Source organism: Platalea leucorodia, assembly GCF_965183815.1.
Source record: "Platalea leucorodia genome assembly, chromosome: Z".
Lineage (NCBI taxonomy): Eukaryota > Metazoa > Chordata > Aves > Pelecaniformes > Threskiornithidae > Platalea > Platalea leucorodia.
In genome coordinates, this window is record NC_138858.1 from 43,062,352 (window position 1) to 43,206,530 (window position 144,179).

Here is a 144,179-nt window from a genome sequence, read left to right on the forward strand (position 1 = left end):
CTGGAACACCGATTATGAACTTGGTAAATACAAAAATTCCAGCGGAAACAAAATATGCAAGTAGGCTGAAGGCTGAATACTGCAATACCTAACCTGTAGACATTTTCGGTGATATAAAAACAGAAGGTGAGAAGGACATGCTTCCGTCCATTTCCCAGTGGACCACTTACCATTTTAGGCAAAAAACTGCTTCAAAAGGATTCAGAATCAGTTACCACAAACTGCTCCAGATTCTAGCAGTTATAGCACTCACGGTGGAGGAAGCAGATTTTGGTTACAAACTCTACTTCAGAAAGAGGAGAAATTTCTATCCCGTGCCTCCTGCAGCTCTGAGACCTAGGCAGTGGCAGAAGATGGATGCCATTACCACCTTCATGAGCATCAGTGCTACTCTGCTTCATAGTCCTGAGCCCTTGACTACTGGACCAGTCCTTGGAAGTCACGTAAGGAAGGCAAAACCTCGGTGGCAAAACCTGGGTGGCATGTCCCATCAAGGCCTCAAGGTGCTTGGCAGCTGCAGGCCTTAGCCAGAGATCTGTGGGCAGTAAAGAGAATTTACAACCAAAAGTCTAAGTATATATATATAATTTAGCTACCATCGTTGGGGCACTAATTGCTGACTGCAAGTTTGGTGACTACAGATTTGGGATACAGGCATCAAAAATGACGTGACTAAACCGCATCTATTTTGCATACAGGTTTAAACTGCAGCTCATCAGCAATACAAACTGCTTGAAGGCAAATCTAAGCATGACAGGAACGGGGCGGGGGGGAAGCCTGAGCCTATCCCTCATGTGTGCACCGCTGCACGGCATTGTCTGCGGCAGGGCTCGGCAGAAAAATTGCTCTGGGGCCTTTTTAGGACACAGCACCACTAGATGCAGAATTGGGTTTATTTTGAGGGGGGAAATCAGGCGTTCACGTTACCGCTTGCCAGCGGCAGCAGCGCAGCGGGCGTCCGGCCTGGGCGGGCATTTCCCGGGGCCCGCTCCGGGGCTGCCGAGCGGGGAAGCCGCGGCAGCCGCAGCCCAGCTGCGTGCAGAGCAGGCGGCTGTAGCCGCCTCCCCCTTCCCTTCCCTTCCCTTCCCTTCCCTTCCCTTCCCTTCCCTTCCCTTCCCCGGGCCGCTGCCAGGTGCGCTTACAGCACCTTCAGCAACCGGGCCCTCGGCTCCCGGCCGCCCTCCTCCCGTCTGACGCCGCCAGAAAATGCCCCGTCCGGCGTTAAGGCGCCTTGACAATGCATCACCCAAAGGTCAAGTCTTTAAGCCTCACGCTTGCGAGCAGCGGAGAATAACACCCTCCCGCTGCCGCCGCTTCCCAGAGCGAAGACTGAGCCCCGCAGGTGAAGCCAGCGGGGAAAAAACTCCTTAAACCACGTCGCGTTGAGCCACCGTAACGCGGCACCGCTCCGCCCGCCCACCCAGGCCACGCCGCGGGGCCCGGCGGCACCGGGCACGGGGGGAGACGGCGGCGCCGGAGGCGTCAAGCGGACGGGGGCCTCACCGCCTCGGCGGCTGCCGGCGGTCAATGGTTCGAAACGGGCCGCTGCGAAGGGAGGCCTGCCCCGGCCCCGCGCAGCCCGGGGAGCCGAGGCGAGGGCAGGAGGGCGCCCGCCCGCCCCGCCAGCCGTTCTCGGGGATCGCCCGTCCCTCGCGGCAGGCACCGCGGCGCGGCTCCCCCGCCCGCCCCCGGCGACAGCGCCGCTCCTTGCGACGAGCCCGCGGAAGGGCCGGGGAACGGCGGCGCGCCCACCGCGGCCCGCGGGGGGTAGCGGCACGCCGCGCCTGTCTCTTTAAGGCGCCGTTGCCCCCTAATTAGCGCGCGTCCCCGGCGGCGCGGGCGGCCGGCGGTGTCCGCGGGCGGGGCGGGAGGCGGGGGCGGGCGCCCCCCGCCGCCCCCCGCTCCCGCCGCGCCACCGCCCCGCGCGCAGGAGGCGGCGGGAGCGGCAGCAGCGGCGGCGGCGGCAGCGACAGCCGACACCGGCCCACGTTACTTTGATTGACGGCTGAACAAATGTTTCCCCTGTTCGAACGCCGGCGCCGCGGAACGGCAGCGATCTCCAGGCTCCACCTCGGGCGGCGGGCAAACAGCGGCGGAGAGGCCGGGGGAAGCCCTCTGATTGGCTGCGGGCCCGCGCGGCGTCAGGCCCCCACGTGGGGTCTGAGCCCGGGGCCGCCCGCCCTCCGCCGGGCCCGTGTGCCCATTTGTCAGCGGCGAAATGATGGGCATTAATACAGAACGGCGATTAATGTGCGGCCGCCGCCGATTGGTCGCCGGCGACGCCCTTCATGGGCGGAGCGGCGGGGAGGGGGTGCCGGGGGGGCGGGCGGCGCCGCGCTGCCCGACGGGAGGAGAAGTCCCGGGCGCGGCGGCGTGCGGGCAGGGCGGGGAGCGGGGCCGCCGGGAGGACTGCGGCTCCCAGGCTGCCCCGCGGGCGGCGGCCTTCCGGCTGCGGTGAATATGTATCAGAATGTTAATGACCAGCCCCTGCTAAATTTGGTCAAAGGAGTCACCTCGCCAGAGCGTGCGGTGGGAGCGGCGCGGAGCGGCGGCGGAGCGGGCCGGGCCGGGCCGGGCAGGGCCGGGCCGGGCCGAGCCACGCCGCTGGGCTGGGCACGGGGCTCGGTCAGCTCCGCGCGGCGCCGTCGCTGCCGCCGCCACTTCCCGGAGTTTCGAAAGGCGAGGAGGGAAAAAAGAGGAAAAAAAAAAAAAAAAAGACATAAATAAAGCAGCCCGGACCGTACCTTCTTCTTCATCTTTCTCGCTCTCTTTTTAATTTTTTTTAATTGCAAAAAAAAAAAAAAATACCAAAAACAACGAGAAAAGAGCGGCCAGCGGCACTAGCGGGGGAGATGCGGTCGGGCCGGTAGGAGCGAGGACCTGCCCGCCACACAAAAGGGCACCGCACCGCACCTCCGCGGCGGCCGCGGGGCAGCCGCCCGCCCGCCCCCGCCGCCCTCCCCGCCGGGGCGCCCCGCTCCGCTCGGCGCCGGGGGCGGGAGAGCCGCCGGCAGCAGTAAAAGTTTGCAGAAGGGGAGAAAACTGCCGGCGGGGATCTCTGGCGGAGCGCGCACCGGCGCCGGCGGAGGGGCTTTCCCCGCCCTCCTCCACCTTCTCCTCCTCCTCCTCCTCCTCCTCCTCCTCGCCCGCCGCCGCACGGGGCTCGCAGCCCGCCGGAGCCCGCGGAGCGGCGGCGCTCGGGAGAGCCGGTCGGCGCCGCCCGCTGACCGCCCCCGGGGGATGTGGCAGCGGCCCCTGCGCGCCGCGGACGCCGCCGTCGCCGCCGCGCCTCGCTGCTGCCGGCGGTGCCCCGCCAGCCCCGGGGCGGCGGGGCCGGGGCGTCCCTGCCCGCCGCGTCCCTGCCCGCCGCCGCCGCCGCCGCGCCTGCAGCCCTGATCCCCGCCGCTCCGGCCGCCGGCGCCCCCCGAAGCGGCGTGGATGATCCGCGACCTGAGCAAGATGTACCCGCAGACCCGGCACCCGGTGAGTGGCGGCGGCGGCCCCGCGGGCAGCGCTCCGGCGCGGGCACCGCGGAGTTGTAGCCATTTTCTTATTGTTGTCCGCCGCGCCGCCGCCGCCGCCCCGGGCCGGGGTTGGCTCCTCCGAGTTGCCCCCGCCCGGTGCGCGGCGGCCCCGGCGCCCGCCCCGCGTCCCGCGGCCGCGGCCGGTGCGGGGGGTCCGAGCGGGGGACGACTCCCCCCGCGGCGGCCCCGCGCCGCCGGCGGCCCCGTCGGGGCAGCAGCCCGGGGCGGGCGGGGGTGCGGGGGGCTGCGCCTCCGCGGAGCCCGGGAGTGAGGGCCGCGGCGGCGGGCGGGGGGCGGCGGCCGGGCGGGGGGAGCCGCGGGCGGGCGAGAGGGGGCGATTAAAAGACCCGCTGTTGCTTGCTTGCAGGCTCCTCACCAGCCAGCGCAGCCCTTTAAATTCACCATTTCCGAGTCCTGCGATCGGATTAAGGAGGAGTTTCAGTTTTTGCAGGCTCAGTACCACAGGTAACGCTGCCTACTTTCCCCGAGCCCCGCGCGGGCTCGCCTCTCGCCGCTTTCCGGGGGCGCCGGGACCCCGCGGCGGAGCCCGGGCGCCGGGCGGACCCAGCCCGGCCGGGCGCTCCTCCGCCGGCCCCTCCGCATCCCGCCGCCGCTCCCGGCCCCTGGGGCGGGGTGCTGGGGGGGGCCCGAGCCGAACGGGCCGAGCGGATTTTCTTGTTTTCCCTGCGCTCCGGGTTGTGGTTGTTGGGGGTTTTTTTGTTTCTTTCTTTCTTTTTTTATTTTTTTTTTTTTTTTTTGGCGGGGGGGGCGGGTGGGGGCTGATGGAAAAATATGCGGCTGGCTGGGCTCGTCCTCTGCTTTTCTTCAAAATGCCGCTCAGGACACGCATCTTGTCTTGGCTCGGCCCCCTCGCGCCTTTCATTGACATGTCAAGTGCTGATAACCTGGAAGTGAGGCATTATCCTTAGGTGGAAGAGCGCCCTGTCCTCAAAGTAACAAGTGACTTCTGGCAGAATTGCTTAGCGGGCTTCTGAAAACAAACAAAAAAACCAGCGGGGGTGTTCGTGTTTACCACGGTATTCCTTAAATTACCTGCAGTATTTTCCTTGCAGTTCTGTCATCACTAACGGCAAAAAAAAAAAAAAAAAAAAAAAAAAAAAAAAGAAAACCTAGCAACTTTTTGCTCCTTGAAGTGGTGATATGTGTTTGATTGCTCTGTGGGTTGAGTGAAAGCAAGAGGTGTTTTTAAAACTCGTTTAAATAAAAACTCCAAAACCCAAATTACGGATTTGTAAGTGGCTTCTCAAGCTTAAGTGTTATAGGTATGAACCCTTCCGTGCTTCTTCTGTGAACCAGTGTTGGGTTATTTTTGTCAGAGAAAAATGCTCTCCTGTGTACTGTATGCAGTTCGCTTAGGACGTGAGGATGTTGCACAGTATCTCTTGAAAGAGGAAAACTACAAACCCCACCCTGAACTCCCAAGCAAGAGCTGGAATGCATCTTTCTATTTGTGTGTTGGAGAAATGCTTGAAAAGGGGAGTAAACTGTGCTCAGAAGAATGTCAGTTTTGTGTTATGAAGTACCCATGCTTTTTCCTTTTTATATCTTGAACAGTTTAAAGCTAGAATGTGAAAAACTGGCCAGTGAGAAGACAGAGATGCAGCGACATTATGTCATGGTAAGCAAGCTGCATAACAAATTCAAAATGTCTATTAGCTTGGTATACTGAGACCGAAATACATTCGGATTGCTGGAGGCGAACAGAAAGATTATAGTAGCGCTGCTGTTGTTGAGGTTGCATCAGTGCTTCCATTGTAAATCCTTAGTTTCAGGGGTTTATAACTTGTTTGCAGCGGTTAGTTTCTGCACGAAACCTGCTTTTTAACCTTTTAAGCGATTGGGGATATTTCTTCCAAATGCTAGCAGATTACTTGTCAGCCCTTTAAAGCCATGTACAACTTTCATAGTGTACCTGGGGATGATGTTTTCACTTTTGCTGACTTCTCCCACCGATCATATCCCTGTAAAACAGTTCGGGATAATTTTTTTTTTTTTTTTTTCCTGTGATGGGAGTAAGCCAAAATTGTACATGTACGCATACAAACCCGAAGCCTGCTTCCTAGAAGAACTGTTGCACATGGGCAGCTGGTTCATTGTTTCACTAAATTCAGAATGGCAGGGATCTCAGCTGTGAAAGGGGTTTCCTCAGTGGTCGTGGTCTGCCTGGTTAAATAACGTGCATAGGAAGACATCTCTAAATACATAGTTGTGTGATGGATCGTGATAACTCCAGAGGAGCTCTTGCTATCTGCTGTCTTGTACATCTATGAAGGATTAGTCGTTTTCCATATGTATGTGACAAATAACGCTCTTGTATTTACAAAAAGAGTAAATAACCTTGAAGAATTCTTAACCAAGAGCACAAGCAAATGTTGAGGCTTGCAGCTGTCTTTTTCATGCCTGATATACCTGTGTCTTGGAGCTTGTTTGGTACTAACATTACACACTGAACTGAGTTCCCCGTGATACTCGGGCACAACAGGACATACTTACGTTGGCGTATCTGCTCTGGCTCTGAATTTCCAAGCTCTTTCATTTTTTGCATCCCTGCAATTTAATTGCGGCTTTTTTGTGTTTTTAATTTAAAATATTGAATAACCGGTCTGTTAGACATTGCTGATTTATATGTGTGTCTGGCTTCAAGCACTTCGGGTGGTTTTTTTTTGACATCTTTTATGTGTGCTAGGGAATAAAATCTTGAGCATTTTCTGTGTGGCTTTTTTTCTGCTTCTAATCTTCAACTCTGGTTGTGATTAGTTTTCGTAATTTTTTTTTGTTGTCTGTTTTTTTCCTTGTTTTATGGCTGTTCTTTGTAAATTTGACACGAAGCAATGTAGGTAAAGCAAAAAAAGCAAAAAAAAAAATGTTGCTGTGAAATACTCTTTCGAATTCCAAGAGCTCTTCAAGGCCAATAAATGTTTCTAGGTCTGTATGTCTTTGTATAGATGATGTTTGAGTCAAAGTGAATTTTGGAATGGCTTTCACAATTGCAAGGTTTAATACAGTCATCTTCTTCTTTCTTAGTATTACGAGATGTCCTATGGGCTGAATATAGAGATGCATAAACAGGTAGGTAGATAATTTGTTTTGTGCAAGAATGCTCTGTGTAATTTCTCCCACCAGTCTTAAACCAGATGTGTATTCTGTGTGACTTGCTTTAATTGCATGCTTGAGTGCATTGGAAATTTTTTTGTACTTAACCTGGCCCTGAAACTTCCATCTTGTATATGGTATATGGGCTCTGCGTAGGTTATGGTCTTGGCTACCAGTTGTGCATTATTCGATTGACTTTCCATGTGCAATCTCTGTACACGCAAGCTGTCCTACGCTGCATGGGGAGAGTGTATGTGAATAGCGATATGGCTATGTGGGTTGTACCTTCAGATCTGTCTGACCTCGAACCTTTGGGGTTTGCTTTTTGGGATGATTACTACATCACGAATGCATATTAGGTGTCAAGGGATTTGTATTTGCGTGTGGAAAAGAGTGTTCTCTTCGGTTAACCTGGACTGCTTTAAGCTGGAGCTACAAAAGCAATTGATGCACAGCCATGTTCCCGTTTCCCTCAGGCTGCTTACTTGGACCTTTGTCCAAAACCAGTGTCTTAGCATCTCAAACACGAGAGAGTAAATGAGCTTTCTGCGAGGATGTTAGCGTGCTCGGTTTTGTGCCTTGAAGTCTAGCACTTAGGCCAAGATTAGCAGATTAGTCAGATGGAGCATGGTAGTGTAAATCAGAGTTTCTTATTCGGTAATGTGTGTTTTTAACCTTCTCTAGAGGAGAATGAATTAAACATCTGACCTCTTTTCCAGTGAGGGAACTTTTTATATGGTGGAGTTCAATACTGACAACTCATTTTAGCAAATGGTTGAGCAATTTGCCAGCGTTGCTGGGGAGTGTAAACTGCAGAAATAAATAAATGGTTGGATGGGAGAAGAAAGACCATCTGAAAATTGGTTTGTACGCATTTCTGTTCAAAGTTAGGGATTTGGAACTTCTCTAGGTTGTGCAAATAGGATTTCTTTATCTTGTTGAAAGCAGGCATGCAAGTCAAATGTTTTTTCATGTTATTTATTATTTATTATATTTTGCATTCCATTAGCATCCCAATGCCACAGTACTGATTAGGGCCATTTGCACTAGATGGCATACAAATACGAAGAGGGTGGGATTTCCTGCCTCAAAGCGTTTTGCATCTGCAGCTCCAAACTTACTGGACCTGGTACATACACGTTGTTTTGCAGACCTATATGTAGACCTGTTGAATTCAGATCTCCTCCTCACAGGTACGGTGAAGACTCAACAAGTGCATTTAACAAATGGTTGAGAGGAAAAGGCTGTGATTGCAGCTGATCAGATTGTACGTACACTGTGAATCTCTGGACCTGATTCAGGTCATGGGTGCTGGTGGGAAGACTGGTCACTGACTCTCAGAGGTGTTGGGTGTGTTCTCAAGTGAATAGCCAGATTGTTTCAGGTCCCATTAAAAAACAAACAAACAAACAAACAATCCCCAACAAAACAAAAAACCCCCCAATCAGTAAAATAGTAGATATGGAAACAATTCACAAAGCCCGGAGTCTTTACAGGCCACCGGCATAGCAAATTCTTAGAGGCCTTTGAAAGTAAGCATTGCAGTCACACTTGTTTATATTTCTAGGTACCCTGTTTTTACAGCAATTAGTGGTATGTAGACTTACACTGACTGCACAAAATTCTGTGGGACAAAATCAGCTTGCAAGTGCAACGTGGAATTAAGTTTTTTTAAGCAGGGGAAAAAAACCCACAGTGAAAGCCCTTTTAATTTCTAAATGCTTTACTTCAGAAATTGTATACAGTTATGGTGATGGAGTTGTCAGTGATATTCTGGAGAAATTAAATACTTAGTTACAACTAAGTGTGGGGATTACAAAGTGCTGGGTTTTAATTAAACACCTTTTTCCGTTACTGTTCAGTCTGTTCAAATTAGTAGTTTAAGTATCGTACTCTCATGCAAAACACTTAAATATTTTGTCAGATGTTGATTCAAATTAGCTGCGGCTAAGAAACTTGTTTGCTGTCATTCTTAAATCTGATATCAATTACATATCTCTCATGTCTCCTATTGCCACAGCTTTTTTTTTTTTTTTTTTTTTTTCCCCCTCTTGCTGCAGCAACTGCAAAATATTTCCCATCTTGCTTTATGATCACAGCGTTAGGGTCCAGTTTCTTATATTATATAGAAAGTGTTGATTGCTTCATTTGATGTGCGCGAAGCTTTTTCAGTCTTCCACCTTAAATTCCCTTCTCTTCCTCTCCCATCTTTGAATTTTACTTGGCTGAAATTGAGCGATTCAACTTTTTTTTTCCTCTCCCCTTTCCCCCCCGCTTCCCCCCCCCACTTTCTAAATTCAATCATATCCAAAATCCTGAGGGCAGTTTATCACATTATGAAATACAGACAGCCCTGCAAACCACCTACTTATTATATTTTCTTTCTTTTTTTCACTTTAGCACAGAGGCATATCTGTCTTTATTTGTTTTTCTGGGCAGACAGCCTTGGTTCCTCTCAGGTTCTTTTCCAGATGTACTCGCTGGATGCCCTTGTAATGGAAAGCAGGCAATAATGCAGTGAAGTTGCCCTTCGGCGTAATTGGGCCTAGTTCTCAAGATCAGGTTAGGCTTATTCACTTATTAGATTTGCGTCTCAAAGGGTTCAAGAGCAGGGCTCCCTGGAGTCCTTGGAAGTACCCTAGTAATTGGTGGCCCTGATATTTGAAACCTTTGTGTATTTTTCTGTTAAAGCTTCTGTTCTTCTTGGCTGCTCCCAGCCACAGAGTATTTATTTTTAGAGAAATTTTTCACTGGAACAGAAAATGATGGCTGTGATGGAGTCATGACTCTGTGACTTAGCAAATTGATAAAAGGATAAATGCGCAGAGAGCAGCGGTAGTGAGTGTGCCTGTGTGTCTGGGGGGGGGAAGAGGGGGGAAGAGCATCTCTTTTCCCACCCCTCGTGTGATGCTCATCATCAGTCATCCTGTGTTGATTTTGATAGAAGACTATTAAAGTGAAACCTATGGGGAATTTGTCATTCTGAAAGGAAAGCTAATGTAATTAGTACCAATTAAAGTACATTTAGTAAATTGGATTTAATCTTAATTAAGCCTGCATAATGTTGCCAATTTTTAACAATTATGTTTGAGAACATAATTAATTTAAATTTTGGTAACTGAGTAAATAGCATTAGACTGGTAGAATTAGTCATTTGTATTTTTTTTTTGTAAAGACAAGTGTGGGGTATGTTGTGACATGTGGTGTTATAGCCTAAAATAGTAAGCTAATTTTTGATATTCTGTTCTAGGATCAATAGAGCTTCAAAATAGACACATTCCAAAAAAAAAAAAAATGCATTGAGTTGTGGGATTTTGGGTCGCAGTATGAACAGATACTTCCCTACAGTTTTAAATTTCAATATTAGCATAAATACGGATGTTTGAGTGTGGTCTGAAGATGCCCATTTCTTTAACATTTGTTTTTAAGAGGCTCAGCGGATAGTTTATGAATGAATAGTTGATGTGCTGCTCTGTGTTTCTAATACGCTGTTGCTACTTGGTGGTGGTGGTCATTTGGTTTAATTTCTGAAATCAGGCTGTTTTAATGTTACCGTAAGCAGTTTATTTAAATTGCTGTAATCAAACATGCTTGCTGAAGATTTTAATTCAGAATTGTAATTATCGCTTAAAATAAGTGTCTGTATTTGGCTACAGACAACAGATATTTGTGAATGGGGCTGATGGAAAGCGTAAATAGGATACAGCATTCACTTTTTACTTCGATTGTGTTTTTTGGAGGTGGCAATATGTAAATTCTGAGTTGCCTGCTTTGGTTAGACCTTCGTCTTTGAACTAATTCACATGCTAGAATGTTGGGTTTCAGCATTTTTGAAAGAAAATTCAGATCTTTTAAGAAGCTGAGTATTAAAAAATAAATGAAATGACTTTTTAAGATCACAGTAAAAAAAAAAAAAATTCAGTCCAATCCATGTAAATTTTATTACAAGACTTGGGCAACAACCATTTGAGTGCTGCTAAAATATTAATTGGATAGAAATGAAAGGGCTCTGCTAGCTGATAGGATATCATAATCATAGCTGCAGTAGTCGATGGTAAATGATGATAAATGGCATTAGGAACCTTTTAGCAAACTGTAATAACTACGAGGAGGGAAGCAGTATGGATTTGCATTATATCTGATACCCTCTAGTACCAAGTGGATTGCCAATACTGCTTGTTTAGCATTTTCTAAGGGCAATAGGATATTGATTTCTGACTTACAAGGAACGGCTCTATTTTCACCATTGAAAAGTATTGCAGGTTGTTAAGAAGAAATTGACTTGAAGAGGCCTGACTGCTGCCCATCATGGAGCAAATAAAGCAAAACTGCCGAAGCATGGTGGAGCAGCGAGATGGGGCCCTCAGCAATTTGTTGCTATTAATTTACCATGCTCGACAGCAAATCAATTGGCATCTACTTCATCTGCTGGAGAAAATGCTGTCCAGGGCAGATAAAAGGCCCTGCGTGGTACAGGGAATAGACTGGATTGGCCAAACGGAGGCTGCAGTTAATGTGTAAATAAGTGAAATCAAGGACACTGTTGCCGAGAAAGCTGTTTTTAATTAGGTTGGGGCTTTATAGTGAGCTATTTAAGAAAGTAGTATGGAGAGTAAGGGGAGATTTATTGCTGACTGAGTTAATATATGGGCTGTACGACATCCCAGCCCTGAGTCTGCTTCCTTCTTAAGCCTTAGTAAATTATTTTGGTAAAGGGGCAAAGATGGGAATCAATTTGTTTAATTTAGGGCAGAGTTTTGACCGTTTTTCATCTTCATGGCCATAAAACGCATATATCACAGAGAACTGGTTTGTATATGCGTTACCTGTGTAATGGAAAATTTTTTTTCTTTTTTTTGGCAATGGTCTGGGCTTGGCATGAATGTATGTGCATGCAAGTGTGCACATTTTTTTTTTAACACAGTCAGTAGTTGAGTGTATATTGTCTTCCGTTTGAAGAATAGCTGGAGAGCCAGCTAAAATTATACCGGCTGAATTTGTTCTCCATTATAAACAGTAGGAAAGATTTAATACAGGCAGTGGGTAGTCAGAACTGAACTGGAAAACTTCAAAATGAGGGAGATTAGAAGTGAAATTTTGAAGACTGCAGCTCACACAGGACTATTAAGGAGGAAGAGAAAAACAAGTGGCTTTTCCATCAAAGTCGCAAAATGTAAAAAATAGGTTGTCAAATCAGTTTGATGAGTGAGGGTTGTTTGTCCCAGTTTTAGGTTATTTAGCCTCTGAAGCCAGCTGAAAAGCTTAAAAGCTTATGGAAAGTTAGAAAATATATTATTCTGCAGGTAAACCAGAAACCTTTTACTTGGTAATAACTGCTAAGTTCTGAAACGGGGTTCTGTGGTTTTTTTTCCTCATGATACGGACATTATACAGCCTTTCTGAGGAGAGGTCCTGTTAGTTACTGGGAAGTTTGCTGTTGCCTCTTGTGTGCGAGTTACTGTTGAAATAACTTTTCCCCCCTGCAACTGCAGAATAGCATGCATGAGGACAAGAACTTCCATTTCACCCTGTTTTTGCCGTTCATAAGCAAAGTAAAGTGGTGTTTTCCCCCACTTGTTTTGGCAATTCAGACAGATGCTTAAGACACAGGAAGTAGCACAAAACATGCTGAGCAAACTTTTAAATTAAGACATACGCTCTGTTTTTACTGGCAAAAGGCTGTGCTCTACAGTGCTTAAACATAAAAGCATTTTTCTGTCTTTGAAAGATGCTAATTGCTGTGACGCTGCCTTACTGACTGTGTTAGTTTATGGGCCCACTTGTAGTTACAGAGGGGGCTGGTGGTGACCCTGTGGTTAGGGTTGCCTAACACCTTCCCCTATAAAAAAATTCTTGCAAGAAAATTTTTTTTTTTCTTTTTTTAATACAAGAAACTCCATCACCTGTGGTGTTTGCAGTAAGGGACACCATTCTAGCAAGAACCCCCAGCCCCTTTTGGGCAGCGGTGGGGGAGAAGGAAGGCAGAGGGAGAGGTGATGCGGCCCTCCGTCTGCGACGGGAGACCCCCTCCTGCCTGGCACCACCGCAGGCTCTTTGGGTCAGCCAGCGAGGCTGGAAACACGACTCTGGCATCAGGTTCCTGCTGAACAGTCAGAACTTGCTACCCGCCAGGAGAGGGAAGCTTTGTCACCATTGTGTATACAATAACTTTTGCACCGTTTTGTGTGGTGAGATTTGCCTTCCTTTTGGGAGCAAAAAAAGAGCCGAGGTCGTTCAGCACAGGAAAAAACATTAATTAGCAGATAGGTTTCAAAGTGAGGTATCGGGATGCTGGGATGCCCAAGCTTTACAGCATTTGTGTAAGCTTGATCCTGCCCCATTGTGTATGTGCATCGTGGTGCAGTTTTTAGTTATACACTCGCTGATCTCATTACCAGTTTTCCTAAAGGACCTCTTTCAGTGCACAAAATAGACATTAGGAAAGTAGAATTAAGGCTGCAGAGGCGATTGTAAATCTGGCTTGAAAATGTTTGGCTGCTTGGCTCGGCAACGGAAATAACTTTAAACATAACGATTCAGGCATGTGAAATAACTGCAATTGTAAGCTCCTCAAGGCAGGGATTCTGATTTTGGTTTATGTTACAAAAAGTGAAGGGGGTGCTCACACAGGTCAATCACAGTGTATAGCATGGGCTTGGTGCATTAAAGCCAGGAGACAGATTTTATGACTCAACACCAAGGCTGTCAAACGTTGAGAAATCAGAGTTATCAATCTGGTCTCACTTTTTTTTTTTTTTTTTTTTTTTTTTTTTAATGAGAAGATATGATGTACTATTTGTGGACGTAGTAGAGAACCGGGTTTATCACGGACGTGAGCCAGTTTGTGAACAGTGCAGTTATGATTGTTGCAGAAGTCACTTCTTTTGCTGTCTGCAGATTGAGCACATACGTTGCCAGTGACTTTCAGAAAACCTATTTAGCCACAAGGAACAGTGGGAGCAGAACAAAGATGATAATGTGAAACACAGGGTGTATAAACCAGTACTTGCATTAACTAACAGATGACAATATACTTGAAGCCAAACCTATCTATACTCAAGAAATGCTATTCTATGAAAAAAAATTGAATGTTTGAGTTAAAAATCAGTCTTTATTATAAAATATAAAAATCAAAGTGGTTTTAAGAATACCTCTTCATGTCTCTGTTTATCTGTATGTTTTTGCGGGTTTTGTCTTGGTTCAAGATGATGTTTTTACAGTTGCACTAGTACCTTGAAGTATTTCTTCTGCAAATTTTTTTCCTTGATATTGTTTATCTTAGTGGTGGCACAAACCCTGTAGTTCAGTGTAGCAGGAAGCGTTTTGGCACAATGTCAAAAGCAGGTGTCCGTAACCATTTTTTTTAAAATAATGTTTTTTAAATATAACTGAAATATGTCACAAATAGTAAACAGAACCCTAAATAGGGATTTCTTGCCTGCGTGGATAGGATTTAGGCATAAGGAACCATCTTTCATAGGCCAGGACAGGTACGTAATACTCTGGTATTGAACACTGTGGTGTTATGGCTAAGACGTTTAAATGTGCAGATGTCAGGCAAGTCGAAGTTATAGTCCCCACAGTAAACTTGAACTGGTCTCTTTATGGTTATGTATTTGTAAGGTATGCTGTATTGCCAACTCCAAATGTTAAATCATGCCAGCCCCCAGAAAATCATGAGATTGGCTTAAAATTAATCATGAGATAAAAATAATAAATTTGGGGTTCTTTTTATTTTCTTTCTAATTTTAAGCTGTCAAACTGCACTTGGCTCATGCATCCTAGTTTTTCCTCCAGCATTCTTCCATAATTGTTTTTTGCAAGTAAGGAGTGAAACGTCCCAAGGTTCACAATAAAGTCAAGGGAGCTGGGTATGAGATACAGCTGGCAACTTCTGTCATAATTTCCTATTCTCAGAAAATGTGTGAGGTGTACTCTCCTAACAAAAAATAATACCAAATTAAAAATATATACATATTCTTTCTGGAATTGCTTGTTAAGTTTTTGTGGATTATATATCATAAGATGGCACAGATATGCTGGTGGCAATTCCTCTTTCTGTGTTAGAAGGTGAGGTAACACAGGACATAGTTTTGAGTCGAGGTCTTCTAACTTGGCCTCTCTCTTTTGGTCTGCTTAAATGGCTTCTCTGCAGGATCTTACACTGCGAGAGGTTTCTGATATTTGCTGGATGAGTTTCAGCTTCTTCAAAGGAGAAAAACCTTTCACTGTGTTACGTTTGGGAAGTGGAACACTGGCAATGAGAATATGTGCTTTTCTTCTTTCTTGTGTTTGCTTAAAAATCTCAGCAGAGCATCTCACAGTTGAGCAGAAGTCAAAATCTGTCCCCTTCATGCTGTAAAGAATCTGCATAACAATAGGTCCTGCCACTAGATTTTGTTTGGCATGTGTCGTGTACTGTGCACATGTTGTGTATGATCACCGAGAGCATTTAATTTTTAAAAAAGCTGCTCTTTCCTCCATCTTAAATATAATGTCTGCTTACGTGCCCGGCTTCTCTTAGTGTCTCGGTGATTTGGAAAATCTGCAAATGTAAAAAACTCCCTCTGACCCCGTCCTGGGTAGCCGGTGATGGAGTGGCATTGTATAGCGGGCATGGTGAGGCTGCTGCTAAGATATCACCTGGGTTTCAATTACAGGCATAGCCAGTGATGCAGGTTTACTATGGCAGAGGTGTACTTCGGAAAGCAAAGGGGCCCCTTTCCCCTTGTCTTTTCTGACTTTGATTCCAAAATCAACAAATCAAAACACAGCAGGGCCAGAACATGCTCGCTGGAAATACTTAATAAAACATTGTGATACTTGTAGGGAGTGACAGCAAATGCCATTGAAATTTAACTCTGACAATTTTGAACCCAAGAACGACAGCAAGTAGGTCTAGCCTGGGTCCATTGTGTCCTCAAGGCAGAGAGCTTCCTCAAAACTCATTACAGGGTGTCCGTGAAGTTACAGCGACAGACGCAGCAGGGGATGAGGGAGGAGGAGGTGACCTGAAGCCCACTGCCCACTGAGCTGGCACAGCAAGGTGATCCTCGGGTCCCCCCTTGCAGGGGATGGGAGGAGGCTTGCCTGATGGTGCATGGACTGTCACTGTTTGGAAAGTCTGGGTCGCAGGATGTTCTTCTTGACAGTTGCTCAATGGCTGAAGCTGTCATTTACCACGTTAACGTGACAGCATTATTTAAAATTAATAATAAGGCAAATTGGAGTGAATTTTTAGCTGGGGGTCGAAGGAGAAGGTGGCATTGTGATCACTTATGTTCTCTTGTGTCTCTTTGCTTCTCAGCAGGAGAGGTGGAACTTCGTTTTTGCTCATTCTTTATAACACAGATAGCTAACTGAGGGCTTCTAGGTTAACATATTTGGATATCCAGTTAACCTACCTATCTTAGTAACTCCTGTTTGGTGGTCCAGCAATTACTCCTATTTAGCATTTGATTCAGATTTTACGTTTTAAAACCATGGGGAGAGTTGAGCAATCATTGAGGGAACTTTTTATTCTGGACAACCGCTTTCCCCATTTCTAACCTTTCACAGGTATAAGGAATTTTCAGCCATGCCTCATAGTTGAAACACTTCTGGACTTTGTTTTGAAAACACAGTGGTGTTTTCCTGTTAAGCTTTCCTAGTAATAAATGTGAGGGAGACAAAATAATGGAGTGCTGCCCAACTAATGGTTGGGGAAGGGGACATATTTGGACCTGGCAATGCTTGTCCACGTGTTTTCATGAAAGCCGGTTCACTGACGGCTGTGCAGGGCTGGGTTTCTGTCAGCAGCTCTGGCGGTGTCTCTGACCCTGTTCCTGCCTGCCTTAGGAGATCCCGCCTTGGGTCTGAGGTGGACGAACCACCGTCTGGCTGCTGGACAGCCGAGTAGCCAGTGGCAGTGTGGACTCCGTGTGGTCAATTGAATCCAGCAGCTGAGCCAAGCTATGTTGTGGTTTTGGGTTTGAGAGGGATGCGGGGCTCCGCTGTACTTTTATGGCGGCTGCAGGATGAAGGTGTGTGAGTTCAGTACTCATCCTTTCTGAGGCACCGTGGGTCTGCAGAGAAAAGTCAGCGTTGATATCTGTTCTGTTTCCTGCTCTGGGTACCTGCAGATGCCTACCCAGGGGCTTGACTGCCTCGGATCTGGGAAAGAGGCCTTTTTTAATTTAAAGCATGTGACAAATTAGCAGTTGTGGTTTCTCTGACTGTGAGCTCGCGCTCTGCAGCACTTGGAAAGTCTCTTAACATTTCTGTGCCTCTGTCTTCCTTTCTGACATGGCGATGATATTTACATGACGGGGAGTGATGTAAGATTTAATTTGTTAACGTCCATTATTAGATGAGAGGCTCTAGAGAATCATAGAATATTGAATGAATACGCATTTGCTGTGGAGGGAAGAGGACTCCTTCCAAACCCCTGTCCACTATGTAACGAAGTCCAGCAAGTGCCTTAACTGCTGTGGGATTTCCTTTGTCCTTATGCCACAGAGGTTACCAGGAGGTAATGCTAAAGATACTTGAGCTGTCCTCCTGCCTGCTACTCTGTTAATTGTATTTGGAGATAAACGTTGGAAATAAGGGGGGCTGATCTTGTGATAACATTTGGAGAAGGAAAGCAAAGAGAATAAGGCCAAAGCTGGCCAAAATGGTTATGCTGGATTTTTGGTTTGAGGCAGAAAACAAGGAACAATTGGAGGAGGCTCGTTAATTGGTTTTCTTCTCACGTCTCCTATTTCCCTGCAGTACCATTCACTCTGTATGACAACCATCCACTTTCACAGTGCCCCGTTTGAAAGATGGCACTGTGCTGATGTGTAAAAGAGAGTCAGCTACAACACCACTACTGTCTGCTTTCTGTAATTTTATAAAGCATGTGACTAGATACAAAGTAGGTGCCTCTTCTTAAAATATCAGTCCATAGTGTTTGAATAACACAAGAAGATTGGAAAGACTTGGTGAATAAAATACACCCCGTATGCTTGTGTCAGCGTGTTAACAAAGGATAGATTGTTTATTCTTATACTCAATTTAACCAGTAGGCTTTCTGTCCTAATTGCAAAAAGCTGTTGCAGTCTGAGCACATTGCTTATTTACGATTTTTATCAGTACTTCATAATTTCTGGGGATGAACTGTATGTTTTCTCTCTCAGTCTCTTGTCCTAAACAGCAACAACTACAACAACAACAAAATCCAGGCATTGCTGAGAGTCTCTTGCTTATTTGTTGCTCTAAAACATTATTGGTGGAAGAGACACCGACTTCCCCAAACATTAAAGGACTTACGTCTGAGTCGCTTGTTACGTATTTGTCCATAAGTAAGTATGGAGGTGTTAATCTTGAAAAGTAAATTGCATGTGAACTCTTGGTTTAATTCATTCAAGAGTGACGTCCTGCTTCCTTTGTATGTCTCTGCTTCCATGAGCTTCTAGAGATGGCTGTTAAGGAAACTAAAGCTAATAATGTGTCTTATATGTGGACAACATGAGGAGAAAGACATTTTCCATGCACCTCTACGAGACACTTAGTTCTTTTCCCCCTCACAACTTTCTGTGGTTTGTCTCTACAGACTGCTGACACCAAAACATGCATCCTGTTTCACTTGTTGGCAGCTTAAGAAAAAGTCTTACAATTCTGTGCCTGTGGCATGCTGGAAATTTCTGGGGAATGGTTTGTTTCTGGCATTTTTTCTAAAACCACATTTGACTGAGGATAACAATTGTTCCTGTTCTTAGGTTTGATCATGTAGATAGAAATGTAAAGACCAAGAGCACCACAAGGTTGTACAAGAAGAGAGCCCCGACAAGCATACATGTGGGGTGTTGTTTTTTTTTTTTCTCAGGTTGTAGGTTTCTGCTTGAAGATGAGTTTTCCAACATGTATACAAGATGCTTTTCAAACTAACATTAGCACCCTTGTTATTACACACTTTCAAAACCTACCTTTGTAGAAAGACATAAGACTACCCTTTGCAGATACAAACATCCAGCTTCTTTGCATATGCAAGATTTTTTCTCAAATATGTCTTCAGCCAAATGGACATACAGGCCTTGTGAATGTATGAAATGATGGTATTTTGTCCTTTGTTTAGTTGCTATTTAGTTAGCTCTGTTTTCTGCCTGGAACTCAGGTGTGTATTTCTTCTAAAGCGTTGATTTTTAACAAGTCTTTTTGTGTGCGTGAGGAGAATCTTGGGATAATCTTAGTTTACACATTTTCAAAGAAAAACGCCGCTGTAAGTATGCACTGTATTAAGGGTCATGAGGTTTGTTTAAGCCTGCAACAGAACCTGGAGAGCCTGAAAATCTGTAGACACAGGAAATACCTCTCCATATTAATGTGAAGCAAAGCAGGAAGCTCCCAGGTGGATAAGATGCAGCCGCCAGCCAGGGTCTGGGGCTTAGGGGGATCCAGGTGAAAGTTTCTGGACTGTGCTGCCAAGGGCTTCCTGTGATATCTTGGACAAGCGACTTTGACTGCTGTCTGCAGGGAGACGGGAGCGATGCTGCGGGCGCTTCTGCACCACTGGGCTGCAGGGCCAGCTGAATGAGGGCAAAGCAATGCTTGTGGTGCGTGGGGCGAGTTAAGCAATTCAGCATGGAGCCAAAGAAATCCAGCACGTAGAGAGGGTAACTCATAGGGAAATGTTGAGGTCAGGGGTGTGTCTTCAATCTCTCGCTGCTTGAAGACTGAGACACCAAAGTTGGTGCTGCCAGGACATGCTGCCTTGGCTTGGTAGTCTTAAAATCACTTTCTGAAGAGTGGCGCCTAAACTTCATTTTAAAGTGTAAGCGTAGTGTGGATTTTTCTTAAACAAAACAAACAAACAAAAAAGCTGGAGGAGGCAACACTTGGTTCCTCTTAGTTCAGCTACTTTTCTGTCTGCTAGCGAGACCCATGTTTCTCCTCTCCCAGGAGAATGACTGGGATATCCAGCAGAAAGCTGTCTGGTTTGCATGGGATCCTTAATGGTTCAGTAGAGCTGAAAGAGGAGAGATACATGCTGTGCTGTTGCCCTGGAAGGACTCTGGCCAGCTGGAAGGAGTTGTGCTGCGTTCCAGTTCCTGCCCCAAACCTGTTTACATGTTTTAGCCCATGGTGGTTTTTCATGTACGATGATTCTGAGCAGGAACTGGAAACAGGACTTTCCTTCTCCGATGGAAGAATTGGCAGTGTTTCCTTCCCAGAGTTCACAGAAACCTATTAGACAGGGTGTTCTCCTAGGAGGTGGGAAGGAGAAGTAAAGAAAGAAGTAAAGTCATTTATATAATGCTCTGATTAAACTCTTTAACCACTAAGCTCTTCCATAGAAGTCTATCTGTTCTCCACCCTCTTTTTTTTTTTTTTTTTTTTTTTTTTTTAATGTGCTGCTGCTGTATTTTATGTGGGAATAATTCTGGCAGTGGTTCTCAGCTCCCTGGGGGACATGGGTGGAGAAGCATTGAATTGGGGGAGTTGCAGGGGGAGGGTGTTTGCAGGCCTTAGCTGTGAGCTGGATGACAAAGAGCTTGGTCTTGTTGAGCCAAAGACTCTTCTGAACATGTCTGAAAGGGGACTCAGCAGGGTTAATGGGGAGGTTCAGTGCTGGAGATGGAGACTTCTGTGCACTTCTGGTGATGTCAGCATTGCATCACTCCTGTGTGGGCAGGCAAGGGGTGAAGATTGTAGTATGGGATTTTAATGCCTAAGTTCTTGTGGTGCTCCAGCCTTTATATTTGATGTACCTTTGTTTTAAGATGCAGGACTCAGGAAGCGATCGTCCCCCTGTACTCGGCACTGGGGAGGCCACACCTCGAGTGCTGTGTTCAGTTTTGGGCCCCTCACTACAAGAAGGACATCGAGGTGCTGGAGCGTGTCCAGAGAAGGGCAACAAAGCTGGTGAAGGGTCTCGAGAACAAGTCCTGTAAGGATCAGCTGAGGGAACTGGGGTTGTTTAGTTTGGAGGAAAGGAGGCTGAGGGGAGACCTCATTGCTCTCTACAACTACCTGAAAGGAGGTTGTAGCGAGGTGAGGGTCAGTCTCTTCTCCCAAGTAACAAGCCATAGGACGAGAGGGAACGGCCTCAAGCTGCGCCAGGGCAGGTTTAGATTTGGTATTAGGAAAAATTTCTTCACCGAAGGGGTTGTCAGTCACTGGAACAGGCTGCCCAGGGAAGTGATTGGGTCCCCATCCCTGGAGGTATTTAAAAGACGGGTAGATGCAGTGCTTGGGGACATGGTTTAGTGGTGGACTTGGCAGTGCTAGGTTAACGGTTGGACTTGATGATCTTAAAGGTCTTTTCTGACCTAAACGGAGATTCTATGATTTATGTATCTATAGGTATGGGTAGGTGCCCCCGTGCTGAACAATTTTTGAAAATCTGTTTGAGCATCTGTCTGTTGCTGACTTTCTGCCTGAATTACATGTCTAGTCTGCTTAGGTATTTTTGAAAACCCCATTACATACCTTCTGGAGTCTTCACCTCTGGCTTTCGCTGCTTCAGTTCTCTGGGAAGTGGAAGTAATACTGTTTCCTGAAGCATAATCCTTACCACAGAGGAGTTTTTGGAGAGCAGTATGTTAAGAAATGGGAAGTGAGATATTTTTACGTGGGAGTCACTTAGAAGTGGCTGTGTTTATCGCTCTAGACTGTAAGATGCTTGGGGCAGGGTACTCTTTCCCAAGACAGTTTTGTCCTCATTTTGCCTCCCATGTGAATTCTGCTGTCTTTTCCATCCCAGCTGCAATTAGCATGCTCCAGTGATGTACCTTTCAGCAGTAATGCACTTAACACTTTGATTTGTATTAAGGAAGTTTGCCCTTGGTAATTATCTTCTCAGCCTCTGTTCTCCATCTGGAAAATGGGATAATACTACTTTTTTACCTGTGTGGGATTTTTTTGGGAAAACGAAACCAAAATTTCTTACATTGAGGTAGTGTGTCCCTACCTTCTGCCTGCATGCCCAGACCTTGGGAAATGCCAGAGACGGGGCTTGTGGCTGTACATCCAGTGGCTGCAGCACAGTGGGATCTTGATTCTCTGGTGCGAGCAATAATATTGTAAAGTTAGGGAAAATGCAGGGTTTGTTAAACCTTCCCAGGCCCCCTGTTTCTATGCAGAATTAGTTTGAGGTAGGATTTTGGTGTAGATCTCAAGCAGCTTGTTTCCCAGTCTCTTTTTAACCTCATTTGAATTTCTACCTGCCCGTTAGACAGTGAATCTGTACAAGGCTCTTTCTTGATTTATTTCTTGCAGAGGTTGAAGGAAGATAATGACAACGTGAGTTGTCAAAAGATTAGGCAAACCAGCTTAGTATTCAACAGTGAGGATCACAGCTTTGGTTGAGTCTTCACTCCTCAGCATGTGAGTACGCCACACATGTGAGAAGCTGTAAATGTAGTTTTGAGCATAAATGCAAGTTGGACTTTGGAAAAGAAATACTAGTCTGAGGGCTGTCTTCAGCATAATATAGAAGGAAGATTTGATACCTGGTGCTCTCCACTGAAACGCTGCTGTGCTTTTCCACTTTGGTGAAGCAGTGGGATTTAGATGGTAAAGTAGGTCACTTTCTCTATCCGAACATCACTTTGCTGCCACCTTTCTTGGTTACCCTTCCTCAGAAGGGTGCTAATTTTGGAGGCAGAACAACTGTGAATTTAGCAAGACTGTAATCTCTCTCAGTGTACGGTCTAGCTTAGTCAGTAGAGCTGGAGAAAGCCTAATTTACAACCATATCAAAATGAGCTCTACGCAGGTTCTGTGGTGGATATTGAGAGTGATTTTATATTGCTTTGGGCTGCATTGGCAGAAAATGGTGTCTGCTTTTAAAACTTTGTTTACAGGTACAAAGTTAAGACAAAGTGCTTTTTGGTGCATGTGGATGGTGTTCAAGAGTATGACTGAAGTACTCACAGGTGTGCTTTAACCACTGTTGAACAGACTTGCTCAGGTCCTGCTAACTGAGGAGTATTTCTGCAGCTTCTGGGGCCGTTCTGCAGCTCATTGAAGGCAACTTCAGTTTTGTGTTCATGAGCTGAAGTTATATTTGTGATGGTAAAGTCACTGTATCCCTTGTTGGTGACTGTTAAAAAATGAACTTTTTCTCACTTCTCTTTCCTTTGCTTTAACCTACACAACATGGTATGTTACAGTACTGAAAACTGACTTATTTCAATAAAGAAATCGGTCATTTTGAACTGTCTTCCCTTTATATTAAAGGTTAACATTTTCCAACGTATTCTTTTATCTTTGCTGAAGCTCACACAAAGGAAACACAGTCTGAGCTACCCACTAGTCCTCAAACCTACTTCCCTTCCTCCTCCCCCTGGCCTTTTCTGTTGTCTTTGTGAAAAACAGATAGTGATTATACACAAACAGGTTTGCAAACAGTCAGTAGGTAGTTCAATGAATTTAGGGTTTCCTTTCTTGTATTCCGGCAAATTTCTAATGCAAACAGAAAAGCACAACTAAGTCTCTTAATTGTCATGGGAAACTGCTGTTACAAAAAGGAATAATTATAATAGTTTGTGCAAAACAGATTCTCATAAACCAAAATAGCTACAACCTCTGTGTATTTTTGTGGGTAAAAATGTTAGGATTTGAATGAGTATTTTTCATATAAATGCTTGCCTGAAACCTTTTTGATTAAAAGGGTGGCAAGATTACAGGCCTAGCAAACTAAATATGAAATTAACAAGCCCAGAGACTGCATTTTGGTAAACCATAGAATTACTCAATGGCAGAAAGCCAGAGATCCATTTAAAAAACAACAACAACAACAACAAAAAAAAACCAATAAAAAAAAACAGGCACGGAAATGTGGTTTTGCTGTCTGTCATGCTGTCTGCTATAACCAAAAAAAACATAAATTGTTTTATGAGTGTGGTTTTTTTCACAGTTTTGACCACAGCATTTAATTTTTTCATCTGACCGCTACCAAGCTAGTATGTCCACCACTAATGTACACTAGTTTTTATTTATTTATTGTTTTGAATTAATTGTGCAATTTGGGTATTGGTGATTTGGTTTACCAGATGAGCTAACAGGTGGCTGTAAAGACTAGTCGAAACTTGCAGCTAAACCAGATCGTGATGCTAACCCGAGAGGTGAAAAGTTGAGGATGTGGTTGATAGCAATGCGTCTTGGTTGCAGGGTAGTGGAGGAAGTGAAACGGAGTGCCTTCCCATGCCCAGAGAAGTATCGGTATCTGTAACAAGATGAGCAGCTTGCCAGGAGTGCTGCTGTGTGGTTTGCTCTCTTAACCGTGCTCTTGTTTTCTGACTGAAAGGAATGTTCACAAAAAGTCTTAGCTTAAGAGGTTTTGTGTGCTTGAGACTGAAGTTTTCTGTGCACTTCAAGTGGGCAGAAGGTGGCATTGATAATGAAGGGGGTGATCCTGCATTTGGGTTAACCCCATTGTAAACTGGGTCTGGGATGGGGTTTGTATTTAAAAAAAAAAAAAAAATGGGGGGGACTGGGTTTTAACTTGGATAAGTGTCTTGCTTGGTTCACCACATACCCACAAAAATGCTAGCAGCGCAAGGGTGGGGTGAGCAGGAATAGCTGGATTAGCGGAGAACCTCCTCAGTGCCTGTTTTTATGCTAATTTAAGGTGCGTGTGAAGGTACAGCGAACGCCTTCTCTCTATAGCATAGTTGGTGGGTGCGTAATCTGTATTTCAGGCCCAGACATCTTTATAGGAGGGTCATGGGTGTGAAATTAGACCAACTTTATGAAGGAATCCTGTTTGACTGATGCCTTTTCTGATAATAACACGTTTAAGGAGAAATGCGGTGATATTATTATCACATGATTAATCTGTTTATAGAGTTCATTATTTACCCCTTTCATTTGCTTACGTTTGACCTACTTTCCACATTCTAGATGTTTTTATTAAAGTCTGTAGGTGCAGTATGATGAAGAGCACACTTAACATATGGTGCATCTTGAGCATTTGTCTGAAATTAATGCAGTTCATAGGAGCTCTCCACACAAAGTGTGATCTCACAGGGAGTTACAGCACTGGAAAAGGTTTCACGAAATCTACATTTCCCAACTAGAGAGTTTTACTTTGCTCCGTGCCTCCCGTTCTGTTTTTTATGGCATTTTCTTAAACTTTGTGTTTCTTTAAAAAGTTATTTTAAGTTGAAATCCCTCTTGGATGAAGAGTATTTGAAAACTTCAATAATGCTAATGTAATTTAAAGAAAAATGCTATTTAGTGTTGCTTGACTCAAGAGTCTGTCCTGGCAGGAGTTTTACTGGGGGAATGCCATTCAGATGAATTGAACGTCAAGATGTACTTGGTGTATCCAGCTGTCTTGGACAAGTGAATTTCCTGAACATATTAAGCATGCATGTCTTACAAATGCCTTAGCATTGGCTTTGCAAATGTGTCTTCTTAGGAAGGTTAAAAAGAGAATCGTAAACTGCCTGATTAGTTTAGAGGTACTTCACTAGTGAAACTGCCACTTGCTAGATATTCACACATTGAAGGATAAAATTACCTGTTCTTTCCTTATCCTCCTTCACTTAGGGGAAAAAATAGCAAGAAACCCCAGTTGCAGAAATGCTGAAATCCGAATGGAGTTATTTTCAGCAGTGGTAGTTATGATCCACTATGATTGAAATTACGAGCCATGACAATTCATATCAATATTTTCTCCTCAATAGGAGTCGGAGTTACAGACTGTTGCTTTCTTGTTGCTCTCAGGAAGGCAGCATTCTGCTGCATCAAGAATCTCTTCCCGTTGAGCTAGTCGTTGTGGCAAGTATTTTACTTTAAAAATATGAACATGAATCAGTATCATCTGAGTGGCAGCAGAGAAGTGTGAAATGCTGGAACTTCCAGTATTTCCTTGTTGGATGAATGCACTCAGTTTGCCAGCTCTTCGGTACTGTCCCTCTTACTTTCAGGGCAACCTGCTCCAGAGAAAAGGAACTGGGATACTGACTGGCTGTGTCATTGTATGCAGTACGGTGTAAGCCCCAAGTGACAAGGCTGGTGATGGTTCATACTAGCTTGCCCATCCATAGGGTGCTGCGGTATGGAAGTTCACAGCTGGTGCTTCAGTAGAAATGTGGCATTGCCATCTCAAAGCATGAGGACATCATGAGTCAGCACCTAAAGTTGAAACTTGCTTTTAAATTCAGAGCAAAATAAAATGTGCCCTACTTATACACTCTTAGTATTTTACGTAACTTTCACTTGTTGAGTGTCAATTTAAAAAACAAAACAAAACAAAAACCAAAAAAAAACCACCAAGAAGAAAAAAGAGCTCCCTAGGTTGGAAAGGGAGAAATGTAATCTGATTCTCAGATGGTCACTTTATTCCAGAAACTGGGACTAGATAAAATACCACCAACGAGTATGAAACATTTATTTATCTTCAGAAAGAATTAACAATTATCGTACTTCCACTTGGTGTAAAAATTGAGATAGTAACATGCCTTATTTGAATTTGTGTCATTGCAAGGATCCCAAATTGAAGCTTGATTATAACATTGCTCTAAAATCCACTGCACTATTCTTTCATCTCTTTCGGGGTATTGTTAAAATCACGCTTTTGTGTGCTGGCTTAAATGGGGCAGGATTTTTATCTATTATGTCAAATACAAAAATCTGTTACCTTAATCTATGGAAATTGCATCTGAGTATTGCTCATTTTCATAGTACAACAGGAAGTCGCAATGGAAAACGAGTTAAAATGTTATGTCCTTTGTGTAGGCTACTTTTCCTTGAAATAAATACCTTTTTTGTTTTTTGCTGGATTTCTTAAGCTAATTGATAGCTGTTCACCACGTGGTGTGAAATTGCTGGGTAGAAGAAGAGATGAGGGATTGCAGGCGAAACATGACAAAGTTTTCAAACACTGTAAGAATTCTTGTAACTGGATCTAACAAATCCACTGAATCAGTGTGCTGATTCCTAGTACATATCTTTTCTGGAAGCAAACATAATCAAGTGTGATTATCAATGAATCAGACAGGCTATGGGCTCCACTTTTTATGACCTGCAGGGCTGAGGCGAGTAAGCAAAGGAAACCAGAGGTGGAAGAGAAGCAGTAACCTTGTTCCTGATGCAGAAGGGCTGATTCCTGGACTCCAGATGAATCTGGAAGAAAATAAATTGAGTTCAGCAGTCACATTGCCTTTCCTGTTTTTATGGGGGACTTCTGATTGCTGGTTTTATATGTTTATTGATCAGCTTTAATCAATGATCAGGTTCATTAAAACCTGGAACAACACAACACTTGCTGGAGAAACTAAATTTTCTTCCTTCTTTTTTGTCAGACTATTACATGTTCTCATAGGTTGCAGTGTTTTCTGCAAGCTTCAAGACTGAACAGTACAACCTTGTAGATGTAACTGGAAGTCTGGCACAAGCCTCACAGTTCTCAACTGTGATAGCGTATCAGCTTCTCGGTGATTAACATTTGGAGCGTACTGCTCCAGAGTAAGCACTGTAGCCATAACACAGGGAGTGGATGTAGGATAATGGGTGCCTATAGCTGCTTCTGAGTCTTCCTTTGTGTGTATGTGCAAATGAAAGGTGAGTGCTGGTGGGGATCAGAAGTGGGCACTGACAGCTCTATTTTGTAGAGCAAAAACGATTTTAGTGTTTATTTTGTGGTAACATTTAAAAAGAGCACCCCTTTCCTAAGCACTATATATGTAAATTTTAAAAGCATGGTTTCTTTTAGATTCACCTGCTAGAGGTTTTCAGCTGTTTCCTGAAATGCTGCCTCCTTAATATTTTTCCAGGGCAGTTAAAGACATCTCAAGTTAAACATAAGCCTACCAAGAACAGGTTTTGACTATCTCACCTTTTATTTTACTTTTTCACAATGTACTCATTGAAACTACTAATCTGCAGTATTTCTTTCTGACTGCTTTTTCTGCTACCCCAGAGAAGCAGAGTATGAACTTGTGAAGTAAATAAACAGGCGACTTTCTGCATCCAATTAAATTAGAACTGTGCACTGAAACCACTGTATGCATATAGTTGCAAGGACAGGCTCAGACCAGCTTGTGCCATTTCCAGCAGGCATGGAAGAACTGTGGTCAGCCTCTTTGGTGGGATGTGTGAGGGGAGGAATAGAGTAATAAGGGAGTGGTGATTCTGCATGTGCTGCTGTGTTTCAGCTGTTATGGGAAAGATTAAAATGGGAAATTCTGACCTAATTGCAGCTAGGAGACAAAGCAAAAGACCGAACTCGGAGCTGAAGCTGCCTTAGTGTGATGCCACACGTTTATAGGCTTAAAAAAAAGTTTTGTTGTTTTTTTTAAACTATAAAGTCAGATTCCTTCGGTTGGTGGACAGTGGTAGAAGCTTCTCATCCCAATGTTATGAGACCATACTTCACAAAACAAGTATTGCTGTGAAATGCTGAGGATTGCTGGTAGGTGAAGGGTTAGTACCTTGCAGAAGACTTCAAAGCTCTACTGATGGAAGCAGCACCTCCCGTGGCAGTGTTCCCTTCTTACTTGTTTCTGCCTGCTTTTTCGGCAAATGTTTCCTGCCACCTTCAAGGAAGGGAAATTTAAGCCAGTCTCTGCCATTTCAAGTTCCACTTGCAGCCTTTTTTCTGGATGGTCTGTAGGTGCATGTGGCAGGGCAGGGTAGGATGCAGCTTGCTACCTGGTGGCAGCCTCAACAACTGAAGGGCTGTGCGGATCTCTAGCCTGTGCATTTCTATTCCTCTACTTGCTGGTAGAAGTCAATATTAACAAAACCCATCAACTTCCTTGACGTGGCAGGCTTGAAGCATGTTTATATGTCACCTTACTTGACTTGCTTTTTATTGTCTTAATCATGAATGATTCAATATGTATCTTTTCTTGCTCAGCTGAGCTCCACGTGGTTCTTGAGACATTAAATAAAAGCCATGTCTTATCAGTTCACTTCAGCAGCCCACAGATCAGGATGTACATTAGAAAATCGATTTTGAAAATTCTGCCACTCCAATTTATTGCTTATGTTGCTGTCTGCAGTATTTTGTGCAAAATAAGCACCTAAATTAACTTACAAAGGCCAAGTATCAAGTTTACAGTACTTCATGAGCTTAGCTGGAATGTTTGTAAAGAAGGTTAATAGGAAAGTGAGGTGGAGAATGTATCTGTGATTATTTGGCAGAGTCTGGTGGTCCTGCTTGCGTTCAACTCATACATGCATTGCCCAAATTAAATCTTCTAAACCTGACAAATTGGCTTAGTAAAGAAGTTGTTTTCTGTTTAGTATCCTTCTCACAAGAGGACTTTTCCCTTCACTCTCTTTGGCTGGAAGACTAGACTCTTTGTGGCTCAGTTTCCAACAACATTCCTTTAGGGCTGAAGAGAAATTTTATATTCAGGGCTTGCAGTATTTCTTCCAGTTCTGTAGAACTGGAGTAAGCACTTCCAGACAACAGTCTGTGATTAAAACAAAACACATTCTTCTTTATGAAAGAAGAGTTAATTTTCTGTGAAATACTAAGATTGGCTTTTTTGCTTGCTTTATTCAGAATCGTGATATGTCTCATACAGTGTAATAATGTTTTTTGTTCTCGCTAATTTGTGAAATGCTTGTTTAGATATTATGGGTGTGTGCATGTGTTCTTGGTAAGCACTTAATAAACTAGATTGATCTTTTTGGCAAAGGCTGCATTGTGTAGAACAAATTAAACCTGAAATAACAGTTGTTTCAGATTATTTTTCTGAAAGTGTAATTGCATATATTCTTTTTCCTACTGGCTGCTGAAATGGGTTTCCCAATAGTGTTTTATTATTCTGTTTTATTTCAACAATACATATATAGTAGTTTTGTTTCCATTCCACTGACAAACCTACAGCCTCCAGTGGTAATTCTTTACCAGCAATTTTTTATAATTGTAATAACTATGGAACTTTGTGAAATATAGTGGAAATATTTTCCTGAAGTTTATACACTATAAATAAAATCCCAATTCTCTTTTTTCCCCCTCTGCCAAAAAAGAATGCAAATGGAGATGTTTAAGCAACAAATTGATTCTGAACTCCCTGTGTATTAGAACATTTCTGAGTATTTTAATATCTGGAGTTTATATGATTCTTGCTTCTCTTTTAGTCCCCATCTGTGCTAAGAATTCGGACATATGCTAAAATCAAGGCACTTAAACACATACTCATATTTTACCATGCGCTTATGTCCTATTTTAGCTGTGTGTGGCAAGGGTAAATTGAATTAAACCCCTATGTTGCCATCCTCAAAGGGATTTAGGAGTCTAATGGTCCGTCACATGCTCCCCTCTGCGTACAGCTGGTAGCTGCAGGGCCGTGGTTGTACCCCAAGGACCAGCTTTGCTGAGCCCCCTTCAGGGGCTGGGTTACCTCACGGGACCCAAGGTGTAGCCTTGCCCACAGGTGTATCTTCTGAACATTTTTCAGAATGCTTTGTAGGTACTTAGGAACTTAAAGGTCAGGTTTTTAAGCAACTTCAGGCAATTAAGTACCATTTAACCATTGGCTTTGGTCAAAAACATTTCATTGGCTGAATTGGGGACCTAAGTTGTTGCTGTTATGTTGTATCCCTGCAGTAATGCTGAGGGACTGTTAACTGTTATGGGTCTTCATTCCTTTACTTGGATCACATTCTGGCACAGTGCTTTTATTATCGTCTCTGTATACACATAACAAAATGAGAAAGTTGTTAACATTAAATATTTATTAACTACAATCTTTCTCTCTCTTTTTAAAAAAGATGCCATGTAAATGGCTATGAAAAGAGCTCAAAACTGTTAAAATACTGTCTTTTGTAGGTGTCTCCCAAAGGATGCAAACAGCACAAGCTTGCATTAGATAAGTAAAAGGACAATTCCAGCCTTAGCCTTCCCTGCCTGCCTCTCCCTCATCTTTTCTGGTTCCATGCTGGTGTGTGTTCATACAAAACCAAACGTCTTTTGTGTTTAGGGAAAGGAGTAATAGAAGTGTCGGTGTTTGTTAACATATTTGACAAACTATGGCAGCAAAAGCTATCCTTTTTATATTTTGGCATGAACAATTGCCCTTTTATTGGGCCATTAATGCTATTTCAGAGCATCATGCTGTATCCATAGGCAATAATTTAGCAGCTGTTTATCAGGACCTTTCATAAAGCTTTGAATAGTATTATAACATTCAGTAGCCCTAACAACAGCATTTCAGAATCTGTGCTGGTTTAAATGGGATATCCGTGAATGTAGTTGTTCAGGGATGCGTGACCCACATAACCTATAAATTTGATTGGAAGTTACAGTGCTGGCATAGGCTGATGGATAGCAGATTAGAGCCCTGATTAACCATGTGATTCACAGGCTGGGAATATATTGTCCTAAGAAAGATTCATCAGATGCAATCAGAATTTCAAGTGGTCAGATGAAATTCAAATGCGCTGTGTGCTTCCCCCTGACCCCCCCCCCCCCCCCCCCCCCCCCCCCCCAGCCCCTTCCTTGTGCTTTTCTTCTTAGGTTGCCCTCTGTTATTTATTTATTTATTTTATTTCCACAGCTGAAAAATACTTCTTTGATGAATCTGCTCCTCACCCTAAAGCTGTCTGTCTGTTATTCATCAGAAAGCAGGTCGCAGTTCAGTGAGCAGAAGAAAAGATTTTAATAGAAGCTGTGCCAAGGGCTGTAATGCATCATTTTAGGGCCCTAATTACATTACAATGACAAATATCAATGGTGACAACAGCAATAACCTACATCCTTTAATGGCTATGCTGGAAAAGGAGTTTGGGCACTGCGCCATCAGATTAAACTTGGTTTCAAAACATAGGCCATTAGAAGTGTGTCCGTCCACAGTATTATTGGCTGATAACTGAAGCCCAGTGGAAAGGCTTGTAAATAAATGATGCCTCTCTAAAGCCTGGTCCCATGGGACAAAAGAGGCAAAATTAGATGACCGCGGAAGCAGACATGTTTCCGAGGCAACTTAGGCTTTCCATGTGAGGAGTTGGCTGCCTGATTTTATGAAATCATACTTTTTCCTTCTCCTGCCAAATAGGTTGATCAGAAAACGCATTGGCCTGAGGTCTAAGAGAAAAGAGAAGATCCTACACTGTTTTTTAAATGTAGGTTTTTAAAAATCTGTATGAGCATAGAAACGTGAAGTTGACTCGTGTTTTATTTTGTATCTGACTTTGTATCTTACGCAAAGAAGAATGAGTTTCCAGGCCCCCTCCAATGGCAGTAGGAATAGGTCTACTGAGATGTTAACCTACGTCGTCAGTACCTACACCTTGAAGTTGTAGGGTGGCATTGCAAGAAACCCACTCTAGCTGGCTTCAGGCGGTTAACTCCTTCTCTGGTGTATTTTGTAGTAAACAATCAAGCTTGTGTCTGTGGTATTATCCCCTACAGTTAATTGCAGAAACAGTTGCAGGTTCAAGGCAGAGGGTACTTTGTATTCACTACGTGAAAATGTCTGGTTTAAGATCTTTTTGTACAGAATATGTAATGTCCTTCCTATCATTTGTGCATGGTACACAGTGTTTTCCTTCATGCCTTCCTGCTGCCTGTGGTCCCCAAAGGTAGGCAGTCTGTGCCTTGGTCATGCCGTGCCTCTGCGGTCCGCTGCTGCTTGGTTGGGCTGTTTCCTTGCTGCCCAAGTGTTGAGGGCAATAAAACAACTGTACGCCCAACCACGCAACTGGGGATACTAATTGTTAGGGGAGATGAAGACCGTTTTAATAGGGAAAGAGTGTAAACACCTGCTTCAACGTAGCAAGAGCTTCTCAGCTTTGTTGTGATTTTCCTAGCGGGCCCCTTGGCTAGCTGAGAAATCCTACTGGGGAATGTCTCAGCATCTCTTGAAGCTGTTAGCGAGCTCTTTCTCTTCTCTGTAGGTTGAGCTGGGTGCTGTCTCCATCAGCTCACTTTCCTGCATACAGCATGAAAAGACTCGCTGTTCTGCTCTCCAGTGGGACTGATATCAAGAGCTTTACTGTGGTTGTGTAACAGTTCATATTCAGTCACCTGTTTTCAGTTACAGCTTTTTGGAAGACACTTTTTAGCTTAACGTTTCCCAGGCTCAGAATGTGCCAGAGGTGAATTTTTGTATAAATACTGAGCAAATAATGTTTCAACCGCTTTTTGGCAAGAAGAGCAGTAGAAGAGAGACATACTACTTCTGTTGGGGGGCAGGGAGGGAAGTGATCAAAAGAAAAACATCATAGCTGAAATAGCTTGAAGTAGCTGGGGTTGAGTACCTTAATTGAGAAGAAATGCCTCAAAGTGAGTTGAATAAAATAATTTTTGTTGACTAAGCTATATTCTAGCTGAACTAGAATTTAGAGGTTTGATGGAGAAGTCGGTGAAGTTTTACAGCCTGTGTTACTCAGGAGGTCAGATAAGACAATTGTAACAGTCCCTTCTGGCCTTAAAATCTATGAATCTACAAGCCTTTTAAAATTACGTGCTGAGCTCTCGCATGGCACTTCGAGCCAGTTTTATTCTCTGTTCCTAAGCAGTGCAGTAGAGGCATCCAGCTAACACAGCTACGGTGGAAGAATAGTCTTCTGGTGAGCTCAGCCAAGGCAAAGGCTGCCTGCAGAAGCTGCGCAGGAGGTGGGTAAGGTTGCGACAGGCATTTTGAAAATGGGTAGGAGGAGTTGTTCTGCAGCAGAGGAAAGCATCACGTGCCTTTTTTTTGCTAAGTGGCAGGCCAGAGGGGCTTCAGCTCAAGTTAGGACGGTGGCACTTTTGAATTTTCACTTCATATGGAGAAGCCTTAAAGAGCAGGACATGTAGTTTTCTTTTCAGTTTTAAAGCACTCAGGAAATTCCTTTAAAAAAAGAAATAACGTGGCTGGGACCCAAAATTTGGAAATGACTAAATTAATGGTGCTTAAACCACTACAGCACAGGTACTTTGGAGCTGTGCATTATAGTACGGTCTACAATTCCTTAATCAAATATTGTGTCTCAAGAAATGCGGTATTGGGTTGTGCAGCCTCTCTGGCTGAAGCTTAGATGCACACATCTTGTCGCTCCCTGTACTGCTCTGTGTAACAAGCAGTTCGTAAATCTCTGTGTCAACTAGTATAGTGAACACTGTCTATTTAAAAGGGTATTTAAGTTTAACATTGTGGGATATCTGATGTTTTAGGCACGTATAGACCTTTGAAATTAGCAGGTAATTTAGCTTTGTGGTGAACAGAACATGTTCTCAATTGTCCTTTAAGGTACCTATGCTTGCTGAATAAACAGAAAAGGTGTAGTAAATGAATGTAAAAAATGTATTCATATGCATAACTTTAACAAGATGAGGATTGCATAAACAGTGAAGACCAGTGAGAAGATACTGGGACAGTGTAATATAGAAATTGCTGTATAAATAACCTACAGATGTTTAGAGGGATTTCAGAGAAATGAAGAAATTGTATTGCAAAGTAGTGTGTGTTAACTCGAGTTGTATCACAGTATGCACAAGGGGGCAGAGTTTGTTTCACATGTACCCTTACCTCTAGCATACCGTGTCTTCTGGTTATGCAGCTGTGTAATTGTAATATTCCTTGAACCCAGATTTATTTTATATGTGGTTCTGACTCTTTTACTGCTAGTTCTGAGCCTTTCTGTTTTATAGGTTCTTTTCTAAGAATTTGCAATTTAAGAGACAGCATGGCAAAAAGGCTGGAAGGGTTTCAGTTAAAAGAAGGAAGCCTAAATTGCACAAGTTTGTATGTTTTCGTCATACGGTTAGTGACTTTGCAAGAGGAAGAGCATTGTGTCTTACCGTATAATGAGGAACTGACCCTGGTTACAATTTATTATAAGAAAGTTATGATTTATTGTAAGAAAGTCTATGTGTCTTTAAATATTCTGTTTCTGGAGCTGTAATTCTTGGGTTATCTCCCCAAATCTCCTCCGTCTCTGTTGAGATTTGCAGATTAAATACACAGAATAAGAATTGATCTCCAGTGTGGAAATAAAACATCGTATATTATTCATTTCTGATCACAATTGCAACATGAAAGTAACTATTATTAACCTCTGGTTTGATAACAGCATAAATATGCTCCAAGACTGCAGGTCCCTTTCTAAAACGTGTGGTAGAAGGATTACCAGTGAAGTTGTATATTGTGTTGCTAATGTCCTCATGATATGCAGTGTTAGTATAGATGTAATTGGTTTATTTGTTTCCTTTGCTGACAGTGGCATTGTTGTAATTTGAAATCATCCTTCTTTTTGCCTCGTAGGAAAGAGCTCAGTTTGATACACAGTATTTTGTTTATCTTTTTTCTTACGTCTCCTGAAGATTTTTTTCTTTAAATGCCTTTGCATAATCAGAATTAACTTTTCTTTCTTTCAGTTCTAAACTGTATTTTTTAAGGAAAACTTTTTAGCCAGAAATTATTAGCTTCCTAGGTATTGTTGAATTGGTGTCCAAATACTTTTGTTATTTTGATAATCTGTCCTGGCCAGAGGATGACTAGAGATGAAAAAAACCTAACAAATGTATCTTCTGTGTTCATGGGTGACCATTGCATCAGAGAATTTATATAACTGAACTTCTTTCTTCTTGTCACTTGCAGGCAGAAATTGTCAAGAGGCTGAACGCTATATGTGCACAAGTCATTCCCTTCCTATCCCAAGAGGTAGGTAGTCGTTTGTACTGGTGCTGATCTAAACGATTGCCTCATCGTATCTATTACAGAAGTGGGACTTTGTGTTGAGACTGTTTCTTTATGAATCTCTTGGTGCTTGTAGATGACTTTCCACTGCGCTGTTATCACTGTAATTTCATTATCTTTTCCAAGTCCATTGTAATATCATTTAAATATATTTATGAAATGGAACGTGTTGTAATGTGCTAAGCAAAATTGTAGTTGTTTAAATATTTTGCTGTCATGTACAACGCAGTTTTTCTCACAATTACAACTTCGTTGGTCTGAAATCAGAGGATAGCTTGCAAAAATGCTAGAAAGGCATGATTTGTGCTACATTCTTTGCAGCAGGCATTAAAGTTCGGGAGAAACTTCTATTTTGGTATACTGACTAGTGATGTTCAACACAGTAGGCATACAAATGCAGCTTTTTTGTCTTTTTTCTCTCTGCATCCCAGATTACTTATTACCTTAAATCCTTTTATGTTTTCTGTGTATTTGGGGAATACAGGCAGAAGATTGAAACTCACTGTGAGCTAATTTCTCTAAGCACTAATTTTCTCCAAATTATGATTTGCTGGTATTATCTTTAGTGCATTGTAGATACTTTGAGGGGCACTGGGATTTGGGGGAGTTGGTGGGAGCTAGCGAGGGATTCTTGGAGCCAGAGGCATGTGTGAAATAAAACAAAAGTGTGGTTCATGAAAGGAGACCTCGGATGCATAACGGCTTCCCCTGCCCACCCCACTGGAGCAAAGGGGCTGGAGACTGGGGTCTGCTGGCACAGGCTGGCATGCATCTATTCAATGCATGGTTTCATTTCAGTAGAGTCGGTAGCTGAGAAGTCAAAGCTGGAAGGAGTACTTCTGTGCATTGCATCCGTAAAACATCATGCCTGAGAACACGCTGCAACTCTTTCTCCCACCTTTTCAGTTGTTCCATAAAGTACCATTGCTTTTCAAGAGAGCTGCTCATCCTGCTGCAAACGAGAGGCTGTGTGCTTGATATTAGTATGCAGCTAATGCGCTGCGTGTGTGCATGCGTGTGTGCATCTGTGTGTGTTTGAAATGAGAATAATGCTATCAAAACTAGAACCTGACAATGTTCATGAGCGCCGCTGTACTCTCTGCTTATAAAGATGGATTTGTGGAAACTAAATGATGTGTAATGATCTAGTTACATCGCTGGGGGACCAGAATTCAAGTCCTGCATGGATTTAAAACAAGTAGCTGTTGATTTTGTACTTTGACTGCTACAGAATCTCTATACATCTAGTTACGGGGTTTTATTTGCTGTGCAGGAATAGCATAGCATATAAAAACAAGGTGTAAAGCTGATTCATACTCATGCTAAAGTGAGCACTAAAATGACAGAATTTTGAAACAAAGGCAGGGGTGAGTACTTGGCAGGCAAAGCTGTGATCTTGGCAAAGACATGGGATCAGCATTTCCACGACAGAGAGATCTTTTTCTAGAGTATGTGATACCATGTTTAGAAACTTTGTACTAGTATACTACTGCTAGTACTGGTACTGCTATTTTCAGCTGAAATGCTAAACAAAACTTTATTACCATAAACAAGTAAGTCACACTGCTCTGCTTGCTCTGCTTCCACAAACCCAGCCCACGTGTTTTCTAGGAGTAGGTGTTTCTTGCCAATTAGACAAGCAAAGGGATTGCATGGGCTTAGAACACATTTGAAGAAAGATGTGTTTGATTCATAGTGACTGATAGATTTTGGCCTTTGATTTTGGAAATTCTAGTTTCTACCCCCTCCATATGCTTGTGTGGAATTGAGGGGAAAAAAAAAAAAGGAAAATAAAAAGGCTGTAGGTTTTTGAGCTTTGATGTTAGTGGTGTCCCACTCAGGTGAGCACAGGCTGTCTGCTTTCTCTGTGTTCCATATGCATGGTGCTTTCCTGTCCCTGGAGCTAAACTGCCCTGGAGTCATTCTCCTGAAAGTTGGTATTGGTACATTTTAAGTCTCTACCTTAGAGGGAGGAGGCACTGTGAAGGCTGCACATTGTAATTCCTTCTTTTCTTCCATCGAGGAGAATCCCCCATGTGGTGCCCACAGGCAGCAGCTTGGGAACGACGAGCCAAGGGCCCTGATTGCTGTTTAACAACCTCCTGGCCATCAAGCTAGGCATGGAGAGCAATTTTAAAGTAGTTCTGGACTTAGCCATTGCAGTAGCTTTTCATTAATACGCTAGTTCTCAGAACTTTGTAGGTAGACAACTGAGATGATCCAGATTGTAAATTTAGAAATTGATGTTGTCCCACTTCTGTCATGGGTACAGTACCACTCAGTGAGGGCTTAAGTGCACCAGCATCAGTGTGCTTAATGACTGCTGTTTACTTTGTTAGGCTTTAGATCAGAGCTTGGACTTAAGCAGTTTTAGATCGGAAAACAGGCTCTTATATGGCTTCTGTGCTAGTGAGCCTCTGCTTTTCAAATCCATGGCCCATAAAGTGTGTTGCATGTTTACCAAGTCTCACAGTTCCTCCTCTGTGCATGTTGCACGGTGTGAAAGCTCTTTGGGTTACACAGGAGATGGAGAGGTCAAAAAAAGTTCACAACTTCAGCATTTTTACGCTTGACAAAGACAAAAGGGAGCATTTCCAAAAAGCCAGTGTACGCATTTGTCTTGTGTGGAGGCAAGTGTGCTTTTTAGTTCACCTAGCAAGAGGGGAGGGGGACTAGACAGCAGAGAGGGATTGAAATGGGAAGCATAAAAAAATTTTTAATGTGTCTTGACAGTGCCACTGGTCCTGGTAGTTTTCTTACTCGGGTTAGGAAAAGCTTGGTAATTGTTTGACCTCCGTTAGTAGAAACACTTATTTAAATGATTTTATATTGGCATATTCTGATGAGGCAAAAGAGAACTGATCTCCAGATTTGAGTATTCTGGTAGTCTTGGTTTCTATCTAATTTGTGTCTTTAAAAAGTGAGTGTCTTAATAGAAGCCTCTTTATTTCATGATCTAGATTAATAGAGAATTGAATTGCAGCGTGCTTTTGCTGTTTATGCATTTTGCATACAGTCTAATTGTGGAATAGTGGCTGAAAAATGTTATCAGCCTCCTTTGTATTGTGCCTGAGGGAAAAATGAACAAAATACAGTGGTTACATGCACTGATGGCAACATTATTGCCTCATAATAGCACCAGGTTAACTTGTCTTATTGCTTGTTAACTTTGTAAGGAATCAATGGCTTGCGATAACTCACTTAGAAGTAAGAAATTGTGGCCAAAATCACTAGAGATCTCGTGAAAAGGATACAATTATAATACATCACCCTGCTGTGTACTAGTGCGTGCTTTGTTTCAAGGGGCAATCCAGTCAAGTGTTCAGGAAGTTCTCCAGGCTTCAGTCAGTTTTACTGTGCTGTACGTCATTTAAGCATATATTGAAAATAAAGTTCCTAACTTGCCTAAATACGCAGTCCGGTGGTACCTTGTTTTTACATTGACTCTCACTTAGGCAGACTAAAAAACAACACCAAGAAATACAAGCTTCCCATTTTGATAGGAAAGAGTGGCTTTGTGGTTGAGGCATGAGATGGACCTCAGGGGTGATGTGTGTTAAATTTCTGCTGCGGTTGCAGGCTTCCTGTGTTGCAACAGTCATTTTCCACCTCCCTGTGACGTTGTGAGATACCAGTGTGCTCAAAGTAGTTCCTATTGCATAAGGTGAAGGGGCTGCCTGCAAGGTTGTAGGTAAATACTTGGAGGTTGTTAGCCCTTGGTTAACTTAGTTTTCATCTGCTGCAGCTGATATAGATAGTTCAATGTTCACATCATCAAATGGTCTAGCCACTAAGATACAATTCATTTTGAGTCTAAAGCCATAGATCATGCCTCTGCTAATTTATGCTTCTTCTCAACTGAATTTACTAGCTGCAGCACAGCGTGACACTTGCAGAACCCTGTGGCTTTCAAGTTCGGGCTGGTTCCTGTCTGGTCAAGGTGGTGTGTGTGGCTGGCTGCAACCTGTGGGTAACGTTGTGGGACCCTGTGGGCTATTGAGTGCTGAATGACCTCATGCGCTGGGTAGTGGTATTTGTTCAGTGTGGCTGGAGATACTCATATATCACGGTTACCTTCTTTTGAGTAAATATTGACTGCATTTATATTCATGAGACACATACAAGCTGGCTGATTTACAGCTAACAATGTAGTTGTGGCAACCTGGAGCTCAGCACAACCTGCAGAAACTGCTTGAGAAGCCAGACAAATGTTCATGGTATTGTCCCCTATCAACTTCCATGGAAGCATTATGTAGGCTAGAGGAGTCTGTAATAAACTTCTTCGGAAGGTACGCTTTGTGTTCCAGCTGCCAGTGAACTAGCTAGTAACAAGCTAGAAGGATTGCTCTTTAGTAAGGATCTTCAGTTCCCCGTGCACCATACGATGGTCAAATATACTTAGAAGTACAGTAAAATGCCAAGCGCCGGCATGCATACATGCAAACAAACGTACAAAAAGGAAATGCTGCATGCAGTCTTTTCCTTTCAAATACTTGAATATTAGTTGATGGTTTTCCTTTTACAAGATAAATATGGGCCATAATGTTCATGCTCTTCTCTGTACATACATTCCCTAGAGGTGCTTCTAAAGTTCAGTAAATTTGGATGAAGAGTGTGAAATCCATTATATAGAAGCAGAGCAGGAGTCCTTACATGCTGTCCAAAAGGAAATAGTTGTTGGTCTGAGATGTGAGAGGCTGAGAAGACAAAATTATTTTCCTCCATCTTAGATTTGCCCCAGACTAGAGCTGAAGCAGTAAGTACAAGGAATACCTGTCAGATACCTGTAATCCTTCTACCAAGGAAGGCATCTTATTAGCAATTTATGCATATATTGCTAATAATGTTCTTACATTTTTATGAAGTAGTTGTTATATCTTGTCTGAATTACGGTGCCTGGATGCAGTTGACCCTGCTGGTCCCGTTAGTTTTCTAATTGTGTGCTGTACTCCACGGTAAATGTGTGTTTGCTCTCTGGTTCTCGCTGGTGTTTTTGGTGCAGCCGGGTCTCATTGTGCCATCTCTAGATCGGGCTTTTCAGAATGGTGCTGCTGCAGTTCTTAAGCAAGACCTGGTCTGTACTCCCTCTAAATAGATAATACCACAACAAAATAATACGAATAAAACGGAGCAGAGTTCACTTGCTTCTGCAAAGTGAATCATTCAGTGAGTTTTGCTTTGGATGTTATTGGCAGTGCTGGAGACAGACTGGAATTAGGCGTTTCTAACACCAGTATCTGTGTGTGCACACCAGGGGGAATTTCGGCTGCTTGGTTACTGTCAGCATGGCTCCCCTGTTACTGGGAGCTGCGGGGAGCTCTGACATGGTATAAAAAGCCCAGGTATTTTCCACCATGCTGCAATGCCTGTGCAGGAGCCAGGGCTAGGTGACAAGACAGTGTGGTGAGACAGAGTAATGGTGCAAAAGCCTACATCCTTCTTGTGGTCTCTGTTTTTGCTACCCACCGTGAGACTGAAAGGAGGTGATTTTCCAACACCAGGCAACTGCAGACACACCGCTCATTACAGAACGCAAAAAGGGGTGAAGAGAGGAGACAGGGAAGAAGTTAAAAAGGAGAAACGATACTAGTCTGCGTGACAGGCGGGGCAGGGTATTAAGTTCATTGCTCTGGCCTGCTACATGCAAAGCAAAATACTGTTTTCCCATAACTGAAGAAAATGGGTCTGTCATTCGCTTGTGTGCACAGAGGAAGGCTAGCATTAAATGTGTGTGAAAGCTGCAACCTTGTGTCTGTATTTGGTTGGGAAAAAAGTAACCCTTTTTTTGTTGTTGCTGTTTTTACTTCACTCTAAATCGCTATGTGATCACTTGATGGGCAGGCTAATGTGTACTGCTTGGTTTTAACATAATGCTGCTTGCTAGCGGCGCGCTGGCTGGAAAAGGCGGTCAAGCATGTGGTAAGCACTGGAGCCATCCATCCTTGGGTAGCTGCGCGGGCTGGGTGAGCCTGCTGCCATCCCGCTCGGCGGGCCTCTGGGCTCCCTGCCCCTCACCGTGGTTTTGGGTTGCAGTGGGTCCCCGGAGCCCAGTCGGGCTCCTTCTCTGCGTGTAGAGATCTCCACCCATTACTGGAGCTGGGGTTGGTAACGTGGAGCCCCCCACCTGCCCCGGGTTCAGAATTGCTGGGGGCCGCCAGTGGGCTCTTCAAACCCTGCACATTGCTCTGCTGTGCCACGGAGTGACTCTGCTTTCCTGTGTCTTTATCCACTGGAGTGTGTGGTTTGCGCCTGTGACTCGAAGTAGCCCCTAGGGTTACGCAGGGCAGGGCCCCGCGGGGTTTTGGGGAGCTGAGCAGGAGTCTGCTCCGTCGCTGCGACGAGGTGGAAGTGATGGAGAGGCTAATTACAGACCATCTATTTTGGGTCTTTTGCATACTATGCCACTGAAGATTAAATCAATGTTAAGCAGCTACCAATAGGAGAGTTTTAATTGTCTCTACCGTACCCAATTTAGGTTCAGCGTTACAAGGCCCATGGGTTTTCTCCTCTCTATGAAGGCTTGATCGCAAACCTATTAGAATCAATGAAAGATGCCTTGTGTGGCTGCTTAGGGAGTTTCTGTCTTATCGTGCTTTCCAGCAGAAATCTTAAAGTGAGATTTTGGTACTCTCCCCCCTCCACCTTCTCTTCCCCTCACCTGGGGATGAAGTAATGTTTTTCCCAAATACTCCTCAGAGCCATTCTTCGTACGTTTTCTGTAAAGGAAAGGAAACCATTCAAACTCTTGTGGAGTTGACTTATTTTTCCAAAACCTGGAGGAAAATTGGAGTAATTTCTGCAATAACTTTGATGTTTGCAGGCCGGCTTTCTGTAGGTCCCTCAGAAGTTTTTTGTTCTCCTGCCTGGGGCCCTTGGAACAGGATTTAAGTAAATGAGTGTTGGAATTGAGTGGTCATATATACAAATCAAGAGCTGGGTCCCTTTCTTTACCTCAGTGCAGAAACCATTGCCTAGGAAATGGTAGTAAAGCAAAGGTGAATGTAAACCTCTCAGTAAATGATTTTTTTTTTTTTAATAGTTTTAAAGATTTTTAAAACCCGTTTTGCGTTTAGTTTTTTTTTTTTTTTCCTTTGGATGACTTGATCAAAAATGCTATGACCCATTTTTGGTGTGGCTGACCTCCACCAGAAAATGGTGGTGTAATTTTTATGATCACCCCGTTGTCGTATAGAGCCATGTGTCACCAGGCTTTCAGCTACATAATCGATGAAAGCTGTACCTGTCTTTAGCATGTGATGACATGGAGATGGTGACTCATTGTCAGGAACTTGAGGCTTGAGTACTGTAATTTACTTTTTAATGGTTATCTGTGATGGTGATACACCATTGCATTTTTCATTTTTTTTTTCTGAATGCCAAGAACACATTTTCTCATGTTAGGCCTGCTTTTTGTTCTTTACATTGAGTACTTATAAATGGACAGGTTTGGTCTATGTTTGCACTGTAGCTTTACAAAACTCTAAATGGGACTGCTGTGATTCTCTTTTCAGCAGTATGCTATTTGCTCTCCTGGCATCTCCTTCATATAGTTCTTCTTGCTTAAAAACAAACAAACCTTAAAACCATTTTCTTCCTTCCAGGAGTGTTTCTAAATTACCTCCTTCATTATTTGCATTTATCCATTTTTTCTAGTTGAGGTCAGTATTTCTTACAGTTAGAGGTGGATTTTTAGGCTGGCTTTTCCTTACCTTGAGGGCTTTTATAGGAGAGAGTTTATAAGTGAAAATGCCATTTTTGTTTGCGCGTTGCATCAGGAACCAGCAAATCTGAGACTGCCAAGCCCTGGAGGTAGCAGAGCCCTTCCTTACAGCCCTCTCTCCCAGTGGGGCTCAGGGTGCTGCCTGGGGAGTCTTTCTGATGCTCTTCACCTTGTCTTGTGTTGGAGGATGTTCTTGATGATTTGTGTCCCCACCTTATTTTATGCAGCTTTCTGCCCCTGGGAAGGACTCACTGGAGGTGTTGCTGCATGGGCTCCACTTGGCTCCACTCTGCCAGTATACGTAGCCATGGGGGGCAAACTGGAGGCTTTAAAGAGGCCCTCTCAGCCCTTTCCTTAAACTTTGCACCAAAGAACGTCTAGACATTGGTTTCAGTACAGAGCTGTTGTTTCATCATTACAGTTTCAGCACCTCTTGAGATAGGCAAGAGCTCACTCCTTTTCATCTTCAACCTGTGGCTGTAATCAAAGATGAGTCACTCCCAGTGCAGATCACACAACCTCTCTGACCCTCTCTTGCACGAATTTGTTGCGTGTAATCCTGATCCTGCAAGGCTGCCTGTGCAGGTGAATTTGCCAGCGGTGGAGCTTCGAACAGGCACGGATCTGGTTGCAAGATGAGGACCTTATTTTATTTGTAGCTGATGTTTTCAAATAAATATCAGTCAGTTTCCAGCATACAGCAATTTTGAATTTACTGCAGGAATACAGTATCACTCAAACTGAGATAATATAACCACTGAAGCTTGTAAACTGTGTTGTTAATTAGACCATGTGTTTTTGATGGACTTCTTAAAGCTATTAAAATTTACATGTTGGGGATTGAAATAATTAGTTCTCTTTCACGTGTTTGACAGAATTGTGAATGGCATTTTAAATTTCTTTCTTACGGTTGAGCTGCTTTGAAATGTACGAAGAAGGAGAATCTGTATATCCTCCAGTGATGTGGGTGCCATGTGCTTGTTGAGAATACTTATCTTTCTTTTTCGGTACGCTTTTTTTTTTTTAAAATCAAAAAGTTTCTGTGGCTGTAAGGAAAACGGCTTGCATTTTTAAGTTGGCATGTAAATTCAAGAGCACACAGTGCTGATGAGCAAAAGGAAGACAGTTCCACATTTAGCCAGGTTGTAAAATAGCTCTTTTGGGGAGCAAGGGTGTAAATCCTGGCAAGTAATGGCATAAATAAAATCCTCCCCTTAGCTGATACTCCTGCAGATCAATGCAGAATGTGACTGTTAGAGAACAGTTATTTCAAGCCCTGCATGTGTTTGAAAAGCAAAGAAAAAAGCTAAAAGGAAGAATCTGTGCTTAACAATTTAGAAAACAAATAATTTTATTCTGTTTCTGATCTTCGTTTATAGCACCAGCAACAAGTGGTGCAGGCTGTGGAGCGTGCCAAGCAAGTGACCATGGCAGAACTGAACGCAATCATTGGGGTATGTGGTCTTTCTGTTTTAGCTCTAATAGTGTTTGTAAATAGCTTTTCTTTTTCTTTCTCTCTTGTATGAACTCATTTCCATCAGGTGGGCAAAAGTTGTGGGCAGTGGTGAAGTTCAGTAGCTTGATCTTCATAAAAGTTGGTTACTACCTGAAAACTTTTGCTTGCGCTGTGCTGAGAAGACAAATGGCATAATTAATGTCTGTGTTGTATCCATTCCCGAAAGCTGGGTCGGTGTCTGCTTTTTTTTGTTGTCCTTTTTGAGTAACATTGCTTCCTTTGCATACCACGTACCAGTCTGCTTCTGCCGCCACAGTAACAGGTAGCCTTTGTATGACACACTGTGCTTCAGGAGGGTTTTTCCCATTCCTGCTGCTGACATCTTCTAGGTGGTGGCCCAAGACTGTGAATATTCACCATACTTTTTATTTTTACATTAAAAAATAGCTGTTACTTTTCTTTAAAAAAAAAAAAACAAAAACAAAACACACAACAAAATGTCACCAGTACGCTCATACGTGCCCTGCTCCCAGTCATCTAAAAATATGGGTGTGTGGAGCCCCACTTGTAAAAGCTTTACTGCCAGCGGTATTAGCCCGGTATAGCAGTCCTAGGAGGTTTTATGGGTGTGGGCAGCCACAGTGTTTACATTTTACAACTGAAGAGGAAAGGCATAACAACGAAAGCTGTGGCTGTTCACACTACATAAAATAAAGGTGAGAAGTCACAGCTTAATAGCACATTATTCACATGTATAATTATGCAGTTGGTGCAAGCAGTTGTTTAAGTTATTCTAATGAAGACACTACAACTGTACTTCCCATCTTCTGCGCCCTCCCAAATGCTTTTTCTTTTGTGTATAGATTATACATAAAAGTCTTTTCCTTTTTTTTATTCAGTGTATCAAACACACTTTGAAATGCTAATTATCCCATTTACTTTCATTAAAATTCAAATTGCTGAGTGAAGATGTGGATAAGGGTCGCCGAATAATCAATCTGAAGTGAAGATATTGCTTCAATTATGCGTCTGTCTTTTAACAAGGAAATCAGGACTCTCTGATCATTGCTGACGGTAGTGTAGAGCAGTGGTCTGATTGTAGCTTGTTTTTAATAAGCTGTTTCTAACTCTATTTTGTATCCCTCTGACCACAAGAAAACACTGGTAGTCAATTAGAAGATATAAATGGAAAAGAGTAACCTTTATTTCCTTTGAAGTGCCCGTTAGAAAGAAGGAGGTGAATCGGAGCGAGTCATGTAGAATCATGAATAACATTTGTTGTACGTCTTTTACGCTCCAGTGGGGAGAGTGGGAGATGAATAATTTCCCAATTAGTTTTCATTACCTAACCAAAAATATTGCCTTATATTAACATTCTTTGCATAAAGTAAGTAGCTAAAGGTTGGCTTCTTTGTTAAAGAAGTTTTTATATGTGTGTGCTGCACGTGTGTATGTAGCGAGTGTGTATATGTGCATGTACGGTTTTGTGTGTGTACATACACACGCATGTGTATGAATACTTCACAATCTTATTTGTGTACATTTTTGCCATTCACCTTTGTATATATTGGGCAAAGTGCAAAAAGCAATTTGCTTTCTAGTAAAGAATACGTTGATTGATGTAGAACACGTGATGCTATAGATACTGGTTATTGCACTCATTATTTAAGTTTATCCTGCTTTCATGAACCACTAAACCACACAGAATAAATATAAACAGACTAGACCCTTGTCTGGGAGCCTGGCAGTAACTTTTGTTGGTCTTCCCCCACCAGACAGAAGTAAATTTTCTGTTTTGTTTGTTGCTGCCTGAATTTATCTCTTCAAGTCAGTTTAAATTCTATTGCCTCAAATCTTCATAATATCTGAATTTTTGTTTCCTGCATTAAAATGGCATAGCTCTCACCTCGCCCACAAGACTAATTTTTACCTTGCTCTACTGCCTTTTTTCACTCTCCTGTTTTATGTTGACTGAGGAAATGCTGTGTGGCCCTCTCTTTAGTTTTAGAGAAACAGGAGCAATACAGACTGAAAATTTTGTGTTCATCAGGTTTAGAGAGAAGTAATCTAACCCAATCTTTAAGAGATTCATTAAAAAAATGGAATAAATAGGATAGCAAGTTATCAAAAAAGCTAAGTTCTAGTTGCATGAATACCCACAATGATGTTATGTCTGCACTTAGGGAGATTTGGAGTCTGAAAATGTAGCATGGGACTAAAAAAGGCTTGTCATACTTTGTAAACTGAATACCAATAAAAATAAAACAACGTAATTAGAAATCATGGCTTTTCCATATCTCTAATTATGTTGTCTTATATTATTTTGCTGTTTGAGAAGTCTGACAGAGTTTGGGTACTTTTAACCTTGTGATATTTTACAAGTTTCCGAAGTTCATTTGCTCTTTACAGTTTTTAAAAATATATCTTTTAGCTATCCATTGAACTGTGTATCAGATGAAGACAGAAGCAGTATCTGAGTTTTTGAACTACAACTGTAGCTTAAGTTTCTCTGTGTTTTGGGGGGCTCTATTTGGTTCACCTCACTCATGCCAAACCCTTTTGGTTTGAATGCAGGAACCCTGGGTTTGAGCTTAAAATGGATTTTACCAGAATGGAGGATGGCACAAGACAAGAATCGAATGTGCACAAATCATGTCTCTCTTTGTGTTCCACACGTATATATTTTTGTATGAATGTGTTCTGATTTAATGGAATCTGATGAAGCACCTTTTAACTTTGCAATATTATTCTATCTTCATTGGTAAATGAACCAAGTCACTGATCCATGCAGTTTAAATGCAAAATACTGAAGTGAGCCTGGAACCCGGAGAGACTGCTTGTTCTCCTGACAATAAACTAGTTGTGTTTAATGGAATGAAACACAGTTATAATGACTTCTTTCACAGGTCATGTTCAGTTTAAAACTGTTGACGGGCTGAAACAAGTTAAATATCATCTATCTTCTTCTGGAGAGATGCAGGGGGGAAAACTAAACCAAAACTAGGTGTCATCAGCATGCTGCAGGAGGACTGTAAATCTGCAGGCATCCAGATTCTGCATCTGGTGTTTGCCATGGACGCTATGGTACAGCATTCTTGCTCGGAGCAATTTGTAGTGCACATCCAGGTTCCAGGCTGGGTGTATCGGGATGAGCATTGTGATGTATCCAGTTGATCTTGTGTCATAGCTGCCGTATTTTTAAATTAGAATCTGCAAGATCACACTGTGGGAACAACATGTAAATTGTAGCCTTAAATCAGTAATATGATCTAATTAGGAATGATGTTTTCATTTCCTGTATTATGAAATTGAGTTGTCTAACTCTTAAAATGTTAGGGTTTGTTTTGTTTTGTTTTGTTTTTTCTTAATCCATTATACTATATAATCGGAACATGCTGTGTGAATGTGGTTACGTTTTAAAAAGGGAACCAGGGAATTAATTTGTAACTTTATAAGAATTTCATCAGTCTCCCCCCCCGCCCATTTAAAATAGTCAGGTTTCAACTGCAGTTGAGTAGTAAGGCAGAAATGGAGGCTACTGCTTGTGTGCCTGTTTATCACACAGAGAGAGATAGATGTACCGAAAACTTAAGAACAGGTATGTGATGGTGTTCAAAGAAAATGCAGTTTAGCACAAGAAATGCTGAACCTCAATTTTTAGCAGTGACATTTTAATGATAGGAAGTCTGCAAAATTATTTGCCATCAATTGTGAAGGCAATAACAAGCCTTGGTGGTTTTTCACACCCTCTGTGTTAAGTGCTTTCAGAATGACAGCGTAAACTGTGTTGGAGAACTCCAAGGAAGTAAAACTGATTAAAATGTTCATGCTTGAATGGTGCTGATGGAATAGTTCATTTGGACTTTCTCTACCTCCTGCAGCTCAAGCTGAAATATTAAAATTCAGTGGATTTAAATCTCTCTCCCCTCAGCTCAGGAAAAAAACATTACATTTTAATAGGTTTTAAACTCATAATTCATTGGTTTGGAGCAGCACTATTAAATCTATTTAAATATTACTTGTATTACTAAGGAAATGATTTAAATGATTTTTCCTTTACCATTCTATACATCTGAGTGAAAAAAAATGGCTTTGGTTTAATTTTTAAGCATTTTGTTTTATTATGTCACTTTTATTATCTTCTTTAAAAATAAGCAAATGGCAGTTGGTAGAAGAAAGGACTCCTTCTTTATTGTCTCATAATCATCAAACTATAAAGTTCCTTCTTTAATACACTGCCTGTCACAATTTCTACCCTGTGTTTGAGACTGAGGCACTTTTTTGACCCATCTCGAAAGGTGCGTAAGTTTTGGTTGCTTTCAAGTGAGCAGTCCGTTTTACAGCTGTGGAGAACAACGCCTGTTTAAAAAATAACACTATGCCATCGCAGGCGCGGAAACCTGTGAAAGCGGTGCGGTGCAGATAAGTGCACACAAGTTGTAATAAAAACTTGGCATCTGTGCATGCTATCGTTGCTGTGCTGCCGGTCTTCCAGGGCTCCTGCGCCAAATGGCAAGGTGCTTTTTTGGGTTGGTGCGTAACGTACGGAGGCATCTCCCACTCCTCGCGGAGGGTGGGTTGTTTCAGCCTCTTGTGTGTGCTTGCACAGTGAGGCAGAGCAAGGGGTTTTTGGTTGAACCAGTGCAGCTGAGGGGGAATGTTTTAATTCCAGTTTGTATGGCAAAGTTGTTCCCGCAAAGTGCATGCGTTCAGAAATGGGAGCTTTCAGGGAGGATGGGGAAGGGCAGTAGAACAAGCAAGTGTGTTGTAGCATGAGGGCAACAGTTGCTTGTCTCTCCGAACCTTCTGTATTGCTTGTTCAAAGGCATATTAGGCGGTGGTTGAAGCTTAAATGCTGTAGAACAAGTTGACCACCTGCTGTATGTTGTACACATGTTGTTACAGTGGGAAGGTGACAGAGGAGGTTGGCTTAATGGGTACGTGCTTTGAGTTGTGTTTATTTGTGTACTCTAAAGAAATGTTGAAATTCATTCTTCCCTGTTTACTTACTCTTGTTTGCTGTTTGTTTATTGAGGATGTCTGATGATGTGGTCCTGCAAATTTTTTGACACTGCCTGGTGCCTGAAATTGTATTGTAGAAGGAATTGTAGTTTTAGAAAGCTTTTGGATGAGCACTTTTTGTTTTGAATCATTCATCTGAAGTCTGGCTAGGTTAAAGACACAATGTTTTTTGTGGGGAAAGAGGTGTTTCGTAGGGATTTTTCTTCTTCTCCCCTTATTCCCAGGTGCCAGCTTCAGAGAGAGCCGTGCAGGTGAGGCCTAATTTGAATAAATCTCTTCCATATGCAGCATTATCCTGATTTAAAGAAGCTGAAAATGAGGCGCACAATCTTTTTAGGGATTTTTGAGGGAATTGATTAGAATGTAAATAATTCCAGGTTCCATATTTACCGGAAAACCTCTCTGAGGATGGATTTTAAATGCTGTTTCTGCACTTAGAATTGGCTGCCACTGTTCTCCTCTTTTCTTCCTATTTTCAGTAGCTGTGGTAGCTACTGAATTTATATTGGTCTATCACTATAGGAGCAGTCAGCAATGTTGCAGTGTGAAGTGCAGACCACTTACTACATCTCACTGCCAATATGCTGATGCCAGAGGCCCTGCTCGTTATGCTTTAGTAAGTGCATATGACATGAGTCTTACGGCTCACATACTGTATCTGATCAGGCAGGAGAGCTGACTTCTGCCTCCATGTTTCTCAAGGTTTTCCAAACCCTGGCACCAAAGCTATGTGACCACCATACCTTTTTTTGAATTAGGATTAATCAGGGCAGATATGAGGAGTCCTATAGAGAATTTTCTTCATGTTCTACAGCATGAATATATGCAATATTGTATTTATTACTTATTTATGTATGCTCTCACTTCACACACAGTAGAAAGGAGAAAGCACTCTTGCCAAGGTGGTCTGTACTCCAGTGTATGGAAGCTGTCTCCAGCCAAATACAGATTTGCCATACTCCATCAGACTCTTGGTCCATTATGTGCTATACATTACTTTCAGTGATGGCCTTAACACCAGTGCTTTGGAAAAGAAGAAAAAGTGTCTAAAGGATCTGTTTGGTTTTGAAGTATTGTGAAGGCAGGGGTTTCCCAAAAACGCTTCATTGCAAAATCAACAATGTTTGTGTATTCAGTGGAGATGTAGCCCATTTAAATATGTACCCTTACTGTACAGTATAGCCTAAAGACAGTTATTATTGTGTCATGATTTCAAACCATAGAGTTCTGATATCACCCCTAAACAGAGGTGTGTATTTGTCATCTAGACTTCTTCCCAACCACACTTTGTAGTCTGTTGCCTACAGCTGTGAATGAGGACCAGGACTCCCTACAGTGGATTAGTTAAGCATTTGCTTTTCTTCAGGTATGTGCGTAGTTCTTCTGGTGTATTCAATCTTAAACGGAGGCTAAAGGGAGGGCTTTAGTGCTTAACTGGGATGGATGCTAAGGTACTGCATAAGGAAAATATTTTCAGATGTTAAGTTCATCCATGAAGGAATTAGAGAGGTCTTCAATCTTCAAGTTATCTGATATTTCAGAGTGTTTGACATTTGTTAGTCAGACAGTTCCTTGCTTATTGTTTGGTGAACTTTTCACAGACGCTTCCTTAGTATATGAATGCATCACAAGCATTGATGAACTTACTTCAGTAATGTTTCTGAAACAAGGGAGTACTGCTTTTCCTATTCTACCTTTGGAAGGGGCTGAGGCAAAGAGAACAAGCGGTCCTTCCACAGTCTCAGAGCTGCGACTTAAATTCAGGTGATTTGATCCTTGACAAGACCTTCCTTTATCAAAGCTGCTGTAACTGGGAAACTGCACTAAAGCAAAAGAACTCGCTTTAAGTTTCAGTTATTTGACTAATGGACACTACATTAAAGAGACATGCTCGGAGAGAGGTAATGGTATCCATGTGTCCTAACACCAACATTGACCCGTAGGAAGAGGCTGCTGAACACGGATAAGAGCAGGCATTACAGCGCTCTGCACGGGACCAGAGCTTCACCAGAAATGGCAGTCTTTAAAGATGCAGAATGGGTTGAAAGAATGGATCAATCCAAGCAACTCAGGTTTTTATCCCAAGCAAAGACAATTTGCTGAAATCCAACACTGCGTGTATTTGTGTGTTGCAAGCATGACGAAACGTAGTGTTAGCACTTAAGAGATTTATGGAGCCTGTGCTTCTCAGTAATTGCTATCCAGAAATTTGACTTGCTAAGGATTGACTTTAAAAGATGCATTAAACTACTGCACGTGTGAGATGCATAAGATGCATCTCTTTTATGCTAAGACTACATGGCTTTTAGACTATACCTTGTGAGGAAGCTTAGATGTGAATTATAGTTGCCACATTAAAAGCTCTGGTGATAGAATTGCTTATACATTTAGCAACTTGGGTCTCTCTGTGACCAGCAGCATTACTTAACTTTTCTTCTGGCTTTTATTATTTGATTCATTATACATCTCAGATGGTACTTTTTTCACTTTTCAGTCATGTTTATGTAGCCCAGGGTTTCAGAAACTTTTTCATGTGAGGACCGTAGAAGAAGGTTATTTAAGACTCTGCAGGGAAGACCATAGGCATTGCTCTCATTTTCTAGTTCTAAAGAAAAGGGTCAAGAAGTCACAAGGTCACAACGGGGACACTGTTTTCCTACTGTCAGTCCAGAGGAGAGAAAATCTCCTCCCAGTGTCCGTGGGTAGGACATGAGTGGAGCACTTGGGTGAATAAGGTCCTTCAACCAGTGTGCACCTACCTATCTGGAGCTGATTTTTGCTATCTGTTCATCTGTTACAGAAGACATCCAGTTGCTGCCACTGTTATTATATTCTCTACATTGATCTTTGTGAAAAGGTTTTGAAGTGAAGGTTTGGTATGTGTGGCACATTTCATGCCAGTGGTGCTCCATGTGGTAAGACCTTGAGCTTACTTGCATTTGGTGCTTTGTGCCTTCTCTTGCAGGAGATGTGGATTTTCTATTCGTTAGGCAGCAATTGGTGGGGGAGAAGAGAGAAGAGAGCTTAAGTGGCATGATTTATGTGAGAGTTTCTGGCCTTTTTTAAATGATAGTAGAAAGTGATTATAAAGAGCCTAATCCTTCCTCCTTCCGCCCCCAGTGTGAAACTGAGATGGAGAGGAGTCCTGCAAGCAGAGGAAGGAACTACTGAACGCCAAGATTCTGGGGGAAGGTGCACTTGCAGTGGACTAGGTTTTTCCTTTATTAAAATGCTGGCGTTTTTTACCATGAATCTTTTCTTTGGTAGTGGGTTATATTAATTTTTTTGTTGCTTTTGTCCTCTGTCGATGCTGTTTCACTGAGTGAAAAATAGACATAAGGGGGGAAGGGAGGACAAATGGTGAAACGTATCCTGACAGGTGTTCCTATATATATGATTAAGAACAGAAATGTGCTCTGCATATATTGCATTTCATCCCACAATATGATTCGGGAGTTGACTTTTTGTTCCTAGATCACTTAGAAAATCTTTGAGGCAATTTGTAGAGATATGATTCTGATAGTTTCTTTGTTATTTATGTAGGAGTTCTAAATGCTCCCCTTCTGATTAATGACAGCTATTGATTTTTTTCCTTCCCCCCATAGTTTTCTCAGTGGAGCTTGCTTTCCTACTGTAGAATCAGCATCCTCAAAGGCAGAAATTACTGATTCTCAGTGAGTAAGAAGGTTGGCATTTGCTTTTTTTTTTTAAGTTGTTTTTAATTATTATTATTTGTCTCCTTCTTATTCTCTCTCCTTTTTCATTGTTTTTCATTCTCTTTCCTAGATTTTGTCTAACCTGTGCATTCATTCCCCTTTGTGAACAGAAGCAACATCTGTGTTTTCCAGTAGATCAGCTGTGTATAAGTGTTCAGAGTTCCCACCAATCTCTGATACTTTTCTTTCACACTGGGCACGTTCATTTGCAAAATGATCACTCTTTCTTAAAAGAGATAGTAGGTTGCTCTACCCTACATCTGTACCACAGTCTCTTTATGGCAAACCGATCATATGATATACATGCATATAGCTCCAGGGCTGTGCCACTGGAGGAACTGCTGCATGACTCTCTTTGTAGGCTGTTCAGCCGTGTTGTATCTTAGCATCAGAAAACCCGTTTTTGTAATGGTATGCCAGCAGAGGCAAAATTGCACAAAGGAAGTACAAACAGGGCACATCATGTCAGGGGTGCGAACAGGCATGATAGATAAAAATTCATATCATCCTAAGCACACTCATAACGGTGTGTGCCAAAGGGCTTCCTTTTCTTGCTGGTCTTTAAACCATTGACGTTGATATTGTCTACTCTCAAGCCATTGTTTTTATGTCTTTATTTCCTCCTCATCTTGGTTACTCTTTTATCTGTATGCTGTCTTAGTAATGATTCACTCTGAGCAATCAATCACTTCATCTAACAAATTTCAAACAAACAATGAAGCTATTTTATCCAGATTTTTTGAGGTCCCCTCCCAGCAGTATTGCAGGTGTAGGTAGTGCACGCATGTGTATAGATACTTAATATCTTTTTGAGACATTAGTTTGTTAACGTTAGAAATGTCTTCAGGTTAGAGGAGTATGTTCAGGTTGTTTGGATAATAGCTGTGAGCTTTCAGGGTCTGTAAGAGGAAAAGTGGTAGATTACTGTGACAGAGAGCTGGTTGGAAAGTATCCAGTAAAAACTTGAACCTTTTCCAGGAAAATAGGCTTTGAATGTGCTGACTATAACAAGAGAGCATTAGAAGCTAATTTGTTAGTGGGTTTATTATCACATTTTACTTTAAATTTGATCTCTTAAGATGTGTTGGGAAAAGAATTAAGCTAAGCATCAATATTTAGAATTGCAGTTGTAAAAATTAGTGATACTTAGAATAAAGAACCTTTTGCTAAGCCTTTTTACCCATTTGTTTAGATGTGGATTTGGAGTTATTTTACTCATCACTGTAAACTGCCTAGAAGAATATACAGAAAATTAAAAAAAAACAACCAACCAACAACAACAACAAAACACCAAACAAAAAACCCACAACAGATTAGTAGCAACCAGACGTTATCTTTATTTGACATGTGTTAATATGTCTTGAAATTTTTACTTCAGTTTTTACTACTGAGCTGGTTTAAATTACCATCTTCCTAAACTTATTACCAAAAAGAACAATGTCTTCTTTTTTGGCTTCTCTCTGATTGCTGGGTTTACTCTTGCTGTTATATTTTTGTATGTTGAATGTTTCTTAAAAACATTGCAATCTATTTTGCAATTCTGTAGGACATATTTCTTGGTAGCTAACTGTTGCTGTTTTTATTTTTAAATAGTTCTGGAAAATTTACAGCATAATAAAGCCTGGTGTATTGCCTTAGCAAGTTTTCACCTATTATGCATTGATGCTGAAAATGTGTGCTTGACTTTATGTATACCATAGTCAACTGTGATGGGATTGTCTGAAGTTAACCACGTGCTAAGAGTTCATAAATAACATGATTAAGGATAACAAATTAAAGAGAAGATGGAGGAGTGGGAAGTGAAAGCATTATGGCAACATCAAAAAAATCATGTGGTTGCTCAGTTGGCTCATTTTCAGGCTTTCCTTGCAAGTTTTTAAATTGTGTTAGATTTTATGATCTAAATTCATGGTATAGGCAGAAACGAATGTAAACTTTCGTCCATAGTGGAATATTTCTGTGTGGGGAGAATATCTGTCGGTTGTCTTACCACTCCATATCTTTGGCATGTTGATGACTAGAGGAGACCAATGTTTTTTACCACTTCGTAGCACTAACCTGATGCTCAGTGGGTTAAGGAGTTGCCCGTGTTTTTGTAACTTTCCCTGTAACCAAGCAGCTGTGCACAGGCCGCCCAGGAAGCTGATGATGCTTACCAGTGATACCCATGGGCACTGGAAAAGCAAAACCAAGCTGTGTGTGTTGTGGACATTTGAATATAGAAATAGATTTCAAAGGTCTAGAAATGGCAGTTAGAGATGTGCTGTCACTTTTTCTTTACCTTCTTGAGCATGCCTGTTAGCAAACAGCGCTTAATTACGTGATGATATACTTTTTTTCCTTTTGCTCTTTTATATTATGGGAGCAAAAGCCTGCCCTGTGTTTCTTGTCATTTCTGTTCTCAGATCAGTGCCTCACTTGCCGTACAATGTTGCTCATTGTGTTGGAGGACCTCATAGTCCTTTCCTGTACCAATGCAATCCTAGTCCATGATCCTCCTCCTATTGTTGAAATTTTAGTCCCACCCCAGTCTAACAATATGCACAACATTATCCATGTCTGTGTGGCATGGGCATGCGGGGCTATACTGGAATTTGGGGTGTTAGCTTAGATTTATTTAACAGTCTGGTTTTCATACCAAAGTAGGTTTTTTTGTGTCATTGCAATGTGACTAAATTGCACCAAATTTCTGCTGTATCAATGAATGAGGCTTTTGTGACTGAGGGGGCCATGTTCTTTCCAGATTTTGTTCCCATTGTTTTCTACGGAAGAGCTTGGTCTCTTAAGAAAAAAGTTCTCCACAGCGGGAAGGCTGTGGGTTGGTTGGTTTGTTTGTTTGTTTGTTTGTTTGTTTTCCTACTCTCTTCAGTTATTTTCAGAGCTTTCTGCATTCAACTTGCAATGAAAATGCATTGGTTCTTGGCCAAGAGGGACTTGGCCAGCCATGCTGTTCTGGGTGATCTCAAGCCACTAGGCACTGAGGTGTCATTACCCATACTACTCTTAATGCCCATGTTATGTGTGGGAGGCATTAATGATGTTTGGCACATCCAAGGTGGAGTCTGTGGTGCTGTCTTGCTGTGCTATGTAAAGAAGTTCCCAACAAAGAGCAGTAAAAAAGGCGATCTAGCGCAGTTTTCTTCAAGCTCTTTGGAAACCATCCTGTATCCATAGAGGAGGTCATATAATGCAAATTGGGTAGGTCAGTAGGCAGATATGTACAGATTGTGCAGTACTGTGCAATGAGTGTCCCTTACCTGGTATACTTTGGTCAACAGTGAAATGGTTAACAAGGGGAAAACTCTATCACTGTTGATATCCTCAGGCCCTTCTCAAAACCTTTGCTTCAAGGCACTGGCAGATTCAGGCAGATATCTTCTTGCATGGGTTTATAGCACATTCTTGACAGGAACAGGAAATTCCTTGTTTAAAATGAGGCTCCAGAACACAGATTATTTTGTCCATTCCTTTTCTTTCTCTTGCTCTCCTTCTCCCTCACCAGATGCCAGATTGTTCCCTTGCTGTAAGGCAGCCCCATTCAGACCCTGAAGCTAAGTAATACACTGTTGGCTCTTGCTTCATTTTGTTGTAGTTAATTTAAAATTCTGAGAAACGCAGCATCCTTCCATAAGATCATCAAGCAAGCAAAATATGTTTGATCCTTTCTACAAGACGGAGCACCTGCTGGAATGACTTGGGTTTGCAAGCAGGGAACGGATTGAGCCTTCGCTCTTCCACCTGGAAGAATCTTCTTTCTGGTTTTCTTTTTTTTTGTGCCTCTCCTTCCCCGCCTCCCCCCCTCCAAATTTTTGTATTTTTTAATTTTTCTTTTCTCACTTTCCTTTTGGATAGTTCCCCTCGTTTCCCTGGCACTGATCTGGGTCGGATGACATGTGCATGCCACTGCCAGTCTGATTCCACTGCCTGGGTTTTATTTCCAATCCAAGAGTAAGAGAAGGATATGTACTTTCACAGGGGGTGTTGAGGGAGGCATGCGTGCAGTGTGCCACACAAGTTACGTGGCGTGCTGTATGTGACTTGAAATCTTTTACTTTCAGCTCACCCTGAAAGTCTTTGACTTTCAGCTCATCTTATGTAAAGATTCATGCTAGGGAGGGGAGGGAAAAAATCAAGTGAACAGTACATTGTCTCTTGATTGATTAAAGAGCTAGGTTGCGAGGTGGGAAGTGAATTTAGATTCAAGTGAAAAACAAATAAAAGTAGGACTTGAATCTTCGCAATTAGGAATTTAAAATGGAATGTTTTTATGCAAAGCAAGTTAAGTTTTTATTTCTTCTTCTTCCAAAGTGCCTTATACAGACGTGCAGGGGGGAGAGAGCAATCCTAGAGGACTTCTGATTTGATTTACCCTGAGTCCTGAGCAGTGACTGCTTGAAAATGAGAAGAAAATTTCAGAGCTAATCTAGTTACTGTATGAACAGAAATTAGTTGGATGGTTACTGGGCAAGCCTTGGACCTGAACACATCTCTCTTGGGATATATTTAACATAACTTTTTCACCTGTTTGTTTGGTTCCCTCCTCCGACCCCCTGCCTTCTGATTCAGTAGCAACAAACAATCTACCCTACAATGGTTAGTATAGCACAGAGCTTGATGCAGCCCTGGGTGAGGTCAAGCACTCCAATTCGAACCTCTCAAGGGCTTTCTCTATGTGTTGCCAGTGTACTGGTAAAAATGACTTTAAACTCTTGTCAGCGCAGTTACTGGTGCATGCATCACAGTCCCACTCAAATAAACCTGTCACAACACAGAGTCAGCAGCTAGAGAAGAGTACAAGGGCAGGCCTCTAGCTTTTCATTCGAGCATCACTAAACGTGCACAGAGTGCCCAATTATTTCAGCATTATTGAGCAAGCCTACAGGAGGACCCAAGCCTTGCTACATTAGATTTTCTTTAGTAATTTGCTCAAGTACCGCTGAGGACACTTAAAGGGCTTAAAACGGTGGCTGCAACCAGTTTCCTTTTCTGGATTGTTAATTCAGGTTTTCTCTTTCAAATTAACTCTCACTGCATGCTGTGCAGTAGTGCTGGGAGAACTGTTTAACACTAATTTTCTCAATTTTCAGCTTTTTTTTTTTTTGCATTATATAACTGCTTTTATAGTTACATATATTTTGATTAGACACGTACGTGGTGTGTTTCTGCTAGAAAGAGTAAAATGTAATAGCTCTGTCAGAAAAAAAATTCACTAAAACTGTAAAATTCCTTTCCTTTTTTTTTTTTTTTTAATTTTTTTGTTGTTCTTTTAATTCAGCTTGAAGTTTACAGATTGTGTTGTGTCCAAACATATGGACATTTTTAAAACACCAGGTTGTTTGTGAGAGTTGATATTGGGATCGATCAGATGCGTTGGTTGATCTGATCGATCACGTTTGATGTACAGGATCAATCGGACAACCTCTGGCTCCCTGAACAAATTCAATATCTGTGTTTCGTTTTTCACAGCAGCAACAACTCCAGGCCCAGCATTTGTCACATGGACATGGTCTTCCCGTGCCGCTCACTCCGCACCCCTCGGGCTTGCAGCCTCCAGCCATCCCACCCATTGGCAGCAGTGCTGGTCTCCTGGCACTGTCCAGTGCGCTGGGGGGGCAGTCCCACCTCCCAATTAAAGACGAGAAGAAGCACCATGATAACGATCACCAAAGAGGTAGACACTGCCAGATAAGTGTGTGGCTTCATTTGTTTCTCTTTTCTTCTTTCGTTTCTTTTAAACTTTCCTCTTTAAAAAGAAAAAAAAAAAGGAATTTTCACAAGAATTCCTAGCTAATTGCTTCAGTATTTATTACCTAGCAGTTGCCAAAAATTGTGTTCAAATGCTAGAAACCTGGTTTTATAAATCTGGCTGTACAGTATTAATAATTAACTGTACAGAATAGTTAACATCTGTGCAATTTATTATTTAACAGACATCAGGATTCTTTTTTCTGAGTATGATAAATGTATAATTTTATGTAAACTAACTAGTACTTTTCTCTTTCTCTCTTCCCCCACCTCCCCATCTCCTGCCACCGCCTCCTCCCCTCCTTGTGCACGGGGGCTGCTCTGCATGCAGACAGAGACTCCATCAAGGTAGGACTCCATTTCGTAGGTGTAAGGGGTGGCTCGAAAGAGCTGCGTGCTGCGTCTTTTCTGAAGTATGGCCCAAAGTGGCAGAAAAAGTCACAAAGTGAAACCAGGTTGTGACACTTGTCTTGATTAGCAAAGCCCTGCATAGACTGTGTGTTGCACTTAGAAAGTGGCTGGTAGTGGGGCAGCTAGGATTGCAGGTGACGAGCCGTCCAGTGGGTTTGGTGGAACAGCATTGAGGCTGTTCCTGGATATAAGGAAAGGGCTGCCCAGGGTCTCTGCCCAAGCTTATGGGACAGAAAGAATTAGCAGTAGTTTTAAGTCATTTGGAGGCTGTAAACTGTAATTCTGATATGCCCTAATAATGCAGTTACGGAAGGAGAGCTCCATTGCTCACAGTGGAGAGGTGGGGTGCTACCTGCTGTCCTTGCCAAAGCAGTTGGAGAGGAGCGAGCCGCCGTTCCCTACCCCAATGAAGGTGGTACTCACACTGAGGATTCTGCCTGCCTTTTCCAAAAGTTAATTTTCAGGCTCTGAATGACTCTGCAGTATATGTGTGTGCACCATCCTGTGCATGGTAGCGTCTGTAAGTAGATGTAATACACACCTTGTGGCTTGTGTAATTCTGAGCATTCAGTGATATATACAACTATGATTCAGTGTATGTGCCTGGATGCTTGTCCATACTGGATAGCCACCAGAGTCTCTAACCAGAGTTAATGCTGCAAGTGGGGAGGTGCATCTTGGCCCTGCCCTCTCCTGGATCGGTCTGCTCTCCTCGCTGCTGCTGGCGTTTTACCAACTCGCAGCAGACCCAGCTGTTGCCAGCTATGCAGTTGCCTGCCCAGCTCTGGGTAGCTGGATGTAGTTACAGAGTAGAGCCTGAGTGGCTTGCACAGTTTTCAGGAGTATAAATCAAGCCTTTTTATAGGTGACGGTGAGTGTGAAATGAAAGATACGCTTCTCTCACAAAGGGCGAGACCTAGGCCCGCCTTATTGAGCGCTTGCAACCCATTTGTCAAGTTTTTAGTTGAGCTTCTTTTAGGAAGATGCAGTTTATTCTTGGAGTTGCCCACATGGCAGAAGAGGTGTTCACAGCATGAGTCTTGGGTGTGTTAGACAAGATTACCAGGAGGTTGCGAGGCAGATGTTACTGTGTGCCGTAGACGACGTCAGGAGGAGCATGGTGCCAGGCACAGGCATTGCCCCCACCAGAGACCTGTCTGACTGGAGCTGCCATGCAGGGGGCTATGCCTTTGCTTTTCCGGCAGCTCCAGGTGGGGACCTGTCCCGCAGCCTTCCCCAGCGTGCCCATTCTGCCACTGGCAACTCTGCCATGTCCCAGCCGAGTGCAAGTGAGCCGATGGTTGTCAGTTTTGCTGTTACCCACATGGCCCTGCATAACAACCAGGAGCTGACAGGAACTGTCAGTTTTTACTATGAGCAGCGAAGGCACAGAAGCTGTCTATCTGCCTACACAGGACAACAGCATGTCGGATTTCACTTCAGCTTCCTTGTCATGATGGCTAGAGACTGGGATTATTGCTTTATGTGGTGAGGCTGGGCGCAGATTAATGATGATTTACCTAGAACACCCCCTGTTCGCTGTGAACAGATAGGTTTAGTCCATTTTCTTTTTTTCTGCACCCAAACAAACCAGTACAAGAAGGGCAGATATCAAAATGTGGGAATATAAACACTCCTGGTTTCTTTCCTGAGTTTGCATACCTGTACAGCTGTAACCACGAATGTTTCACTCAAGAAAGTGAATGAGGAGAACTGCTAGTATATGCTAACTGCTGTTTTTAAACAAAATACTCTAGTCGTGTTTCTGTAATGTCTGTGGGATGTTGGGGTGTTTATGCTGGCATGGGTGTTACGGGGAGTGTTTATACCAAAAAGGCTGATTTTGTCTGGGAATGATTCAAAGGCACTGTTATGCATACAGCTTCGAGAGGGAGAGGGGGGCGTCACTACTTTGTGCCAATTTACTTTGAAATGATAAGTAGATGTTTGTCTTGCACGGTGTTCAGGTTGTGAGTTGGCTTGTGTGTCAGCATTATGGGGCTTGCTGCCAGCTTTGCAAGGTGAAATAGTTTGCTAATTTCCTTAAATGTTTTCAGTGATGCCCAGAGTAGCAGTTAGTTGCTTGTTCGATCGATCTGTCCTCCCTTAAGTGGCTCCTGGTTAAGAGAGGCTTTTTATGATTGTCTGCTGTGTGACTTGAGATGGTATTTGTCATCCAGAACATACCAGTTGCCAGCAGCTGGAGTCTGTGTGCTTGTATGAAATAATTTATTCATGCAGGATAATGCTCCTTAACATTTAACAGGTAATGAACGTGACATAAATTTCCTTCTTGCTTTTAATTTTTCCCTTTCCTCTTCTAATGTGCAAACAGGCAGCTCTGGTACTCTAAATAGTAAGTAATTTTTGGCCATCTGTCAAAAGGAAATTTCAATACAAATTTAAATTAATGGTGCCTGAAATTTTTTATAGCTCCTCTAAAAGCCTCTAATGTGCAGAAAATTCTGAATCTGCTGGTAGTAATTAGTGTAGCATGTAATGAGGATATGGGCAATGTTATACAGCCCCAGTGTAACGTTTTGATATGGTAGCAAAATTTTGATTTATACAAGGTTGTGCCTGGGTTTAATTGTGAGAGACACTTTAAAGTGTTTTCTTGCTGATACAGATTATTAAGCAGGGCAGATTTTAAAATAGCTCATAAAGTGTAAATTTACGCTTTAGTGTACGATTCAGATAACGAAGGCACCCTACCCATTTCCACAAAGAAAGGAGTTTGGCTGAAGTGTCCTGGTTTTTTGCCACTACTTCCAGCACTTTGCTCGATAGTTGTCTTTGAGAAACTTTCTGTCTCTATCTGTGCTGCTCCTAACCCTCCTCCTTGTTCAGCCCAAGGAAAAGGCAGTTTGCATCACTCTTCTGAACATGACATTTTCTGCCCGGTAAGCCAGAGCGGGCTTGCATCCTTCCCAGCACCTCCCTGGAGTGAGCAGTTCACCTTCCAGATAACATGAGATTGTCCAGGAGCTATTCCTAAATAATAGATCAGCATTGGCACAGCAAGCTCCGTGGAGAAGGATGGCTTTGGGAGCTCTTTGATTTCGTGTTGGATTCAGTCCTCTGAATTCTTTGCAAAGTTGGAAGTGTGGGAAAACTCTAGACACGGTAAACTGGGTCATGGGAGCGCTCTTTGTGCAGTGGCGAGGCTGCGGAGCGGACAAAGGGAAGGGAAGGGTGGCAAGCGCCAGGGCTGTGCTCAAAGTGCAGCCATGGCTTAAGGGCTCTGAGGGAATATAATGTGTTTAGACAGAAAGACAAACAAACAGCTCTGTAGTTAACCGAGCAGTTTTTCACAGAGGACTTGGTGTGTCCCCTTTTCAAAACAGTAAAGGTTCTTTTTTTAAAAAAACAACAAAAAAAGAATTATTCTGCAGTGGATTCTTGCTTGCTAATTGCACCCCACAAGGATTTTTCCACCTCCTGCAAGAACAGCTGATGGAGGAGGCATATTGTTCTTCCCAGCCCTGGTCCTCACCCTACCCTCTCTGGGACAAACGTGGCAAAAGTTTCTCTGGTCCCTAACAAAGTCTCTTCTGTAAAACATACCCTGTGAAGAAGCTAAGGAAGCATTTTGTGTGCAAAAGTACCACCTGGCAAAAAGTAGTCCATTGCTAGCAGTCTCTTCCCCAGGCCCTCAGCTGGAGTGAAGGAGCCCCCAGATGCTGGCTGGGTTGCGGGCCTGCCAGAGGTAGCCAGGCTGTCCCTGAGCAGGTTATTCAGGAATCTCAGTCTTCTAAATCACTGCCTCTTGCACAGGATTCAACTCGTGTAACTTTCTACCACATCTGTTGTTAATCCAGGTCTGTTGTTCTTTATACTCATGTGGTGTGTTGCCTTTTTTTTTTTCCTCCCACCTGAATTGTAAATCATTTGGGGCAGAGACCATGCCCATATTAAGACTTGCCAACACAGTGGAGACTCTGTTCATTTTGGTGCTGGGGGTTACCGTTTCAGCAGCAACAAGTGCCAGTAATTAAAAGTTGCAGTCTTGCTGCAGGAATAAAATATCCTCTGGAAAAAAAAAGGGTTTTAAATTAAAGGATCTGAAATAATGCATCAAATGCAGGGTTGGGGTGAATTTCTGTCCAACATGCTAGTGAACTAGGAGAAGTCTGTCAGGGCATATTCAAGTGGGTTTAGCAGTAAGATAACTTTTGCCTTAATCTGTGTGAAGGCTAATAATTACACATGTGGCAGATACAGGGAGAGTGGACGGGTGTGATTCCCATGTTCCATTTACATTTGTGGCGGCAGGTGCTCCAGTGCTTCTCAATTTAGCTTCTCGAGCCATTAGCCACTATTAAGTGTTTAGACCTCTGTTCATTTAATATGTAAGTAGGAGTAAGCTGCTTACTCCTGCAGCCGTAATTTTATCCTTTAACAAAAAAAAAAAAAAAAAAAAAAAGTTGTATGAGTGTAATGCTTCTGGAAAGAACAAGGTAGTTTAAAATCAAAATGCCCAACATATATTGCAAGACTTTTGGATATTACAAAATGTAATTACATTGCTCGGACTTTGTTACTCTGCTGGTAGAGGAACACCACATAAACTGCCATGATGCCCTGCTGTGGACTTTGTCTTAATTGTCAGGTTTCTTTTAAATGAGACTTCCTGTAGTGGCATGAGTGTCCAGCCAAATGTCTTTGCGTTCAGTATGTATTTAACAAGCTAAAGAAATGTAGTTATTGGTTACACACCTAAAGAAATTTACAGAATTTATTTCCTGATCATTTTCTTGTTTTACTGCTTTAATATCATTCAGCTGAAAAGCACTTCACAGGCTTGTTAAAATCCAAATGTTTCACACTCATGCAATGGATTCTGCTTGTGCCTTTCTCCATTTGGAAACAAGGCGTTGCATGTATTTTGCTTTCCGTAATGATGAAGTGGTAGTTTTAAGCTGAGCGCATTTAAACTAAACTTTGCTCCGCAAGAGTTGTGTTTTTGATCTTCGTGGGTGTTTTGGGGGTAGTGTTATCAAAATATAATGAGTAACTTCTGTTGGCTTGCGATACAGTAATTTTTTCAGTATTAATTGATATATGCCTCTGGGCGTGTAAGCTGTGCCGAATGTAACAGGTGCCCTAATTCCAGAAAATGTGTTGTAATTGTTTGTTTGTGGAACAGATGAATAAATATCTGTGGGGCATAGCTAGTCCTCAGGTGGTGAACGTGAATGGATTAATGATGTGATTGGGTGAGACATGCTTGTTTGTTGCAGTCTCGTCCAGTAACTGTCTGCTGAAGCAGAACAAATATTAATTAGCAGGGTCCTGTTTGTTGTCTCGGTCTATCTTATGGAGCTGATTTTTTGGCACTGCTTTTTTTTCCTAATAACCTTTTCATGGCTAGACTTGTAGCACGTCATTCAAGCCTTGTGGTTTTTAACTGATTTTTAGAACACAAAACTAAACCTCAGGTATATATTTCCTTGGTGTGTTCCCCCCCTGCCCCGAGTTTTACATTTCTTTCTTTCATTCAGTGTCACATCATTTGCCTTTTTAATGAGGTCATCTGGGAATTTTAATTTAGTCTGGAGTATTCACATGAAAGTAACAGCACGTACCCAATAGTTTTTTTTCCCGCTTCTGTGTATTCATTGTATGCTGGCCTACTACATTGCACCCTTCTGCCAGTTACCACAGGGTGAATCTTATTTGGCAGCATGCCCACATTTGGACAAAATCCTGCAGTGTTTCTCACTATCAAACTTTATTTTGCTACTTGGTGATTCAGGGCAACTCAAACGTTCTCTCTCCAGATGCTCTCTTCACCCAGGAGGCAAACACTTAGAGGGGCTGTAATTTCTAACCTGAGCAGTCATGTCTAATTATTTCCATGGCAACAGACTGTGATGTTGATAACACAGGATTATGACTTCACGTTGTAGAGTAGGAAGAGGAAGTTTGCTGGGGTGAGGAGGTGGGTGGAAAGGTCTTCTCCAGTGCAAAGGCTTTGACAATGTAATAGCTGGGAGAAAAGTAGTAAAGGGAGGGAATGAATTTGTTTATTATCGCTTTTGAAGTTGTCCTCATTGTAACTGTGCGATTAAAATCATACTTTGGATGCTGGCATTCATGGCTTACACCAGTTTACTCGCAGTGAACGTGTCTGGAATGAAGAACACGTTTGCAGTTGGGTTAAATAGGTGTTAGTCAAAGTAATGGGAGAATATAAACAAAACTTACAAATTTTCATCAAAGCGGGACACAAACTAGATGGCTGCTTTTTGCTGTATAGATTTCTGTTGGTGCCGTGATACATTTTTTTGTTGTTGTTGTTGTATTGAGCACTTAGCATTTTGATTTTGAGTTGTCTTTAAAACTCTTAGATCCAAAGTAACTTGAAACATCCCTTATTTTCATGCAACACCCCTTATTTTTATGCAAATCAATGGATTCTTTGGACATGCCGATTATCTGCTAAAGGGAGGGAAGGGCAGATTACCTTCTGGAATCAGCGACATGGATGACTTGGGTTGGAAGTTTCTGTCCTCTGGCTAAAGTCACCGAATGCTAGTAGTGGGTTAATATTTGTATTAATATTTGTATTGCTCTTCCTGTCTCTTCCCTGGCACTGGCAAAGAAGCCTATTCCTAGTCAAAGTGTTGTCAGTCTCTTAGGTTGATTTTAGAAGCTGTTGAAGGAAATGAGTAGTCTGACTGATTCCCAAGTTATTATGCAAGATTGCTGAGTGCATCATGAATTACAAAGTTTTAGCTGTGCTTTGAGGGAAGAAGCAATTAGGCCAGCCAGCAGGAATCGGCCATTGAGGGGAATTTGCGGGAAAGTTACACCGTGTCTCCCGCCTCTCTCCCGATACAGCTCTAATTGAGTCGAATAATTAATTAAATATCTAAAGCTCGATTAGCCTATTCTGCAAAGCAATTTGAAAAGTTCTGTGTTGTCTTGAGTGACATTTGGCCTTTTGAAGAACAAAAAATTGGAAATGCTAATGTTTTTCAGCCAACTAAGGGAAGAAAATAAAAATGTCTCCATAGCAACAAAGCTTCTTTCTAGATGGTTTCCTAAGATATGCCTGAACTAGAAGCAGATGTCTGATTTGAGAATCTCGCCTCCTTCAATGTAAACAAATAACTTCTAGGCAGGTGTTGGAAATAATATGGAAATCCTATTAAGGGGCCCTGGGTTCCTGTCACTCAGGAAGCCCCTGCAACAAAAGGGTTGGTTGTCTGAATAAAGGAGGCAGAGTAAATTCTCGTTAGGCTTTAGCTTTTCCCAGGAAATGATTGTCTCTGCGTGCTCTTTCTCCTGCGAGCCTGAATGTAAGCGGTTTCTTCTGTTGATCCCTTCTGCCATCCTCGCTTTCTCCCGCTCCTTTCCTGCTGGATTAGCACTTGATGGTGGCGGCCGCTGCTGCTGCGGGCGTTGTGGCATTTGTGATTTTAAGCCCCGTCCCTCCGACCCCAGCCCTGCCTCGGACAGTGAGAGGACCGCCAGAGGAAGAGATGCCCGACGACGGCCTGGAGCGAGGAGAGGATGGGAAGCGGGCGATGGGGGAGGTGGAGCAGCCGAGGCCTGGGTGGCTTTATTGCTCCGGCTCCTCCGTGTGAATTTATAGGTGATGTTGTAGCCCTTGGCACTGCGACACCGAGCGTTGTCTGGACGCGGGATTTTCCTTTTCCTTTTTCACAGGGACTGCAGCTTCGGAGGGGCTGTGGCAAAGGCTTTGGCGTGGCTGGCTTGCTGGTGTCACATGTTGGGATTCAAAATGAGAGTGTGGTTTCTCTCGTAATGTGTCTAGGAAGTTGGTGGGCCTTTTTTTTTTTCTTCTTCTTTCGAAGTTATTGAGGAAACATATCCTGCCTGCCGTCAGTAGTCTGCTAGTGTAATGCGACACTTGCGCTGCGTTTGCAGTTGCCGGTGTCTGTTTTGTCCCCAGATCCCGCTGTGCTGAGCCCTGCACTACCACAGCCCGGACACCAGTTTGCCTGCAGCGTGTGGGTGAAAACTTCAACGCCGGGCAGGCGGCAGCTGGCGCCGAGGATGCGTTTTCCAGGGTTTCTAGGCTGGAAGCGGAGACTGTGCGCGTCTCCCCCCCTCTCCGTCTCCGCTTTCCTCGGTGCGCCAGACGTGCATAGTGATGCTCTTAATAACACTCAGAGGGTTAAATGTGGATAAACACAAAACAAGGCTTCTGAAAAGCCTGACGATTATCATGCAGCATTTCTCGGACTATAGCCCCCGAGACGCACTTCATAAAGCCAATAAAGCGCGCGCCGGTGGTCTCCCGTTGCCCTGGCAACGGACCACAGGGCACCCTGTGTGTGAAACGCATGAACATCTGCGAATTAATCTTTTTCAGTTTGTTCTTTCCTTGGCACCGGCGGAGCCGCGCTGGCTGGCAGCGGAGCGGCGGGGGCCGAGCCGAGGCTCCCCCGGGGACGCCCCCGCGCCGGGCGGAGGGGGCGAGGCTGGGCCCCTCCCGGCCGCGCTCAGCGGCTCGGCCCGGCGGCGCGATCGCCGCGGTGCCCTTGGCGGTGCCTTGGCTTCGCGAGGGAACGAATGAAAACGTTCGCTCCGAAGCCGGGGCGTAATTGGGCGCGTCGGCCTGCCGTGGAAAAAAAAATAATTCGAGGGGAAAAGTGAAATAAGTGCTGGTGCCCGCGCCGCACTTTACTGGGCTTCGCCACTCCCGTGCTTCGCTCCCAGGGGATTGCAGCGGCCGCAGCCGTCGAGGTGTAGCTGGGTCTCTCGCACACCGCAGCGTGGAGAGGCGTAACGCAGATGAGCAGCCTGACGGCCCACCCGGCAAGCGGCCCGTCCGGCACGGCGCCTGGGAGGTGCCGAACCCGGGGGAAGGTGGTTTTCCCCCGCCTGCCGGAGCAATTAGCGAGCGCGCCGCCGCGGGGGCCCTTAGCGTCCCGCCGGCGCCCTTGCAGTGCGGGGCTTTTCCCGCCCCTCCCCTCGCCCCCTCCGCCGGGCCGCCGGTTCCGTGCCGGGCCGCCGGTTCCGTGCCGGGCCGCCGGTTCCCTGCCCGGCCGCCGGTTCCGTGCCGGGCCGCCGGTTCCCTGCCCGGCCGCGGGCGCGGTGCCGGCCGCCGGCTGCGAGCGCAGGGCTCGCCCCGCCGAGTCTCCGGGAGGACTGTAGGGGGAACACTGTGTATGTCGTATCGTCAGCTAGTGCGGGGTGCGATCGGTGTTTTAACGAAGTATTGGAAGGGAAACGCCGCTTTAATCTGCTAATTGCATTAAGAGGATGGCAGATTGCTCTGTATCACTTCTTTCTGAGCTGCGAGCTTATCAAAGAGTACCGAGGTGCTTTTAAGTGAGGTATTGCAGCCAGTCGGACACTACTTGTTTGCATACGAATATTAGCAGGCACAGCTGTACCTCTTTTTCTGCCTCTCGAGAGGTGGTGAATGCAGCTGTGGGAGTTTCCTTAATGCGTACTTATGAGTAAGTGGGGTGGGAGGGAGGGAGAAGGGAAAAATTTCGACAGTTTCTTCCTTTTTCCATTCCCAGGGTGAGTGGTCTGTCGTAGCGTCTCCATGCAGTGAAATATGAAGCTGGCATATTTCAAGCCCCTATATTTTTTGAAAGAGGGGATACAGTGTTTTCTTTGTCACATTAATCTTGCCAGGTCAAAGTAAATAATAACACTGATTTTGCTGGCGGTGCCCTGCTTTGTCAGACTGGCGTGCGCTGCAGAGTTGCAACGCAGGTGTATAGAAGAAGGGCCAGGAGAGGTGTCTCCCGATCGCAGCTACCCCCAGAAGGGTTGTCTGCAGGGGTGTGTGGTGTGAGTTTGGCACAGACCACATGCAACGCAAAACTTGGCAGCTACAGCAATATATTTCTGAGTCCTTTGCTCATTTTATTTTAATAACAAAGTGGCCAGACTATATAGAAATCATTGCTTGCATTGAGTTGAAAAGGCAGTGCTGACCTAAATAACGTGAAGCGTTGCCTTGTGATGTTACAACACCAGGCATTAGGAAATCATTGTATTTGGCTTGCAGTAATTATAGCTGTGTGTTTATATTTCTTGTCTCTCCCTGATATGTTTGCTGAAACCGTACCTGTTGATGCTGTATTTCTGTCCCACCTCTCTATTTGTTTTAAAAATACCAAACTGCAATTTATTTTAGCCCTCAAGGAAATGAATGTTTTGCTTTTCCTCCCCTCCTTCGAGAAGAGTTTCTTGCAGTGACCTGCAAATATTATTTTGTAATGAGCTTTGCTGTCCCATACTGCAAAATATGAGAGGAATTCAATGTCTGAATAATTTTAAAATAATCCCTCTAAAATCAATTACAGTAAACCTTGTGGGGTGAAAGAAACCCTTTTTCTGCCATTCCCTTGAAGTACGGTATCTTTCCAAGTGCCCTGTCAGGATGCATAATTGGCTTAGAGTAGCAAAGGCACCCTGCTTTCAGCATAAATGCAGCCTGTCCAGGGTCAGTTTAGTGCCTTTATAAAAAGCACTGTGTGCTCACCACCTGGGTAGCCTAAAAGCTTTATATCACACCGCAGGGTATTTGAAAGCAATTAAGTATTTAGCAGACCTTCTGTAGGACTCTTGCGTGCTTCATGGAGGTTTTCTGGTAACTGCGTTGCCTCCAGCCATGGCGAAGAGATGCCATTTTTGGACCCTTCTTCCTGCTGCAGGGGATGAGGAAGAGGAGGCATTTTTGTGTGGTGGTGTCTCTCTTCCCTGTTCTTTTTAGAGTATCTAGTATCAGACCGTGCAGGTTTTTCCCAGTTAATCTCTGCAAGTTGATGTCAAACGGTTTTTTTGATATCAAACGTTTCCTGTGCTGTAGTACCTCTCTGTTGTGCCTTTGGTCTCCGTGGGCCCTAAACCATTTTGCAAATACTGCTAATGACTGTAACAGGGAAGGCACTGGTCCTGCTAATACTGATAAACAAACTTAGCATTGCAAATAGCAATGACTTGGTTTATAATAATAAATTTAACTGAAGCTTCCCACCAAGTGGAGTAGGGCTGAAATGGGTACTAACAGCTGCAGTGATCAGAAGGTGACAGAGCTGCGGCTACTTAGTAGACAAATGTTTCATAATTGTTTGGGGCAGAAACAGGAAGAAGACTTTATTTGATTGAAGAAGGCTCTTTATGTTGACAACACACAACTCCAGAGATTGCTACAGTGCAATCACTGTAAAATTGCCTGTTTTACAAACAAAACATGTTACAGATTCTAATTATAAAAACAAAAATACGTGCTTTAATTTGACATACAGACAGAATTTCTCATACTATTTTTCTAAGCCTTAAAACTGCCAGGGATTCTCTCTGGAATACTAGTTATTCAGTACACACGACTGCTACTGTAGATGTAAAAAATAAAATATTTATAAGCGTATTTGATATTGTGTTCTGGCTCAAGATACGTGTCTGTCCAACATTGCACAGTGATGTATATGTAAACTGGTCTTAGGAAAAACATTTGTTCATATCCAGGATTGTTCTTGCCAATAGTGAGATTAAATCAAAACAAGCACCACTTATCTAATTTGCCATTTTCTTAAAAGTTTACTTAAAGTTTAAAAAGAATATGTTAATGTAATGATACGGTAGTGACAAAAGCCAACAAAAACAAAGAAGCAGACATCTGGAGGTGGCTGTTTCCCACACTGAAGAGGCAATTGAAGTAAAAGATGTAATGCTTAGCACTTGGTTCTATGCTGTATGACTAGTTTGCGCTGCTCTTTGAAAGCATAAACATGAACCCTCGTGAAACCTCTGGAGAAAAGCAAGTAAACATTCGCCTTGTGGCTGCAGAGAAAGAAACGCTAAGGTGGGTGATTAAGAAGAGATCAAATGAGCATGGGGGGGCGGAGGGAGAGAGGGATGTGGGAATAAATGCATGTTTCCTCTCTGCATCTACCTGACTAACTACTGTGCTTATTTTTATCCACATTTTACATATTCTCTGGAGAGAACTCTTTTACAACTCGCATGAAAAAAGAGGAAGAAAAGTTGTAGGCAGCAGGCTTGATTATGCTGTATAAAGATCAGGCTGCTAGTAGACCAATGCGTGCCTAGCGCCTGTATGCTAAAAGCTCTTTGCTTTCTATGTGGGGACACCAGAAGCAAGAAGCAAGGTGCAGGAAGGCGTTAATCCTCTGAACGTTAACGCTTTCCAAGATCATAGGTTACCATTGTCCACTGGTGTGTCAGAATTTGCCTCATGTTTCCTTTTCTCCTGTCGGCCATCTGGTGGTTCCTCGGAAATATTTGAAGAGCCATCGTTTAGTAGTTTACAAGGAAAGCCTTGAATAATTCACACAACAAATGATTAGGCAAGCACTTGTCTGTCTAACTGAATTATTCTGCATGTTTGCTGAAGCAGTAAAGCAGGAGAACTGCATTTCCTTCTCCGGAGGGTTTACAGGGGTAGTATTGACCCACCTAGTTATTGGGTTTCAGCCTTTTGTTGACACTGTTGTAAATGAAAGCAGCCTGGACAGGCACTGAGCAGCTGGGCTGGATAATTGTGAAGGATTCATGCTTGTTGCTGTTACCCCCAGTGTTTGTAGTGGGTTGTTTGCTTTGACTTTTGTTGAACTGTTGACAAAAGCATTAGATACAAATGGGAACAAATAAAGTGGTGAGATGCCAGGAGGGCTTGGCAGTAATGGTGGTTTTCATTCCAACTTAAATGGGGAATGTCGACACTTATCTGGATGGGAAATGGAAGGTGTGTTCAGCATTTGTGTGCTTCCCCCTCCCCTTTCCCTTCCTTTCCTTACTGCTAAATATGTTTTGGCAAACACAGGTGAATAAAAACAGCGGAGGCAATTTCACCATCGCCTTAACTCTTTGGCACCACGTTTTTGAAGCTCTTTCTGACTGTGGATGTCTTGCTGGGCAAATCCAGTTCCTGGCATGAAAGGATTAAGTATAAAAAGGGAAAGGGGGGGGGGGGGGAAGGGAAGAAAAGAAAAGGAGGGGGAGGTAGAAGGGGTAGAGTTGAGAAAAGAGAGGATTAAATAGAACAGTATACACTAAGTAGTATAGCCAGCAAAATTGAAGTCATTTACTGGAACGCTTTTAATTTAGTTTAAACAAAATACTCTTTTGTATATTCAAATGGGGAGTAGCTCAGCTGTTGTGAAGCCAGAAAATTAATGGTATTTTTAGTGAAATAGCAAAAGCATGTCAACAACATAGCTGTGGATGATAATGTTGGCATTTTATTCATGAGGAATTACCAATGCAGGTTACTGGACAACATAGTGTGACTGGAATGATTGGGCACAGGGGGGAAGCGGCTGTCCTTCTGTAAGATGATTTCATTTTGAATTTATTCTTTCAGGAAGAGAAGAAGGAGAGAGAAAGGAAACATTTAAAAATACATGTCTAAAATGCCTATCCTTGTGGTTTCTGGCTCCCAGAGACTAACCTTTTTACCTCTGTCTGACTCACTGTTTTGTCACTGCTTCTTTTTTTGCCAGCTGTCCTTTCTTTTCAAGTCTGTCTTGAGGGATGGCAGAGAATAGAGTCAGAGTTGCATTAGGATGTCTTTGCTGAAAAGGCAGTTTTGGCCCTGGAGGAGCTGCAAGTTTGTTCTAGCCATCTCTGGTTCTTGAGTTTTGTGCCTGAGTATTGTTTGCTTGGGACCCTTAATGCATTTAATGTGTTGTGAAATATGGTTACCTTGGCCAGTGATGGAGGAAGTTAGTGTATAATCTGGAAGGTTTTACCACTTGGCAGGAGAGGTGCTTCATATTTGTTATTCTGGCTATAGTTTTCTTGTAGCAATCAACCTCAGAGTGTTGTGCAGGTCAACGGGAAAGTGGCAAATAGAGTTCATATGGGTGAAGACACTACCGCGATGAAGGGAGACGACATGGTTTTGTATTGCTGTCTGAAGACATAGAAGGATATTCCTTGCCTCTGCTGTAGTGCGTGCCTCTGGTGGCATCTGAGGTGCGCCAAAGTTGTCATATGCAAGTATTTTTTGTTGCCTGCCTTCATGCAACTTGAAGTTGTCCTAAAACCGAACGCCATAGTAGCAAGGTAATCGTGGCATTTATGGACCCACTTTGAGCAATCATCCATGAGTGTTTTCTTTATTCCCCTTTGTTATGGTTGCCATATTGTTCCTAGTCTCTTCACAATAAGAAAAGAAGGGAAGCACAAAAAGGGATAAGAAATTGCCTTTTACTGCTGCCATTGCTAAGGTTTCTTGTAACATGCAGTGTGTTTGTTGTGCCAAACCACAGCCCTGTGGACGTCAGCAAGAAGCGTTTTGCCCAGATGTTAAATACTGTGGGATCAGGGCCTGAATTGGTTATTAATCCTACAAATATTAAAAGAAAGAGAAGAAATATCAAGCTATTTCCAGCAAACATGTACTGGGAGTGGTGTTACTGTAAATATCAGCTTGTGCATGATGAATCCCCAATTTTTTTTGTCTCCCTCTTTGGGGAATACCCTGAGTAATTCTACAGGGGGCTAAAGAAATTCTCATAGCAAATTTCAACCTTGAATGAAGGAAAAATGAGAAATCTCTGAAAAGTAGGGACTTAAAACCCAATCAAAAAATATAGTCCGTAATCATGTCTGCACGACATTTGGGAAATCCAGTTTTGGATCATCTAAATTGTGGGAGAATTTAGAAAAAATAACTTGTGAATGTTCTGCGGCATTGCCTGGATGCTTTTAAAAAGTGGTGTACTACATAGGCTGAGATTGGATTAGACTCACCCAAATTGCAAAGTGATTATGCATCATGGTGCAAGATTTTTTTTGCATAGTCTGGTGTCAGATAGTAAGAAAACGGAGTGCTAAACTGGCCAGATAGGAGTAAGAATGGAGATGGGAAAGAACATTCAGTAATACAGCACAGGAATCCGTAAAATAATGAAACAGAAGTATGTCAGAGAGATGATGCCCTAAATCAGTGATACACAACCTTCAGCACAGAAGGTCTTTACTGGCAACTTGCCATGAGCCAGTGGGCTGCACCTATTTTGCATATAATTTACATTGGATTTTAATCAGATAAGCACACACCCTGTTTGTTTTTCTTATTTATGGAGTGCTGTAAGTGCAAACACTGCATAGCACAAAGCAATAAAAGATTGTGTACTTGGTGGGTTATAGTAAAAGGAGTGATGATGGGAATACTGGCTCTGCGTTTTTGAAATCAGGGAGGTTTATCTGACATCTGGCTGTCTTTGAGAAGGCCTTACACATTGTGAAGTAGAAGTTTGAGTTTATTAGGCAGCTGAAGGTTTGGCTTTGTTCACATTTCAAATACATAAGGTTAATTTGAGAAAAATAGTTTCAAAGACAAGCTTGCAGATAGCACATTTCCTGGTTAATTCTGTTACCCATAGGTAATTTAAAAAACAACAACCACCAGCAGTATTTTCTTCCTGAAATTTTGTTCAGAGTATTAAGTTAGTTACCTCTCGGATGTAGTAGCTTTAGGTTCTTGTGAGTTTAGCTGATGACAATTTTACATATGATGCAGAAGTGTTTCCTCTTTTACATTTCCTATGTCGGTGTGATAAAGATTTATGCAAACTAAGAATGCGCTAAAGTTGTTATTTGCAGACGTATTAGTTTCTGGAGTTTAATATAGGCACTCTGTTATAGTAGTTGGATTGCTCTAATTGTCTAGTTGTGTTTTTGCTGCCACAAGGAAGACTGACTTCCGCCCCACACCCCATCCCTTATTTTTCCATTTCAGTCTAGGATATTTAATGGATCCATCTCTGTGATACTAGAGTACCTCCAAAACTTCAATACATTAATCCTCACAACAACCCTGCGAGGGAAAGAAATGCTCTCTAGGCTTCTGAAATTATCCCTATTTTATAGATAATGAACTGAGGCATGAAGAGGCTTAATTGACTTCACACGATCAGACAAAAGAGCAGGCTACTGAACCTAGATTTCCCAAATATAAGCACAGTTTTCCATTCTTCCCAGTTTTAGTTTTTTGCTCAAGCATCAGCATTAACCTTGTGATCTATTTTTACCTAATTCCTCCTTCTAAAACCTCTCAGTGGATTTGAGTCCCATTCATGGCAATTGCATGCATGCTTCTTTCTGGTGGTAGGTCGCGTGGGCTTGTTTGCTAGCTCAGTCCTTTTGGGCTAATTCCTGTTTCGGTTGAGTACCTAATCTCTGTATGTTTTTTCGGAAGAGAAGCTTTGGTTGAATTTTCATCCTTCCCTGGGGTTCAGTTACATTGCTCTTGTGTGTGGTATGGATCCTTCAATACGGCACGGGGTTGTAGATGTAGCAGAATCGGCGGGAGCCCACTGCGCTATTGGGAGGGTCACGGCACGGGGAGCACGCGTGCAATGTCCCCCCCAGGCTAACCAGCTGTCATGCAGCATACGTACACCATGCCACGAAGCACACCACCGAGACCCTGGGCTAATGCTAACCTGTCTTGGTAGCACACCACCCACCAGCGGTGTGACTCCAACAGCCCAGCACTGTGCCTGAGCTCTTCGCCATCGTGTTACCTCTGGCCTGGGGCCATGCTAGCAGGGCTCTGCTGCTTTCCATACGTGGAGCAAGATTGTTCAGCTGTGAATCAGGATTGTCGGCACAGTGCTCCGCTGCCAGATAGCAAGGTGCCCAGCGCGGGCTGCTGCACGGCTGGAGGACTGTCCCACGCTTCCTCCGGTGCTGCTGCGGAGGGAGCAGCCCCAGAGGTGGATATGGCAGTGTGATTTTTGTCAGTAGTGAAAGAGCCCTGTGGGGAGAGCGTGTAGGCAGGGAAGAAGGATTTCCATCTGCAGGCTGGAGCTCCGCTTACAATTGTGCCTGCTGTGAAAGAGCTTGTTAGACTTTCTCACTGTAAGGGCTCCATCTGGTGCTCTAGGTGTCTTTAAATGGAAATTTACGTTTACTGTCAGAACTAAAGTCTACTTACAATGAGTAGTCTGATGGTCTCACCAGTCACAACAAATGCTGAAAGCCTTTCCTTCACCTCCCACCCTGTAATACAAGGGACAGGGAAGGACAGTTGAAATGGAGAGGGATGGACTGGGCAGGTTCAGAATCTGTCCCCATCATACTAGGAAGCAGTAATGAAGACCCACTTTAAAATTCAAGATTTTTCTCTGTCTTAGGGCAAGATTTAGCTTATTACTGAGGGCAAGCAAGGTGGCACTGCAAGGAAACAGAGTCTGCTGTTGCTCAAGCAGCCCAGATGTTGGTTAGTAAACAGTGGTATGACTTACAACTCAGCCTCTTAAATTATAGCTAGAGACTTGCTGGCAGTGCGTTGTGTACTCGATGTAAGGTCCCCACTCACTCATCAGGACAAACGTGCCCAATGTTGATGTCAAATTTGAAGATGGTCTGTGCAGAGATCATCATAGTAGTCAAGCCTTGCATTAGGAAATATGTTGCTATCTATTCTGACTTCTGCCTTGAAAGTCATGGTCTTGGCAGCTACTAAGGAGAAGAAATGCACTGACAAATGGCTGCAATCTGGGATTTAATAACCCTTCCTAACTGAGAAATCCATTTTACAAGTTATCTCAAGCATTCTTTCCAGCTCCTTTTTTGCCTTCTCACCATTTAGCTGCTTCAGTCTCATCTGGATCAGTTTTTACAACTAAAATAATTCCTGACTGCATAAAATCAAGTTACTTGGTTAGGTGTCCATTGAAATATGGGTGTTGGTTTTTAACGTACTTCAAAGGAAGTCTAAAAATGCTTGTCTTTGCTGTTGCACTACCAAAGTGAATGGCGGCTAGAGGAAATTTTCCGTATTGAGGAAGCTTGGGGAGACTTTTCCTTGACTCTGTAACTCCTGGTTCTGTAGTGCTGCTTGGGCCTTTGATCTCCACACTCTTAATTGGCTCACAGGGAGGTTATTTACAGTCAAAAAGAAAAGTACCTTGAACTTGTCATTTTAATAAACTTGTTACTTGCCAGCTTCTCTAGAGGCATCCCAAATGCAAATAAACATCTTTCATTTTGTTTTATAAATAAATTTTAAAAATGGTTTCCTAGACAACCTTGATGAAATGTCAACTTCTTCTCAAATCTAAACCCACACCATAGGTATTGTTATCTCCATCCCTGCTGGGTAATTTGTACACTGCAATAGTTTGTTTGGAAACATGCCTGTTCTTTAAAATGTACCTAATGGTAGATTAGAGAACATAAGACTTTTTTTTTTTTTTTTTCTTTTTTGTCTCCTGTTTCCACCAGCTCGTTTCTAAGCCATTTGAAATAAAAAGCTTGTGCACGTATGGTATTTAAAAAACCTTTCACATTATGTTTTTAAAACAGATCAATTTCAGCATTAAAGTGTTAGGAATTCAGCCAAGGAAAATTCAACTCAGGATTGTATAGCTATAATGATAATGTATTATACCCATCTTCCTTGAAAATGATTGTAACAGTGGAGTTGAACCTAGTGAATTACATAATTTAGGAGTGTTTGCCAGAATGCTGTTTTAGGGGGATTACTATAGTCTTCCCTTAACAAAAGTAAAGGGAAAGATGGATTGTATTATGAAGTACTTAAATGAGAGAGAACAGTCTTTACAAATTATCTAAGATAACTCATTTGAATAGAACAGAAGGTCATGTGTGTGTATGCCAGTTATCACACTTAACTACTTGGCAGAGTATAGGGGGAGTACAAGAGGGAGATTTTTACTTTTCTTCTCCTCTGGCCTGAATTAAAAATGTATTGGCTGCTCATTGCTGACATCAAAATGTTTCCAGCTAGCCTGAAGTTAGCATTTGATTGTGCTTTTAACGTTTAAAAAATTAACAGCATGACCTGTCTAATATAAATTATGAAAGGCCCAGAAAAGTAAAAGCTACTGCTGCTTCTCTTGGCAAAGCTCTAGGATGTTCAGGAGTTGTGATGCATCTAAAAATCTGGCAGAAAGGACTGTGTGTTTTATTTTTTCAGTCTTCAAAGTAGGTGTACATATAATGTGCTATTATATACTGATGCAACTACTTTAAGGATGACTGCAGGATCTGTGTTCCCACCGCTCCTCCATCCATTCCACTTACCAGAGTCCTTGATTTGATGAACGAGACTTGGGACATTATTTTTTAAGGTCCAGATTCAGAATAGCGCACAGTAGGCATCTGAAGTTCAGCACATATGTACATTCCTCTGATTTCTTTATCTGCCTTGTGACTTACCTGAGATCAAAGTGTGTACCTCAAATCTGGCATCTGCTTGAGTGCTTTCCTGAATAGGAAATAGGATAATTTCCTGAACAGGGGTCTTGGGAACAGACTTAAGTGAGTGTAGATGAAATGAGGTAGATAAAATGGGCTTGGATATTATTTGGGCAGAGAGGTGAGTAGTACTGCTCAAAGATTTCTTTCTGGAAGATATTTTTCTAGACGGTTGAGAGAATGGTTTGCTTGAGAATCAGCATGAGCTGGAATTTGCAGATATTTAATAGCACCTGGCCATGTTTTATCCACCTGCCCAATTAAGAGACTGGTCAGATAATGAATTGAGTTTTCACTGGGCGCTTAGCAGTGGCTCTGGCTTCCTAAATCGTACAAGGTGCTAGAAAAGCGTAACATATATCAGATCTTCAGAAGCCACACCAGATCTGACAGGGGAAGAGATGAGCAAATTGCCAGTCCCTTAGTTAACACCTGAGAAAAACATGTGGACTTTTTTCTGCTGATTGAAGCAATTGGGATTGTGGAGTGAATGTTTCTATTGAATTTTAGGGTGCTTTTTGTAATCACGGTAGCCTCTTGAAAACTACTTCTTTTCCCATCACTTTTCTACTGGTCGAGTCAGGAACAAATAGGATTAAAAACAGGGGGAAGGGAGGGAATAAGTCAGAAAGTGTGGAAAGAGATCATCAGCTCTATCTGTGAAGTATTCAGTTAAAACAATAATTTGCTTTGTTTTCTTATCGTCTCCTAGGTCATCTCTGCAGGAAAACAACTATAAAATCCTTTAGAGACAAACAGGCAGAAGGAAAGAAAATGAAAGTGTTTTTCCCTGAAGGGTTGATACATATGGATAGATTGGAAGGGAACAGAAACATGAAAACTCAAAACTGATGCCTTTGCCATGAATACAACCTACGTTAGATGTAACCAAAACTAAAAATGTGGGGCACTCGGGCACAGTACCTGATTGAAAGCAGCCAAATGGAGTGTCTCATGGGACTGTCTTCAAACATGATCTCTGTGGTTTTAAAGTAACAAAAAATGGCTAATTAGTGCTAGGTTATATGCTTTTGGTCAGAATGAAGAATTAGATAGGGAATGTAAATCCCAGGACAAAGTTGTTAGGACCTGTCACATGAAAGCTGAATCCACTTAGCTATCCCTGGAGAAGGCAATGCTTAAAGCCTGATCATTACTACTTTAACATGGAAAATCTGGGGGGCGTAGGTATGTGTATTTTTTACCTCCTAACCTCTGTTGCTGGTACTGACGAGATTTTTATAACCCCCGTGGCTTGAGCCGCTGCAGGAAAGTGTTTGCATTCAGCTTGGCTCAGTGCCGTACAGTCCATTTCAATCACTGTGCAAAGTGAAAGGATAACAGTTTTACTGTGGTGCTCGGTCTGAAAAGAGGGCTCTAAGCAAAAGCCAGTTATTCTTCAGAGGGATTTTGTGATTCTTGCAGGTATTTTTTAACAAAGTGTAAAGCATACTGACACAGGCCTTTAATGGCTATCATAAAACATTCCCTCTTAAGTGTTTTCTTGCTATTCTGAAAACTAACCAAATTACCTTGTGTGTTCTGTTTAAATTCAGTCGCTATGAAAATGTAATTAGGGTTAATATTCTGGAGATACATTGGATGTTGGGAATTTTCTGTGCGTGTCTGTCATCAGCTTTTGAAGAATGCTCATGGAGCGCTGCTGCTTCTCCTTGCGTCATGGCATGCTGCTGAATCAAAGCCTGTAATGCAGGCTGGTGGTTAGCTTGCTCTCTCCCTTTCATGGTGGTGAGCCCACAATTAAATTGCTGCATTGAATGCTCCAGCTGGTTGAGCTTTTTCTCTTATCCTGTGATTGCATGCTCTCCCTCGCTCTTTTTCCTTAGTTAACTCCCAATACTCTACTCTCTGTTTCTGTTTCTAGTTTGCTAGAGCTGCTCAAGCTGTTTCAGGTCTGTGCTGAAGGAAATAGCGTGAAAGATCAGTAATTGGAACCCCAAATAAATATTTGAGGAGAGGAGAGCTGTAGTTCTGTGTTTCCTTGGCACTACTCTGTTCCTCAGATTTCTGAAGATTATTATATTTATCTTCAGTCCTTCTGAATCACTGTAACTCGGTGGCCTTTGACCCCTCTGTTTCAGTATGTCTGATTTTTGTTAAAGTAATGTTTAGGGGTTTGTATGCTGTGATGACCAACATGCAAGTTTGTTGCAGATTTTGGCATTTATTTTCTAAAATGCCAGCACCACAGTTTTCTCTGTCTGAAAGCATTTCCACGCTTATCCCATTGGTATCCGTGAGCACTTATCTTTTCTGGGATCATTAGGGACAGAATTCCTTTGCAGCCTGCATATGCCCTGAGGCTCATCCACTGTATTGCCTATACCAGTTGCAATTTGTGCCTTAACACCGTCCTGCAAATCTTTTCCCTCCATCCAAATTACTTGCTGTCGTGGTTTAACCCCAGCCAGCAACTAAGCACCACGCAGCCGCTCGCTCACTCCCCCCCAGTGGGATGGGGGAGAGAATCAGAAGGGTAAAAGGGAGGAAACTCGTGGGTTGAGATAAGAACAGTTTAATAATTGAAGTAAAATAAATTAGAACAGTTAAATAGGCAAAGCAAAAACCATGCACGCAAACAAAACAAAACAAGGAATTCATTCACTACTTCCCATGGGCAGGCAGGTGTTCAGCCATCCCCAGGAAAGCAGGGCTCCATCACGCGTAATGGTTACTTGGGAAGACAAACGCCATCGCGCCTAATGTCCCCCTCCCTCCTTCTTCTTCTTCTTCCCCCAGCTTATATATACTGAGCATGACGTCATATGGTGTGGAATAGCCCTTGGGCCAGTCTGGGCCAGCACTCCCCCTGGCTGTGCCCCCTCCCAGCTTCTTGTGCCCCCGGCAGAGCAGGGGAAGCTAAGAAGTCCTTGACCAGAGTGAGCGCCACTTAGCACCTATTTAGAGACAGCTTAGCACTACTTAGCAAGAACCAAAGCATCAGTGTATCATCGACATTGTTCTCATCCTAAACCCAAAACACAGCCCCATACCGGCTACCAAGACGAAAATTAACTCTATCCCAGCTGAAACCAGGACACTTGCTCTGCTGTGTGCCGAAGCATGTGGTCTTAGTTTGGGGTCTGTTCAAAGGGGAGGAGATTGAAGCGCTGGGCAGTGAATGGAGAATGGATCAGGTGAATTGCTCTGTGGGTTAAAGGGAAGGATGTTTGACAATGCCTGGGTTGTGTTACCATCAATTAAATTCAATATTTACGAGGTGGCAGATATGGACGAGAGCAGACTTCATGGTAAATGTAATCTGTGAACTTTGAAGCTTCTGTAAACCTACCAGAAATGTTTAACTCCTTTTCCTGCCCATCTGTTTCTTTTTCTTTTGTTCCCTGCTGAAACCAGCTCCTTTGTTCAAACTGGCTTGCTTACCAAAGGGTGCTTGTTATTCTTGCCACACTCCTTGATTTCACTACCTTCATGTGCCTGTGCTAAGATATACTTTAACCTAAACCTGTCTCTCCTTTTTTGCCTCACAGCTGTGCTCCTCTGCTGCTTCACTGCTTGTACTTAAGCTGCATCGGTTCTTCTCCCCATCCTTTGACCCTCACAGTGTCAGTGGTGATTAGGCCTTATGTGTGTTATGTCCCTCAGTCAGTGATTACTGGAGAAGATGTATTTTAAAGGATTTATTGCAAAAATCCATCTGTGAAAGGCTAGCCAGCAGCCCTCACCATTGCATTAAACACCTACTTTTCTTCCCGCCACCATGCACCTGTACACCAGGAGGGGCCATAGAAACAACAGCACATGCTGATAGGATTATATGTCAAAATTGCTAGGTGTCTCCAACTTTTGCTGTGTGGCCCGCTTAGCTTTTCCAGCAAATTGATAACTGTGTGTTGAAATACATGACTGGAATTAACGTGTACCACCGTTGTGGTTTATTGTTCATTTTGTCACCCATTTTATAACATCTAGAATTTGATGCGTTTAATTAGCTTAGATTAAGTATCGCAGTGGTACCACCAGGGCAAGCAGATCACCAGTGTAAACAGTTACACGGATATTTTTAAAGAAATTACATGCATATATCATGTACGTACATATCTATACTCCTATTCAGATAAAACTTTTGCGAACACTTGTGTTTCAAAGACTAATTGCTGAGCCTACACATTCTCTTTATTCTAGACTTCTTCATGGCCGTCTTACTGCTTGTGGAGCAGCACTGCACATCTAGACTTTGATGTTTTTTATGACACTCTTATCCACTAATTAACTTCATTAATTTTGCAATTAGTGAAGTTAATTAGTGGGTAAAAATGCTATATAAAACTTCAAAGTTTGCATTTCAATCATAGTTTGTATTAAAAATAATTATCACACACTTGATTACTAAACTCAATCCAGTTAGCTCAGACAGGGTCATGTGATATTAAAACCAGCTTACTTTTGTATCTTTCCTAGCTAGTTAGTAGCATTTTCCACTAACAATTACCGAGACTTTGTCTAGTATCTGAAAATGCAGCTACAGGGAAGAGGCAACAAACGAGACAAAAAAAAAAAAAATATCATAGTATGGCTGAGTAGAAGTTGGGTTTCAGTTTCGGTAATTAGAGAAACAATCTGGAAAAGGAGAAGGTGAAAATATTAAAAAAGTTTGCCGTGAGTGGTGATATATGTGGGAACAGTACTTGGCTACCAGCCTCCCCTCCTTTGGTGAGCCATTTTGGAAGAGATGCACTCCAGGCTGTGCTGCTGGACTGTGCCAGCCTCATCACGACCCACTGCGTGTACCTAGAGGGAAAGGCATGGTAAGGAAAACCTGCTTGCTTAAGTAAGGACAGCAAAGAGGGGGTGTTGGAAAATTAAAGCAAAGAAAAATCTGTGAGGCAGGAGTGGATACTGCGATGCAGTAATAGCAATAATAGTAATGTAGTAATAGTAATAATAACAACAACTAAAAGCCATAGTAGCAGTGTAGGTGACCTCAGGACACAGCCACTATGCAAACACTCCATATGGTGTCTATAGAGCAGCCCACAGCATTTCAGACCCGTCTCCCTCAGTTTAATAACCTGTGCCTATGAGTGTATGTAAACGAATCCGTTTTTTTAGAGGGATGGGTGTTGCCTTACAGTTAGAGCCATGCAGAACGTTTGCTGTGTGGGAGCTCTTGGTTACAGGTTTTCTCCCTGGGTGCATGGTCTCGGTGGGCTGCACTGGACTGCCCCTTCCTCTCGCACAGGTGTTTCTTATGCCCTGTCCTGTCACCTCTCTGGTGGGACCTCTCCCACCTCATACCACTTGTTACTCACCAGAGCAGTCTCTCTCTCATCCCTGGCATGTCAGAAATCGCAGAATTTCCCCCTCCCCCCCCCCCCTTCCCCTCTGCACTTCTGATTTAAGCCTACGGTTTTATCTTAGAGAGCTAAGTGCTCCAAGCCCAAGCCTGGAGCAGTGCCTGAATCCAAGTTCCGGTGCTGGTATGTCCGTTTATAACATTGGCACCAGTCAACCAAGCAGCATTACTGCCTGGTCATTTCCCTGTGACGCGTATTGTATCCAATTTTATAGTTTCTTTTATACTTTCAACAGACTTTATAACAGCAATAATGTCATTCAGATAATTATACCGTAATTGACCTTAGTGTTGAGCATCCTTGGCTTTTACTGCAGTTTGCTTAATACTTCAGGATGGTCAATTATCTCGTAATTCCCACTTTGTTGGGAATTATTGTTTTAATTATTACACTCCAAATACATCATTTTGACATAGTAGTAAGGGTACGCTGGGGAATGGTCGTATTCGTGAATGCTTTAAAGAGTTACCAGCTTTATCATGTGGGAGGGCTTTTCATCTTGTCATCTGTAGTCATTACTTTTAACACTGATTTCATTTAATTATAACTTAGTCTGCTCAGGCCAGGTCTTTATCTGCAGGAGCTAGCATACGGGGAGCTGGGGCTTGCAGGATTAGAGAGCAGTTGGATGGCTGCGCAATCTGACCATATTGATTTCTTTTCTGCCATGTTACAGTGTGAGTCATCTATGGTAATGCAAGTAACTTCCAGTGGAAGTTGGGGGTAAAATGGTGATTTTTTTTTTTTTTTTTTCTTTTCTAAGCAATTTGAATTATTAATCATCCTAAATGGATAGCAATCACGCTGGTGTTGGCACTGTTACCGGTGAGAGTTTTACAGCTGCATAAGAGGCTTATATGGCCCTCCTTATGTTCATTTAATTTGCACCTGTGTGGCACTGGTACTCCATGAGGACCAGTGCCCTGCCAATGTTGGAGAGAAAACAGAGTGGTCCTTGTGGTGGGAGATCTTTTCAGTTAGCCCTGCCCAAAACAGAGACTGAAGCATAGCATGCCATGCTCTACAGCCTAGTGCAAAAGATACTGTGGGTCCAGCACTAGAAACACACTGTTCCGCTTAATCAAATTATGTGAACAAGGCAATGTGCTCAGCCTTTCTATAAATGTATATGTTCAGTTGTTTTTTGTCAGCATTTTGTGGTGTATTTAACATGAATAAAAATGTTCTACCGAAGCAGAATATGAAAAACCAGTACATTTTGCTAAAACAGAAACTAAATATAACCTACTTTCACCAAAGAGTATTTTTTCATGTGTCTGATCTAATTATTATACGCGAGCAAACACAGTGTTGGTTAGTAGGAAAATGCTACTCTCTAGTAGATTAATGCATTTTATTGAAGAAAACAGCAGTGTGAAAAGACTTTATTTCTCTATAAATTTTAATAGTTACTAAAATGAGGACTCTGGCCCATTAAGTTACAGCCTGCCAAGTCATAATGCTGAATCACTTAATTTCTCCGAGTAGCTATCCTATTCCAGCTTCTTAAAGGCAGCTCTTAGGAGAGCACCGATGTTTTAATCAAGGAACAGGGCAGAGTCTGACAGCTAAACAGTGTGCTTCGATGGAGGTGTTCTTCCACAGTCTACAAAATGTAAGGACCTCTCTTGGAGTATGTAGACTTGCACACTTAGGATCCAAGGTGTGGGTGGGTACAGGATTACATATAGGAATCTGATGTCAGTGGAAACCGTGAGGACATTGTTACATCCCGGTATTTCTCACTGAAGATAGCTCCTTACGAGCGTTTATAGGCTGAAAAGCTACTGCAAATAATAGTGGGAACTCAGTATGGGAAATAATGTTGTCCTTGGCACACTGAAAATAGTAGGCATTTGGTCCATAGGAAGAACTAGACCATAGCTCATTGACTATGTACATGACATATCTTTATGACTTAGCATAAGAGGTAAATTTAGATCTGTCAGCACCAGTACCAGAGATCCCATGAGTCAGAGATCTTTATGTGGCAGGTGCATTACATGTTGAAGGGAAAAGAAGCTAGTCCTGCGGGCGTATTGCTTGACTGGCTACATGCAAGTAAAGGGGTAGGACAGTTAAAAGTGAGAATGTTTAGATTTGTCTTGTAGTAATTGACTCTTGAGGCAAAATAATGTTAGACCTAGTACACTGACCAAATTTCAGTTTGGTAAATGAGATTCTGCCTGCTGTCAGTGAGTGAGTTGTCTCTGCTTTTCTGCTAATACCAGGTGAGATACTGCAGCAAGATCTTTTCATATTGGTATCAGGTCTGATCCATCTTTGAAGCAATGAAACCATTAAGCAGTGTGCATTGCACCAATGCCCAATGTGGTGCTCATCCTTTATGTGCTAGTGCTAATTAGCTACTTTATCATTCTGGTAGGGAGCTTTAATTTATTACTTTATTAAGCAGTGAAATCAAAGATTAAAATGGTATCTATAGCACATAGCTAACTAGATTGTGAAAAATGAAACTATATGGTTTCAAATTTGTGAAAATAAATATTTCTATTTAAATAAGTGCAGTAGTTTAATTCTTTAGACACCACTCTAATTTGTAGTTTACTGGTGATTATTTTTCTTCGTTTTAAAGCAAATTGCTTTCTGTAGGGTGAAGTTGAGAAATAATGAATTGAATTCACATTACAAGCTTCTACTTCCCAAATTGTAAATGAATATAAATGTAATAGGAGCATACTATTAAAATCTTATGCAAAAGACTGTGCTATATCGTTGCAGTAAACAAATACATTTTTCAAGCCGTCAGTTCATTTAATGTTGCGTTTCTACTTGGCCTTTATTTTAAGGGCTTCTGTGCCTACTGCCACTTCTGTGTCCAAATGTCTTAACATGTGTTGTCTCTTCAGAGCAAAAAATAACATTTTTAATTTGTGTCATATACTGTCATAGTTGATTAATGGTCTGCTTTAAAGCTAAATCATTGAATGAATTTTAAGATGTATTTGCTCAGGATAGGAAATCCTGGTCTACCTATTTTATACTGTCAGGGAGAGAGAGAGATGCAGGCAGATGGGAAAGGCACAAGGTCTGTTCAGCACTAGCTTTGTTTTAAAAATTTTTATTTCCACTCAGTGTACTTAGAGGGTAATTAACAACTGCCAATCAAAAAGATGGAAGATTTTTGCAAATTCTGCCACTCAGTAATCTGAGCCGCTGTTGACAAGAATTGGAAATTTTAGAGAAGTGGAAAGGAGGACCTGAGTGTCCCAGCAGGGAGAAATGTTTTCTCATGTGACTTGGGCAACAACCACAGCTTAACTTCTGTGGTTAAGTGTTCTTAATCCTTACCAGAAGTTTGTGGTGTAATAAGTTAAGGAAAAGAAGAAATTCAGTAATAGCGATGGAACAGAAGTTGCACAATGTAAATGCTAATTTCTTGGTTTGTGTTCCTGGTAGTAGCTATAAAATAAACCTAGGGGGGTGTGCACTGAAAACCCCAAAATCAAATCGCTGTGCTGTATAGTTTTATGCAGAATAACAGCTGTCCATATTGTGTGGAGGAAGAACCCCAAAACCAGTGTTTCTGGATGAATGGGAGGATGTAAAATCCGGCAGAAAGGAATTCTTTGGTTGTTATTCTCCCCCCCCCCCCCCCTTATATAAGATGGAAACAGTCAGCAGGGTTTCACCTGAGAATTACTTTCATCTTCATTCCTGTCAGCTCCAATTCTGCAAAATGCCTGAACACATCCTTACTTATGTACGTACAACCGTTGACTTCAGTGTGAGATAAAGTTTAGCGCATGCTTAAATGCTTTCTTGAACTAGGGCCAAAAGCTGCTGCTGCTGCTGCAATCAATCCCAGAGGGAACTTTGCATCTTTCATTACTTCCTTTTTTTGTATACCAAGACGCAGGCTCCACCAAGCTTTGGAAATATGGTAGGAGTTGATAAATGTCGTCTTCCTTGTTTAAAGGAGTATAGCAGAATTGTTGGATGACAGTGCATAAAGTACATATTATCGTCCTTTCTCCCCTCTCCCATATGCGAGCTGTTTAAGGATCATTACTAAGCGAGGTCTGCAGAATGGCAAGAGGCTCCCTGAGCCATTGCATTGTGTTTCTGTCTACTGCAGGCACAGCCCATAGTTGTAAAAGGCGCCAAAATAAAATGAGTTTAGGTGTTTTCCCCTGTTCTTTCCTGCTGCGAGACTGTTCAGAAGCTGTTTCTGGCTTCTTTCGTTACTGGAAATCTTCATTCAAATGTTTGCCGAAGTGACTTACCTTGAGCCACTTTGTTCTTCTTGATTTACACAGGCAAACATACACACATACACACCCACCCCCCTCTTCTAGAAGTATTGATTTAACCCTGCATATTTGTAGAGGAAACAAGCCAAAACCAGGCCAGTGCACAGTACTCATAAAATGGTCCAGAGTAGGTCTACGTTCATCCCATTTACACTGCAGATAGCAACTGTGATCCATCGGCTGATTGCCTTATCTGTGTCTGTTGCAATGCATTGTGCACTTTTAATACAAGACTCTTGCTGGATAGCTATCACTGATTAAAACCCAAAGTGCTCTCTGTGAGAACAACTCCAAATCATATTATCAGGTTAAGTTATATTGAGGGATAGTGACAAATGAACCACTGTTGTGAATGAGCATCTGATGATATTTTCTCTGTCTCTTCTCTGACTGCAGAGCTCTTCTGTATCTCCCTCAGCCAGTTTCAGAACAGCAGAAAAGCACAGAAATTCAACAGATTATTCTTCAGATAGTAAAAAACAGAAAACAGAAGAGAAGGAAATAGCAGCTCGTTACGTGAGTAAATTGTCTACATTGTCGAACTTAAGTGTTCCTCTGTAATTTCACTTGATTGCTGACACATAACTAATTTTAAAATTGAGGGTCAAATTTTTAACAGGTTCTTACTGCCTGCCTCTAACATCTATGCTAGGTAGAAGGTTTCAGTGTGCAGGATTGATAGTGCTTATAACACTACAAATACGGAGCACCTGGAAGGCATGTGACAAGAGGACTGAGCATTACTTAGACAGGGACTTGGTAGATCTGGACTCTGGCTTTGCTCTGCTTCTCAGTGCAATGAAACTTTGGATGAGGATTTTCATCCTGTTACCTTGTTCACCAGTGTGAAAACAGGGAAGAATGCTGTAGCTGTGGCAGCCTGTTAAGGAGAAGCCCTATAGGTGACCTAAGTATTATAATTTTATTACCCCATAAAGATTGGTAAAGGTATATGCTATGTTGCATAGTTGTGAGCAGCCTTGCATTTCAGTGGTTTATTTTTTCTTAGTAGTTAAGAGACGTTGGGATATTAAATAAATGTTTTTAACACATTGTGATTTGTTATTGCAGGACAGCGATGGCGAAAAGAGTGATGACAACTTGGTAGTTGACGTTTCCAATGAGGTATACACAATGGTGGTTACAGTGGTGGTGGGGTGTCTTCAGTGGTTTCTGTGTGTATGGGGTATACGAATAAGATTACAGCCTTTGCCTTCGTAAAGCAGCTTGAAATGCCTGAGGGAATCCAGTCAGGTCATCTTTCTTTAGAATGCAAATCCAATAGAATCATAGAATGCTTTGGGTTGGAAGGGACCTTTAAAGGTCATCTAGACCAACCCCCTCTGCAATGAGCGGTAACATCTTCAACTAGATCAGGTTGCTCAAAGCCCCGTCTGACTTGACCTTGAATGTTTTCAGGGATGGGGCATCTACCACCTCTCTGGGCAACCTGTTCCAGTGTTTCATCACCCTCATTGTAAAAAAATTTTTTCCTTGTATCTAGTCTGAATCTACCCTCTTTTAGTTTAAAAGCATTATTCCTTGTCCTATCACAACAGGCCCTGCTAAAAAGTTTGTCCCCATCTTTCTTAAAGGCCCACTTTGTATATTGGAAGGCCGCAATAAGGTCTCCCTGGAGCCTTCTCTTCTCCAGGCTGAACAACCCCAACTCTCTCAGCCTTTCCTCATAGCAGAGGTGCTCCATCCCTCTGATCATTGTTGTGGCCCTCCTCTGGACCCACTGCAACAGCTCTATGTCCTTCCTGTGCTGGGGACCCCAGAGCTGGAGGCAGTACTCCAGGTGGGGTCTCACCAGAGCGGAGTAGAGGGACAGAATCACCTCCCTCGCCCTGCTGGCCACGCTTCTTTTGATGCAGCCCAAGATGCGGTTGGCCTTCTGGGCTGCAAGCGCACATTGTTGGCTCCTGTCCAGGATTGTCGGCTCATGTCCAGATCTGTAACCCTTATTTCTACAAAGGACCTTTTTGTTTCTTGTATGAACCAAAAGTCTGCTTGAGATATTTCAAGCCAGCGTAGCGCAGCAGATAGGATGCAGCTTGTAACGGTATCTGTGTTTTCTTTCACTTTGGCCATGACTTTATTTGTGAACTTTATCAGGTCTGCCACATGCCTCAAACCTTTTCAGTCTCTCACCTGACAAATGAGATTTACTTGCATATTTCAATATCCATAGATTTTTAACATTATTTTTCATGGTTAATGGCATCAAATTTGAAGACTTTTTTTAAAAAAAAGTTGTCTTTCAGTATCCATCTTGATCTTACAATTTTATCAGCTAAATCAATTAAGGATTGAAGAAAGAAGTCACTTTTTATGACAGATCTTCATTCTAAAGTGAGAATTGCTCAAGACAAGCACTAGTGGCTAGTATGAAGTTTTTATACTAACCCATGTTACTGATGTTTAGGATCCTTCCTCTCCCCGGGGGAGCCCAGCACACTCTCCACGGGAGAATGGCTTGGACAAGACTCGACTGCTGAAGAAAGATGCACCAATTAGTCCGGCGTCTATTGCATCCTCCAGCAGTACTCCTTCCTCCAAATCCAAAGAACTTAGCCTTGTAAGTGCTTTAAAATCTCCTGACCCATGATCATATGCTTAAACACATGCTTACCCTGCTTATGGTTTCTGTCTGGACACAATTTGGATTTCCGCAGCTATCAGTAAAGCACTATGAAGCATTAGTTTAAAATTTGTTTAGTTTATCTCTTCAAGGGAATTTAGTAAAATAATGAGAAAGTCCACAGCCTTTTTTTGGGATAGGAAGAGGTTATTTTCACTGGTGGTGTGGGTAGATGATAGATGTGCTGTGCTGAGAGATGTTTTTCACCTCCCCCATATGAAAAACTGTCATTCTGAGAATAAATAAGAGTACACAGGGGTTCCTTGAGCTGTTTTCCTGTACTGCGGTTTATAGCAAATTCGGTTCCCTGCTTGGATGTGATTTGGTTGTTAGCTTTGTTTGAATTACCGGGCCATATACAACAACAATAATTTTTATTTTCTATCTAAAAAGTAATCTGTCATTTACAAGAGCCTTCCTTGACTTGCATCGCAAATCACAATGCAAAAAAAAAAAAAAAAAGAGCTGCCTGCAAGCCGGGGGCGTTCTTTCCTTTCCTGTTTGTGACCACAGTTAATCACCTTCCTGAGCTGCACAGTAACTCCCCTCGCAGTTCTTCACAGGTCAGGGTACGCAATTATTTAAAGAAATAAAATAAATAAAAGAAAGCTTAAAGTGAATGTAGTGCTCAGGAAGGGTGATGGAATGACAGGTTCAGACCCAGGAGTCAGTGGTTTGTCTGATGAAGAAGCTTGTCACAAGAGCAGCACTGCACAGTTCCTGACTGTCCCTGTCTCTGTCCTGTGTTTCCAGCACCACATTTGGGCATGAGTTGTTGGTCAGTTGTGGGTTTTTTTTCTGCTCTTCTTGTCCAGCCAGCGGTGGCCTCTCACAGAAACTCAGAATTGTAATGGGAGCAGGTCCACCATGAGCAGAGTGAGACCACCAACAGATTTCACATATGCTGCCAATGTAATTGTCAGATGGCGATGATTTGGAGTCATGGACCTCATTCTGAATCATACAGATGCCCCTGATGAGGAAAGCTGTGAAGGCTGTAGTTAATTCTCAAAGCCATTCCATCTTTTTCAGTGTCTCTGCAGCTTCTCTTCATTATCAGGGACTGTTGAAACCCAAACCCAAAAGCTAAATATCACACACACTCTGGTTGTCCTCAGCTCTCTGTCCAACTGCTAGCTAAAAAAGTAAAATAACTAACAAACTGTCTTCCTTTTTCCTTTTTGTTCATTAGAATGAGAAATCTACCACTCCTGTGTCTAAATCAAATACCCCAACTCCACGGACTGATGCACCAACTCCAGGCAGCAACTCCACTCCCGGACTGAGGCCAGTGCCTGGCAAACCCCCAGGTGTGGACCCGCTAGGTTAGTGTCTGTATATTTAGATGGTGTGAAACGGTGGCCACTTGTCCCTAACTACACTCCCTTTAAATCTACAATGACGAGGCAGTATATTACAGCTGCTTAAACTGGATGCTGAGCTGGTTCTTTAGCACTTTAGTACAGCGTGTATGTGTGTGTGTGTGTGTGTGTGTGTGTATATATATATGTATATATATTCACATATATATAAAAAACTATTTGCCAAACTTACATTTCATCTCATGGGCCTGAGCTGGTTATGTGACTTCTCTCTTTTTTTCCCCTTAATAGCTTCAGGTTTAAGGACACCTATGGCTGTGCCGTGTCCTTATCCTACTCCGTTTGGGATTGTGCCACATGCTGGTATGAACGGGGAGCTGACCAGCCCCGGAGCTGCCTACGCCGGTCTACACAATATTTCCCCTCAAATGAGTGCAGCAGCTGCAGCAGCAGCAGCAGCAGCAGCTTACGGGAGGTCTCCAGTGGTAAGCGTTTGCCGCTAGTGTATTTAGTGTTGAGAGCAGTTTATATTAAATGGAAGACCTGCGGGGTTAAATCTAGTTCAGTCTCTTTGTAATTTGGGGATTATGCTATGGAGAACATGAATTAAACAGTCTTCCTTTGCCTAACTCCATCTTTAATACAACTTTTTGTGTTGCTTGGGGAAAACTATAGGTTGGTTTTGATCCACATCATCACATGAGAGTCCCAGGCATCCCTCCCAATCTCACAGGCATCCCAGGAGGAAAACCGTGAGTATCAAATATTCAACTTTAAAAGTCAGTCATCTGTTGAAGTTGTGTTCCCTTGCTAGTTGGAATTCCCCGTAGCTACTGAAAACTATTGTGTGAATAGGAATAAATACAGCTATTTGGCAAGGGCAGGAGAAACACTGTGTAATCTTAAAGTTGCATTTGTAAATTTGTTTTAAAGACTAATAGCAGCTGACAAGGTCTGGGTGGTATAGAGTAAAGGAGACAGAAATAAATGGAAAAAGGAGCTGAATTTCGAGGTGTTACATGCTGAATCTGACTGATTGGTCTTACATGGAAATGCAAACTGGAATGGGATCTCAGCTTTCCATCTCTACTGGACTCTGCTTCTCACAAAAGCCTTGCAATTACTTGCAAACTTATCAGCTGCTATAAACAACAGAGTGCAGAGAAAGGAACACTGAAATGTTTTGTTTGATGGAAAATACTGGAAAGAATTATTGTATCATAATGTTCAAATTTATTCTTGATGGAACTGACCATAAAAGGTGACCTGCTCTACCAGGCTTCACTTGTGAGCCTCGGAAGAAGAATTATACAGATGAAGAACTCTCTGCTCACATCCCTCTTGAGTTAGAGAGGGGAAAAAATAAAACAGTGATGCAAACCATATTGATCCAGATTTTATGTAAGGGTCTTCAAGTTCCACTTCTTGTGTGACACTTGCGGGAAATTGTGACCAGCTAATACTGGAGAGTTTGAAGGGCGGGGGATGTTTGTGCCATTCCTTCTCTCACTCTTGTATGTATGAACATGTTTGTGGAGGAGTGGTTGGGGGTAGTCACACACTTGCATGCATGCGAATAAATTTATATGCTTAACCTGCCAGTGAGCTTGCGGACATGCAGGATTAATAACATATCGTGGTGACAAGCAATCAGTCCTAGTGCCTGTAACTCCTCTTGTACGTAACGTGTCACGCAAATAATAAACCATGTCCAGCTCTCTCAGATGTCACATGCTAGTTACCACCTCAAGTTGACCTTTCGCTAGTTGCGCTGCCCTGGTAAGTGGCTCTGTAAGGCGAGTTTGGAAATTGGTGTGCAGCAGCTTCTGGACCAGCTGCTTGCATTAAAAATTCTGCGGGGCACAGATTTTCATCCCACGCATGCAGCAGGCACTTAGAAATGTCTTGACATAATGTTCAAATGTTCGCTGGGTTCAAGTTCATCCTTGGTGGAGTCAGTCGCCCAGAAGGAAGGGTGACCGGCTCTACCAGGCTTTGCTTGCTGTGGTCTGAGAAACAGCAATATAAGGCGTGCAGAGCCCTCCCTGCTCACATCTCACTCATGTTAGAGGTGGGGGGAATAAAACGTGAGGCAAACTGAAATCAAACCAGTTCAATTCTGGTGCATCTCCAAGGCTTTTGAATGTTGTTGACATATTGATGACTGTTTGAAACATTTAAATGTAACTGTCATTTGTCTGCTGTAGGGCCTGAAACCTTTGAAATCTGTGGTTGTTTTAGCATGATTGCATTGATTTTTCTTCATCTTAAGTGCGGTACTTTTCACAGCTATCATTCAGGATTGTTGCTTTCTCATTTACTCTTCCTCTTCCCTTAGAGCGAAAGTTGTGTAAATTCTCCACGCTACTGAGTGTCTGTTGAAATGGAGCAGGCAGTGTGTGGCACATCAGGGATCTGTCCCCTAATAACTCTGTTTTCACTTTGGAGATATGTCAAAATGCTGAGGATTGTACAATATATAAATAGAAAAGGTAGCTAATGTGAAAAGAAGAAAAAAGTTCTCGCCAGGTGTTTATAGTGTCAGATATTTGTAAGATATTTAGAGTACTTCAAATAAGCAACATGTGGTGTTAGTTCTCAGAGTGAAAAAAAAAAAAAACAAACACTCAACCACCACAAAACCAAACCAAGCAACAAAGCAACAGTTTAATCACATGTGCTGGCATGGAGTAGTGAATAGAGTGAGAATAATGTAGTCACAGATCATTCCAGATCTAAGCTTTATTTCTGTAATTGTTAAAATATATTCTCTGGGTACTTCATAAGCATGCTAAAAATCACTTTGACTGATAAAAGTATCATACACTCAGTGCTCAACATGGCTTTGCAGAGGGTGACTGCATACAGAAATCAGAAAAGATGATAATGAAGTTCCACTTGTTTTGTTAGAGATTTCAGGTAACCATCAGCTGCTTTTTTCAGTACCTTACTGCAGCAAACAGGAATTAGGGAGATAACGAGGAAGATATTTCAGATTTCTGTGGTGGTAATCAAATCCTAATTCTACTCATATAGGCAGTTTGCTGCTTCTGACAACCACAGAAATCTGTCCTACCCTTTCCTGAATGTGTTTAATGTTAAAAAATGGAGAATGATACGACCTGTCATTCAGATCTGCCAGAACAAGAAACAGAGCGCAGGATGGGAAGAGTGCGTAAAGCTCTGGAACAGGGCAGAAAGGTGAAAATGCAGTTGCATTTTGTCCCACTGAAAATTGTTGTTCTAGTGTTAATGCACTATGAATCTTAAATAACAAATTCAATAGCTGAATTCTGAAGACTGCCTTCTACAGTGACTTTGAAGCAACAATTAAGGAAGTGATCTTCCTAAGTATTCTCATGGAATTATTTTTTTTGTAAGCTCTTCCCATCCACCATTGTGACAATGGATTTTTCATCAGTACCATGATGATTTTTTAGGTCTAAGGAAATTAAAGCCTTTGCTATGCATACCTTGGTATGTGTAGGTGAACCCTCTTATAAAGTTTGTGCTCTTGTAATAGATGTGATGTGTCAGGTAGCATCTCAGAACAAGACAATTTCACAACCTAACTATTCTCCCTGGAAAATATTTTGAGATGAAGCTGTTGATAGGTTATTCACAGGTGGCATAACTGGCAGTCACACAACACATTGTTTCTCAGTGAGAGCCCTGGTTCTGGCAAGAGAAATTGGGATTTGTAATAGTTGTGTTAGGTCCACAAAAAAAAAAAGAAAGAAGACAGCAAGGCCAAAAGAAGGAAAAAATTCCAGTGTGTTTTTGCTGGTCTGTCATGTCAGATGCCAGCAACTGTACCTTGAGGACTTAACTCCTTTACGGTGGAGGTTTCACTGCACCCTTAGGTACAGTGCTGGACAGTTTTGCTTGAGGGGTGTGGGACCTGCAGTGTGTTCAGGGCAGCTTGGCAGCGGTCCGGCTGAAGTTTGCACATTAGAGTCAGTAAGGGAGCAACCAGATGTCCTCTGGCACTCCGCTACCTGCTGTGCTCTGCAGCAGACAGTCAACTGTTTCTGTCTTCCAGGGGGCCATAACCCGACCTTCTTTCCCTTCTTTTCATGTGGTGGTCTCCCTGTGTCCCAGGTTCATGAGTAGTGTCGTGTATCCTCACTGATGCCAGAAACCATCATTGCATGAGTTGTAAAAGCTCATTGGATTGGTAGATGGTGCTTGAGTTTCCATGTTAAAAGAAGAGTACCTAAGCTTATGCTTTGAGGGCCACACTATAGATAAATAAATAATTTCTTCTTTGCATGATTAAAGATTGCAAAAGGAGCTGAGTGTACGGTCTGAATGCCCCCAGTGGAAACATACCTTTAATTCTGTTTTCTTAAATAGTCTTGAAGAAAAACTTCTTAAATCACCCCCTATCATTTTTTTCCCTGTCAGAGCATACTCATTTCATGTAAGTGCAGATGGTCAGATGCAGCCGGTTCCTTTCCCTCCTGATGCCCTCATTGGTCCAGGAATCCCTCGCCATGCCCGTCAGATCAACACTCTGAACCATGGGGAAGTTGTATGTGCAGTTACCATCAGCAACCCCACGAGACACGTGTACACGGGTGGGAAAGGGTGCGTCAAAGTCTGGGACATCAGCCACCCTGGGAACAAGAGCCCCGTCTCTCAGCTGGACTGCCTGGTAGGTGAACAGTGGCATACGACAGTGGAAGAAGATAGCAGGTTGTGTTAAGATTGAAATGATACCGCTAAGATATAAAAAACAGTGGCTATTTGAGTGCTGCCATTGGTATCAAAGCTTGATATTTCATTTGTAATTATTTTGTTTCTTTTAGAACTGAGTTTGAAGTATGTTCCTTGTCGTACTTGTGGCTTTTTTCCCCCCAATGAATCAAAACATCTTTAATATCCTAAAATTGTATTGGTAGGGGGAAAGATCAAAGACAGCACAGCAAATATTGTTTATAAACTTTGACATTTCTTAGCAATCTTAAAGCTTTATATCCTATCATGCTAAAAATTGCTGTCTTGCAGCTGTATTCTCTGAAAATATTTGAAGATTGTGTCACATATTTTGTGTCTGTGTATGTGTGTGAATGCGTTGTCCTGTCTTAATGTGACAATTAAAAATATCCGTGAGTGTTATTCACAAATTATTTGAATGTACTAACAAGATGAACCATTGTTAGCAACTTTTCTCATGTCATTTAGCAGTTCTTGGTAAGATGTTGCTTCTTGTTACAGAGGCAGTAAAATGAGAACTGTGCGGCACATGTAGACATATAATGAATTGCTACACAAGTTGCTACACAAATGAAGAAAATTGCCCAAATATTTTCCTCTGACATCTTCTAGATGGTGGCAGCAAGTCTCACTGGAACAGAAGGGAGGGGGAGTGTGCAGGGAATTTGGTACTCCCCCATGCCGAGAGGTTAATGTGCTGAAATAAACAGAGTATGAAAATGTAACTTTCTACACAATCTGTTGAATACAGCTATCTTGAATTGTTTTGGGCTGGGTTCGGGTCTTTGCGTTTTGATGCTAATTAAGATTAAATATCTCTCACTACTGAATTTTGTAGATCAAGTTTAAGTACTTCCCTAATGTCGTGTAATTTTCTGGCATTAATACACTTTATCATTGTCATAAGTATAAATGGCTCATTAAAACCAGGAGGGAATACAATACTTTTATGGATTTCTGCTCTCATGTTAATGCTGTTTTCCTTTCCTCATGAGTAATCTCTTGATGGCTTCTGTCTCCACAGAACAGAGATAACTACATCCGTTCCTGCAGATTGCTCCCCGATGGCCGCACCCTGATTGTTGGTGGGGAAGCCAGCACGTTATCCATTTGGGACCTGGCAGCTCCAACTCCTCGCATCAAAGCAGAGTTGACATCTTCTGCTCCGGCTTGCTATGCTCTAGCTATCAGCCCTGATTCCAAGGTCTGCTTCTCTTGCTGTAGCGATGGGAACATTGCAGTGTGGGATCTGCATAACCAAACTTTAGTAAGGTAGGTCAACAGAACTGGATCATCAGGTTGTGAAGAATTAATTAGACACAGCCTTACGTGCTCTTCTGCGTACATACGCTATTTTCTCCACGGTGTCTGCATAGCTGCTTCCAGTATTTCATTGCCAGGCAGTAGCTGTGGTAATACCTTGACAAAAGTCTATGTAATTGTTTATAGGTGTTGAGAGTTTCATAATTCCAGGCCTGTTGAGCAGCCCGTAACTATAATTTTCTAAGATCAGCTGGTGTTGACACTGCTGTAGTTTCTTTGAACAGATGGTTTTCTTTGTTTCCATGCAATACGCTGTGCTCACACTCCAATCTCTTTAATCAGTGCTCCAGCAAATATGTCTTGGGTAAAGACGTGTTTAAATTACTGTATTGCAAACTTAGCATCTTAGGAGTATGGGTTGCTGCTCAACACTGATGTACAGTAAGCTAGGAGCCAGTCATACAGAGCTTCTCTGTGCACTGTACTGTGTGTATGTTGTTATATGTAATATATCAGTATTGCATGTAAAGTCAGGCTTTTAGTCCCTGATGTTCCTATTTAGACTGCCCTTTTTTTTTTCAGCTTTGTTGGTGACCTGCAGATTCTTCTTAAACTCAGGGAATTTTGACGATCATGCTACATAGTGGGGTATTTTGAATCGAGTAGTGGGTATCACACAGTCAGCAGCAAAGATCCCCAGAGTATCTGACTCGTAAAGTGTGCTTTTTGAAATCAAATTAGCACTTGGCTGTCTGGCCTGATTGCTTCATCAATTCATCACAAAACTCACGTGGTCGTCCCAGAGTTTATATTAATCTCAGATTGCTATTGGAATCTACGTTACTGTAGTCTTTAATGGCTGCATGTCAGGGACTGAAAGAAAAAGGAGGTATTTTGTATACATGCTCAGAACCGACTCTTTCCAGTGTGAGAACATGCGTATCTTCTCTCAATATCTTTAGGCAATTTCAGGGCCACACGGATGGAGCGAGCTGTATTGACATTTCTAATGATGGCACCAAACTATGGACAGGAGGCTTGGACAATACAGTCAGATCCTGGGATCTCAGAGAAGGGAGACAGCTACAGCAACATGACTTCACGTCACAGGTTCAATCTCAGAAGCTTTGGCATGTTAAGAAAAATCTGTCATGGTTTTCTAAAATAAGCACTTTTGGGTTTTGGGTTGTTTTTTTGGGTTTTTTTGTTTTATTTTTTTTTTAAGCAAATAAAGCAGGCTCAACGAGAACTCCAAAGAATTTTTCACTTGGTCTCACACTTTTTTTTTTTTTTTTAATTAATGTGGCAGCTAAACATCTTTCTGGATTATGACTATTTGACAGATTAGTACTTCTTCCATGAGAGTAGTGGAGAATCCTTTTTATAAAAGAAATGCCAGATTAAAGTGTTCCTGTGTGTAATCTGTTCCCGTTTCTGTAGATTCTTGTTCGAAAATATTTCATGGAAGTATATTTAAATGCTGTCAGATAAACTAGGACATTAACTTTTACAGCTTGATTCAGTGCTTTATTATTACAGTTTTAACTGAGCTTTGTTTACATGAACTTATTTATCTTTATTACTATAGTAATTGGATTATCATATTTTTAAAACTGTAGTAGACCAAAATGTGGTTTTGCGTAGCGTTAACAGTGTAGCAAGAGCTGGTTTTGAATATCTGTAGCTCATTCCTTTACTGATTGAAGCATGTGCTATGCTAATTCCAGATCTTCTCGCTGGGTTATTGTCCAACTGGTGAGTGGTTGGCGGTAGGAATGGAAAACAGTAATGTTGAGGTGCTGCATGTTACTAAGCCAGACAAGTATCAGCTGCATCTTCATGAGAGCTGTGTGTTGTCGCTCAAATTTGCTCACTGTGGTAAGCAAATCTTTCTATGCTGGTGTTTTCCCTCTTCATAAATTCAGTCAAGATTGCCTTTAAATGAAATTAGGGGTATAGTTAAAAATTAGATGTTAAATTTAAGTATTAAAATTATTTTAAAAATTCTATGTAACTGCTTTTTTGTGTGAACTGCTTATGTTGTGATTGAACATTGTAGTGCGAACAGATGAAAATGTGACTGTTCTTTGGATGTGTTTTCCATTAATGTGTGAATGCATTGGTTTTACGATTAATCTGTTTCTTGGGGTGCATTCCTTGAAAAAAAATGCAACAATAACGTTTAAACAATCTGTTGCAGGCAAATGGTTTGTAAGCACTGGAAAAGATAATCTTCTTAATGCCTGGAGAACACCTTATGGAGCCAGTATATTCCAGGTAATAATCTCCTAAAAGCTACTTTCCGCATACATTACAGTGCAGTAGAGCTGCACATCTCAGGGTCTGTCATTAGCTTAAGGAGTTTTTAAATGGAAATTCTTGTCTAATTACTATGTTCCTTTAAGACTTGGTCTGTAATTAAAGAGAGATATGCTTTTGTCCTTTCTAACATTTGAGTAATTTAGCTCTTACAATAAAGTAGCCCTTTAATCCGAAATTGTTTTTAATACCCTTCTTCATCACCTTCTTGTGTGTATTGCTGTAATGCAGTACCCAAGTCATGGCATTAGGTGAGCATTCACTGAAGGTCCAAAATGTAGCTCAACTAGTGAGAGTCATAGTCAACACATATATTTTTCTTGAATGAGATGTGTAAAGTCGGTGGATTGGACAGGCAGACTCCTGAGCTGAAGACTGTATCCTTATGGAGGGAGCCCAGTGGAGTGTAATTGGCAGTTGTAACCTTTCTATAGTCTTTAATCCGTCTGTGCCTAATTTTAATGGCACTTCAGTGCAATTAAAGAAAAGTGGGATTTTTGGCATGTCCTTCTCTTTTACCTACAGGTACCCCTAGGCTAGGAATTTCTTGAATTAAGTTAACTGGCATTCCGGTTTAAATGGTCAGGTCTCACCTGTGCTGATACCTGCCATGTCTCTGCCTTTGGAGACAGCGCAGTTTGCCTTGACATGAGAAAGCTGACGTCTGAGTTTTCTCAGTGGAGGCTATTCAGCTCCGGAACCACCTCCTACAGAAAGCCCAAATTGTCCTAACAAGAACACATCTCCCTTAAAAATGATGTTAAAACCCCAGTCCAGGTTTCTTAATGAGGGGTAGAGAAAGAAACTTCCTGTGCAGTGCAGCGAAGGTTTCTTGGCAAAAACTTGGCATGATTGGGAAGTGTTTAGCTCTTGCAGTGTCGGGCAGAAAAGAATGTGGACATATGTTATGTAAAGAAAACATGCACTAAAACAGCAAGTAAAATGTGACAATACGTACACATCATCTCAGAAAAGACAGAAAAGCTGGGAGCGACAGCTACTGCATCCTGATGTATCCTGTCTCCCATTCACCTGCTATACGCTGTTGCGCATCCTATTCCACCACAGTATCTTTTCATATTTTCATCCTCCCTGATAATGTAAATTCCTTTGTGCAAGGCTTTTGTCTCCTGTGTTGGGGAGATAGTGAGAGGAGATACAGTTACTTCTGCGGAGTCTCTTTGTTTCATACCTGTGGGTGGGTAGGGCTTTGTAGTGCTTCTCCATATGGATTTCTGGTTTACAACAAAAAAAGGAGGGAAGAAGAAGATGGCTTTTCATTCATTTTTATGCACAAGCTGACTTATAAAATATTAATAAATGCTCATTGCTTGTAAAGTGTATAGAAAGGACTGATTCTTTGTATTTGATTGATTGATTGATTATCTCTAGGTCCATAACATTCATTTCCCTTTCCGCTGCTGGTTTTTGTTGCCATAGAGCTTTAGGTGGAACAAGTTTGGAGAAACAGTCTTGTAACAAAAGCTGCCACTATGGTACTGATATTTAAATCAGCTTGCGGTGTATTCCCTCTCTATAAACTCTTTCAATTAATCTTCAAGCCCTTCTGGATTGAAGGATTGGAAAGACATAATTTTCTTCTTTTTTCTTTTTTTTTTTTTTCTCCTCCTTGTAGTCCAAAGAATCCTCATCTGTGCTTAGCTGTGATATCTCTGTGGATGACAAATACATTGTCACTGGCTCTGGGGACAAGAAAGCTACAGTCTATGAAGTTATTTATTAGAGACAAATCTGAATGCAGACAGAACTCCTTCTCCTAGCACTTTGCTGTATATTCCTTTTTTTTTTTTCTTTCTAAACTGAGAAATTAAATGCTCATCACAGTTGTGGAATTTATTTTTACCTTCTTAACTTGCTATTGATTTGTGAATGCTCATTAAGAACTTGTGATACCAAATTGTCAGATATCTACTTGGAAGAAGATGGAATAAGCATACTTAACAGTGAGCTTGACTCTTTAATTATGTATTATAGCTGTAATGTATTTATTTTGTTTAAAGAAGGCTTTCTAACAATGAACTGACTAAATAAAGCTGTCTGGCCCGGCTTTAGTTTGAAAGGTGCATTGTATACTTTGTGTTTTTGCAGGTGGATGAATTGGGGATCTTGGAGAAGGATGTTCAGGAGATAGTTAAAGTTACACTAAATAGACTTGTAGTTTCTATTTAAAAAAATAAACTTTGTTATATTTTTTAGTCCTGTTCTTGGATGAGACCTCTAAGTGTTATTACAGTATAATTATTTGGTGGGAAGATGCTGTATCTTAACTATTTTAGACAGTCTTGGAAACTTAGGAAATTGCAAACTGTAGCCAGTAATCTACATGCCTGTGATGAATGGCAAATTCAATTCACATCTAAATTAAATTCACTTTAAGTAAGAATGTGCTAATTTATATATTTGCAATGTTAATATAGCATCTTGTGTACAGATTTGTTCTCAATGCTTTTCTGTTGATAAACATAAAGCATTTTGGTGTCAAGCTAGGTTTTTTAATATAAACACCTCTCTTTGTTATATTGTAGAGAGTACAATAAGTTGCCTCAAAGAATCACCTTTGTTACTTCTGGAAACTTTTGCAATGTTTCCTTGAAAATGGGGATATGTGTCTTTGGGCAATTTTTCAATTACAAGAGATTATGAAAAATATTTGATATGTTCTTTGGAAACTGCACTGAAATAAGAATGGATGCCTACCAATATACAAACTACAAAAGCAATGACCTCCGAGGTAGGATTTACAAGAGTACTCATTCCGACATACAAAAAGGAATGGATTCTCATTGGGATAAGGACTTGCTTTGTTCGCCAGCAGTTCAATCCAAGTCTTGATTGGATGTCCCTAAAACGGACGCAGACTGAGCCATTGTGCCAGAGACAACGTGTTATCTTTTTATGTTGTTGTTGTTGCTGTTAAACTATGATCTGTGACTTTTTTTTTTGAATGCTTTAAAAAAAAATCTTTAAGTCTGTGGATCTGCTGATGTACAGTGCCTTTGCTGCTATGGATCAAAATCAAAAGACCCGTGTAGATAAATCTTATTGTATAAGTAGAAAATTACTTAATTTCATACTAGAAATGGATTGATGCTGCAAGTTAAAATGGACTGTTCATTGAAGTTCCAAATGTGGTAGCAAAAAATGGTGTCTTAAGTGCTTAGTGTTTGATGTCATTAACAGTTTCGTAATACTCTACATTGTAGAAAGATTTTGATACTAAACTGTGTCATTGTACATAGTTCTAATGCATTGTATTGACCACCAGTACTTCTATAATGGTAGATTATTGTTTGTGCATTCAGACTTTTAAGCATTAAACATAAGTAACTTCTAAGACCTATTTTTCTATTTTTTTTTCCACTCTCTCATTCTTTTTGCATGTGATAATCTTGGTTATGTGTGCAGAATGCTGTCTGTAAGGACAACAGGCATTCAGTCGCAGGACGTGCCACTGCAGATACTTTGTGGTTTTGTCACTGAGAGACAATGTAGAGTTTCACAAAATTTCTCCGAGCTAGCAAAATTAATTAATTTATAGTTTCCCAAGTTACCTGACTGCAGTGATTCTAAACTCTTGGAGGCATCTGCCACAAGACTTTGGCCATGTCATCTGGGAATTTGCCACCTCCCATTTGTGTAGTTTCCCGCCTGATACAAAGCTTCACATTATCCCATACCTTGGAGAGAGTGAAACTGGGGATGATTCCTGCTCCCACGCCTGCTGAAGTATGCGGAGCTCAGCAGGACATGGGGAGTGGTGTTGAAGTGCAGCATCGCACCTGGGTTTCACCATCCAGAGCGAAAACCTGTTCGTGCCCGTAGAAAGGCTTCTCTTGTCTACAGTTGGGTTTTGATCAATAAGTTAACCCAGCTTCCATTGAGTTAAGAAACAGGTTAAAGCGAACTAGGGGAAATTAATTTATACACTGTTGGGGGCGGGGTGGGAGGAGTTGTGCTATTTGTAACAGGAGAACTGGAAATGGAAAAAATGCAAGGAGAAATTGGAATTAAGTCTTTCTCCTGTAACCCATTACTGAAAAGCGACATTGTGCATATTGGAAATTCCCAGGCATACAAGCCTGTCCTGCTGTGACGCGCCAGCCCGTGGTGACGGCTGGTACATGAACCCAGGCTGAGAAATTCTTTGGGTTTTTTGAAATGCCAAAACAAGGCTTAAGCTGATGAGGTCATTTACCTGTACTGTGAGTGACTGGGTAGTACTTGTTGATGGGGGGAGTGTAGAGGCAAGTTTTCCTCAGAGCTATCAGTTTCCTTAGAGTTAAGAGTGAAGAGTTTTCCAGATGTCCTCCAGAATAATGTGAGTTCACTGGCATTGAGGTTCTGTGCTGCTTAGTACAATAATGCTTCATAAAGGTAAACATGGTACAGATGCTTTCTGTTACTCTTGTCTGAAGAGATATAATTTACCTGTTACTATATTGGAGACACCTTTTATTTTCAAAGGCATTCAAAAATTTAAAAGGCTAGGGTGTACTCCATTTGCTAACAAAAAAGAAACCACTGCTTACTGTTTGCAGAGGATGTTATATTTTTATGTAGTAGTTCAGGCATAAGAGATTACTTAAAACCCCTGAGATAAAGCCTTCCTTTAAAAAGAATAAAACATTGCATACTCCTGACTTTATAGCAGAGCTAGTTTTGACAGCGAAGTAATATACTTTTAAAGCAGCCTGCCATATATCTGCTTATTAATGTTTGTATTGATGGCTTGTAAACAGTCTAGGAATTAAATGCTTTAATCCAGGATTACTGCAGTTAAATGTGTAATCATCCTAATTTTTTTCCCCTTCAGGGTTCAGTGCAAGTGAGCGATGGTACAGAGCTATTTTCTGTTTTTCAGTTAAGCATACGTAGGATCACCTTCCTTTTTCATTCTTTGGTTTCTCTCACTACTGCAGAGCACAATTTTGTGCAAAATGTTTTGTTACACAGGTTTTCTGTGCCACAAACATGTGGCCAGCATACTCCGTATTCAAGGTATAACCATTGCTTTCTCTGTATTCTTTTTCCCTCTCCAATGTTTAGTACAATGATACATTAGGAAAGCCATTTCTTTCTAATCTTTGTACCCTTTCTGATTGGCCAGTATAGACATGTTTAAGGTGAGTGCTTTCCATCAAAATAGTATTTTCTAAAAATATGCAGTTTTAAATTACATTTTTCCTGCTTGTTCTTAACTGAAAGTGATTTTTCTCTACTATTTTTAAGCTACTCAGTTACATAAAAAAGAAAAAAAAGATATATTTTACTGGCCGTGATTTTCCTGTATGAAGGATTTCTAAGTCTGTACTGGAATGGTTCAAATTGGATTTTGTGTTTGTTTTTACTCTGGCACCTGAAACACATAGGAAATTCCTTCTTCCTGAAATGTTGATGTGTGTGTGAGAGAAACAGGAAGGTAGCTATGCAGGTCTACGTACGTCTGGAGTATCTTCTACAGAAACACAGGTCAGATCCTTTGCACAAATGAGTTCATCTGTGCTGAAGACAACAATGCTCCCATGGCTTACACAGCTGAAAATCTAGCTCACTGCTATAGGCATAGAGGACTCAATCAACCCATTTGGATTGTTTTGTTTTTAACAGTTTGGTCCTTTGAGCCTCTTCTGGTTTTGTACTAGCATGTTTATTTGTGATCATCCCTACTGAAATCCTGATGTGACTAGCTTCTACTCAAGGATTTGTGCTCTGAAAGAATGAAAAACAAACAAACAAAACTGTTAAATAAAATATGCTCAAGTTTTTGTATGTGCAGGAGTCAGGAAATTCAAAGCAGTGGCTTGGGCCGCAACTGTTTCTCATTTCCATTGAATGTACTACATCTTTGTGGCACGAAATTAGCACTGAGTTCAGCAATACAAAATACGCTTTAGAACATCAAGTATGGCTACTGAGAAAAGTGTCACTTTGAATTTTTCAGAGCAAATGCACTCTGAATAGCTTAGCCAAAGAACTGCTCTTACGTGGGGTATGTGGGAGGAGTGGTTGCGTTCAGTACTGAAGACCTTCTCTGATACTAACATTTTGTACTGACCATAGTGGTATTGAAGAGGGTTGGGCAGTATGGGCTTGATGTGCAGCCAGCCAGTTTGCCATGTGTTTACATGAGAATCCCCTTCCTGGGCATAGCAGGAGATGAATCCTGGAGTAGTGTGCTGTACAAGATCATCTCTGACAAGCTCCTAAATAATGCACCTGCCGCATCTGCTTTTGAACCAAGAGTTACTGAACATAACCCTTGAGATTTCACGTTTCTTCCGGTATTTGGAATACAGCGTTTCCACCTCAGAGCAAGAAATTTTTATGTCAAAACCAATAAATGTTCTTACTCTTACCAAATGATTTTCTGTCTCGGTTACAAGGAAACAGTATTATAGTGTCTTTTTTTATTATTAAAAATGGTGTAGTCTGACATTTACAACACGTCCATAAACCTGCCATCAAGTGCAAAGAAGCTCTTCTGGGGAGTCACTTTGACTCACATGGTTATGTTCTAAAATGTTGTTGCAGAAATACATTTTTTCTTGTTTTAGGGGAGATTAACCTATGATATTGTATGCATAGTATACACATTAAGGGAGGGACTGCCTAGTAGTTACTTCTGCATCTGTGGTTTGGACTTAGCTGATTACCCCAGAATGCTAAAATGCATCTGAAGGGTAAAATCAGTGAGTACAAATATTTAAGGATTTTAAAAAAAATTCTGCTGTTCTACAGTAATTATATTGACCCAAACTGTCTTTTAATGTCATATCAAGATAAGCATCTGTATTACACCTTCTTTTCATATTCAAATAAAAGAAGGGGTGGAAGAATTTAAAGCTAATCTTTACCTTTCAATCAAATCTGTTCGTTAAAAAATACCCCAACGCTAGTGCTTGGAGGAGTAATTGTCTTGGTTTTATTGTCGTTATTCCGGAATAATTTTATAACGTGCTGTGGCACAATCCACAGTAATGCTATAAAAGGGGATAGGTGATATGGCTGCTATTAAAAGCCTGGTTTTAGACAGTGCTATTGACATAAAAAAAGTCAGCGTGACTTGGTGGTTGAAGGTGTTACCTCATTTCCTGAGCAAAAGCAATATGGATTTTTGGCAGTATATTTGAATGCTTTTGGATGTCTGTCCGGTATGGCTTAGGGAAACTTTGAGGGGTTTCAACAATTCTGTCTTGATTTTTTTTAACCGTATTTTAGGATGCAAGAAATGGTGCATAGGGTCCCAGCACCCTCGGCAGGAGGTGCCATGTGGAACAGGCTGCTGCTCCACTTCTGATTCCAGGCTCCGCTCTGTGCTGCCTGGCATGTAGTGAACAGATTTGCATGAGCCCTGTGTAAAGTGTTTTTACATTCTTCTGCATGAAAGGCATTATCTAAAGGCTAGATATCTGTTATTTAGAAAAATTTGTCACAGCTGTATTGAAATCTAGGGAGACATTTTCTGTTGGGGAAAGAACAAGGAGGACCTCTGGGGAATCGAGCATTTCAACCCATTATCAAGCACTGTAAATGTGCAAATGAGGCAGTTGCACCACTGCATTATACACTGTCAGTCTTCTGCTGGAGTGGGGAGAAAAAAAATCCTAAAATACATGGTATAAAGATAACAGACTTCCTTGTGTTTCAGCATGGCTTTAAGGTATTAGGTATGAAGTCCAATTTACATTCATTTTAGAATAAACAAACATGAATCCTCTTGTGATATTAATGATGACATGGCTAGCCATCTTACAAAAAATAGTGACATTGAAAGAATGAGGATAGTTACCAGGATTTCTGCTCTCCAACACATGAGCAATATTATACAAAAAAAAATCTGCTCATTTTACATCATAATCCTCTAAATGTGGACAGTAATTTTAATATTTCAATGAATATATTTTTTCCAAAGCAACATTAATGTCATCCTCCCATTTACCTATGCACATGTCTTTGCCTGATTAAAAAAATTCCCATCTCCATTGCAAATTAGCTGATTTCATTCAGGCTTCTAAGAAAGAATCAGAACAGCTTCTTTACGTCATATCAATTTTAGGATTTTTTGGGGTTGTGTGTGACTCTGCTGCTATTTTCTTACTCCTTCCTCCCCCTCTGAGAACCTTCCTGAAGCTGGTGTTCAGCACTCAAGAGATGCTGTTGCTTGTGGCTTGGTCTTGATCTCGGGGGTTGCTCAGCGAATGGGAATGGAAAGCGTTCACAGGATTTGGCTGGCTGTAACAACTGCTGTGACAGCTGTTACAGACTCATTTATGCCTCGTTCTTCCTCTGAGCAGTCTTAAATAAAGAGATGCAGTAGGAGCAGTCCTCTGTCTAGCTGACCCTTCTGCTTTACCAAGTTTCACAGGTGCTCATCAGCTGGAAATGACAGAAGAGTAGAAGGAGCTGGGAGTCCTAGCTGGGCTCAGCATGCCAGCGGGAGACAGCCATGAAAAAGACAAATGTGATCTAGGATGTGTCAGGAGAGGCATTTGCAGCAGAGATAGGGAAGTATTGCTGCCGTTACACAAGGCACTGGCGAGACCTCACCTGGAATAGTGAGTACAAACCTGGTCACCCGTGTTCAAAAAACTTAATTGAAAATGGGACTGATAAGGAGAAGGGCCTACCAGGCAGACTGGAAAATAAAGGGGATGGAGAACATGTCATGTAAGAAAAGCCTACATCCGTTTAATCTACAAAGTTGCAGACCAAGAGCAGATAAAAATGTGGTCTAAAAATGCTTCAAATATCTATTCATCAAGGGTGAAAAGGTATTGCAACTGAAATATAATGCTAGCATGAAAAACAAGTGAGGAAAACAGTGTAGCCTGGAATTAAAGAGGCTTCCATTAGAGCGGGAGGCCCTGGAGAGGGGTTTCCAATCCAGACACCACCGAGAAGAAAGCAGACTGCTTTTAAGATGAAGCATGATACATTTATGAAGAGGTGCATGTGATAGCAGGGCATTGGCATCCATAGCCCATAGGTCTCTTCGAGTCCTTCCTACGTGCTTGACCTGTATATATAAAGCATGTATAATGGTAATGGAATGAAGGAATGTTTATTTTGAAAAAAAAGTTTGGTGTGAGGGAGGGAGAGGAGGAAGGTGGGTGAAGAGAGTGGGAGAGAAGGGCTGTCAAACAGAAAACACTCATTTGGAGTGTTTTTCTGCAGCTGAAAAGCGAGCACTTCTCCCTAGGTCTATTTATTATGACACTGCTTATCTAAAAACAATAGTTAAAAAGAAAACTGCACATTATTCAAGCTCTAATGCAGTGTGTTCCAGCCTACTTAGATTCACGGGGTTTGTACTCCATCAGCCCAGACAGGTGATCTGGTTTCTTTTATAAGTCAAAGTGTTTGGATTTTTTTGAGCTTGGAGATATGGCAGATGCTTCTCCTCCATGCCTGTTGCTGGTCCTGTCTGTAGCACTTGCGTTCAGTGGAGTATCCCAGACTGCAGCTATGCAGACTGATAGCTGTAAACTGCTCAGAATAACAGCAAGGGAGGAGAGGGAAGATGATTTTGGCTGTACAGGAGGGAGGCAAGATGATTACAGCTCAGTGTAGTCAGTTGTACTGGCTGCTACTGTGCACTGCTGTGAGAGATGTGGCTTGAGGACAAGGGTTGCTGAGGATCCCTTCACTTACGATGTCAGGAAGAGTGGGGGAAAATGGTATTAAAAGCCAGATTGTTCCATGTGAAACACGGGCAGCCTTCTCACACCAGGCTAAATTTTACCAGCCTTGTCTTCTAGGTCAGGCATTCCTTTTCTTAATGCCTAGCAAAAGGAAAATTTCTGATCCTGCCACAAGTATTTGTATTCTTCAGGCTGGACAAGTCTGCAGCTGGAAGAACGTGAACATGCATGTACAGGCTTGATGGATCACCATGAGAGTTGTTTCATATCAACTAACTTCTTTTCTTTCTTTCTTTTTTCCTTTTTTTTTTTTTTTTCTTTTCAAACATAGTATTTTCTGAAGCTGAACATCAGTCCACCAGAGAAATCATTGTCAGCCATCCTGCATAGCTTTTCAAAGAACTTGTTTAATGTACCAACGTGCAATGGTAACAACACAGGAAAACTGTGAACTGAGTTTTGCATGGACTCACACCAGTTTTAGGTATGAAAAAAGAAAGGGTCTGATGCAATTGAAGTTAGGTGCCTGGAATAGTACCCAAATGGAATGCAGCAGGTCGGTAGGGTAACACCCAGAAGAAATGAAACAAATGGATGGCTGAGTTTTCTTATACAGAAAATAGTCATGAGGCTGACTGTACCTGCCATATTAAAAAAAAAATAAAAAATCAAAAGGCAAGAACAACCCTCTGTTTTCCTGCACCTTGAATGTACATAATAGAGCACAAGCATCTGTACTTGCTTTCTCCTGTGTAACTTTTCATCACTCTGTTGCAATGGCTTATGAGAGGAGACTGCTGAAAGCTTTTCTGGGGATCTAAAAGGATGATGTGACTACTGCTAGCTATTTGGTAACACTTACTCCTGACATCATTTATAGCAGCTTTCCCTTATGGAATCACCTAAAATAACCACTGACATTTATATAGCACCTTTGTCCAGTGCACTTGACAAACCACAGGCACAGTCCAGGGCAAACTTTATTTATTGCTGAATTCCAGCCATTGCTGGACTGGTAGGGGGCAGCTACTTAGCACAGGAAGCATACACACTAAGGGATAAGTAACTCCATATTCTTTTAAAAATACAGGACAGCTACTTCTTGTTGTTAGTAGGGATATGTTCCATGATGCACTTGGTCGTGTGAGCAGGTTTTGATAACCCCTCATGATTATCACCTGTTTCCCAACACAGTCATTCACACTGTGGCAGTAAGATTTCTCGAGGAAGAAGGGCACGAAATGATCATGGAGCATTTAGTTTTCTCTTGTTATCTCTTACTGAAATACTGACCCACCTTAGAGGCACTGAAATATCTGAGACTTAAGGAACATATTATTAGTCTTTTCTGCCTGGTGGTCCTAGCTGTCTGGGTACAGAGGGACTCTGACTTCAGGGATGTACTGTATGGCTTTCACCTTCACATGGTCTGGTGATCTCCTCCCACTGCATCTCACCTGCAGCTCTATGACTTCCAGCCTTAGGGACATTCCCATGCCTGTGGTAATGACATGAGAGGCAAGGAAGTCTGCCTTTGCCCTAAAGTATCTAAAACAGTTGTGGCCTGGAGTGGCTGTAAAATGGGAGCGTTTTGAGTCCTTACAAGGGCTTTTCTCTCAGTCCTTGCTGTCTCATTTGAGATATGCCATTTCTCTGAGCTTCAGTCTCAGTGAGTCTTTCAGGAAAGGAATTTTGTCTTTTATATACTTTCCTGATAATTTTTTCTATTAAAAAAAAAAAAAAAGTTTGATGTAGGCCCTTCAGCTTCTTGGGAGAGCTCTCTATTATGTCCAACCAAAGCCTCCCAGCAGCTTGGCAATTTCTGGGTTTGCTGTGCTTGCAGCTCAACAAAAAGTAGAAATCTTTTCATTATTGTTTTTTCTTTTTGTAAGGACTGGCATAATTGAACAACAGAGTGTAAGAGAGTTAATTCCTTTAAGAATGATGTTACTGAATTTTTGAAAAGGTATGGGGTTGGAGGTAAAGGAAAATATTTCATTTTTCTGCTGTTTACCCCATATCTCTATGTGGCCTTAGCCCAGTCTTGGTTTGTGGTAACATATTCTTTAGGGGAAAAAATGAATTCGTGTTCCAGATTAACTGTTCAAGCTACTTAGTCACAGTGTGCATTCTGCATAGTCCTTTTACTAGCCCAACTGGATGAATATTTGTCCTTCTATTATTGGTCTTCTGCTTCATTTTGCAGCCTTTCCTTAATAAAGGAAAGGGTTTGTGTCCAAAGGAGGGCAACAAAGATGGTGAAAGGACTAGAGGGCATGACTTAAGAGGAGTGGCTGAGGATACTAGGTTTGTTCACCTCAGAGAAGAGGAAACTGGGGGGGCGACCTCATTGATGTCTACAACTTCCTCATGAGGGGGATAGGAGTGGGAGGTGCTGATCTCTCTGTTGCTCGATGATAGGACCTGAGAGAATGGCTTAAAGCTCATGAGGGGAAGTTCAGGCTGGATATTAGGAAAGGGTTTTTCACTGAGAGGGTGGTCAAGCACTGGAATGAACTCCCCAGGGAAGTGGTCATGGTCCCAAGCCTGTGCGTGTTCAAGAAGTTTCTGGACAACACTCTTAGATGCATGGTTTAACTTTTAACTTGCCCTAAGTGTGGAGTCAGGAGTTAGACTTGATGATCCTCATGGATCCCTTCTGACTCAGGATATTCTCTGGTTCTCTGATTCTAAATTGCAGCCAGTTAAAAACATAAAAAAGAAAAAATAAAGCCCCCAAACAAACTAAAAGTACCTCAAAAAAAGAGTTATGTTTTCCCTTCATGGAAAACCTCAGATAATTGATACTAATTCACTTTTTAAATTGAAATTTATATTTTAGACAAATTTTCATCTGGAAGCTTTCTCATGACTCAGAGCTCAGTTTCTGCTGAAATGGTGAGCTCCCTTACTGCATGAGGGCACCCTGGGCATGACCCTAGGTGAGGTGGGTGCCTCATGTTCAGTCCTCTGCTGCTGAACTCAGAGCAAGAGCTTGTGCACTGGCTATTGACAACATTGCAGGCTATTGAACCTAGCCATCAGATACATATCTGTCTGTGTCTTTTTCATCTCTTGTTTCTTATGTTGCAGCCTCTTTGGATGTGAGGATTGCCTTCTCTTCTATGTGTATGGTGCCTGGGCCTCTCTGAGATCTTTGTGCTTTACCAGAACATAAATAAAGGTGTGTCGTGGTTGCTGGTTCTAGAGATCTAGACTGAATCATGGGCCTAAAGGTCCCTCTGAACTAATTGCCAATTTTTTATCTGTTTTACAGTTGATGATTGTTATAATAAACTTTCACATCCATCAGTTTTGGTGGGTCTGGGACTCTTTTTTGCTCTCTTGGGGGTTAGAAGACATAATATCAACTCCTACAGTCCTATTCTGGCCAAGCCATAAGATCTTAAAAGCATGTTTGATGTTGCTTTCTGTTACATTACATATGCCTACAACTGTGACTTCAGCTGGAGTATGGGATATTAGACTCTGATGTAAATCATGTTTCTTTTTTCTGTAATGGCCATAACAGATCAATTATTCCACAGTGTCTCCTAATCAAATATTCCAATAATGTCCTCCATTGAAACCTATGGATTTTTTTTCTGTGAAGCTACTTTAAGTTAGCTTTTCTCCGTTATTAAAACATAGTTGATAAATATTCCTCTTTATGAGACACTTTGATATCTATGGATTAGAAGTGGGAAGTGTAACCATTATCTTTTACGTAGGGATTCATTTATAAACTACATAACTTTATTTCTGTGAAAGATTACATAAAGGACAGAAATATATTTTTAACATATCTGCTTCAGGAAATTTGAGATCAAAAGACAGGCTAGTGTGAAAACCTGACACGTCTATAGGTATTCCAGAATCCAGAATACTTGCACGTTGTGTCTCGTTATGCAGAATCCTGTATAAAATGAGGTACCTCCCTGAGAGATATCATAATGCCTGTCAGTTGGTGTTTGCTGCACACTATGATGTTACTCTTGGAGGTACTAGTCTCTTACGGGGACTTAATGTAACAGGGAGGCTTATAGTAGTTTCCCAGGCAGACCAGAAACTTAAAATATTAAGCTTACTCTGAGTCTCTAAACATCCTTTTAATAAATAGATTATCACAACTGGAGTCTTGCTTCTCCTTTTCTGAACCCAGATTCTGGATGGGTGAAATTTGACAAAAGACAGCATTGTAGCTGAAAGACTTTTCTAGACATTGTTATATGAATAGAGGGCATAGAGCAAGTGTGTAACTGTGCCTCTTTTCTTTCGAGTGCATCCTTGCTCATTGGTTATAATAACAGGTGGTGGTAGTTATGGAAGTCTGGTGGTTGTATGATATTTGGAGTCCTGTATATTTTCTGTACTGTCAGTTAGGGTAAATGTGGCATTTTCTGTGAATGGGGGTAGTCGAAGGTACTTGATGAGCTCTAGGAGTTGCAAGATGCTTCCATTAATTTACACCAGTATCTCTGTTTGCATTTCTATTCCAAGGCCTGCTTTATATGAAACTGGTAAAAATATATTTGCTTTTATTACAGACATTGTTTATGTAAGGATTTGAGACAAAAATGGTGTCAGCGGGGTAAATATTGTGCAAAAGTTAAAGGAAACATTGAGATTTGCTAGAAACAGTGTTTTTCAAGGTCCTCTGCTGCTAAAGAGTTTTAAACAGCCTTTTAGTAACCATAGGAAAATCTATGATTGTTTACATAAAAGCATTTCAAGCTCTTCCTCTGTTATAAATTATGTGTGGTGAGTAGGTATGTTAATGCTTGCAGTAAATCTGTTTATCATGGTAAGATAAAAGGAATATTTGTAATTTCCTTAAAATGTATTTGGTTTTCAGTAAATAAAAGATTATGAAGTTATTCGTCTAAAAAGAACTATATTTCTTGCAGTTGTTAAACCACGATCGGCTGTATAAAAATGGTTAGCCTATTTAAGTGTTTTACCTATCCAATAGTCCTTTCAGTTGCCTGCAGATAAGCTACAAATGAATGACACATACAAACCAAATATTTTATCTTGAACAAAAAAAAAGCTATCATTATCATTTGGAGACACCATGTATAACGTACAGGTTCCATTGTTTGTTATGTCTTTCTGATGGCTTACTTATGGCTGAATTCTTCTTTTTAGTAAGTGAAACATCACAAGGTCCTATGAGACATTACAATTCAAGAAATTAAGGTAAAATATTTTTTTCTGTATAAACATCTGTAAATTTTGATGGACATAGGTTTGAGCTTGTGCAGGACGGTCTATGGGCGGCCTAGGCATTAGCTTGAACGTGAGTCTGATAGTCGAAGAATCTGATGCTCCTTTGTTCTTAGAAGAAGTAGCAAAATCACGAAAACATTGTCATCTCTTTTTAAAGATGCAATCAGTTTTAACCTGCCTCCCTCTTTGCTGCAGGAAACCTTATTTTTGCAAGCTACTGCTGGGAATGGTATTTTCTGCCGGAAAGGAATGTTTTGTTCCATTTTGCTTTGCCTTATTTAAAACAGGACATCAGTTTTACTGAATTAAAACCCCTCATCAGTGCAGGCAGCTACCTGTAAAATAGGACGGTGGGTGTAATTGTGAAGATCCTCCAAAGACACTGGTAAGAACTCTGTGTAGCCAGCCTGTCAGAGTCCTGACACTGCATTGTCAATTATCCCAAGCAGAGCAGTTATGCTGCTGGATAGCAAAATGGGGTTGAAATTTGTTGTTGCTGCTTTTCGTTGCCACGTGTCAAGATCAGTGCTGTCCAAGTGACTAGTGATATACTTACCTCTGCTTGGCCATCCTGCACCTTACAGCTTTCAAAAAATCTGCTATTTGATACTGAAGTAATTGACACTATAACTGTTCTCTACAAAATTCTTTTGAAATGAAAAATGAGCTAGATCTCTCAAGTTGGGTTCTTTTACATAATACATAAAAGGTGACTATGTATAATAATACAGTAGATGTGTTCACTCATTATGCTATAATTCATTTCATGCCCTATTGTGATGTGCCATTCTGTTTAATATCTGTAACTTGCTCAACTGAAGCACAAAAGTAGCAGAGCTGTAATGCAACCATTCAGAGTGATAAAGGATGATATATTTTTCTTAAAGGGACAGTCCTTTGATTTTCATCTAGTCTTGCATAGGCAAATTACCTTTTATTCCCATGTATTTTTGCTTAGGGAGAAAGCCTCAGGTCTAGAGCCAAGGTTAGGGCATACAGTTAGGCTTTGTAGTTGCATTTTTAAACTCTGCTCATATGGCTCTGCAACTAATACCTGGGGTATGAAAATTCTTTTGAAAAGTGCCTTCTTTGCATTCTAATGTAAACTGTCAAAAAAAAAAAAAAAAAAAACACACCCACAGCCCAACCTGTTTTCACCTTCACAGAACAGAAAATGGTAGAAAACTTACTCTGAGCTTTGGTTTATTTTCGTTAGAAACAAGTCAAATGTGAAGTACAGCACAGGTGGGAAAGATGATGATAAAAACCCCTTTTTGTCTTATAAACAATATGTTGCTGAAAGGAGTGCTCAAAAATATAATCTGTATGTTATGTAAATAAGTATCTGGAAATGTAAAGATACAAACATGGAGATAATACCTGTATACAAAAAGCTAGGTCTGCACTCTCCACAAAATACGTGAATGTTTAATTGCAACCAACAGCAAAGATAGATTCATGATGTTAAAAATAATTGTTCTTATAATTGGACCAGTTGTAACGCGACCAACAATCTTCAAGATAGTTCGATCTGTATAGCTACTTGCCATGAAATACCTGAAATACAGTATGCAAAAGGACATTCACTGTTAAAAAAGGAGATTTTTGTTTAAGCCAAACAAGACTGGAATAGGATTATTCTGTCTGCTTTTCCCTTTCTAATGTCCAAAGAAAACTGTCAGATGAATGTCATTTTGAAGCTGCCTTTCTTTCTTAAACATTCATTTTTTTAAATAAATACTGCAGACAAGCCTAAGTGGATGAAGGCTTCATTGGTGAGTTCCCCCTGCACTATTGTAAACAGTCATTTTTAATAGGATATTTTAATGTGGTTTTTTTTGTGGTGGTGGAAGCAGAGGAAGAAAAAGAGGAATGTGAATAGCTCTTCTCTAACAGATTTCACAGACACATTCTTTTCTTCAGCAGAAGGAGAATGGATAAATGCCACTCATCTGATCTTGTTCCTTGAGAATTCCTGCCAAAGGTCTTAAAGAGAGTAGTCTGAGGTTTTTCTCAGCATTCAGGCATCTACTTCTTGATTATGATATGGTGTTTTGTTGCACCCACTCACCAAGAAACTTAACCTGAAATGCTTTTAGGTCAAATCAAGTAATTCACACAAACAGCAGAAGATCAAGAGCTTAGCCATGCAAAACCACACTTGTAGTTCAAGTGGCTGGAGCTTAAGAGAATCAAATTTGGCTGCAACTACATTTATTAACAAAAGACAAAAGGGTATTTAATAAAATTTCTTGTCATTTTTCTTGATTTGGGACAACAGGGACCTACTTATTTCTAGTGATGCGTGATTAGATGAGCTTGAGTGGTCGTGAAGAAATGTTGAGCAATCTTCCCAAAATATGGAAATGTGCTTTAGAAGTCACACTGAAATCCTGGTAACCTATCTTCTCAAAATCACAAGAGTTATGAGCATACGAGACTCTCGCCAGATGCTGCCAAGCACTGGGTCATGCATTGCAGCAGTAATCTGCCCATTGGAAGACGAATAAACAAGTGTAAAAGGTATTTTCTATTTCAAATTGCTCTTAACCACCAGGGAAAGAATCTCTTTTCCCCAACTCAACCTACTACCACCTCACACTTTTTTCTGCATTAAAAAAAAAAATTATTCTGAAGTCTATTCCTTACTAATCCACTGTGGGTGTGAAAATCATTTGGCATTTTGATTTTCGGCCAGTATTGCTGGCTGGGAGAGACTGTTAGGGGAAATGCAATGTGAGATCACGAAGTGGTGTTCCATAGAGAAGACGGACTGGGTGAGTGGGTACCTGGCCTTGGTGCCATTTGCTGCCGCTTTCAAGGAGACCTTGAATTACAGGAAGGCAATGGAGAAGGAGGATCGTCTTGCAGCACTTTGAAAGCTTCAAAAGCTACTGCTGACAGGTGTGCAAAATTTAGAGCAATGTGTTACAGCATCTCATCCCTAATTTAGAGCTAAAGCATGTTTCCAAGTATGCGCTGACTGTTGCAGAAACCATCAGTACAACGCTGAGAAAGCTTCTCTCAGTAAAAGCAACCACGTTAGAGAATAGCTCCTGCTATGGTCTTAAAATCAGTGCTGGGTGCCTGCCAAGGGGCAAATGTTTTTAGCAGCTCGGGAAAAGGATCCACAAAAGAAGTCTGTTAACACAAGAAAGACTAACACTTGCCTCTGGAAATACATCCTCGTTTGTGGAAAACCAGTTAAATACAGTCACTGAATCCTTTTAGTGTTTTGGTTTGTATTATTTTATTTTATATTTTATTTTATTTATTTTATTTTATTTTATTTGCATGGTTTACGTTAACAACATTTCAAAGTGTAAAAACTTTATTTTTGCTAGTATGAAATAATGAGATTCTTCAGACTTACTATAGGTCATGCACTATTTTATGCTGTTCACACTGTGTAAAAATATTTACAATATATCCTGGAAGTGAAACAAAGAAATCAGTCCTTTACCTGATCTTAGATTCTTACTAGTTTTATAGCAAGTATTAATCACTGATAAAACAAGAAGTATTACTCACTGTAAGATTGAATTAAAAGAAAGCAATTAGAGGGGATACTTTCAAAGGCACCTGGCCACCTCAGTCCCATCAGCTTACAATGGAAAATTTGGCAGCTAGAGTACCTTACTAAATTATGCTTTGAGACTTTCTCCCTCGCTCCTTTTCCAATACCAGGATAAAAGTGAGAGGGTGAATAGCTTCACTTGAGCATTTCAAACATTTTGGACCTTAGAGACCTGAAACAACCTAGGCTGGAGAGACTTCCAGGATGCCTTAGGTGTTGACTTTACTCAGGGCAATAGATTTCTTTACTGAATATATTTGGATTTGGTTTGCTTTTTTTTTTTTTTTTTTTTTTTTTTTCCCCAGAGCTGTATGCTGTATTGCATTGTTGAACTTTTCTTGCAGTCTAGAAGAGAATTATTAGATATTTGCATAAAGTTGACAGACACAGACTTTGCTTTCTTTGGAAAGCTGAACTGCATCAAGCCAATTGTGTAGTCTGAAACCATGTTTTCATTAAAAGTTAGCGCGTGTCTTTAACAAGGCTGTCAAGCAGGATGCATTACAGATATAGGCTGAATGTAGATAAATACAGCCATGTGCAATTCTTGATGGCAGTGATATTCCTTCTGACTGCTATCTCAAAGGAACAGATTAGATAGTGTGGACTTCTCACACCATAGGATGAGTGTGCTCTGGGGGCATCTCATGCCAGGCATGTCCCCAGTTTGCTGTGATTGCCTAAAAGATTTTGACTTTTTCTTTTTTTTTAGGTGTCAGTTTTAACTGATCAAGTTATACATGTTTTTCAGCCTTTCTGATTGCTGTTTTTTGCTTTTGGCTATTGGCAAAAGTCATCAAAGGTTTTTTAAGATATGAGTTTGCTGATATGATTAATCTCTACCACCTAGTCCTTGTTCATCTAGCTCATGTATGCAATAGTGCAGTTCTGTAGTCTTGTGAGATCTGTATACCATGCAAATCATATACCATGTTTAGGAAACTACTTTTTTTTTTACTCTTTCTATCCCATTTCTCCCTTTGAATCTTTGGAAGCTTCCAGGGCCTTCTTAATTAGCAGTACAATAAATGCAGATTACTCCTGGCTCCTTGATGAATGTTTTTTAATGGTTCAGAAAACCTGATAATCAAACTGGTTACTTTAATTAGACAGAGGAAGGAATGCTGATGGTAGGTGAAGTTTGTAAATACCAGTTCAGAAGAACCCTGATTCAAAGCTTGAAACTTAGGTTAGTCTTTCCTACAGCAGGTAGGCTGGAGCTGTGTGAAGGAGATGGGTCTGGGAGGGATTTCTGTTTGTCACTTTCATTTAAACTGGGGTTTCCAAACTAACTACAACCTGAACCCTCCAGTTGCTTGAAAGGGTCCATTACAGGACACAATTCTACACTGGCTGAGATCTAATTTATATCACTTTTATTCAGCAAATGTTGTTACTCTTCCTTTTTAACTCACCCTTGTTTTCATTGCTATAATTTGTATGAGACCATGTAATTATAGCATTGTTGACTGAGAGAGAGAGAGAAAGAGAGTGAGGGAGTGTGTGTGTGGGGGGGGGGGGGGTGTGCGCGCGCGTGTGTGTGTTTTCAACTGTGTGGAGCATTTTTAGATTTCCTAGGACTTTTGCCTGGCTCCCTGGTTCAATCTTTCTGCTTCATGTGTTGCAAAATGAAAGAGCGAGTGAAACATTTCAGAGAATTATGTGTTAGATATCTAAGTCCTGTAATGTGGTGGCACTTGAAGTTCAGGTGAGCCTGAAGTGATTACAGTCCTTAAAACAAAAGTCCAATCTTAATGAGACTTGTTAAGTATCAGGACTTTTGTGTTATCTTGGATAAAGGAGAGAGGAAATTTCTTTATGTTTGAAAAAAACATATTTTTGATGTTGTATGTGTTGTAATAAAAGAGCATTTGTACTCTTTTTTTTTAATAAGAGTCATCTAAGGCTCAGCTTCAGGAAATCACACAAGCATATATTTTGATCCTTTTCCGTTCAGGGAAAATCTGTACTTATATGTGAAGGAAGGTTTTATATGTTCTACAGAACTTGTTCTTTTATATAGCACTCTGTTTGCCTGACAATTATATTTATTCCTTGTTAGTGTATTGCAGTGCTTGTATACCCTATGTAAATATTTACGTAATTCCTTTCTCAGAGTGGGATAACATGAGATATAAAAATCTCCTGAAACTGAGAAGAGAGATTTTACTTTGCGCCTTTATATTTGGAAATATATCTTAATTTGTAATATTCCACAGTGTGAGTACTAAGAGAAAATATATTCAGGATTTGATTAGTTTCCCAAAATTTCTCCCAAGACATCAATGATCAGCTTACTGTTGTTAACCTTCTTAGTATAAGACTTCTTGCTTTTCAACAGATCTTTGGAGCGCTTATGTGATATAGGTGGCTGAAGTGATTAAACTGTATGGTCCTGGATGCTTATCATCACTGGTGTTCTTGGGATTGCAAAACTCAAAAGCAAATGGATGAGCAAAACTGCTGAAACCTTGTCTAGTACTTGTATAGAGTGTGACATTCTGGGAATAAAATCAATTTCCTTCTGATTTGGTGAATAACTCTAAGCACAGTTTTCAGAGTTCAGAAATCTTAATTTATCTGAATTGCAGCCCTGTTCTTTTTCAGTTTGAGAAAGTGTTCATGACTGTTAAAACAAGAATGAAAAATATAGGCATGAAACAGAATGTTACTTTTGCCTGCCAGACCAAGAACTGGCTACCACTGAAATGGCTAACTAACTGTCTAGTTCCCACAGAAAATGCAGTATTTCTTAATGAAAAGGGTGTGGATTCGATCTTGAGGAAAGATTTTAAAATATTTATATAAATAAATGGACTTTGTAATTCTTAGTATCGATTCACATGGGCATATTCTTCGGACAGTCTGTTTTTCTTATTCAGTCTATGTTCACTTAACATACCCTCAAAATACCATGTCCTTCTGGAGTAGCTCTTGGAAAATAGCTCCCCCTGTGGACACTGTGTCCCTGGTTTGTGAAAACTGTAGTATTTCCAGAATAAAGTAAGATAAATAAACATGCCTGTCCAGAAATGAATGCTGAGGGAGGGAGGTGTCCTAGAGTAACCACTCCAGTGCTTTTCCCAAAATAGACAGGCCTCTAGTTTTCTCCAAGTGAAGATCAGTCTAAAGCATGTCTAAAGGATCCCATCATTTCTAAAGAATGATAAAGCCCAGCACTGCCTTTGTTAGTAGCTAACGAGAGCTTGAGTATGGATAGTCAAATTAACAGACATTTTGCACCATGCCTAACCACTTATCTGGTGAGAGGAAGTCTGTGTTTCTAGTAAGATACTGGTCTGAGACTCAGGACACAGCATTCGCTCTTACTGGTGCCAAGAATGACCTCAAGCAGATTGCTCAGGTCACATTTTTGCAAAAGGTTTGAGCACAGATTTATGTCCCAATGATTGCAAGAAGTGTGTTTCATCGAACAGGGAGAATAATCCCACTGCTACTTAACTTCTTGAAAAATACCAGCCCTTTTCTATCCCCCTTTTTCTGCGTGGTCCACTTGCACTGTTAGCTTTCAAAGACAAGTATTTTCTTTCTGTAGAAATACATCCTCTTTGTAATGCATCTCTGCTAGGTGAATTAGTTCATGCTATCAACTGTCATCACCAGCTCCCTAGCAGTCGTGACTTTTCCCTGAAATTTCTTGGCACAGCTGTTTGGGTGAGTATTCTCTAAGCTGTTTCAGCGAAAGGACAGAAAGACCTTATTGAGACTGTTTTTTGCAGCTAATTTGGGTAATTTAGGCTCAGATGAGATGGTCATCCCGGAGCAGCAATGTCATCTGGCAGCATGTAGTACTGAGAAGCAGGGAGTGGTTGCATCTTCTATTGGCACAGCCATGGTGTTTTATGGGTCGAGAGCTCTCTTGTAGACAAGATAAACAGAGTGCAGCTCTTTGTAAAGAGATCATCAATAGCACAGCTAAGAAAAGTCTGTCATTCTTTCTTTTCTAATGGTTGTTCTGTCATTAGATGAGTGAAATAGCCTGTTTTGTTTGTTGCATTTATGAATTTTTTTTTTTTCTCACATTTGAATATTTTTTTATTTGTTTACAGTGCACCTTATACTTGGACACATGAGATTTTGGCAGAGCTACATGTTTTTTATTTTTGAACACTTAGCCAGAGTATTTTATATCTCAAAAACATACATACAAATTTCTGTTTTAAAGCCATAAGAAGTTATTTGTCAGTCAATCAAAATAAAAATGTCAGAAATGCTAGAATTTTATTTTCATGACTGAAGCTGCCAATCCCTCTTCCAAGACAGTAATATTACATTTTCAGTCTTACTAGCTTTCTATTTTACCATTTAAAAAAATAATTCATACAGAAAAGATATTTAAGAGCAGCGTGAGGTTGCATGATTATGTTCTGAAAAGTCAGGCAAGCCAAATGCAGCATGCAGGAGACCTCAACCCATAAACAGTCCTTGCTGTAGTTACACCCAGATTTAGGATCTGCTCTTCATGTGGATCTCCATTTGCGTTTTTATTTGTACCATTAGCCTTTGAAATAGGAAATTAAACTAAATGATAGATTTCTAAGAGGTGTGGGAAATAGATAGGTTGCTCGCTCTTTCATTCATTCTGTTTGTCCTGAGCCAGACCCTTCATCTCATTCTCCAGCTGAGGCTCTTTGCAGGAATTGGTTTGAAGATTGCTGATGTTTTTTGAGCTTAGAATAGTCAAGGTCCATAACATTCTTGCTTCTCGCTTATAAAGTTGCTATGTAAGATCTGAGCATAGTCATCTGCTCTCAAGTTTTTCACCAGCTTTAGAATTCCAGATGGTGATCTATACATAGGCCTGGTTGGCTATCACCACAGCCTTTTTGGTATTGCCAACTAAAAATCATCTTTAGGCAAGAGGTGTTGAAAACCTCTAATTATCTCTGTGCATTTTGCTCCATATTCTGTTTTAGTGTTGACAAGGCATTGCTGTTGTACGTTTTCAGTTTAGTTTTTAGTTTAGATCAGGCAGCTGCATCAGATCTTTCTCACTTGTCTCAATGCATTCTTGCTGTTGGGGTTTGGTTTTGTTTAGATTTTTTTGACAGTTGATCTTATTCTTAGCTTATTCCCGTTTACAATTTTTGGCTTTCTTACAGTTACCACTTATGTACAGACATACACGCACACTACTTTTCTTAGCTTTGGGGTGATAACTCTTTATTTTAATTCCTTCAAACATGTACTATATTTTGCATCATCTGTTGTTCTTTGTGAAGTTTCCAAACCTTTACACCACATAGCATATGAAAATTTCAGATCCCTTAGCTATTCCTCTTCATCTGGTTGATTCCCATCTACTCTAGTCTGCAGTTCCTACATATCACAATGGATGGTCATGGAGACACGAACATGTACGCAAGTGTATGAGCTTGTGTGTGTACATCACACACAGATCTGAAGATGGATCTGCTCCAGTTTATAGTGTTATATCAATACTAGTGGATCATTTTCAGTCATCTAAAGGATCACATACATATATATTTTCCAGACTAGAAACTAACTTGACAGGTATTAATGCAAGTTATTTTCATCTCAAATATTATTTCAGACCCTTGGAATGAAATATTTGTAATTTTCTTTAATGTTTTATTATCTTTGTTATCTACAAAACTGGTTATTCCAAATAAAAACTCAGAATTTTATTTTTCCAAGAGGCTATACATAGAGCGGGATAAGAGTGAAAGACAGAGGAAGACAAATGTGAGGGTTCTATGAGCAGCTCTAATAGGGAGAGACATAGTTGTCCCCCTGCCTGTACTCAGCCTTGTGTCTTTCTTTCCCCTCCATCTGGAGGTTTGCACTTCCCATATTACTAGAAAAGCTCTTTATATGAATGTTCTGTAAACTGCTTGGGTCCAAATGCATCAAGTTAGCTAAAACAGTACAAAACGTAGCTCAAAAGGAGTGAATTTGTTTAATTTTGGAAAGTACATGTTAGGAAGCTCAGATGGAAAATTTGAAGGGATAGTAACTTTCAGCAGGAGGAGGATAGGGTCAGCCAGGGGAAGCTGAGCACAGTAACTTCCCCTTCAGCATGGATGGGTCTTGAGCCCTCCCTGTGACTTAATCATCTCTCTTCTAAGAAAAGACAACCTCATCCAAGCAGAACTGTTGTTTGTCATTTTTGTAATTTCCACAAATTCCCTTAAATTTCCAAAAAAAAAAAAAGAATTTAAGACTTGAGGAATGTTGTAGATAAAAATAGTGCACTGAGATTCTGAAAGAAGAAATTAATAAGCTAGACCCCAAAGTCCATGTGATAAATGCTGAGTAATTGATACTGACTTCTTCTTGTTTCTTTTCTGGTTTCTGCATTGTGGTGGTTGGGTTTGGGCATTTTTTTTAATGTCTTTTTTTTTTTTTTTTTTAGGACACTCTTGGCCCATGTAAAAATGTGATTAGAAATTTATATTTCTCTTTCCCTTAAATGTGAGATAAGTTTTTATCCAGCGACTGGTGTTTAGGTATGCTGACTTAAAAATCAAATCAAAAGAAAACAAAACAAAATCCCCCTGATTATCAAAGCAGTTTCTAGCCTGTACTCCTTTGGTAGAAAAGGTGAAAACAGAGCAATTGATTGCATAACATGTTGACATCTGAGTCTCCAGTTCTTTTGATATAGGTATAATTAATAGCATAGCAATGGTGGTTCCATCAGTGTGAGATTTCTCTTCCCCTTAACAAGTAGGAGGACATATTGTTAATTGTATGAGTCAGAATGCAGTGATTGACTTTCTTAAGGCTGTGTGCATGTGGATACAGGGATCCTGTAGGCTTTCTGGCCAGAAAGTTGAAAGAAGCTGAAAATGTTCATCTCGGTGTTATTAAATTTAATGTGATATTTCCTGTTGATCTAGTGAAATCAGGACTGGAGCTCTGTGTAAGCAATAATCTATGATATGTCAGTTTACTGATGATAAAACAATCCTACTATGCAGCTCTAAGTGCTTTCTAAATGAGAAATAATATGACAAACATCAAAGGGTAAGCTGACACTGGTAAACAATCATCAATTATTTAAAATAATTCTGTGAAAAACTGCAATACCTTATCAGTTTCAAATATGAAATGTGAGAAAATTAATTATTTCAAATCGCTTTCACCTGAAATTGAATTTTGAGCAGTATGTTTCCTATTTAAAACTAATCTTTGTGGAAGCTCCTTTCATTCAGTGCTAGTGAGTTTCTTTATTTTGAACTGACTTGGTAGGAATACAAAGATTAGCCATTGGTCCTCTTCTTCTCCTGGAGAGTGCGGGTACGTACTTTGTGGTCTTGGATTTATAACTATGCAGCCTTGTGCAACCTTACTTTTGCAAGTTGTCCTTGACCAGGGACAGGTACAGGGCAGATGTTTTTAGTTTGTAGAGAGTCCACCCCATGCACTCCAGTTCTGCAAAGATGCTTTATACATCATATATTAGTTTTTAATTCAGGGGCACTGTGTGCATGCCTGAGCAGACGCGCGAGTAGATTGTTTAGGTTTGTCCTGATATGAAGCTTGATTCTGCTGTTGCTTTCATGTGAGCGGTGCCAATGTTATAAGGCTCTCTTTAAACTCCAAATGAGCAAGTGCTCCTTGTAAAAGTGTTTCCAGGACTCCACAGTTGGAGTGTGTAACAGATACCCTGGTTTCAATCATATTCCCTGTACAAGGCAGCCATATAGCTAATGAAATGTGCACTAGCCGAGTACAGTAAGTAAGCCTGGACGTTTGATTCTACAGCCCTTCTCTGGCATATAGGACTGCAGCGCAAACTGTTACACACTTGAAATTTTAAGTCCTCAACACTGTTGTTTTCCAGGCATTGTCTTGCTTGATCAGATATGTGAAATAAAATAAATAAATAAATAAATAAATAAATAAACAGAGTAGGGTTACACAAGAATGAAATAATATATTAGCCTTTCTCTCCTTTTCCCCAGGAGAAAACGTGCCTTAATGTAAATACCCTGCTGCTAAATTTCTAAAATATCTGTGGTTTTAATTCTAACACCCTATGAAAAGGAAAATAAATGAGATGTTTATATATATTTTATATATTTTATAAAAATATATTAAGTGTACTGTTTTTTTATTCATGCTCTTGGTGTTTCTGTGCACCTGATTGTTTGGCATAACAGTTGGTGGGATGACATTAATGCCGTAAACTAGTAAATTGAACTACGACAGGCAACTGCTGTCTTCTAATGCTGCTGCCGTTTGCTCTCTACAGCTCATAGGAGGTGGAAAAAAGGCCAGGGATTCTGGACTGTGCATAAAACCCAATGCCCACTCCTTCAAAATGCTTTGAGACAGATGATGGAGATATTAAGCTCTTCCTTAACGCCCATCATCTGTGGAGCTAAAGTTCTTTGCATTAGCAGGCTGGTATGCGGGAAGCGTGGCTCCATGGCGGATTTGTGCCTCCAGGGTTAACCGGGGTATGGGCCTCAAAGGAAAGGGAGCCCGTGTTTGGTTGACATCAAGTGTAAACTGCATCACAGCTGTGAGGCTTTGGACACACAGGGATGGGAACGGTAGCCTAGAGAAAAAAGAAGCTGTAAGGGTAAGCCATGGCCATGGAAAAGAAGTGATTTCCAAAACGTATAGCAAACTCTTTCCCAGTCGTGGGTGGTGATGAGCTCAGCTTGACTCTGTCCTGGTCATATGAACAGCCAGAGAGCGATAATGGTACTATTTAGAAGATATTTATGCTAATGTTGCCTTCACAGTTAACAAGCAAATCTGCCAACAACGATGACTTTTAAATATTTACTACTTTTCTTCTAAGGTAATCATTTCTGACAAGCTAGGAAGTAGCATTAAAGCACTGTGGAAAATGGTTTCTAATCCTCTTACATTTATCACTCATATTTCTGAGGTCAAAGATGATGTCATTTTTCAATGGTTGCCAGCAGCCATATGCTCTGAAATTACAAATAATGCTAACAGAAACCTTCATTCATCAAAAAATCCAGAGTTTTTTCCAAGTGATTTCTCTGTGTGATCTTCCAGAATACCATTGTCCCCCTCATAAAATAAACACTAAATGTTAATCCTTTTAGCCTTGTCAATCATTGCATAGCTGTATAGTGCTACTGTTACTGTCCTCATTTAATTTTTTTCCAAGCAGCATGACAGGATGCTTTTAAAGGATGCATGGGCCCAATATTTTATCTATGCAAAGGATATTTTCTTTATAATCATTTGTTTCCACTGTTAAAAAGGAATGACGGCAATAAGAAAAGTATCTGAGTATAAAACACTAGGAAGATGTTCTTTGCAGAAAATATAACAGGTTGTGAGTCAGTGAAGCAGACAAACAACTTCACCTGCAAATCTGTGTTCAGCATAGCACTTAAGCATGCACCTAAGACACTTTGCAGTCAGTGCTTAAATTTAAACATGTGCTCCAGTGTTTATTGAATCTGGTTCATGATACACAGCCATGAGTATGTTTATTTAATGAATAATCTTTTTTAATGCATGTTTTCCTTTTCTGTAGCTCACCAAGCCTCATTCATTTTGGTTCCCTCTATTTGTCCTTTTCCCAAATACTCTGTTTCAGGAAGTACAGGGCCTTTTCTCATACTGTGACTTTTCGATTGTGAGAATTTGGTTTCCATCTCAGCAAAATTTTTGAGATCTTGCAATGTTAGCTGCCATATTTTCAGTCTTGCTATTTTATCTTGCATCCAGTAAAAGCTGGCTTTATAGGTAAATTGGGTTTAAAATAAAGGTGATCCTGAAGCAGAAGATAAATCGTAATTATAAACATCATGACTGTTTGCACTGCGTCTTACACAGTAGGTAAACTGCTGCAAGGTAAAGAGTAATTTGTTTTGGAATTAATAATCCTAATTTTAAACAGGAATAAATTACATCAGTGTATACCATTTTATATCAGGCTATCAATGCTATATCAGCCATGGGGATATGTATTTCAGCAATATGACAATAATTGTACAGAAATTCTCATTATGGAGATATCCTTAGAGGCTCTCCTAAAAGTGGTAGGCAACAGATTTGATAGGTGCCTCCATAGCAGCTGGTCTCGGAGGTGTGTAGTCAACAACATAGCTAATGCCCGCTAGTTGAGGATGCAGCTGTGTGCCTGGAGCAGTATGTTCTGCAGCTTTTCTCTGATGGGTGCTTATCCCACTGTTGTTCATACATCCCCCAAAGACCCTCAAACAGACAGAACATTGTCCACTTCCAACCTTTGTGAAGCCATATGGATTTCCCCCTTTTCTAGCAAAAAGTTTTGTTTTGGTTTGGTTTGGTTTGGTTTGGTTTGGTTTTTAAATTGGGTTATTATTTTACACCAGATCAAAATATTAATCTTGGTTTTAATCCAGGTTTGTATAAACTACGTTTATGTGCCCCCTAGCCTTCCATTAACCTTCCTACATGTTTATGAGAAAGCTATTTTATTTGTAAGCTTTCCGATAATCTCTACCACACAGTAAAAAAATGCAAACATCAAGAAAAATATTGGCTTGTGTAGTTCTGCTGTAAATGCTAGTGCTACACAGGGAAAGCATTGTATTAATCTGTTAAATTGCAAAAAAATATATAGAGGTATAATTGCTTCACACAAAATAAAATAAAAACTATATTTCCAGAAAAACTAATATGGAGTCAAGCTTTCCTGACAGAAATACTACAAAAATAATTTCCTTTTTATTAATAGATATTGCAAAAAGTTCTGTTTGTTTTTAGGAGGTAAATATTCATTAATGAAAAGTTCAAAAACAATCTTGAAATATCAGTGTGTCTGTGTGTGATGTATGTCTACATATAAAGATTATTTTTACACTGCATCTTTACAAAAAATAAAGGAAAACATATTAACAACAATGAAAATGATACATCATCAGATGTATCACTAGAATTTATTAAACTAAATTCTGGCACTCTGAGTTCCATTTGAAACACAATTCTCATGACCAATTTATAAACTTCTCAAAAAAATACTCAGAAGAGAAATGCTTGCAAACAGGTAGTCAGTTCTTTGAATCACACTCTAATAAGTTTCCTTGCAGTAATTTTACAGTTACTGTATTGCCATGCTTATTCAAAATCAGTATTAGTGTTAAGTTCCACCCAATATACATTGGAAAAAAATTCCTATTGTTAATCTTTTTGATTAAATATTAATTGCCACAGATTATAAATCCTGTATTGCAGCACAGCGTTTTAATACCAATGTAGTTAAGGTGTTTGTCACTCTTGCCATTTTATTTATTCTTTCAAATATGTGTTGAAAAATAAGAGACATAAGTCATGCAGACAGACACTTAACCTATGTCTTTGAGTCTAACACTATCATAAAATTAGAATATGGAGTTTTATATAATCCCAAACAAATTCAGCAGTTTGGTGAACAAACATAAATCTGTGATTTAAAATAAGACCGCACTCTGGAGTGTGTAAAAATCCCACTGCATTGATGTGCAGTGTAAATAAACTCAACTCCTACTGCAATTCTTGTTTCATTATTATTAAACACAACAGGAATTCCTGCTTTTCTGGACTGTGTTGGAAGCCCTTGTACTGAAACGTGACATGGCTTTCACTGCAGTAATCTTGCTCACTGTACCCTGGAGCACTCTTTTTACCTTTGCACCCTGGGAAGTTGAATTTTCTGAATCACTGGAAGACAATTAACAGTGTTGGTTGCATGCATGATGGGAGTGGTTCTTCGCAGCTTGGAATGTGGAGGACCTGTGTTTTTAGCTTACCCGTCATAGCAGAATCTGGTTCTATGGACTAAGCAATTTTTGAACTTGATGAATTCTTTGGCCTGATGGTAAATGTTATGACAGAATATTACCATTTCTGCCTGAAATGGTAGAGCCATGAAGAAAGGACTGACTGGTGTATAACCTTGTTACGTGGATTAATCTGTACAGGTAGCTTTGGTAAGATAAATGATTTGCAACGCAATAGTTGAAACTCGATCAGAGTTCTCTTCCTCTCTCAGGAAATATTAAGTCCTCAGTGAAATCACTAAATGAGGTACAATAACCGGGTAAAGAGATACAGAATTGTATCTATCATTTAAACTACAGTATTGAGGATCCAACCTCATGAAAAAAAAAAAAAAAAAACATTAAACCAAAACACAATATTGAACTTTCTAATTATTAATAAGTAGGAGGTGAGTGCAGGAAATACATTGTTTCAGGTATTCTGGTAATATTAGTCCTACAGATTTGTCTCGACAATTCATTGAAAAAATATGGTGCAAAACCAAAATGAAAGCTAAAGATATACCAATTTTCAGAAATGAAATAAAAATGGAGGACACAGTTAAGGAGAAGAAATGTGTGACAATACTGAAAAATTCTTTTTTGCTACTATTATTATAAATGGAAACATTTTCCTTTACTTTTATGCATCAAGACTGACTATTAGAGAAATAATCTAGTCATGTTTTCTATATTTCAGGAGAATGATTTATTAAATTTGTTTCTTCATTATTTTATAAACTGTAAAGCAGCATTACTTAAGATTTGTTATTGTCAAAGGTGCATATATTTTAACTGCTTCAGCTGAGTAGAAAGAACTACTGTTCTTCTGCTAAAAAAATCCCCTTGTGGACAATTTTATTTCAGTGCTGGTGCCTTATATAAATTTCAGAATAAGTCCGTTCCTTACTGACTTTTTAACTTTAACTATATTTTCTTTTATTTAAATCCCTAAATTGTCTATTTATAAAAGTAAGGCCATCATTAAGCAAAAAGGCCTCATGCTGCACTGAGGGAGCTGATCTTCTCTGGAGTCAGGTGTCCTATTGTAGAGAGGGGAAGTCAGCTTAAATTCTTACAACCAACCAATGAATTTGTTCATTCCCAACATACATCAGTTTCAAATGCCTAACAGATCTCTAAGTAATGGAAATGAACTGCAAATTTCTGAATTAAAAAAATTTAAAAATAAATCTTAGAAGTGGCAATCTGTGCCATGGATTAAACTTTAAGTACTGACTACAGAATATTCATTCTTGCCCTTTCAAAAGGTGTTACAATTGTTTCTAAAAGTGTGTGATTTGTATACAAAAAGGGTATATTAATTGTCACAAAAACAGTTTTTTGTTTAAATCCATAGCAGTCTGAACTCGTTTCTCTTCAGTAGAAAAACAAGTTCCAGAAAAACTTGAAAAATGTTGGTTTCTAACTATGTGACTAACTTATTCTCTAAACTAAACACTTTAAAACCACACAATGGCATGAAACAGGAATGTGTTGTAATCCAAAAGATAAGATTCAAAATTCTGTAACAACAAAGGAGGAATGACTTTTAAAAATTATGTCATTTTTTTAGGTCAAGGTGACATCAAAACTGTCGCAGAAGCTCAAGTTACGGTTTGTGAGTCGTTCACTCTTCTGTTCAAAATAGTTTTCTTGCTGGACTTATGCTCCTCAGTAGCTGCAATAGAAAAGAAATAAAACATATCTATTAACTATCAGTAGTTTCTTTTCCCTCTTTCCCCACAGATCTGTTTGTTAGACAATTAAGCTTCTCAAAATATCTTAAAGGTTCTCTCAAAATATCTGTCTGACAAACTGATATGAACAATTTGCATTTTCTTAACAATAAAATTATGTATGAGAGCCTTCAAAATTACATTTTTTTATTTCTGTTGGATTACAGGCAAAAACTGAGTTAAAAATCTGTGGCAGAATCTCAGCAGGATTATAGAACAGTCTTTCCAAATTAGGAAAATATTACTTTATTTTTGTGGATTGTCCAAGGTGCAAATGATCAGTTATATTTTAGACATCTTCTGTGTCATGGGGTCTTCAGTTTTAACAGGCAAATAAAAGTAAAAACTCCTAAATGAGAAAATCATCTGATGCAGCAGATGAAGAGTGAGGTCCATGTTGTAACACTGAAGAATCAAACTGAGTTTGAAAATGTGGTTGCAATATGTTGACATACGTGTCTCTGAAAAGTAAGCAAGTTAAACTCTTCACTGTCCTTCAGGGGACAGATGGTGGTTCTACACTTTCCAGGTAGTCAAACACATAAATAAAACAATATCAGGGCCAAAAATCTATTTCTACATAGGCAGCAAAACAATAATGCAATTAATCAAAAAGGACTTTCATTATTGTATTCAGTTTAATTTATTTTTTTACCATGAATAGAACTTTTGGGTCTGGCTTGCTGAAACTACTGCTTAAGTAGGTTTTGTGACCTGTTTTGGCTCAGCTCAAATACTGAGTTCATAATGGAAATACCGTTTATGTCTACACCAAGCATGAGTGAGAAGTTGACTCATCTGCTGACTATTTGTTGTGTAGTCCATAGGACAGTTGGGGTTCTATACGTTGCGTGTGTAGAAAGAGTTGAGAAATGCTGATGGATGTGGATCAGCCCTGGTCCCTATATTTCCAACTTGTTTAACCTGGAACAAACCCAGAAAAGTTGCTGTGCCACAGGCAGCTCACACAGAGAAGGAGGCACCACCCATCAGGGAGCAAATAAGCAGTGGAGGGAAGAGCCTCCTGTTGAAAAACTGGGGTGGCAGAGAGGTACTTTTATATTTTGGGCCCCTCTGGACCACTAACTAAAACTCATGCCACTGCAGGCAAACTTCTCCCCAGAAATTTTGTGGTAGCATCACCAGGGAGGTTCCAGGGGATGGTGGAATGAGAGAGACTGTTCCTGCTTCAAGGGGCAGGATATCTTGAAGGCAGGGGGAGGCTGGAAAGCAACCTGCCTTATATTGCCCAGTACCATTCAGTCTATTTCACTTTATCTACTGGAAACACCCTTTCCCAAATCTACTACCACAAGGTTGGTGGGGTTTTTTTTGTTCATTTTTTTATTTTGTTAAAATAAGTGACCTGGCCCTGGGTTACTGCTAGAACTGGGATATAACATCCATTTTCAAAGCCCATTCTGCATGCTATTTTAAGTAGCTGACTGAAAAGGAAGGACGTGTGAATGACATGTTCTCTGTGACAGCAGTGGTGAATCAAAACCATAAATGGGGTTGACGTGAAAGAAGTAATGGACTTTGAATCAGACTGGGCATAACTCAGAAGCTTCATGACCCAAAAATTGGTGCAAACATTTTCTTGGATTTGTGAAGAAATGGATTTGCTTTCCCACATCTTGCATGTTGACTGTCAGATCTGCCAGTGCTGAGTTTTATCTGCTTTCCCATTCATGGGAAACTGTTATATCTGTATGATGTCAGCATGAAATCATAGGTCAGCTTAGCTGCTCTTATATGTAAAACATCTGAGAATCATAGTGTCATAGAATTATTTAGGTTGGAGAAGCTTGTAATAAGCCATAAACCCAGTGATTTCATGTTTGTTTTGCATGCTGTGAGCAAGTCTGTTATTCTCTTTAAAACCTTTTTTTTCTGTGTACTGTGTTTGCAAATAATTTGTATTTCTCAAAAAACCACCTGGTATGGCAAAAAAAGCAATACAAATCTTCCATATTCTGATAATGTGCCTTTGTTTCTGTGGGAGATTTTTTGTTTTGAAAGGGGTAAAAAAAAAAAACAAACCAGCAGGTCAAAATCTTTCATCAGTTTGGCAGAAAGAGGTAATAATTAGGCTACAAGTGCCCAGGAGAGAAATTCCCGCATAAGGAAATTTTTATTTGGTGATTCTTGGCCCTAGATTCTGACCCTCATTATTTGTGCAATAGGGAGTATTGCATGAGGAAAGGCAAAACTTCACTCTTAAGCACTCATGGTTTAGAAAATACAAAGGTCTTTATTCCCAACAGCACAATTTAGTGGGGTCTGTCAGAAGAGCGGAATGTGAAAGGAGGTGCAGAAAAGTAGAGGTGATCTGTTTCTTATAATCACAGAGCTGGAACTGGTCCACCTTTCTCTACCTCCTGCTGTGCCAGCCACTACAGACTAGTTTGGAACAAATACCTTTTTGAAATGTTGTTCAAATGTCTTGACACTGCAAGATATCAAACACCTCCTGTCATTCAGGGCAGTCTATCAGTTGCTACTGGTGTAGGTAGTCAGTGTGAATCTTCTCACAGTGATGGCCTCTCTCTCATAGGCTGCGTGCTTTTAGAAGAACCATGAATGATATTTCATTGTATTCAAAGTAAGCAAGTCCTTCTTCAAAAAAACTCATTATATTTCATGTAAAGTTTTTAAAAAATCCCGTATTTTGTTAACAGCCCTTTAGTGGGGAAGAGGGAGGGTAAGGAATGAATAAATAATTAAATTATGCTACTCCTCAGAACAGATATCTTCATTTATATTGGATCAAAGGCAAATGCCCTGATAGTCGTATAGCCTTGAAGATTTAAAAAGCTAACATTTTTGCATTTATCAGAATAAATTAATTCCTGCAAGCTTGACAGAGGCAGACATCCCCAGTCTCTTGGGTCTATAGTCCACACAGAATCAGATATCATTAGCTGAAGGTTGTACAAAGCTCAGAATATTCAATGTTTCAGGCTCTTTTATAACTGTGGTGTACAAGGCAAAGTTCTTTTTGGCAGGGACTCTTGTTTAACATATCTTTGCACAACGTCTAGGACATTTATATCTCAATCTAGTCAAGTCCTTTGGATGCTGGAGTATAAATGGTTAAAAATGTGACAGTTTCAGAAACACGGTGAAAGCCTATTCCCATTAGTTAAGTGGAGTCTGGGTATAAAATAAACAGTTGCAAGAACTAGGAGTTTTGTTAGGTGGTCCTTTTATGTGAAAATGTGCCCATATTAAATTTAAAGGATATTTTGCCTAAGTTTTGCTTAAAAATATTGCCCTTAGTGTATAAGATAGTGCTGAGGAAATATATCAACCAAACTTCCCTCCCTGCTTACTTCATTTGAGTTGTTCACCAGAGAAATGAGATTCTGGAACAGGCTTCCCAACTGGAGTAGTACTACAAAACTGGTTTTGGTTGTATGATGGAATCTGATTAATTTGAGTGAGGTTATATGTCAAGCTTTTTCTTGCCAATAAAATATGGATCTGTTCACTATCTTTACAATTGTGTAATATCCCTGACTCCCATCTTTGTACCTATGAAAGAAATTGTAATACCAACTACTGCAAGACCTAGTAACACAATTTGACACTTTTTATTTTGTTAAATGAAATAGATGTTAAAAGGGAACATTGCACCATTTATGGTACTTTCAAACACTTTTGCATAAGAAAGTAACTATGGATGTGTTGGGACATATTTCAGTCTTTCTAAGAACTTCACTCTGTATCATTATTCTGGAGGAGCCTAATTCTAAAATATCCAGACCATTGTTTTGATCTTTTCCATGGAAATTGTCACATAATTTCCTACATAGTGGTTTGGGATTTTTTGGCTGTGTTTGGTTTTCCCCCTCCCCCCAAAAAGAACTGGTAAGAGACAATGGATTCCTACTGACCTTCTCAGAGTTAGAGGGCCACTTGACTATGAGTGGTACAATCCATAAGAGAACTTCTCTTTATTGCTCAAATACAAATGGACCACTAAACAAGTAGAATGTGTGAATGTACCAGTCAAAGGAGTCCTGAAATAAGTGCTGAATTAAAACCTTATAAAAAGGCTATGGAGGACAGAACAGCACTTTGTTCATTGACTAGTTAAATTTCCTTTGCACTTTTAAGGGACACTTCAGTAGGCAAGGTCAAGAACAACACAATGGACTATTGTTACATATGAAACTGAGCCTAATTTATTAGGAACAGGTTACAGAGTGTTCACAGATAAGAAACATGAAAACAGGCATATTCTTTCAGTAGAGGAAGTATATGAATAAAAATTCCATTTCATGTCCTCAGGAGACCAAAAAAATGTCATCATAGAGGAACTAAGAGAGAGATGTTCCAATTCATGTAAAAGGAAAAATTAAATGTCTCAAAACTGATGTAAGCCAAATTGTTACCTTAGAAATGTAAAATCAAAGCTGTTGAATATTGCTTAATAACGAAGGAGCATCAACTTTTCCCCTAACACATAGACAAAGGAACTGATAAATCCAATTGGTTGTAAGACTTATTAGACTGTGATCTTATTTTTCAAGTATCATGAAAGATTATTATGTAAACAGTTGCATTCTTTTTGACAGTCTGTTTCTGTGGTCACTTTATTATGATTAATAAGAGTTTGGAAGTAAGCTCCAATAAATGATTCTCATTGCTTGTAAAAATGCACATTTTGTACTGCAAGATGTTTGCAATGTCAATACTCTGGATACAGAAATGACAATGATTTCTTGGTATTTTGCATAACCCTCTTGTATACTGGCATCATTTCAGTTTAAACACCTAACCTTTTTTTTTTTTTTTCCTGCTCAAACACTTCACTATCTCTATGGATTTCAGAACATTAACTAGAACTCTAAAGTACAGGGCATAATGAGAAGGAAAGTGGATAGATTAACACTATTAATTATTTGTGAAGTTATTTAAGAAATTTGTAAAATCAATTGCAAGTCTTTCTACTGCTTGCTTTTTTGCATTTCAATAAAAAGTAGAGCACATTTCCTCACGCAGTAGTTAAAATACTTCTCTCTGTATTGTCTTCACATTCATCTTCATGACTGATGAAATATGCTGTAAAGAAAGTCAACAAGTTTTCTGCCCTTGTCAGTCTAAGTCCTTAAAAGCACAGATGAATGAGTATATCTTCTTTATTTAAGTGCAGTTTATCTGTGTTTATAAATGCCTTATTTTATCTCTTAAGAATATCCCTATAGGTTGAAATCTTGCAATGTTACAGAAAGTAGCAGGAATTACTACTTAACCAAGTGTCCCTGGTCTACAGGACACATATGGAGGGCAACAGACCATGTTGAACATGACCGGCTGGCTGAAGAAGTATGTTCTGGGTTGCAGTTCTTGGGGGTGGAGAGCATGGACCTTATTGCACAATCGTTATTGCACCCACAGTACTGGCAGTAGAACACCAGATGTAAGTAAATTATCTGAAAGATGAATGAAATCATGACCAATGTGAATTTGTGAAACAGTTTATAGACAGACAAAAGCCTTGGCCCTAATTCAGTAAGTACAAGAACATGTATTTAACTTGAAACATGGGAACAGTCCACTTAAAACTGCATCATCATATTGAAACATGGTTTGAAAATGCTTACATCTACCCTTTTTCAGCTCTGGTGTTTAGGCAGGGGATTCTCGCCCCAGCCAGACCCCTTGTAGCTTGCTGGTACTCCTTTGCCAGGAGGTACCTTTTATTCTGATCAATCAATGTTATTTTCCAGCAAAGGATGGTGAAATACAAAAAAGGGTGGGCTGTGAGAAAAGTGTAGGAACTGCCTCTGCAGCATAGTTCTTTGCAGAGTACATATTATGTCTATGACTACATGTGACTGGGCCCTTTGTTCTGAACTGCAAAATGAAAAGGAACTAGGAATTAAGTGACTTTGCACTCCACAGAAGATTCTGAGCAGGAAAAAGTGCCTCCTAGGGAAGCCTTCTACACTATCGATCTGTTATTGACAGGAGGACTAGTAAAAATCAGTTTATTCAACATCCTTTTACATGAAATTCCCAGATTACTGTTGCCAGTCAAGTACCATAACAAAGTAAGTTCCACTCAGTTTAAACATGTGCTTATACATAGACAGATCTGTATTATTCAATGTGGCATCATTAAAATCTCTATAAATAGGTAATTAACAGCATGAAGTAAATTAAGCAGAGACATGCTGTATCTAATTTGAGTTACTGTACACTAGTTCCTTAGTGCATACCTCCAGAAACTGGCATGATGGAATGTAGAAATAATTTTTCTTAATAAAAAATTAGTGCAATGTCACAGAAGCTCATTGGAAGCTCATGCCATGAAATTACTGCAGACATTCGACACATTAGCATGCAATTTGATACCTGCATTGCATTTGATAAACAAGATATATGTACACTTTAGGGTGAAAAGCTTATTGCTCCTCTTTTTCTGAACTGCTATTCTACAAAAGACATTATCTTATAATGCATTTTAATTACATGATATATGTTTTGTTAATGTCTTCAGTGTCTTAACTACTTGGTGGATGACAGCATCGGCAGAAGGCTGCAATATAAGCTTTCAGGATGTGTTACAGATGTGTAAACATCTGAAACACTGTTCTAGAGAATTAGTATCTACCATAGGCCAAAAGCAGGACAGGTAGTGTAGCAGTGTGAGGATATAAATAGGTCCCTCTGTCACCAAACACACCACAAATTTCTGCAGGGAAAAGAAATAGTTTCTCCATAATTCATCATAGAATCATAGAATGCTTTGGGATGGAAGGGACCTTTAAAGGTCATCTAGTCCACCCCCCCTGCAGTTGGCAGGGACATCTTCAACTAGATCAGGTTGCTCAGAGCCTCATCCAGCCTGGCCTTGAATGTTTCCAAGGATGGATCATCTATCACTTCTCTGGGCAATCTGTTCCAGTGTTTCACTACCCTCATTGTAAAAAATTTCTTCCTTATATCTAGTCTGAATCTATCCTCTTTTACCCAGGATACGGTTGGCCTTCTGGGCTGTGAGAGCACATTGCCAGCTCATGTCCAGCTTTTTGTCTAATTCACATTGCTTCTGCTTCTGTGGGTGACTGGGAAAGGCAGAAAGGCACTTTGGAATCTTTCCCCACAGTGTAGTCAAAGGAGCTTGCTTTTACTTGTGGCAATGTGCAGTCTTGCAACAATAGTTGTGTTTCTGTTGACACCTTCTCTATGGCAGCAGCAAAAGAGGACAGAAAAGTATGATTGTCTAAAACACAGTTTTTGCTCTTGGGACAGTCTGATAGCTTCCCTAAGTGGATGAGTTGTATAAGTTCCTTTTTCAGTGGTTGCTTTACATGGCAAAGAAGTGTTTTACATGCAGATAACTACTATGCATTGACTTATTTGTGCCACAAATGTAGTATAAACAGAGCACTTTCAGAGTTAGCACAAAGTCAATCAGATGAGGTCAACTGCAGGGATAGGGTACAGATCTGACCTTACCCTGGGTACTTCACAGAAAACAGTGAAGATGCTTTGTCTCCTGTTAGGATTTTTGCGTGAGATAACACTGATTTTTTGTTATCTAGTTATAGAAAAACAATAGCTTTGGGTCAGTCCAGAGAAAGCCTTAGTGTTTGCCTCTATAAATTCATTCTCAGAGGAATTTGCTGTTTGAAACGTTCTCTGCAAAAGCGATTTTTAAGCAAATACAAGAAGTGTTCATTGAAGAAAAGGAACACTGAGGAACATCATTCCCAGTCCTGAGATTTTACAGAAACCTGGGCCTAAGTGTTGCTTCCCATCATTGAAATCCATGGCATCTCTCTCTCCTGTTAACAAGGGTATCTCAGTCTCCAAGTACTCTGAGTGAGCAGCTCTGATCTATTTCAAATTTAATCGTTATTCTTAGAAATTATAATTTAGGAAAAAGATTTGAATAATGAATTAAGCTAAGACAACTATAAATTGGGGTGAGAATCAAAAGTTTTCACTCAAATATGTCATAAACAGCAACCATATTGACTGTAGCAGTACTTTTCTCTTGAGAACTTGTCATGATTATTTTGTCCATCTGTAGTTTATTTACCTCTGTCTTTTAATATTATTGCTTATTGTTTTTATTAGAATAGTGTCAACAAACCTCCTTTGTGAACCAGACCCTTATACTGTTAGTCCATGTATAAAAGGATTAGAAGTCATAAAATTGTGTGATGTGTATAACAAAATTTACTTTTCTCAGTCTTGTTTCTGCTGGTGGAACACCCTGCAAAATAAGTACTCTGTAAAGCCTAAGTATGCACAGAAAACTAATATGCTTGTATGCAACACTGAAAGACATGCAGCACTGGTCCTAGGTTTTGTAAGACTGCAAAACAACTTGTTTTAATCTTCTCTTACTTTGCACTAAGCATCCAGAGGTTCAGAGGAATAACGGCTATGAAGAAGGACGCAAATTTAGCCTTTAAGTTTCCTCTTAAAATATTGTGGGTCAATACACAAACCTGCCTTTCAGCTGAAGGAGGCACATACATCACATTAAGTTTGTATCTGCCTTTTTCCTTAAGTAGGACAGCAACCCTGGGCTTGAGACATTAAAACTTCATATCTGGGCCCACTCTTTTCCCCTTTTCAGGACGCAGGAAGCCATTACAAAGCCTATTTTCCATAGATCTCCTTTCACAGGCTAACTGCAACACCACAAGAGCAGAGAAGGGGAAGTCTCTCTATAAAACAGCAGGCAAAAAATGATTTTGAGTGGTTATTATTTAACTTCTAGCTCAGTCAACACTATATGGCATAATTCTGCCATGTGTTCTTTGATGCAGGAGACTTGCAAAATCACTTTTTGGTTAACCAAATTACATGTTATTTCCAGCTTCCAGCTACTCAATAACCGGCTACAGGGATTAAGGATTATTTTGGGAAGAATTTTGCAATAAAATTAAATTAAAATTCCCAAACATTCTATCTCTGACAGCTAGGATCATGAGGGAAAGATAAGAGAGCAGCACAAGGAACTACATAACATCTTTTTTAATTAAAAACGATTTGTAAAATCAGTTGTAAGGACTTAGGCCAACATGAGCAATAGGCAGAGAACATGAAGCAAAACTGGGCATCTCTGCTCAAAAATGATAAAAACGTGTTTTGTTGTAATGTGAAAGAAATTAGAGCCTGTGGGCATGATTCTGCTTTCAATCACCCAAGGAGTAGAATGCACATATATCTTAATTAAGTGCACAACATTATAAAGATGATCATAATCAGAAGCTATAAATCCATTAGACAGGCTGGGGCAAGCGACTCATGAACCAGGAGCCACTCTTACATATGTAGGAAAGGACTTACAGAAGTAAAGATATTCACAGCTGTCAACGAATGGGTGTCAATGGCCATTGTAACAGTGAGAGGTGGTGATCTGGGTGTATTCATCTATGAAAAGCAGCATACTTGCTGTTCATTTGTCTGCTTTTCCTTACTAGATAACACCCTGAGCTCCGCTTCATCTGTCACAGTTTGCAAACTTGTGTAATTTATTTCCTACATTTTTTTTGCCTAGCTGGCTTTACCTTTCAAGATGATGTGTATTTTTGCTTTTTCTAACTTGAAAGAGGACTCCTTGTTTATCAGAACCCAATATTTTCTCAGGACTCATCTTCAAATATTTTATTTTGTTAATAAGTATATATATGAAAGCCATATGAGAAGATGATTCAGACTTCTTATTGGTCATGTTAGAAACATTATATACTTATACCAGAGTTTCTAGAGGCTGCTAGGATGTCTTAAAGGCACTGTTATCTGAGAAATTTTCTCCTTAGTATCTTTTGGTTAAAAAAATATATGCCGGTAAATTGTTTGGTTGGAAAGCTAGAAACTGGTTGTAAATGTCTTTGGATTAGCTCTGGTCTGGCTGCAAGGACTAATGGACATAGTTGACCTGTGCTCTTCTGGAACATGTTTTCTCGTGAAGTTGCACCTCAAATTAATTTGGTTCATGTGCTCAATGACGACTCCTCAGTGAAAGCCAGAGTGCAGGAGGTGGGGATGACTTCAAGGAACACATTCTTTACCTCAGATAAAACATCAATGCATCTGTATTGTTTCCAATCTTTCATGATTTTTTTTCCTCTATCTGGCAAATTTTATTTTATGAAGTGAAGCCACTTGTCTACCTTTTCCATTAAGATGTTATTTTTGATAGAAATTAATAAAAAAAAGTATTTCATCTGAAAGTCTGATATTTTGGAAATATTGTCATGGTACCCTACAGGATCTGTAGTTTGAGCCGTGCTAGTCTGCTGGTTCTTTTGGTGGCTCAGTTTCCCCGGTTAGATCAGATTTCTCTTTATGTGTCTGGTTTTACTTCCAAGATCCTCAGGTAAGTCTGTATCCCAGAAAGTGGTCAGTAGAGAAGAAAAGGTGATTTAGAATATTAAAGCTGCAGTATTTGGACACTGCACCAGGATTTCCAGATTTCCATTTCCAGTTTAAGTATTTTGGGGTTGGGGTCTTTTCTGCTTGTTTATATCTCCTGACAATATTTCTTTGTAATTTCCATGGCAAGTGGATTTCTTTGTTGAAAATCTTTGTTTAGTTAAAAAATGTTTTGTTACCCCAAAACAGTTTCAAGAGAAAAATTGGTATCAGCTCTCTGGCATTGCTCTCTACAACTACCTGAAAGGAGATTGTAGTGAGGTGGAGGTCGGTCTCTTCTCCCAAGTAACAAGCGATAGGACGAAAGGAAACGGCCTCAAGCTGTGCCAGGGGAAGTTTAGGTTGGATATTAGGAAAAGCTTCTTCACCGAAAGGGTGGTCAGGCACTGGAACAGGCTGCCCAGGGAAGTGGTTGCATCTCCATCCCTGGAGGTATTTAAAAGATGGGTAGACGTGGTGCTTGAGGACATGGTTTAATGGTGGACTTGGCAGCACTACGTTAATGGTTGGACTCGATGATCTTAAGGGTCTTTTCCAACCTTAACGATTCTATGATTCTATGATTCTATATTCTCACATGTAAAATCAATAGTTGCTTTAACTGTGGTGCAGTATTTCTCTGACCTACCTCCAAAAGCAGAAGTGAAATTAAACCAAGAGTTCACATCAACCACTTGAGTTATGAGACTTTGACATGATTTCAATTTTACACATCATTTTCCTCAGTCTGTTGAAATAGATAAGCAAAGTGGGCAGGGGGTAAGATTTTTCAGGACTGGATTTGCGGCTAATGTGGTTGTCAGAGCTAAAGACACACATGTTCCCAGAAGTATTTCTATCTCTTATTTTTTCTTGAGGAGTACCGTCTTTCTAAAAATCACCTTTTGCAAGGTAATCCAGTATTTCCCAGTGTGTGGCTGCTGGTGGTCCCAGGGCTGCATACTTTACAGCATGTCTCCGTCAGCCTTTGACATAGGACAGAAACTGTAATTTGGAGCCAGCAATGTAAACTCCGAGACAATGGAGAAACTTTTAACTGACCTAAATCAAGCATAAACAATAGAGCAGTTTGAAAGGTTTGGTCTACAAAAAATGTCACAGTCTATGGAAGAATGCTTCCTCTGTTTGATCTGTCACTAGACTTCTCAAAACATGACACTCCTTGAACATAATATGCTTTGATGATAAACTAGATTAACTTTCCCAGTACAAATGAAAGGCCACCTGTTGCCAGAATGCCCGTATTCCTTGTTGGCTGTCTTGTAGCTGTCATCACTTCAATGCAATCTGCGCCCAACATGCTGGAATATAATGAATATGTCAGGAGTTGGAGGTCAGCCATCAAAGTACATGAAAACTTGGCTTGCATACAGTGTCAGCATGGAGGCCTTGCCTATCATCTTGT

The 144,179-nt window shown here is 41.1% G+C and overlaps 1 protein-coding gene across 7 annotated transcripts; it reads left to right on the forward strand.

Moving 5' to 3' along the window:
• Positions 1 to 3,376: 3,376 nt before the first annotated feature.
• LOC309602798 (transducin-like enhancer protein 4) lies at positions 3,377 to 103,298 on the forward strand. Of its 7 annotated transcripts, none has more exons than XM_082336749.1 (20): positions 3,377 to 3,483; positions 3,892 to 3,989; positions 5,100 to 5,163; positions 6,570 to 6,614; positions 35,150 to 35,212; positions 44,348 to 44,422; positions 58,629 to 58,833; positions 59,239 to 59,255; positions 88,525 to 88,644; positions 89,200 to 89,253; positions 90,557 to 90,709; positions 91,965 to 92,097; positions 92,386 to 92,579; positions 92,770 to 92,846; positions 96,502 to 96,751; positions 97,838 to 98,085; positions 99,039 to 99,186; positions 99,804 to 99,954; positions 100,277 to 100,353; positions 102,032 to 103,298. In XM_082336749.1, the coding sequence occupies exons 1-20, from the start codon at positions 3,439 to 3,441 to the stop codon at positions 102,137 to 102,139; spliced, it is 2,325 nt and encodes a 774-aa protein (XP_082192875.1). In that variant the 5' UTR covers positions 3,377 to 3,438; the 3' UTR covers positions 102,140 to 103,298. The 7 variants fall into 7 exon arrangements, with proteins under 7 accessions (XP_082192875.1, XP_082192877.1, XP_082192876.1 ...); XM_082336751.1 differs by having other exon boundaries at positions 91,965 to 92,082; XM_082336750.1 differs by having other exon boundaries at positions 58,632 to 58,833.
• Positions 103,299 to 144,179: the final 40,881 nt, after the last annotated feature.

Bases quoted from the DNA above. Each gene is read 5' to 3' on its own strand.
- LOC309602798 (XM_082336749.1), top strand. From the start codon at position 3,439: ATGATCCGCGACCTGAGCAAGATGTACCCGCAGACCCGGCACCCG. The intron at 96,752-97,837 runs GTAGGTGAACAG...CTGTCTCCACAG, and splicing joins TCTCTCAGCTGGACTGCCTG to AACAGAGATAACTACATCCG. The intron at 99,955-100,276 runs GTAAGCAAATCT...AATCTGTTGCAG, and splicing joins GCTCAAATTTGCTCACTGTG to GCAAATGGTTTGTAAGCACT.